At 42.8% G+C, this 144,179-nt stretch overlaps 5 protein-coding genes across 15 annotated transcripts in view; all 5 read right to left on the bottom strand.

The window, feature by feature from the left end:
* Positions 1-1,597, bottom strand: part of LOC106588739 (ankyrin repeat and IBR domain-containing protein 1) — a 27,055-nt gene extending 25,458 nt beyond the window's left edge. Inside the window, exons 1-2 of the mRNA XM_045709432.1 lie at positions 1,427-1,597; positions 83-173 (exon numbers count right to left, since the gene is read on the bottom strand). The gene's annotated coding sequence lies outside the window, so the exon portion shown is untranslated. The remainder of the gene's footprint in view (positions 1-82; positions 174-1,426) is intronic.
* A 273-nt stretch (positions 1,598-1,870) lies between these two features.
* LOC106588722 (receptor-transporting protein 3) lies at positions 1,871-3,985 on the bottom strand. The gene is made up of 3 exons (XM_014177997.2): positions 3,766-3,985; positions 3,362-3,527; positions 1,871-2,240 (listed from the first exon to the last, which is right to left on the bottom strand). Exons 1-3 carry the CDS (start codon positions 3,773-3,775, stop codon positions 1,886-1,888), a joined length of 531 nt encoding a protein of 176 aa, XP_014033472.2. The 5' UTR covers positions 3,776-3,985; the 3' UTR covers positions 1,871-1,885.
* Positions 3,986-50,437: 46,452 nt separating this feature from the next.
* Positions 50,438-89,149, bottom strand: LOC106588740 (protein FAM83H). Of its 2 annotated transcripts, none has more exons than XM_014178061.2 (13): positions 88,801-89,149; positions 68,295-68,444; positions 68,047-68,181; positions 60,923-61,120; positions 56,954-57,118; positions 56,360-56,484; positions 55,837-56,232; positions 55,313-55,450; positions 54,885-55,133; positions 54,067-54,691; positions 52,992-53,964; positions 52,306-52,814; positions 50,438-51,677 (listed from the first exon to the last, which is right to left on the bottom strand). In XM_014178061.2, the coding sequence occupies exons 2-13, from the start codon at positions 68,415-68,417 to the stop codon at positions 51,657-51,659; spliced, it is 3,657 nt and encodes a 1,218-aa protein (XP_014033536.1). In that variant the 5' UTR covers positions 68,418-68,444; positions 88,801-89,149; the 3' UTR covers positions 50,438-51,656. The 2 variants fall into 2 exon arrangements, with proteins under 2 accessions (XP_014033536.1, XP_014033535.1); XM_014178060.2 differs by having other exon boundaries at positions 88,772-89,148.
* Positions 89,150-116,092: 26,943 nt separating this feature from the next.
* On the bottom strand, positions 116,093-124,278 carry LOC106588746 (uncharacterized). 8 transcript variants are annotated; one of them, XM_045709814.1, is made up of 9 exons: positions 123,677-124,278; positions 123,064-123,176; positions 122,605-122,656; positions 122,431-122,508; positions 122,191-122,330; positions 121,730-121,855; positions 121,586-121,643; positions 121,147-121,473; positions 116,093-120,389 (listed from the first exon to the last, which is right to left on the bottom strand). In XM_045709814.1, the coding sequence occupies exons 3-9, from the start codon at positions 122,627-122,629 to the stop codon at positions 118,618-118,620; spliced, it is 2,526 nt and encodes an 841-aa protein (XP_045565770.1). In that variant the 5' UTR covers positions 122,630-122,656; positions 123,064-123,176; positions 123,677-124,278; the 3' UTR covers positions 116,093-118,617. The 8 variants fall into 8 exon arrangements, with proteins under 8 accessions (XP_045565770.1, XP_014033556.1, XP_045565768.1 ...); XM_014178081.2 differs by having other exon boundaries at positions 123,064-123,173; XM_045709812.1 differs by having other exon boundaries at positions 122,605-122,789; positions 123,677-124,277.
* Positions 124,279-133,740: 9,462 nt separating this feature from the next.
* LOC123730955 (piggyBac transposable element-derived protein 4-like) lies at positions 133,741-138,846 on the bottom strand. Of its 3 annotated transcripts, XM_045709689.1 has the most exons (3): positions 136,822-138,843; positions 136,171-136,231; positions 133,741-135,896 (listed from the first exon to the last, which is right to left on the bottom strand). In XM_045709689.1, the coding sequence occupies exon 3, from the start codon at positions 135,625-135,627 to the stop codon at positions 134,626-134,628; it is 1,002 nt and encodes a 333-aa protein (XP_045565645.1). In that variant the 5' UTR covers positions 135,628-135,896; positions 136,171-136,231; positions 136,822-138,843; the 3' UTR covers positions 133,741-134,625. The 3 variants fall into 3 exon arrangements, with proteins under 3 accessions (XP_045565645.1, XP_045565644.1, XP_045565643.1); XM_045709688.1 differs by having other exon boundaries at positions 136,171-138,846; XM_045709687.1 differs by having other exon boundaries at positions 133,741-136,231; positions 136,822-138,844.
* Positions 138,847-144,179: the final 5,333 nt, after the last annotated feature.

Genomic DNA, 144,179 nt, shown 5'->3' with positions numbered 1-144,179 from the left:
TTGTACTGTATATGTAATAATATAATACATTCATGTAATAATTCATCATTAATTTGAATCTTTGATAATGATAAACACTTACCTCTGCTATTCAGTCCTCACCTCCTCTTCCTCTCCTACTCCTCCTCTTCCTCTCCTCCACTCACAGCTCAGACATGGCCCACACCCTCACCCTGCAGAGAGAGGGGGAGCAAGAGAAAGAGAAAGAGAGGGTGTGGGGGGGTGTCAATTAATCAATCAACTAATCTATCCATCTATGAACCATCCAACATGACTAAGTTACTGATTAACTGAATAGGGCTAATATTAATTGCCATGTCTACTATATAAGCTACAGTATCTGGATCCACAGACCCCATCATTTATAAACAGTCTCTGTGTTCCACCATTTTCTGCTCCAGTAAGTCTGCTGTAGACAGTGTGTGTGTATGTGTGTGTGTAGGTGGGGGACTACTGATAGTTTATAGGTCACGCTGTCTGTTCTACTCTCAACTCCACACAGCTTCAGTTGCTTCCAGCACACTTCACCTCCCTCCCTCTCTCCCCTCACATCATTACAGCATCCTCAAACCAATAACCACCGTTTTCCATTGACAAAAAATATCAACCTTAATTAACAACCACTGGCTTTTGGTGGCATGTTGTGTTTATAACAAACAGCTTGTGTTTATAACACATAGCTTCATAATACAACATGTATCACACACAAAGTGTTTATAAGCGTATTATAATGAAGTTGGCTGTACACAATAAGTTGCCAGCCAGCTACTTACATTTTCACACCAGGGAGAAGTACCAAGAACAATACACAGTGTAAAAGTGTCAGACTCAAGACAAAGAGAAGTTAGCTGGCTAGTGCAGTCTGTCACCCTGACTTCTATAACGTACTGTAGCTAGCTATATCGTCGTCTGTCCATGCGGCCACCTGCCATGTAGCCTACGGCTATACCATTAACTTTGGCTGGTTGCTTTACTTGGTGCTGTCTGGCTCTTTCACCAGGTCAGTATGGACAGACTTGCTCACTTGTTCGCTTGCTACGACCTAGCCATTCATGACTAGCTAACAATAATAGCTAGTCATAGCTACATGGCTAGCTGCCACCGTTCTGCTAGCTAGCTACATCTGTCTGACGTGAATGTCTGTAGTGTAGTTAAACGCGATGCCAAGCTATGCTGGTTCAAGCTGATGCTAGGTCTGTGGTTTATTTTAACAGCTAGTGTCTGTCTTGGTGGGCCTCAATTCAGCCTTGTCAAATCATTATAATTCTAGCTACTTAGCTACAACTCGCTAACAGCTAGCTAGCTAATGACAGCAGTGGCAGCATCTAGCTGATAGCTAACACCCATCATTAGCTACTTAGCCATCAAGCTACTTAGAACATCGAGTCACTTGGTCATCAGTTGGACATACAAACATTCATAATACCGTTATTTCATAATTTTCCTTCTCGACTCCCCACCATCATCTCCTTCTTTCTCTCTCTCTCCAATCTCAGTTCTTCTCAGTGATGATGCGAGATGCTGCTGTTTCTGTTGTTGCTGGCAGGAAAAGGCATCATACGCATGAGCAGCACAAGCTGTCACTGGCCATTTACACCTGATTGTTCAATAAATGTCTCTGTCTCCTTGTCTCCCTTTATCAGAGATGGTTAGAAAAGTTGTTTAAAAGAATGCCTCAAACCTGTCCAAATCATTCAAATTTGCAAACTGTAGAAGTAAAAAACACTCAAAGCACATGAAAGTCTTCCGATTTTGTTTATTACACATAATACATGTTTATTACACAACTCTAAAGTCCATAGCACAACATTATAGAAAGTGCTGTTTTTAATATTTATACAACGAATTCTAGACAACATTAGGCCAAGTGCCCCCCCCCTCCCCTCTACTTTTCTTGACAGCAGATGCCCAGTCTGCAGGCTTCACATAGGGCTTTCTCATGGGGCCTCTTCCACACCTTCTCTGATCCTTCTGACCCTTCCTCCTCCTCTTCCTCCTCCTCTTCCTCCTCCTCTCCGTAGCAGTTCTTCCTAATCTTTGCAAACAGCCGGAGCAGTGCCTCTTCCACCTCATTCTTTGAAAAGCCTGGAAGTTCAAACTCTTCCCGGCAGCGTCTGCATGCCTGACCGAAAGGCCGCATCAGGACGGTCCCCCGGCCTGTCTCATCCCACAGCCGATAACGGAACACTACCACCACCCGTGCCGAAGGCCATGTCTTAGAACACTCACTACACTGGAACCTGAGGGAGAGAGTTAGAGGGGGAGAGAGAGAGAAGGGGGGAGCATTACAATGAGAGCATATCTATTGGCATGGACTTCCATCATGTCCAAGTCAACAGAAGGAGTTGAAGACAAGTGGTTTGTTTCCACATTGTGGTGCTGCAGTGCCAATCTTCTAAATCTGTGAGCTGCTGAGCTCTTTGTGGAGCCAAGTTGGGGCAAATCCATAGAGATTGATAGAGGGCTCATCTTTGTACCTGTGCTAGAGTTGTCTGATTGTCTGTTAGTCAATTCTGAACTTTTCGCTCTCAGAGCGTTCAGTGCACACACTGGACGCTCTGGACGAGGAGTAGGGTTGATCCGAGCGTTCTGACCTCACAACCACAGTCAAACCCCCAAGCTAACTAGCAAAATGTGGCTGTCTTGCTAGCTACTTCCAGACACAAATGAGAGAACACTAACACTGGCCATTTTACTCGCCCTAGCAGAGCTGGTTAAGCTTTCATGTTATCTAGAGCATTGATGACTGTAACTGTGCTGCTGGCAACAATTTAATTATGTTTTTTTGCTGATGTTTAATGACACGGTCATATTCAGCTGTTGCGCTTCCTAAATTCATTAATTATTCTGCGCTCTGGTACATACAGACCAGAGTGCTCTGAAATCAGAGTAGATAGCCAGATTGAATTTACAAACGCACCAGAGCCGCCATGAGCAGAGTGCATGCAGAGCGAGCTGCCTGCGCGGAGGGAGCGAGTGACAGACATAGAGGAGCAGCTAATGGATTTACTAATGGAGGAAGTTATCTCTGTATTTTGGGTTTCGGGCAGGGCCGGGCTTTAAATTTGGCAAAAGCAATCGGGACTGGGTAGGGCAGGGCCTGAATGTCACAGGCATGGGTAGGGATCAGGCTTAAAATTCATGCACGTGCAGGGCTCTACAACAGGGTCACCAGGAGGGATCAGCCAATGAAGTTGGAAGTCCCACCCAGTTGACTAGATTAAAATTAGGGAAGCCCTCAATGGCGCTGCCCATGCTAATAGGGTCTTTTGGCCACTAGAGGCCTCTATCATTCTCTATGGGCAAATCACAGGCCTATACTAAAAAGCATAAATATAATTATAGTAAGGGAAAAACGTACTGTCCGTAGGAACAGTGGCTGTACACTCGCCATCTTCTCCTCCTCTCCTCCTTGGTGAGTGTTTCTGTCAGGCTGTAGTTGAAGTGGAAGGCCCACTGGTCACTGCTGCCCAGCTCCTCATCCAACATCTCCTCAAAACACTCTGACCACAGGGTGGGCATCCAGTCTGCGCAACACACACAAACACACGCACACACACGCACACACACACACACACACACACACACACAGATCAGGATTGGTCAGAAAGTGCAGATGGGGCTTATTAAATAACTTTCCAGATGAATGCACATAAATATGCCTAGGCCTACTGCCATTATGTAAATAAACAATCAAAAACTATACAAAAACTATATAGGATAAAATAAACAAAATAACTTAAAAGTATTTATTGCCTACAGTACCTGTATTCATGGCCCTCAATGTTGAAGAACAAATGCTAAAGAATGTTGAAGAATAAATTAACAAAATGCTGTTGAAGAACAAATTCCTGTTGGTGTTGTTATATTGCTCGGTATGAGCTGGGAGTATTTATATGGTCCCGGGTGCTATGGCCTTGACGTTGGGATTTGGAAACTGAAATTGAACGTCTACTTTCGCTGAGGATGTGTATGCGGTCTAGGGTACTATTGCCCTGACGTTGCGATTTGGAAACCGAAACTCACCGTCTACTTTCACGTTTTGCTGGCCAAGTTCTTGGCATGCTGCCCACTGTACCATGTCTCCCATTGTCACTGAGCGCAACTGAAGACCAGCACTATTATATAGAAGTCTATTCCACAACAAGTAACTAATGCAAGCAGTAAATTTAGATTAAAAAAAACAGATAAAAAAAACCACCTTATGGAACAGCAGGGAGTGTGAAGCAACACAAACATAGGCGCAGACAAATGCATACACACACGATAACATACGCACTATACACACATTTACACATGGATTTAGTACTGTAGATATGTGGTAGTGGTGGTGTAGGGGCCTGAGGGCACACAGTGTGTTGTGAGATCTGTGAATTTATTGTAATGTTTTTAAAATGGTATAAACTGCCTTAATTTTGCTGGACCCCAGGAAGAGTAGCTGCTGCCTTTGCAGCAACTAATGGGGATCCATAATAAATACAAATACATGCAAAGGCTCTGACCCATTCTGTCATGTTCACTGACAGTTAGGCCATAAAGACAAGCATGATCCTGACCACTGCCATTTTTTATCAGTTGAACATTTGCTGGATACAGATAATTGTAGGCCCAACATAAAATGATTATAATAAAACAAGGTTCCTAGATGATAAAGTAATCTCTAAGTAGACTTAACTGTTGGTTTAGTGTGTTACTCAAATAATTTCTGGGTAAGAATAAAGTTACTATAATGTTTCAGTTACAATGGTCAAGAAACAACTATAACTTTTCTGTGAACCATGGTGTTTTTATATATACTGAACTAACAAATAAATGCAACATGCAACAATTTCGACTACTGAGTTACAGTTCATATAAGGAAATCAGCCAATTAAATTAATTATGGCCTGATCTATGGATTTCACATGACTGGGAATACAGATATGCATTTGTTGGTCATAGATACCTTAAAAAAGGGGGGGGGGGTGGATTCAGAAAACCAGTCAGTATCTGGTCTGATCACCAGACTTGGCGGGAACTGGAGCAAGCTGTTGTACACGTCGATCCAGAGCATCCCAAACATGCTCAATGGGTGACATGTCTGGTGAGTATGCAGCCCATGGAAGAACTGGGATATTTTCAGCTTCCAAGAATTGTGTACAGACCCTTGCGACATGGGGCTGTGCATTATCATGCTGAAACATAAGGTGATGGTGGCGGATAAATGGCACAACAGTGGGCCTAAGGATCTCGTCAAAGTATCTCTGTGTCACGTCCTGACCATTGTGTGCTCTTATTTTATTTTCTATGGTAGGGTAGGTCAGGGTGTGACTGGGGGGTTTATTCTAGTTTAATTTTTCTATGTTGTTTGGGTCTAGTTTCTGTTTTTCTATGTATTTTTTTTGGATGATCCCCAATTAGAGGCAGCTGGTCATCGTTGTCTCTAATTGGGGATCATATTTAAGTAGTTGTTTTTCCCACCTTTGTTTTGTGGGAGATTATTTTGAGTTAGTGCATGTAGCACCTCTTTGTCACGGTTTGTTGTTTTGTTTATGGTTTATTGTATGTCTTGCATAGTTTAACATTATAATAAAATATGTGGAACGATATTCACGCTGTGCCTTGGTCCGTTCCTACACACAAACGTGACACTCTGTGCATTCCAATTGCCATTGATAAAATACAATTGTGTTCGTTGTTTGTAGCTTATGCCTGCCCATATCATAACCCCATCGCCACCATGGGGCACTCTGTTCCCAATGTTGACATGAACAAACCGCTCACTCACACAACGCCATACATGTAGCAGTTGTGAGGCCGGTTGGACGTACTGCCAAATTCTCTAAAACGGCTTTGGAGGCGGCTTATGGTAGAGAAATTAACATGAAATTCTCTGGCAACAGCTCTGGTGGAAATTCCTGCAGTCAGCATACCAATTGCATCTGTGGTATAGTGTTGTGTGACAAAACTGCACATTTTACGGTGGCCTATTATTGTCCCCAGCACAATGTGCACCTGTGTTTAATCAGCTTCTTGATGTGCCACACCTGTTAGGTGGATGGATTATCTTGGCAATGAAGAAATGCTCAATAACAAAGATCTCAAAAATTTGTGCACCAAATTTGAGAGAAATAAGCTTTTTGTGCGTTTGGACAATTTCTGGGATCTTTTATTTCAGCTCATGAAAACACTTTACATGATGCATTAATATTTTTGTTCAGTGTAGATTGGACTACTATACAACATTGTATTTATGTTCATTTTATTTAGGAAAACAAGGACCAAAACAATAAGCAGGCAGATAGTAATAGCAGGCGCAGTGGTAGTTGCCCTTTTCTTTGATTTCTGAGGTAAGATAGGAATGACAGTTAAGATTTTGTTCTGTTATAGTGGTTCTTAACCTTTTTAATTTTTCTGTACCCCTAATAACATTTTGCTCTGCCTCATAGTATACTTCCTGAAGTACCTCCTCATGTCCAGTTTACCAGTTGGCCTATGTTCCTATGAGTCTTACCAAGTATCCCAGGTGGATAGGCCTGGGCCAAGTACCCACAGGGGAACACTGATATGGTATGTGGGAACACCAACCCCATGTTGAAAACCACTGCAGTAATAAGCAAAAGGATTCAGTGAGTCAAAATGGCATTTGTCATACATGTTTATCCATGTGGCTCAGTAGGTAGAGCACTTGCAATGGCAGGGTTGTGGGTTCAATACCCACGGGGAACCAGTATGAAAAAATACAAAAATGTATGCACTCACTACTGTAAGTTGCTCTGCACCAAAGCTGTGGAACAATAGTATGTAAAGGAGGGGAACAATTGAGGGTTCTTCTTCATAATATAAGTGTTCATTATTTATTATGGTAAGCTGAAAAACAATGAAAATGTAGTTTTTTCCTGTTTGAGGAAGGGGACGACTGGACCAGAAGTTCACCAGTTCAAATTCCCACTCGCCCACACAACGCCAGAAATACAATTTCCAAACAACCACTATAGTCTCCAAAAGTCTTAAGAACAATTTTTCACATTGGTGAATTTAAGATCACCTGAGTTTATGGAACGATTATGATAGCATAATCATAACATATGTTGTTCTAATGAGGTTGGTTTATTACTGTACTATACTCCCGTTACCTTGTTTATGCAATTACGATCTTAAATGATCAGTTAACTGTTGCAGTTTCTTGTGGACTGCATATTACCTGATATAATTATAAATACATCACATCCCACTGGGCACAGACATTAATTCAACGTCTATTCCACGTTGGTTCCAAGTCATTTTATTGAAATGACGTGGAAACAACATTGATTCAACCAGTGTGTGTCCAGTGGGACATATGACAATCAGAGCCACATATTTGAGTAATTAAAAAGTGAAGAATGATTGACCTACAATCGAAAGTCATTCAAAGAATTGGTTGAAATATAGAAATGTTTATTAATGACAAATGTGATACCACTCACACACACACACACACACACACACACACACACACACACACACACACACACACACACACACACACACACACACACACACACACACACACACACACACACACACACACACACACACACAGCCCCTAGGAACCCAAGGTAATGAGTGGGTATGGCAACTGACTGATTCTGAGTGAATAACACAACAGGATCCAAACATATGACAACATTCATGCAAACATGTTCTAGGGCTTGATTCAATCAGATTAGCGTTGGTCGACACCCGCATAGCGGTTGTTTTGGCGGTTTCGGAGGTGGAACTGCATTATAGTTGTCAAATCTACAAGCGACTCTGGTGTAACCTTAACGCCTACACTGCCATTGGATGCAACGAAACCACCTGACTTTACATCCGACAAATCCCATGCAGCCGCGTTAGAAGTTCCTACAGCCGTGTTACAAGATCAAACACATGAATGCGTGATGTTCTATTATAGGCCCAACTGATAGGCTTTAAATCCCCCCCATCCAAATTAAACAGAAAATGATCCAATAGCATACACTTTCTATCGCTGGTTGATTCAACCAGTGTGTGCGCGGTGGGAAGGGAGTGGTTTGTGACACACAAGCGCAACTGCGGGCTTATGCTCGATCTGATTTTAGAAAGAAGATATAAAAGGTCTGGAGTACAGGAGAGTCTATATGGAAACTAGTGACACGTTGCCACTTATCATACAAATCAAGTTTTATGCATGGGTGGAGTTGGCTGGCAGCTGACTGGGCTGTGGGTGAAGCAGGCCAGGTACTGGTGGCAGCAGATTTGGCACTGGAGGTGGTGGTAAAGTCATCCAGAAGACTACCAACTGTGGGGTCCATTGCATAGTGCTCAAAATCAGTCTCCTCCTAGTCTGGGTCCATTTCCTCCTGCATGGTCTTCCCAGTCGGCCTGAGCAGGTAGTCCACACACCAATCAGCTCTCCTGAAAATGAAAAACAGAACAGAATGCAAAACAAGACAAAAATAAATGAATATGATTACTCACAATATCTTAATCAAATCAAAACACTGACACAATTTTGTTTCTGCCATGTTTTAATGGATGTAATAATATTAGTTAATTAAGAAACAACAGTGTGTTATGTACTGAGGTTCCTCATAAAGGCTGTAGAAGGAGGGGAGCACTTACAGAGGCTCTAGCATAGCTAGAGCTGCCCTGAGAGACAGCAGAGGCAGTGGTGGTCTTCACAGAGGCTGTAGCAGAGCTGGCGGTGCCCTGAGAGACAGTAGAGGCAGTGGTGGTCTTCACAGAGGCTGTAGCAGAGCTGGCGGTGCCCTGAGAGACAGCAGAGGCAGTGCTGGTCTTCACAGAGGCTGTGGCAGAGCTGGCGGTGCCCTGAGAGACAGCAGAGGCAGTGCTGGTCTTCACAGAGGCTGTGGCAGAGCTGGCGGTGCCCTGAGAGACAGCAGAGGCAGTGCTGGTCTTCACAGAGGCTGTAGCATAGCTAGAGCTGCCCTGAGAGACAGTAGAGGCAGTGGTGGTCTTCACAGAGGCTGTAGCAGAGCTGGCGGTGCCCTGAGAGACAGCAGAGGCAGTGCTGGTCTTCACAGAGGCTGTAGCAGAGCTGGCGGTGCCCTGAGAGACAGTAGAGGCAGTGGTGGTCTTCACAGAGGCTGTAGCAGAGCTGGCGGTGCCCTGAGAGACAGCAGAGGCAGTGGTGGTCTTCACAGAGGCAGATCAAGAGCTGAACAGGGGCAGAGAAAAAGGGGAAATGATAGAAGATTATTATATAACCTGATATGAAAATGATTTGAGAGTAAACAGTATTAAAGATCTTGGCAGGTTACGCGAACAGGTTTCCTAGGCACATCATGCTGAAATGATAAAGGAAATAAAGAACAAAAATATATATGAATACCGACAATACAGTCATGTGATATTTAAAACATGACACACAATTGTTTTTCTCCATCATATTTTGATTGATGTAAGTTCTCTGTATTCGTTCTAAAATGACAACAGTGCATGATGTAGTAGGCCAAATGCCACTTACAGACAGAGGTGCAGGGATTGGGGCACTCACAGAAGACGGGTAGGGGCACTCACAGAAGACGGGTAGGGGCACTCACAGAGGCCAGAGGAAGGGTTGAGGCACACACAGAGGTCGGTGCAATGGTGGGGGCACTGACAGAGGCTGTAGACAACTTGGCTGGGCTAAGTAAAAAAATACATGTAGTTGCATTAACCCTTGTGTAGCCTTAACATTCTGTATACTCCCCTTGTCCTAAGGGTATAAAATGACCCACCTTCACTAATCCCCTAAAATAAAGCAGATAAATTGAATTTTAAACCCCATGAAGAAACAACCTGTCATTCATCACAAACTTTGTGAATATTTGGGTTTTCCCTCTTCACAATGCAGAAAGACTGCATTTAATCAGTGGACACCACTCGTTTTTATTACAACACACCATGTCATTACCATGTCATAATTATTTTCTTTACTAAAGTAGAGGTTTATTATTATTATTGCTAAAGGTACTGTCACGTGTGCTATCTTCGTATTCCCTGTCATAAATTAGCCAAGGCGCAGCGTGCCGGTAGTTCCACATATTTTATTTGTGAACTCGAACAAAACAAGAAAACAGGTGAAAACTGAAACAAACGTGACGTTCTGGGGCTGCTTACACATAGCTACACAAAAACAAGATTCCACGAAAACACAGGGAAAAACAGGCTGCCTAAGTATTGCTTCCAATCAGAGACAACGATAGACAGCTGCCTCTGATTGGAAACCATACCCGGCCAAAACATAGAACACAAAACATAGAATGCCCACCCACCTATCACACCCTGACCTAACTAAACAGGGAAAACACAGCTCTCCTAGGTCAGAGTGTGACAGGTACTGCATATGTGTAAAAAAAAATAGCAAGTGATAGCACTTAGAAAGTAGCAGAAATGTGCAGAAAGTAGTTTTGAATGCATTTTACTGAAGGGAAACAATAACACTCATGAACTTTTTTGGCAACATAGTGATATATTCTTATATACTGTACAATGAGGATTTCAACTACAAAATACTAGTCTTCTCCCATTTTTTTAACCATTGCCCCCACCCACAAGGTGTATAAACAACAACAATAAATAAGAATAAAATAAGATAGATACAATATAAAAACGTGAAGAACATAAATCAATGATATTACAGCAATACATAATAAAATTAACAGTGAAGGTAACTTACATTACAGATATAAAAATAAAAATTTACCTCTGAATGGAACCAGTTGCTCATCCATTGTTACTTCAGGCCCAGGGTTGTAGAGGTATGGCAGACGCTCCACCCACTTCTCCCAGACCTCTCTTATGGCCGCCAGTTTGTCTCTCACACGTCTTGACTCACGGTTATCAAATGGCATGGTGGCACGGAAAATCGTCCTTCCACTCTCTGTATCCCAGAGACTACATGTAGCCTCGCCTCAGGACCTATACACACCCGCTAAGATTAGCAGCCCTATGTAGGCACGCAGGTCAATCTCATCCATCCTTTTCCAGTTATCTCCATATTATCGGAAACCCTCCAAATATTCCATCTCCAGGATGATTTTTTCGATGGCTGGTGTTATGAACATGTAGAATGTTGAGGCGATGTCCTGGGCAGGGGCAACTGCATGTCTTGTGGACCCTGGGGTCAAACATAGTGGTGGGTCATTTTTGACCCTTAAGACAACACAAAGATTATTGAAGGTTATACTGTTATAAAAACAGATCAATACAAACCAGGCTTTTTACAGGTTAGCCTGTATTTTATTTACCTGAGCAGGCTTCCTCGCCAAGTTAAGGTTTGGTCTTGCTGCAGACACATGAGAGCACCCAAAACCTTTGCTTATTGAACTGCAAAAGAGAGAGAAAAGCCTAATAGTCACAATGAACTGAGGAGAAAATCCTTTTGACAGGTGACTTGGTTATCTGAATCAGTGTTCTATCACGGCAGCCATAGTAGTTGATGAAAAATTGTGATTTTTGTTTTTACATTTACCATTGACAAAAAGTTCAATGCAGTCCTCAATGGAGGAGTCTGAACAGCAGAAACAGACGCAGGCGGAGCTGTAGGTGCTGGCCCAGTAGGTCCACCGGTAGAGACCTGCTTAAAATATAGGGGGAAAAATACAGACACTATTTAATTTTTTATTTCACCTTTATTTAACCAGGTAGGCTAGTTGAGAACAAGTTCTCATTTACAACTGAGACCTGGCCAAGATAAAGCAAAGCAGTTCGACACATACAACAACACAGAGTTACACATGGAATAAACAACCATACAGTCAATAACTCAGTAGAAAAAAAGTCTATATACATTGTGTGCAAATGAGGTAAAATAAGGGAGGTAAGGCAATAAATAGGCCATGGTGGCAAAGTAATTACAATATAGCAATTAAACACTGGAATGGTAGGATGTGCAGAAGATGAATGTGCAAGTAGAGATACTGGGGTGCAAAGGAGCAAGATAAATAAATACAGTATGGGGATGAGGTAGTTGGATGGGCTATTTACAGATGGGCTATGTACAGGTGCAGTGATCTGTGAGCTGCTCTGACAGCTGGTGCTTAAAGTTAGAGAGGGAGATATGAGTCTCCAGCTTCAGTGATTTTTGCAATTCGTTCCAGTCATTGGCAGCAGAGAACTGGAAGGAAAGGCGGCCGAAGGAGGAATTGGCTTTGGGGGTGACCAGTGAAATATACCTGCTGGAGCGCGTGCTACGGGTGGGTGCTGCTATGGTGACCAGTGAGCTGAGATAAGGCGGGGCTTTACCTAGCAAAGACTTGTAGATGACCTGGAGCCAGTGGGTTTGGCGACGAGTATGAAGCGAGGGCCAGCCAACGAGAGCGTACAGGTCGCAGTGGTGGGTAGTATATGGGGCTTTGGTGACAAAATGGATGGCACTGTGATAGACTGCATCCAATTTATTGAGTAGGGTATTGGAGGCTATTTTGTAAATTACATCGCCGTAGTCGAGGATCGGTAGGATGGTCAGTTTTACGAGGGTATGTTTGGAAGCATGAGTGAAGGATGCTTTGTTGCAAAATAGGAAGCCGATTGTGGATTTAATTTTGGATTGGAGATGTTTACACTAGAGAATGGTATCTAATTTCAGTAAATCAGGAAAGAGAATACATGTTGTTTTAGCTTATAAGATGTACTAATGTACCTCCCACAGACCTGCATTGTTTTTTCTCTATCTGTAACAATACATAAGGAAGCCTGTGTTAGGAAGTTCCCTGCTGGTGACTTCACCATCTCACAGGCCTCTCAAGCAGCTCACCCCCCACACCCAAACCCGGGAGTCAAGAGTTGATGACCTCTCGCGCTCTCTGGAACGTTCCTTAACCTGTTGTGATTGGTTGACAAGATCAAAGGTTTGGACTTTGACACTGTGTATAGTCTCTTTGTTACAATATGCCATGACAATTTGATGGCCAAATATTATAATAAAGTTGCTGTTCATTAGTAGTAAAGGACTACATTTAATGACATGTATTTCTAAGTAATACACTATGTTTTCTAGATGACCACAGTTCAAATGTCATAGGCCTATGCATGTTTTGCCATTATCTCATCATAATACATACGTTCTGAAAAAGGTCCTACTGTACCACAGCTTGCCTGTTGCCTGTATTGGCAGGCCAAACCCCATGTGGTGGCAAATGTCCACAAGCAGGACATCCACTCCCGTATGGGCCTTATGGGTCTTTATAAACATCTGAAACAAACAAGATGGATGTTTCACACTACCACAAGAAAAATGTGCAATACATAGCAAACCTCATGTAAACCAGGCTAATATAGTCAGCCTACAAGAATACATGGTGTGATTGGAAAATGTGTCAGTATTCAAGCAAGTAAGCTAATTAAGCATTATGGCAAATTAGTCAACTTAGGCTATATCAGCTAGGCTATATAATGGACTGACTAATTTTAATTAATAAACAAATACATCGGCATATAGGTAATGTTAGCTATGGCTAGACATGTTTATAACAAAGTTTGTCCCCTGGATATCAAAGCATTATCTAACTTAGCTGGCATAATATAGCAACCATCTAAAAAGTCTAAAGAAATTCAACTGATACCAACTAATAGCTCCCCCTATTTGAAAGTGAATGCTATGCTACTGTAACGTTACCAAATGATATGCGTGACCGCACTGTAAGCTGTTTACATAGCTAGATACATTAGCAAATGTTAGCTAGATAGCTAACGAATGTAGCTAGCTGAATGGCATTTACTAAAATGTGCAATAACTTAACCTTGGTAACATAAGCAGATTGCATAATATTTTAGACCACCAATTTTGACACTTATCCTACCTATGAAAACGAATGCTAGTAGCTAGAGCTGTACAGTCGTGGCCAAAAGTTTTGACACAAATATTAATTTTCACAAAGTCTGCTGCCTCAGTTTGTATGATGGCAATTTGCATATACTCCAGAATGTTATGAAGAGTGATCAGCTGAATTGCAATTAATTGCAAAGTCCCTCTTTGCCATGCAAATTAACTGAATCCCCAAAAACATTGCCACTGCATTTCAGGCCCTGCCACAAAAGGACCAGCTGACATCATGTCAGTGATTCTCTCGTTAACACAGGTGTGAGTGTTGACGAGGACAAGGCTGGAGATCACTCTGTCATGCTGATTGAGTTTGAATAACAGACTGGAAGCTTCAAAAGGGGGGTGGTGCTTGGAATAATTGTTCTTCCTCTGTCAACCATGGTTACCTGCAAGGAAACACATGCCGTCATCATTGCTTTGCACAAAAAGGGCTTCACAGGCAAGGATATTGCTGCCAGTAAGACTGCACCTAAATCAACAATTTATCGGATCATCAAGAACTTCAAGGAGAGCGGTTCAATTGTGGTGAAGAAGGCTTCAGGGCGCCCAAGAAAGTCCAGCAAGCGCCAGGATCGTCTCCTAAAGTTGATTCAGCTGCGGGATCGGGGAACCAGCAGTACAGAGATTGCTCAGGAATGGCAGCAGGCAGGTGTGAGTGCATCTGCACGCACAGTGAGGCGAAAACTTTTGGAGGATGGCCTGGTGTCAAGAAGGGCCAAAGAAGCCACTTCTCTCCAGGAAAAACATCTGGGACAGACTGATATTCTGCAAAAGGTACAGGGATTGGACTGCTGAGGACTGGGGTAAAGTCATTGTCTATGATGAATCCCCTTTCCGATTGTTTGGGGCATCCAGAAAAAAGTTTGTCCGGAGAAGACAAAGTGAGCGCTACCATCAGTCCTGTGTCATGCCAACAGTAAAGCATCCTGAGACCATTCATGTGTGGGGTTCCTTCTCAGCCAAGGGAGTGGGCTCACTCACAATTTTGCCTAAGAACACAGCCATGAATAAAGAATGGTACCAACACATCCTCCGAGAGCAACTTCTCCCAACCATCCAGGAACAGTTTGGTGACAAACAATGCCTTTTCCACAGCGTGATGGAGCACCTTGCCATAAGGCAAAAGTGATAACTAAGTGGCTCGGGGAACAAAACATCGATATTTTGGGTCCATGGCCAGGAAACTCCCCAGACCGTAATCCCATTGAGAACTTGTGGTCAATCCTTAAGAGGAGGGAGGACAAACAAAACCCCACAAATTCTGACAAACTCCAAGCATTGATTATGCAAGAATGGGCTGCCATCAGTCAGGGTGTGGCCCATAATTTAATTTACAGCATGCCAGGGCGGATTGCAGAGGTCTTGAAAAAGAAGGTTCAACACTGCAAATATTGACTCTTTGCATCAACTTCATGTAATTGTCAATAAAAGGCTTTGACACTTATGAAATGCTTGTAATTATAATTCAGTATTCCACAGTAACATCTGACAAAAATATCTAAAGACACTGAGGCAGCAAACTTTGTGAAAATGAATATTCGTGTCATTCTCAAAACTTTTGGCTAGGTATCTACAGTTCCAAATCGTGTCTGGACTTGTTTCCCAAGTGGTTGGTTGGTCGTCGTCTGCTTCTTCTTAGATGAGGTTTAACGGCGATTGGCATCCAATAACTGTTGCATTACCGCTTGCTACTAGACTGGGGTACAACTCCCTTATACTTTTCTTCAAAAAATATACCCTACCATCTTAGACCTCCTCTGCCTCTATTTTTCCTTCCATTCCTCCTCCGTATTCTCTCTCCTGCTACTCTCTCCTCTTCCATCCTATCATCTCTTCCCTCTGCTCAATCCTTCTTCAACCAATCTCCAGATTCTGCTTCCTCAACCCTCCTCTCCTCCCTTTCTGCATCCTTTGACTCTCTATGTCCCCTATCCTCCCAGCCGGCTCGGTCCTCCCCTCCTGCTCCGTGGCTTGACGACTCATTGCGAGCTCACAGAACAGGGCTCCGGGCAGCCGAGTGGAAATGGAGGAAAACTAGCCTCCCTGCGGACCTGGCATCTTTTCACTCGCTCCTCTCTACATTTCTTCCTCTGTTTCTGCTGCTAAAGCCACTTTCTACCACTCTAAATTCCAAGCATCTGCCTCTAAGCCTAGGAAGCTCTTTGCCACCTTCTCCTCCCTCCTGAATCCTCCTCCCCCCCCTCCTCCCTCTCTGCGGATGACTTTGTCAACCATTTTGAAAAGAAGGTTGACGACATTCGATCCTCGTTTGTTAAGTCAAACAACACCGCTGGTCATGCTCACGTTGCCCTACCCGATGCTTCGACCTCTTTCTCCCCTCTCTCTCCAGATGATATCTTGCGACTTGTGACGGCCGGCCGCCCATCAACCTGCCCGCTTGACCCTATCCCCTCCTCTCTTCTTCAGACCATTTCCGGAGACCTTCTCCCCTACCTCACCTCGCTCATCAACTCATCCTTGACCGCTGGCTACGTCCCTTCCGTCTTCAAGAGAGCGAGAGTTGCACCCCTTCTCAAAAAACCTACACTCGATCCCTCTGATGTCAACAACTACAGACCAGTATCCCTTCTTTCTTTTCTCTCCAAAACTCTTGAGCGTGCCGTCCTTGGCCAGCTCTCTTGCTATCTCTCTCAGAATGACCTTCCTGATCCAAATCAGTCAGGTTTCAAGACTGGCCATTCAACTGAGACCGCTCTTCTCTGTGTCACGGAGGCTCTCCGCACTGTTAAAGCTAACTCTCTCTCCTCTACTCTCATCCTTCTAGACCTATCTGCTGCCTTTGATACTGTGAACCATCAGATCCTCCTCTCCACCCTCTCCGAGTTGGGCATCTCCGGCGCGGCTCACTCTTGGATTGCGTCCTACCTGACAGGTCGCTCCTACCAGGTGGCGTGGCGAGAATCCGTCTCCGCACCACGTGCTCTCACCACTGGTGTCCCCTAGGGCTCAGTTCTAGGCCCTCTCCTATTCTCACTATACACCAAGTCACTTGGCTCTGTCATATCCTCACATGGTCTCTCCTATCATTGCTACGCAGACGACACACAATTAATCTTCTCCTTTCCCCCTTCTGATAACCAGGTGGCGAATCGCATCTCTGCATGTCTGGCAGACATATCAGTGTGGATGACGGATCACCACCTCAAGCTGAACCTCGGCAAGACGGAGTTGCTCTTCCTCCCGGGGAAGCACTGCCCGTTCCATGATCTCGCCATCACGGTTGACAACTCCATTGTGTCCTCCTCCCAGAGTGCTAAGAGCCTTGGCGTGACCCTGGACAACACACTGTCGTTCTCAGCTAACATCAAGGCGGTGACCCGATCCTGTAGGTTCATGCTCTTCAACGTTCACAGAGTACGACCCTGCCTTACACAGGAAGCGGCGCAGGTCCTAATCCAGGCACTTGTCATCTCCCGTCTGGATTACTGCAACTCGCTGCTGGCGGGGCTCCCTGCCTGTGCCATTAAACCCTTACAACTCATCCAGAACGCCGCAGCCCGTCTGGTGTTCAACCTTCCCAAGTTCTCGCACGTCACAACGCTCCTCCGCACACTCCACTGGCTTCCAGTTGAAGCTCGCATCTGCTACAAGACCATGGTGCTTGTCTACAGAACTGTGAGGGGAACGGCACCTCCGTACCTTCAGGCTCTGATCAGTCCCTACACCCAAAGAAGGGCACTGCGTTCATCCACCTCTGACCTGCTCGCCTCCCTACCTCTGCGGAAGCACAGTTCCCGCTCAGCCCAGTCAAAACTGTTCGCTGCTCTGGCACCCCAATGGTGGAACAAGCTCCCTCACGACGCCAGGACAGCAGAGTCAATCACCACCTTCCGGAGACACCTGAAACCCCACCTCTTTAAGGAATACCTGGGATAGGATAAAGTAATCCTTCCTCCCCCCACAAAAAAAGATATAGATGTACTATTGTAAAGTGGTTGTTCCACTGGATATCATAAGGTGAATGCACCAATTTGTAAGTCGCTCTGCATAACCTCTCTAGGGTATGTGGGACGAAATCGTCCCACCTACGTAAGAGCCAGTGTAATCCCGTGGCGCGTTATTCAGAAACCTAAAAAATGCAAAAACTTCAATTTTTCAAACATATGACTATTTTACACCATTTTAAAGACAAGACTCTCGTTAATCTAACCACACTGTCCGATTTCAAAAAGGCTTTACAACGAAAGCAAAACATTAGATTATGTCAGCAGAGTACCCAGCCAGAAATAATCAGACAGTCATTTTTCAAGCTAGCATATAATGTCACATAAACCCAAACCACAGCTAAATGCAGCACTAACCTTTGATGATCTTCATCAGATGACAACCCTAGGACATTATGTTATACAATACATGCATGTTTTGTTCAATGAAGTTCATATTTATATCAAAAACCAGCTTTTTACATTAGCATGTGACTAGCATGTGACTAGCATTCCCACCGAACACTGCCGGTGAATTTACTAAATTACTCACGATAAACGTTCACAAAAAGCATAACAATTATTTTAAGAATTATAGATACAGAACTCCTCTATGCACTCGATATGTCCGATTTTAAAATAGCTTTTCGGTGAAAGCACATTTTGCAATATTCTCAGTAGATAGCCCGGCATCACAGGGCTAGCTATTTAGACACCCAGCAAGTTTAGCACTCACCAAAGTCAGATTTACTATAAGAAAAATGTTATTACCTTTGCTGTCTTCGTCAGAATGCACTCCCAGGACTTCTACTTCAATAACAAATGTTGGTTTGGTTCAAAATAATCCATAGCTATATCCAAACAGCGGCGTTTTGTTCGTGCGTTCAAGACACTATCCGAAAGGGTAAATAAGTGTGACGAGCATGGCGCAATTCGTGACAAAAAAATTCTAAATATCCCATTACCGTACTTCGAAGCATGTCATCCGCTGTTTAAAATAAATTTTTATGCCATTTTTCTCATAAAAAAGCGATAATATTCCGACCAGGAATCTGCGTTTAGGTAAGCAGACGAAAGAAAATAAAGCATGGGGTCGACTCGGGCACGCGCCTAAGCCCATAGTACTCTGATCGGCCACTTGCCAAAAGCGATAATGTGTTTCAGCCAGAGGCTGCCTCGATATCGTTCAGCTTTTTCCCGGGCTCTGAGAGCCTATGGGAGCCGTAGGAAGTGTCACGTTAGAGCAAAGATCCTCAGTCTTCAATAAAAAGAGCCAAGATGAAACACAACTTGTCAGACAGGCCACTTCCTGCATGGAATCTTCTCAGGTTTTGGCCTGCCATTTGAGTTCTGTTATACTCACAGACACCATTCAAACAGTTTTAGAAACTTTAGGGTGTTTTCTATCCAAAGCCAATAATTATATGCATATTCTAGTTACTGGGCAGGAGTAGTAACCAGATTAAATCGGGTACGTTTTTTATCCGGCCGTGTCAATACTGCCCCTCTGCATAAGAGCATCTGCTAAATGACGTAAATGTAAATGTAAATGTACTGCACTTCACCTGACATACAGTACCAGTCAAAAATGTAGACATACGTACTTATTCAAGGGTTTTTCTTTATTTTTACTATTTTCTACAATGTAGAATAATAGTGAAGACATCAAAACTATGAAATAACACATATGGAATCATGTAGTAACCAAAAAAGTGTTAAACAAATCAAAATATATTATATATTTGAGATAATTCAAAGTAGTCACCCTTTGCCTTGATGATAGCTTTGCACACTCTTGGTATTCTCTCAATCAGCTTCACCTGGAATGCTTTTCCAACAGTCTTGAAGGAGTTCCCACATATGCTGAGCACCTGTTGGCTGCACTTCGTTCCAACTCGTTCCAAACCATCTCAATTGGGTTGAGGTCAGGTGATTGTGGAGGCCAGGTCATCTGATGCAGCACTCCATCACTCTCCTTCTTGGTCAAATAGCCCTTACACAACCTGGAGGTGTGTTGGGTCATTGTCCTGTTGAAAAATAAATTATAGTCCCACTAAGCGTAAACCAGATGGTATGGTCTATCGCTGCAGAATGCTGTGGTAGCCATGCTGGTTAAGTGCGCCTTGAATTCTAAATAAATCACAGACATTGTCACCAGCAAAGCACCCCCACACCATCACACCTCCTCCTAAATAATTCACTGTGGGAACCACACATGCGGAGATCATCCGTTCACCTACTCTGCGTCTCACAAAGACACAGCGGTTGGAACCAAAAAAAATCAGATTTCACCAGTCTAATGTCCATTGCTTGTGTTTCTTGGCCCAAGCAAGTCTCTTCTTTTTATAGGTGTCCTTTAGTAATGGTTTCTTTGCAGCAATTAAATTATGGCGGCCTGATTCATACAGTCTCCTCTGAATAGTTACCTCTGTAGCAGAGGTAACTCTCGGTCCTCATGAGAGCCAGTTTCATCATAGCGCTTGATGGTTTTTGCAACTTGAAGAAGCTTTCAAAGTTCTTGACATTTTCTGATTGAGTGATCTTCATGTCTTAAAGTAATGATGGACTATTGTTTCTCTTTGCTTATTTGAGCTGTTCTTGCCATAATATGGACTTGGTATTTTACCAAATAGGGCTCTCTTCTGTATACCACGCCTACCTTGTCACAACACAACTGATTGGCTCAAATGCATTAAGAAGGAAATACATTTCACAAATGAACTTTTAACAAGGCACACCTGTTTATTGAAATGCATTCCAGGTGACTACCTCATAAAGCTGGTTGAGAGAATGCCAAGAGTGTGCAAAGCTGTCAAGGCAAAGGGTGGCTACTTTGAAGAATCTCAAATATATTTGTTTAACACTTTTGACTGGTATTGTACATCTTGTTCTCGCCTTGTCAAGAGATGCCACTTGACCGGCTGTCACAATCTCTGTACAATCAGCACGAACCCCTCGGGATGCAGTGCTCAACAGTGCATCCCACTTGTAAAGCAGCTGCTTCGTCTTCATGTTTTTCTTTATAAAAAGCTACCGCAACATTTTTCCATTTCCAACAAGCTCGCTCTTCCAACCACGCTTCACGTGCTTGATACCCTTTCACGTCCCTGTGTCTTCTTCTTCTTCTGTGGGTTTTATGGCTGACTACAACCCAAAATGGTGTATTGTCGCCACCAATTGGATGGGTTGAAACATCCCCAAAATGTTCAAAAGATATCTGTACGTAATAGGGAAACTAACTTAATCCACGGTAATAAAAATAGTACATTGCCAAAACAAACAAAACTCCCACTTCTTCCATCTTTTAATTCTCCATATCTACCTTCTCATGCTCTAGGACCTGAGAGGTTGGTACGGCTTGTCCCAATATTCCATGTAACTCCTTCGCTGAGAAATCTTTCAGCCCCAGGAACCGCTCTGCCGCATCCACTATGATTTCTATCTTCCTGGACCTTCTCTCCACCTTGGCAGTGCCATTAATTACCATAGCTATAAAGGCCAAAGTCCACCTTCTTAACCTTTAAAATGTCAGGATCCTGCTGGTGAAAGGCAACCCATGCAACCTGCAGTGTAGGCCTATACACCACCATGGACTCTTCTGGTGCACCATTCAAACCCTCAACCCTTTTCACAGCTGCTGCATATGAAAGGCTCTGTACAACCCTGACTTTGGCCACCTCATTCTCTTTCTGTAACGGCTGTCTGTAAGAGGGAACCAAGGTGCAGCTGAGGATGTGTTCATCATTAGAATTTTAATTCAAAAAAGCAAGAGAACACTACAAAATGAACAAAAACGACAGCAAACAGTCCTGTTAGGAAAATACTCATGACAGAACCACCCACCAACACAGGACCAAGCAGCGGAAGAAGGCTGGCGAGGTAAGGGAGACCGAGAGGCACCCCCAATAATTTTTTAGGGGGGGGCACAAGGGGAGTTTTGCGGGGCAAGAATGGAGCCCCAGGCCAGCTCCCCGCACTAGCATGGAGGTGTGTGTTCACAATCTAGTACGCCCAGTACCAGCACCACGCTCAAGGCTTCAAGTGCGTGAACCCAGCCTCGCCAGTCAACAGTCGCCAGAGCTGCCCGCCAGTCAACAGTCGTCAGAGCTGCCCGCCAGTCAACAGTCGTCAGAGCTGCCCGCCAGTCAACAGTCGTCAGAGCTGCCCGCCAGTCAACAGTCGCCAGAGAGGTCAGACTGCGCTGAATTGCCGGAGTGGCCAGACTGCGCTGAACTGCCGGAGTGTCCAGACTGCGCTGAACTGCCGGAGTGGCCAGACTGCGCTGAACTGCCGGAGTGGCCAGACTGCCCTGAACTGCCGGAGTGGCCAGACTGCCCTGAACTGCCGGAGTGGCCAGACTGCCTTGAGCTGCCGGAGTGGCCAGACTGCCCTGAGCTGCCGGAGTGGCCAGACTGCCTTGAGCTGCCGGACTGCCCAGACTGTCCCGAGCTGCCGGACTGCCCAGACTGTCCCGAGCTGCTGGACTGCCCAGACTGTCCCGAGCTGCCAGACTGCCCAGACTGTCCCGAGCTGCCAGACTGCCCAGACTGTCCCGAGCTGCCAGACTGCCCAGACTGTCCCGAGCTGCCAGACTGCCCAGACTGTCCCGAGCTGCCAGACTGTCCCGACTGCCCCGAGCTGCCAGAGTGGCCCGACTGCCTGGAACGGCCAGAGCCTGAGCCGCCTCCAGGATAGGTGGTTTGGGGAGGGAGGGTGTAGCACAGTGCCGTCGTTGACGGCAGCCACCCTCCCTTCCCTCCCTTATTGTTTAGGGTTACTGTTTATGGGTTTTGTTGGGGATTTTGTTTGTTGGTGGTTTTTTGTTGTTGTGGTTAGGTGCATTCCGGGGTCTGCACCTTGAGGGGGGGGTACTGTCACATCCTGACCAGCAGATGGCGCTGGTGTAGTAGTTTGGGGGTCAGGACATGGCAGTCTTGTGTGTGTCTTGTGACTCCTGATCAGGAACAGCTGGGAATCGTTGTTCCTGATTGGGAGTCATATATGTAGGAGTTGTTTGTCACTGGGGTTTGTGGGTGGTTGTTTTGCACTGCGTTTGTTAGCCTGCAAACTGTTGCTGTCGTGTTATTGTTTTCCTGTGGATGCCTTACTTGAGTCTATTAAAGTATGAGTATTCACAGTCTCGCTGCGCCTTGGTCCTCTTCTCTCCAGTACGACATTTTCAAGGATGAGTATGACTTATTCCATGACACTTTCACCCTTGTGGGGCATTCGAAAGACATGGCTTCATGGTTCCCACCGCAACTGGAACATGTCACATATTAATCACATTTATAAAACATAATATGATATTTTCCACAACTTGGACATCTCGACTTCTCCCTTCTGCAAACACTTGATGCATGACCAAAAGCTTTATAATGATCACACTGCATTGGTCTTGGGATAAATGCTCTGACTCTGTAGTTAATATACTCTAACTGCACTTGAGTAGGGAGACTACATATCAAAAAACAAAAGAACAGATAGACTCTTCACTTTTTCACCACTCACCACACGATTCAGCCGATGTGCTTCAATCACTCCAGGAATATTTTGAATCTCTTCAAAATCGACTTCCCACGAGAAGCCAGATATAACCCCCTTGACGGGTGCCCTGTTCCGAATCGACACACACAACACTTCAAACTTAGCAAATCGGTTAAGACACAACTCACGTTCCTTCTGATCCGCAGAAGCACAAAAAATCTAAACAAGCCCGCCTCTCGTCATCCTCACAGCCTTCAATTTACCCAGCTCTCTCTCCACTAAATGGTTTCTTCAAGATTGGTACTCTTCTCAGCTGCTCCTCATTAACAAACCTTACTCCTACTAGATACGAAGGGTCATTCTCATCATTGTTTACTACTTTGCTCAGTTTTCCATTCTATTGGACAATACTCAAATTCTCCTTGATTCTACAGCCATTGTATTCAGAATCCACTTCATCATCCGCTTCCTCCATCTTTCGATTCTCTACGGCGGTTGGCTGTGTCAACTGGGCTTGCAGTTGACGTACAACGCCTCCTGGCGGCCATGTTGGAAGACCACAACATGAATTCTTCCTTTCGACAACAACAGCAGAGTGGCTACCCCAAACTGCATGATAACAGTGATGACTAAAACTAGTTTATTCATCACCATGGTCATTCTCTGTGGAGTATTTGGCTGCTCTAACAAGGCATGAAAGACAACATGAAAAATACATTTTTCGAAAGGTGGAGGGGTGTGACGCTATTGGCTGTGTCCTTCTTCCAAAGAATGAGAAGCTATACATGATTGGCTTTTGAAACATGTACATGGAGATGATGACTGGACATGGTTAACACCCTAACTAACTTGAGTAAAATAGCGCCAAAGCTCAAAGAGCTTCTGCTAAATGACTAAAATGTAAATGTAAAATGTCATTCAACACTGGAACATTTAACCCACAAATTATGCAAAAACAAACATAAACCAAGCCAACTGGAAAAAGGAGAAGTAATTTATTGATAAATTAATATTATATAAAAGACAAGAAAAAAAGTATTCCTCTGGAATGTTTAAGCACAGCAGACATAACATACAGCCTATAGGGAGGAGGTCAGAGACCTGGCCATGTGGTGTGTAACATTTATTTAACTAGGCAAGTCAGTAAGAAAAAAATCTTATTTACAATAATGGCCTACACCGGCCAAACAATGACGACGCTGGGCCAATTGTGCACCGCCCTATGGGACTCCCAATCACGGCTGGTTGTGATACAGCCTGGAATTGAACCAGGGTGTCTGTAGTGACAGCTATAGCACTGAGATACAGTGCCTTAAACCAGTGCGTCACTCGGGAGCCCTGGTGCCAGGACAACAACCTCTCCTTTAACATGATCAAGACAAAGAAGATGATAGTGGTCACAAGGAAAAGAAGAACCGAGCACACCCCCATTCTCATCGACGGAGCTGTAGTGGAGCAGGTTGAGAGCTTCAAGTTCCTTGATGTCCACATCACCAACAAACTATCATGGTCCAAACACACCAAGACAGTCGTGAAGAGGGCACGACTGATAAGAGAATTATCTAATAAAGGTAAATGAATCAATAAACCATGATGAATTATTAGTCATACAGCAGGTTTAATGAATAATCAATGTAATGATCAATGTAGGGATCGATTAGTCTGATTAGTTCCGGAAAGTCCAGGAACCACTGGAGAGGGAAAGAAATGTGTGTATGCAATTAGTATAGAGAGATAGAGAAGCAGATGGTCAAGGGAGTAAAACCTCAGAGAGTTCCTAACCTTGAAGGCTGAGCCAGAAGGTGATAAACAGTGTGAGAAGTTTATGGGGGTTGCAGGTCGCCAACGGATTGTGTGTAAATGCATGTGCGTAAGTAAGCAAGAACTATATAATGACTGTTTTGTTATCCTGACACCAGAACGTTCTCATGAATAAAGCTACAGAAACCTTTTGCAGAAAGCTGAGTCCTTGCCTAATTATTTTAACCCATTGTCTTACAAACCTTGGGCATTAGTCAAGGCGAATTGATTATTGATTATTATCATCAAGATATAAAATTCTTATAACAATTGGTCCTTCGACCGGGATCTCAAACTGCCGCTGTCGTTCCAAGGAGACACTGAAACCGTGCACGGGCGGATGAAATATCCGTCAATCAAAGACCTGGCCCTTTACTGTGGGTTCTTTACAGGCCGGTGACAAACTGGTACGCGACAGAGGTGGTGACGAGATTCAACGAACATTGAAAAACTCAGCTGCAAATAACAAGGTTAGTAGACTTTATTCATTGTTTTGGGGAATAGCACCTGTATGATTACATTAAATAAGGAATGAGTGGTACACCTGTGTGTCTGCGTTGCATGATGAGTGATACACCTGTAGGTCTGCATTACATGATGAAATGAGGAATACACCGGTATGTCTGCATTGCATGATGGAATAAGGGACACAATTGGGTGTTGGCATTAAATGAGGAAACGATTGATGTGAGAGTGAAAGGCAAAAGCGATTGATGTGAGAGTGAAAGGCGGGAGCAAGTAGAGGATTTTAATGTACTCTGGGTGTTAGACGCTGGAACTATCCGGAAGGGAGTGGTGACCTGTCTTTATAAGTTTGAGTGGAGAAAAATCGGTTTTAAAGGGAACCAAGTATTCTGTGCAAATGGAAGATAGGAATCGGGTATAAGTTCAAACAGGAGGAGGAGGGGTCCGAAATGACTCCATGGTATCTGTGGCCACTACCAATATAAACTAGCTAAATGTTGAGTACCTAAAACGTAAAATTGGTGGAAAGACATTGGCCGGAAACGTAAATTGGAAGGCGAAATATAGTAATATAATTATGAGGGAGGAGGTCAGAGACATGATTACATTAATATAGGTCGCCTGTCTAAATACGTCTAGGAGGGGATGGTCAGATCTTCCGGAGGCGCAACCTAGGTCTGATTATCCATGGGAGAAGGGAAACCTAATATGGCGGAGTGAGATACAGATATTATTGTCAATTACATGAAGCAACAGATAAATAGGCTGTTAACTAGGGCTTTACGACCCCTGGAAGATAGTTTATAGTTGCATACGTATGCGACCTAATGTCCGATCAAAAGTCACCGCTATAGGTAAAGTTTCAAGAAAGAGATACACATAGATTGTATAACACATAGGGAAGTTTCCACAGGGGTAAGAGGATAATTGCGTGTGAGATGGATAATGGATCTATCAAAAGTCATGAAAGAAATTATTCTGGGACCCTAGAGGAAATTACCAATAGGACATGGTGTCACGACACCGACGGATGGTGGCGCCCCTCGGCCGGGCGGAGCTCGGCGGTCGTCGTCGCCGGCCTACTAGCTGCCATCGATCCTTTTTTGTTTCACTTTCTGTTGGTTAGGTCTAGGTAGGCACGCACCTGTTTTGGGTTAGTTATTAGTAGGGGGGGGTTATTTAGTTTAGCGTAGGATGTCTGTGTTTGTGCGTGATTTATGTTTCTTGTCCATTTTGTGTGCTTGAGGAACGTGTGCTGGTTTTCCTCTGCCTGTGGTTGGTTTCTTTGTGTTCACCATCGCAGAAGTATTTAAGGGCTGCGTCCCTATTTTTTGGCGACCATATCTATTTTCTGGAATAAAGAAGTGTGGTCAAGAATTCTCTGTCTCCTGCGCCTGACTCTACCTCTCCTGCTTTCTTGAGCCAGCCCGTGACACATGGACACAGGAAAATACAGCACACACATAGAGATTAATAGACACATAGATTGTATAACACATAGACACATTGGGAAGTTTCCACAGGGGTAAGAGGATAATTGCGTGTGAGATGGATAAGAGGGTCAAAAGCCATATACATGTGAGACCTAATGGATCTATCAAAAGTCATGAAAGAAATTATTCTGGGACCCTAGAGGAAATTACCAGTAGGACATGGACAAAGGAAAATACAGCACACACATAGAGATCAATAGCAAGTACACACAGATTGTAATTGAATCAGAGTTTTATCAATTAAAGCACATAGTTTAAGGTTCTTACGAATAATCCTTCTAAAATTCTAGATTGGGAGAAGAAGCAGAATAAATACGAGTGTACTTTAACAACATGGGTAGTAATCCCTCCAAGGAGATCCCGGTATTGACGGGAGATGAACGTTTATGCTGGGAAAAGATAAGAGGAACATTTTATTTTGGCCCGAAATGGAGGATGTATGTTTAAATTTGAATGACGGAATCAAGGAAAAGGCAGTTACTTAAATCTAATGAATTATAAGGAGCAGAAATTAATAATTGCGACAGAATTGTGGCGATAAACATGATATTTTTTTAAACCCTTGGACATTTCATAAGACTATAAACCAATACCTAGAGAGAGAGAGCCCTGTTGGGGCTACAGGTTAGCAATGAACCCCGAGTCGGGATTGCTAACAAGGCTGGAAATTCAAAACATCAAAAATCTAATAATTTCAATTTCTCAAACAATCAACTATTTTACACAATTTAAAAGATAAACATCTCCTTAATCTAACCACATTGTTCGATTTTCAAAGAGGCTTTACGGCAAAAGCATAAAGTTAGATTATGTTAGGACAGTACATAGCCACAAAAGTACAAACATCCATTTTCAATTCAAGGTCAGGCGTCACCAAAAGCAGAAACCAGCTAGAATTATGCACTAACCTTTGTCAATCTCCATCAGATGACACTCCTAGGACATTATGTTATACAATACATGCATTTTTTGTTCCATCAAGTTCATATTTATATCCAAAAACAGCATTTTACAGTAGCGTGAAATTCAGATTTTTTCTTCTCTGAAATGCTTCCGGTGAACATAACAAAATTACTATTCGAAAACATTGGTCAATTATAATATTGTCATTCAAAGAATAATATATTATCATCTCGTAATTGCTACCGAATGGCCAGATCTCAAAATAACTTTACTGGGAAATCACATTTTGCAATAAACGGGGTGCTATGCTAAGAACAACAAGCTATGCTATACAGTTAGCATCATCTAATATCGATAATAACATTGTAAATATCCCCTTACCTTTGATTATCTCCATCAGAAGGCACTGCCAGGATTTCCCAGGTCCGGAACAAATGTGGTTTCTTTTGACAAAGTTCATAATTTATGTCCAAATAACACCAAGCAGTTAGCGTTCATTATGCTCCCACAAACGTGGTGGGGGGGGGTTGTAAAATCACGCCGAAAAGCTAAAAAAACCTAGTAAATAATCTATTTACGTTCGTTCAAACATGTCAAACCTTGTTTAGCATTAATCTTTTGGTCCATTTTTAACGTTAAACATCAGTAATATTTTCACACAACCTATCCTATGTCTTGATAAACAATTAATGACAAACTCACGCTTCTCAGATTTATGCGCAGGCGCAAAAAAATGAAGTGATGACATGTCAACTTCCCTGCATTCTAATTTGCTCTCTGTTTATCATAGACGCTTCAAACAACTTTATAAAGATCGTTGACATCTAGTGGAAGCCGTAGGTGTTGCGAAATGAATCCTTTCTCACTATGGTATCTATAAAACAATGACACTAAATAGTACAGTCACAAAATTCACATTTTTTTGTATCTATTTTTCACAGGTTTTTGCCTGCAATATGAGTTTTGTTATACTTACAGACACCATTCAAACTGTTTTAGAAAATTCAGAGTGTTTTCTATCCGAATGTGTTAATAATATGCATATCCTAGCTTCTGAGTTGGTGTAGGAGGCAGTTAAAAATGGGCACATATTTTTTTCAAAATTTCTCAATACTGCCCCCGAGCCCCAACAGGTTTTAAAGGACGTGTCCAACGCTAATAGTGGGTTAATAGAACCCCCGGTAGTGAATGGATTTGATGCCCCGTATTATCAGCAATTGAAAATTGCTTTCCTCAGTGGAATACACCCCGAGATAAGTCATGCCATCAATCAGAACCTTGTGGGGGGGGGAGAATCTGAGGGAAGTAAGAGATGCCAGAGAGGGGGTGAGAGAGAGAGAGAGAGAGAGAGAGAGAGAGAGAGAGAGAGAGAGAGAGAGAGAGAGAGAGAGAGAGAGAGAGAGAGAGAATGAACACAAAGATTGATCAGAGTGAGAATGAGCTCAGAGTGATAATGAGCTAGTGAGAGATTGCAACTGACTGGGGTTTTAAACCAAGGGAAAGGGACTGTGATTGGGTGAGGGAAGAGGAGCAGGTGACTTCTGTTTGGGGACTGATTGATGACTGATTGGGGAGTGATGATTGTCACCTGTGAGGAGGAGAAGGAGAGAAAAGAAACACACATACAGGATACACACTTGTATCCGTAACAGTAGTAAGAAACACGGTTCTGAAAGGGTGGTATGACTTTTGACCCATCTGGTGACTTTTCCTGTGTGGTCTGATCAGCCACATTGAAAAGCCATTTGGATGGTGAATTTAAGGTCATTGGTGATATTGATTTTAAGGGAATTTGTAGAACTGATAATTATGAAGGAGTTAAAGTTCTTAGACACAATTGATAATTAGAACCAATGAGAAGACTAAAAGGGCAAAGCCTTAGACTAAGGGTAGGCTTCTTCAAGTCTATTTTCCTAGAACAATAAGGGTAAAATAATTTTTCTTGGTGGAGTAAATCAGATTAGTCATTTAGATCTGATTATGTGATTTGAGAATATTTTGACCAGTAGCAGGGGTATTTTTTACATGATCTAGATAAGTTTATTTTCCCTTAGGAAGTCAGCTGTTGTTGAAAGCAGTGTAAGAGATTTAACACAACAAGGCTGTGGAATGGATATAATATTACTATATTTTGTTGTGAATAAGTTTAATAATGATAGATTTATGTCAACAGGACAGGGATATATGACATCTGTAGGTGATCCAGGATCATTGAGGGTATCGAGATACATTTAAGTAGATATGCAATATCTAGACAGGTTGATTTTTCTAAAACTCAGGAGTGCAACCAAGGAGACAATGAGACGTTTAGTCAATATTTGGAAACAACCATGTTATCACAAAAAGCTGGAGACAGATAGAAGGGCAGACAGAGAGATCCTCCCCTGCACTGCTGAAACCTTGAGGGTTGGGGAGTAGCAGGAAGAAAGAAGGGGGGCCAGCAGGAGTAGATAGGAAGAGAATTTGGTTCACTTAGCTTTAGGATATTAATTCATGGAGAGACTATCGGCTCCATAGGTATATATTTTAGTTTTGATTTTAAGTTTATGTTTGGTAAATTCGCTAGGAGGAGATATGATCATTTTGTTCAAAGTAATTGTTACCCTAACTAAAAGGGCAATGAAAGCTTAGTTGGTTTCAGGTGTTAGACACTGAACCATTGCCCAGACACTATTCTGCACAGTAGGCCGAAATAGTAGCATTGACTAGAACCGGTGAAATAAGAAAGGAGAGAAAAGTTACTATCTACACAGACAAGCACATAGACATTTAAAACCATACAAAACAGCACAGATAAATCTTAAAGAAGATAAAACACTTGACAGAGAATTGTTACAGAATAGCCGAGGATGAAGGCCCCAGGGAGAATTGGACATGTGGAAAATGAAAGGGGGCATCCTACAAGAGAAGGTCTGACATAAGGATAATTTACTTATCCTACCAAAGACATTGTATGGATACGCAGCAATATTGATACATAGGCTAAGCAATGTATCAAGGGGAGGGAAGTATAGTAGAGTAGTTAGGAAAGAGTGATGGCCTAGAGGATAATTACTTAAACACATTTTTTTGTAAGATATCCATTCCAACAGTTGGAAATTGACCTTATTGAGATATTCCGAAATGAGGGGAAGAAGGGGTGTTTAACAAGAATAGATAAGTATAGCAAATGGGTAGAAGCGTTCCCAACTTACTTGGTGGACATGATTATGGTAGCTAAAATATTAAGTCAAGATATTATCCCTGGAGTTGGTTTACTAGGAGCCATCTCTTTAAATGATGGATGACATTTTAGCTAATCAAGTAGAGCCTATAGAATACCAGAGTTAGAGATACCAGAACAGGTAGACATAGAAGTTGAAGAAATACTAACAGAGCACATGAGAAGACTGTTTGTTAACCAACCCCGTATGTCCAAGATTTTGTGTCCAACAGGTGAATTACAGGAGAAGGTGATTCACTCAATCCAACCAGGAGACTGGGTGTGGATCCAGTCCCTGAGGAGGAAAGACTGGAAGCAGCCCCATTGGGAAGGCCCATACCAGGTTCTGTTAAACCACTGCCTTTGCCATTAGAAAAGCTGAGAGAGTCACTTGGGTCCACGTTATCCACTGCAAGAAGGTATGTACACATATGAGCACTGCTGATCACACACAGAGTTAGGAGAAGAACCGATACCAACAGGGTCCGGGGGTTACCTCCTTAACGAAGATTTCCTATCCCGACCGTTCATCACTGTGTGTGCTCCTAGAGGTGTGAGTATGGGGTGGTACCTAGCAGAGAGACTAAGGGCAGGAGAGGGTTGGCGGTTTTTGGGAAGAGTAGAGACTCTGAGCTGCATCATAGTTTTGGTAACCTTTCTGATACATTCAGTGTGTGTATGCAATTAGTATAGAGAGATAGAGAAGCAGATGGTGAAGGGAGTAAAACCTCAGAGAGTTCCTAACCTTGAAGGCTGAGCCAGAAGGTGATAAACAGTGTGAGAATTTTATGGGGGTTGCAGGTCACCAACGGATTGTGTGTAAATGCATGTGCGTAAGTAAGCAAGAACTATATAATGACTGTTTTGTTATCCTGACACCAGAACGTTCTCATGAATAAAGCTACAGAAACCTTTTGCAGAAAGCTGAGTCCTTGCCTAATTATTTTAACCCATTGTCTTACAAACCTTGGGCATTAGTCAAGGCGAATTGATTATTGATTATTATCATCAAGATATAAAATTCTTATAACAACGACAAAACCTATTCCCCCTCAGGAGACTGAAAGATTTGGCATGGGTCCTCAGATCCTCAAAAAGTTATACAGCTGCACCATCGGGAGCATCCTAACTGATTGCATCACTGCCTGGTATGGCAACTGCTCGGCCTCCAACCGCAAGGCACTACAGAGTGTCGTGCGTACGGCCCAGTACATCACTGGGGCCAAGCTTCCTGCCATCCAGGACCTCTATACCAGGCGGTGTCAGAGGAAGGCCCTAAAATTGTCAAAGACAGTCATAGACTGTTCTCTCTTGTTATTTTACTGCTGCTCTTTAATTATTTGTTACTTTTATTTCTTATTTTTTACTTATCGATTTTTTTCTCAACACTTATTTTTCTTAAAACTGCATTGTTGGTTAAGGGCTTGTAAGCAAGCACTTCACTGTAAGGCCTACACCTGTTGTACTCGGTGCATGTGACAAATACAATTTGATTTGATTAGACCATTCTTTCATGGCTGCAGCAGAGTGACCAATAGCAGGGCTCCGCCTCCCATCAAAAGACCTGTGAGTCAAAGGAGAAACAGAGTGATAAATACACTGAACAAAAATATAAACGCAATGCAACATGCAAAGTGTGTTTCATCAGCTGAAATTAAACAATCCATAAATGTTTCATACAAGCTTATTTCTCTCAAATTTTGTGCACAAATTTATTTTAATCCCTGTTAGTGAGCACTTCTCCTTTGCCAAGATAATCCATCCACCTGACAGGTGTGGCATATCAAGAAGCTGATTAAACATCATGATCATTACACAGGTGCACCTTGTGCTGGGGACAATAAAAGGCCACTCTAAAATCTGCAGTTTTGTCACACAGCACAATGCCACAGATGTCTCAAGTTGAGGGAGCGTGCAATTGGCATGCTGACTGCAGGAATGTCCACCAGAGCTGTTGCCAGAGAATTTAATGTTAATTTCTCTACCATAAGCGGCCTCCAACATCGTTTTAGATCATTTGGCAGTATGTCCAACAGCCTCACAGACCACATGTAACCACGCCAGCCCAGGTGACAGCATGCTCCAGTTCCTGCCAGTATCCAGCAACTTCACACAGCCATTGAAGAGGAGTGGGACAACATTCCACAGGCCACAACCAACAGCCTGATTAACTCTATGCAAAGGAGATGTGTCGCGCTGCATGAGGCAAATGGTGGTCTCATGCATATACTGACTGGTTTTCTGATCCACGTCCCTACTTTTTTAAGGTATCTGTGACAAACAGATGCATATCTGTATTCCCAGTCATGTGAAATCCATAGATTAGGGACTAATTAATTAATTTAAATTGACTGACTTCCTTATATGAATTGTAACTCAGTCAAATATTTGAAATTGTTGCATGTTGCAGTTATATTTTTGTTCATTTTCCAATTATTTTGTTTTAGCTACAGTACCAATCAAAAGTTTGGACACACCTACTCATTCAAGGGTTTTTCTTTATTTGTACTATTTTTTACATTGGAAAATAATAGTGAATTATGTAGTAACCAAAAAAGTGTTAAAGAAAACAAAATATATTTTCGATTTTCGATTCTTCAAAGTAGCGACCCTTTGCCTTGATGATAGCGTTGCACAAGCTTGGCATTATCTCATCGCATTCTTTCAGCTTCACCTGTCTTGAAGGAGTTCCCACATATGCTGAGCTGCTTTTCCTTCACTTTGCAGTCCAACTCATCCCAAACCATCTCAATAGGGTTGAGGTCAGGTGATTGTGGAGGCCAGGTCATCTGATGCAGCACTCCATCACTCTCCTTCTTGGTCAAATAGCCCTTACACAACCTGGAGGTGTGTTGGGTCATTGTCCTGTTGAAAAATAAATTATAGTCCCACTAAGCACAAACCAAATGGGATGGCGTATCGCTGCAGAATGCTGTGGTAGCCATACTGGTTAAGTGTGCTTTGAATTCTAAATAAATCACAGACAGTGTCAACAGCAAAGCACCCCCTCACAATCACACCTCCTCCTCCATGCTTCACGGTGGAACCACACATGCAGAGATCACAAAGACACGGCGGTTGGAACAAAAAATCTAAAATTTGGACTCATCAGACCAAAGGACAAATTTACACCGGTCTATTGTCCATTGCTTGTGTTTCTTGGCCTAAGTAAGTCTCTTCTTATTATTAGTGTCCTTTAGTAGTTTTTTTTTGCAGTAATTTGACAATGAAGACTTGATTCATGCCGTCTCCTTTTGATGCTGAGATGTGTCTGTTACTTGAACTCTGTGAAGCATTTATTTGGGCTGCAATTTCTGAGGCAGTTAACTCTAATGAACTTATCCTCTGCAGCAGAGTTTGGGTCTTCTCCTCCTGTGGCGGTCCTCATGAGAACCAGTTTCTTCATAGCTCTTGATGGTTTTGCGACTGAACTTGATGAAACTTTCAAAGTTCCTGAAATTTTCCGAAATTAACTAATCTTCACGTCTTAAAGTAATTATGGACTATCGTTTCTCTTTGCTTATTTGAGCTGTTCTTGCTATAATATGGACTTGGTCTTTTACCAAATAGAGCTATTTTCTGTATACCACTCCTACCTTGTCACAACGCAACTGATTGGCTCAAACGCATTAAGAAGGAAAGAAATTCCACAAATGAACTTTTAACAAGGCACACCTGTTAATTGAAATGTATTCCAGGTGACTACCTCATTAAGCTGGTTGAGAGAATGCCAAGAGCGTGCAAAGCTGTCATTTTTAATTTTTTTTATTTAACTAGGCAAGTCAGTTAAGAACAAATTCGTATTTACAATGACGGCCTACCCCGGACAAACCCTAACACAGACAGCACTGGGCCAATTGCGCGCCGCTCTATGGGACTCCCAATCACAGCAGGTTGTGATAAAGCCTGGAATCGAACCACGGTCTGTAATGATGCCTCTAGAACTGAGATGCAGTGCCTTAGACCGCTCGGGAGCCCAAGGCAAAAGGTCCCTACTTTGAAGAATCTCAAAAATAAAATATATTTAGATTTGTTTAACATTTTTTTTGGTTGCTACATGATTCCATATGTGTTATTTCATAGTTTTGATGTCTTCACTATTATTCTACAATGTAGAAAATTGTAAAAAATATAGTACTGCATATATTATCATAATCTTTAGAATATAGTTTTCTGTGGGATCATCTCGCAACCTACAGTATATGTAGTTTAGCTGTATATAAACAACATAATCTGAGTCATAATAATAATACAAGAGAAAGATAATAGAGAGTGATTCTTACCAGTGAAGAGAGAACCATGAACTGTGCTGCCTGAGTCAGGTAGTCGTGCATCTAAAACAAAAATGATTGGAAATATCTAAAACATGTGTATAACATTAAAATCAGTATGGCATTAGAAATATGTAATTCTAAGATCATGTCAATTCAATTATACTACAAAACATTAAGAACACCTGCTCTTTCCATGACATAGACTGACAAGGTGAAAGCTATGCTCCCTTATTGTATGTAATTTGTTAAATCGGTGTAGATGAAGGGGAGGAGCCAGGTTAAAGAAGGATTTTTAACCCATGAGACAATTGACATAGATTGTGTATGTGTGCAATTCAGAGGGTGAATGGGCTAGACAAAATATTTAATTGCCTTTGATCGAGGTTTAGAAGTAGGTGTCAGGCGCACCGGTTTGTGTCAAGAACTGCAATACTGCTGGGTATTTCACACGCAACAATTTCCTGTGTGTATCAAGAATGGTCCACCACCCAAAGGACATCCAGACAACTTGACACAACTGTGGGAAGTATTGGAATCAACAAGAGCCAGCATCCCTATGGAACGCTTTCGAAACCTTGTAGAATCCATGCCCAACGAATTGAGGCTGTTCTGAGGGCAAAAGGGTAGAAAGGTGTTCTTAATGTTTTGTACACTCAGTGTAGTTAGGTAATGACTTACCAGTAGTTAATATAACATCTTATTTCAGTGTACCAATTTTTGTAATCTACCAGATTATTTAATTAGCTAAATCTTTGATAATTCTCAAAAATTTTCCCAGACTGCACTTGGACATTCCTCCCAATGAATTACAAAAAGTCCTTTCTTTTTAGAGACAGATTGCAATATACTGGGGGAGGGGTGGTCCAAAATAGGGGAGGGTTGTCAAACGTATGTTTTTGCTTTGGGGTGGGTTGTGTTGTAGTCTACCAGTCTAATGGTCTATCCTGCCCTCTATCCACCATTCACAGTGACAGTTGGCCGGCCAAGTGCAGGCTCCTGTGCAACTTCCTATTCAGGTAGGATGCAATTTTGAAACTTAAATGTATTTATAATAATTTGTTTTATCATTATTGTATATAATTGTCATTATTGTAAGCTTATTTCTGAATTGAAACCAGTTCTTTAAATATGCAACACCTATTTTGTTTAATTCTGTCGAGACATGGCTAAATTAAATCAGATCTGACTTTTTAATTGTGTGCTCCATATTTAGTTTAAGATAAGTAGGTCTGTTGTAAAATAAATACATTTTTTATGTTATTTGTTGGGTATGGTAGGCCCTCTCCTTTGTTGGTAATTGCTGTTGTAGCCTGTTCAAAGTTTTTGTGAAGGTTTAAACCAGTTCGCATGTGTTTTGTTTCATTCTGTTTCTGCAATGCTGTGTTTGCCGGAATATAATAGCCTGCTCATCATTTTCCTATAAGTAATGGCTTGACTTACTTTTGGTATTACCCTAATAAAGTTTTGAAACTTTTGTGAAGGTTTGGTGTAGCTGTTATTAAGCTTTAGCTACTGCAAGCCTATGATATGAAGGCAGTGCGCACCGGCGCTCCAACTGACTCAGACAGTTGAACTTGAGGTGAGGAATGTTTCAGGCCTACCAGAGGTACTCCTATAATCTAACAATTTAATGCTTATCTTTATAACAAATATGATCATCGAAAATGTACGAATTAGCCTCCTTCTGTAAGTCTATATCTGTATAGCATACACAGTAGCCATCTGACATAAAGAAATGCATGTAGGTATCATAGCATTCCGCCAGCATATCTTCATCTCTCTTTATCTCTCTGGGGCTAGGTCTAAGCTTCTCTTCTTTTATATAGACCATATACACTGCTCAAAAAAATAAAGGGAACACTTAAACAACACAATGTAACTCCAAGTCAATCACACTTCTGTGAAATCAAACTGTCCACTTAGGAAGCAACACTGATTGACAATAAATTTCACATTCTGTTGTGCAAATGGAATAGACAACAGGTGGAAATTATAGGCAATTAGCAAGACACCCCCAATAAAGGAGTGGTTCTGCAGGTGGGGACCACAGACCACTTCTCAGTTCCTATGCTTCCTGGCTGATGTTTTGGTCACTTTTGAATGCTGGCGGTGCTTTCACTCTAGTGGTAGCATGAGACGGAGTCTACAACCCACACAAGTGGCTAAGGTAGTGCAGCTCATCCAGGATGGCACAACAATGCGAGCTGTGGCAAGAAGGTTTGCTGTGTCTGTCAGCGTAGTGTCCAGAGCATGGAGGCGCTACCAGGAGACAGGCCAGTACATCAGGAGATGTGGAGGAGGCCGTAGGAGGGCAACAACCCAGCAGCAGGACCGCTACCTCCGCCTTTGTGCAAGGAGGAGCAGGAGAAGCACTGCCAGAGCCCTGCAAAATGACCTCCAGCAGGCCACAAATGTGCATGTGTCTGCTCAAACGGACTCCATGAGGGTGGTATGAGGGCCTGACGTCCACAGGTGGGGGTTGTGCTTACAGCCCAACACCGTGCAGGACGTTTGGCATTTGCCAGAGAACACCAAGATTGGCAAATTCGCCATCTGGCCCTGTGCTCTTCACAGATAAAAGCAGGTTCACACTGAGCACGTGACAGATGTGACAGAGTCTGGAGACGCCGTGGAGAACGTTCTGCTGCCTGCAACATCCTCCAGCATGACCGGTTTGGTGGTGGGTCAGTCATGGTGTGGGGTGGCATTTCTTTGGGGGGGCGCACAGCCCTCCATGTGCTCGCCAGAGGTAGCCTGACTGCCATCTGGGACATCATGTCTCGCTCCATCCACCAATGCCACGTTGCACCACAGACTGTCCAGGAGTTGGCGGATGCTTTAGTCCAGGTCTGGGAGGAGATCCCTCAGGAGACCATCCGCCACCTCATCAGGAGCATGCCCAGGCGTTGTAGGGAGGTCATACAGGCACGTGGAGGCCACACACACTACTGAGCCTCATTTTGACTTGTTTTAAGGACATTACATCAAAGTTGGATCAGCCTGTAGTGTGGTTTTCCACTTTAATTTTGAGTGTGACTCCAAATCCAGACCTCCATGGGTTGATAAATTGGATTTCCATTGATTATTTTTGTGTGATTTTGTTGTCAGCACATTCAACTATGTAAAGAAGAAAGTATTTAATAAGATTATTTATTTCATTCAGATCTAGGATGTGATGTTTAAGTGTTCCCTTTATTTTTTTTAGCAGTATATATATATATATATATATATATATATATAAATATATATATATATATATATTTTTTTTTTAATTTAAATTAAAAAAAATATATATTATTATCATACAGTGGACACCTAAGCCTATAGGCCTATGCATGCAATGCCCTGATGCATTTAGTGCTCAAATCTACGACAGTTGAACCATGAGGTGGACAATTATTGTTTTAGGAAAGTAGCCTAAAAACCAATAAAAAGATAGGCTATAAAGTGTTTGCATATGCTACACATCGAAACACAAAGAATAGCGTTTTGTAATTTGTTAAACTAGTTTTAAGGACAAGTAAATGTGGCTCATTTTGTCAATATCCCTCGTTTATTGATGGCGCTGGCTGAGGCCGGGTCGGATCTGAATACACATAACGGTTCACCAGCCAAAAATCTAAAGAATAAGCTACAGACTACAGTTGAATATTTTCCTTGTATTTTACAAATGTTCCATCTCGAGAATAATCACTGGTATTTCCCGCAAAACCGGAAGTGTCATTCTAAAGTATATAAAGAATAAAAATGTCTGGATTTGATTAGAGCCTTGACCAGCATAAAAATTCAAGCCCCAAAAAGACCAAATGATTGTGCCCTTATCCAATACATAGCAGTCTATGATATAGGCTACCGCACATTACGTACGAAAGAAAAACATAAAACCCATAGATGTAGCTATGCTCTCTTGTGTAAGTAAATGAAACAAACTCCAATAAGCTAATCTTTTTGCGTGTGGTATTACTGTATTTTATTAAACTGTATTATATGGACTGGAATTACGCACCTCTTTCAGACCATGCATGAATCTGGGAGAGAACATGTGATGCTGGTGCAGGCGGCCCACAACGTTACAATTATAGGCTAACAAATTTCATTTAAAATGTTGAAATATAATAAAACGTATAATTAGTAGTCTGAGGCATGCATACCTTTCATATTTCCCCCTAACATTGTTACGATGTGCGTACTAGCCAGCCTCCTCTTTCTCTATTGTTTCTTCATTCCTTACTCGCTTTCAACAGTTACATGGAATACGTTTTGTTTTCCTTATCTTCAACATTGTAATGACATACTTGAATAAAAAGGACTAGAATAAGATGCAAACGGAAATATTTTCTCTTTACTAAGATTGAATGATTACAGGTCTGAACAAATAATTGCTACAGCCTACCGCCATCCCACGTTCTCTCTTCTTTCAAACTCCCCGGCCCGTGGCTGTGAGTTCTATTGGCTTCTTTATTTAACATTCAGCAAACAAGAGTTAGCATCCCTCTTCCAATAGTCAATTAGTATAAGAAATGCAAAAACATTTTTTCCAGCAAGCTATTCTAGTCTAGTTTTTTCTGAGACAGCTAAGGAGCGTTTTTTAAGCAAAGTCAGCACAATAACTGTTTGTCGGGAGCTTCATGAAATGGGTTTCCATCGGCTGGAGTGGTGTAAAGCTCGCCAACCATTGGACTCTGGAGCAGTGGAAACGCGTTCTCTGGAGTGATGAATCACACTTCACCATCTGGCAGTCTGACAGACCAATCTGGGTTTGGCGGATGCCAGGAGAATTCTACCTGTCCCAATGCATATTGCCAACTATAAAGTTTGGTGGAGGAGGAATAATGGTCCGGGACTGTTTTTCATGGTTCGTGCTAGGCCACTTAGTTCCAGTGAAGGAAAATCTTAATGCTACAGCATACAATGACATTCTAGATAATTCTGTGCTTCCAACTTTGTGGTAACCATTTGGGGAAGGCCCTTTCTGCTTTAGCATGACAATTACCCCGTGCACAAAGCGAGGTCCATACAGAAATGGTTTGGAAGAACTTGACTGGCCTGCACAGAGCCCTGACCTCAACCCCATCGAACACCTTTGGGATGAATTGGAATACCGACTGCGACCCAGGCCTGATCGCTCAACATCAGTGCCTGGCCTCACTAATGCTCTTGTGGCTGAATGGAAGCAAGTCCCCGCAGCAATGTTCCAACATCTAGTGGAAAGCCTTCCCAGAAGAGTGGAGGCTGTTATAGCAGCAAAGGGGGGACCAACTCCATATGAATCACCCATTATTTTGGAATGAGATGTTCGACAAGCAGTTGTCCACAAACTTTTGGTCTTGTGTAAACTTTTGGTAGTGTAAATATAAGGCTAATAACTGCATTGAATTTATTCCTGGAATTATTACATGAAAGAGGTAGGCTAGTACATATATACAGTTGAAGTCGGAAGATTACATACACTTAGGTCTGAGTCATTAAAACACATTTTTCAACCACTCCACACATTTCTTGTTAACAAACTCTATTTTTGGCAAGTCAGTTAAGACATCTACTGTGTACATGACACAAGTAATTTTTTCAACAATTGTTTACAGACAGATTATTTATCTTATAACTCACTGTATCACAATTCCAGTGGGTCAGAAGTTTACATACACTAAGTTGACTGTGCCTTTAAACAGCTTGGACAATTCCAGAAAATGATGTCATGGCTTTAGAAGCTTCTGATAGGCTAATTGACATCATTTGAGTCAATTGGAGGTGTACCTGTGGATGTATTTCAAGGCCTACCTTCAAACTCAGTTCATTTTTGCTTGACATCATGGGGGAAAAAATTAAAAATCAGCCAAGACCTCAGAAAAAAATTGTAGACCTCCACAAGTCTGGTTCATCCTTGGGAGCAATTTCCAAACGCCTGAAGGTACCACATTCATCTGTACAAACAATAGTATGCAAGTATAAGCACCATGGGACCACGCAGCCATCATACCACTCAGGAAGGAGACGCGTTCTGTCTCCTAGAGATGAACGTACTTTGGTGCGAAAAGTGCAAATCAATCCCAGAACAAGAGCAAAGGACCTTGTGAAGATGCTGGAGGAAACAGGTACAAAAGTATCTATATCCACAGTAAAACGAGTCCTATATCGACATAACCTGAAAGGCCGCTCAGCAAGGAAGAAGCCACTACTCCAAAACCGCCATTAAAAAAGACAGATTACGGTTTGCAACTACACATGGGGACAAAGATCTTACTTTTTGGAGAAATGTCCTCTGGTCTGATAAAACAAAAATAGAACTGTTTGGCCATAATGACTATTGTTATGTTTGGAGGAAAAAGTGGGAGGCTTGCAAGCTGAAGAACACCATCCCAACCGTGAAGCACGGGGGTGGCAGCATCATGTTGTGGGGGTGCTTTGCTGCAGGAGGGGCTGGTGCACTTCACAAAATAGATGGCATCATGAGGAAAGAAAATTATGTGGATATATTGAAGCAACATCTCAAGACATCTATCAGGAAGTTAAAGCTTGGTCGCAAATGAGTCTTCCAAATGGACAATAACCCCAAGCATTCTTCCAAAGTTGTGGCAAAATCGCTTAAGGACAACAAAGTCAACGTATTGGAGTGGCCATCACAAAGCCCTGACCTCAATCCTATAGAAAATTTGTGGGCAGAACTGAAAAAGCGTGTGCGAGCAAGGAGGCCTACAAACCTGACTCAGTTACACCAGCTCTGTCAGGAGGAATGGGACAAAATTCACCCAACTTATTGTGGGAAGCTTGTGGAAGGCTACCCAAAAACATTTGACTCAAGTTAAACAATTTAAAGGCAATGCTACCAAATACTAATTGAGTGTATGTAAACTTCTGACCGACTGGGAATGTGATGAAAGAAATAAAAGCTGAAATAAATCATTCTCTCTAGCATTATTCTGACATTTCACATTCGTAAAATAAAGTGGTGATCCTAACTGACCTAAGACAGGGAATTTTACTAGGATTAAATGTCAGGAATTGTGAAAAACTGAGTTTAAATGTATTTGGCTAAGGTGTATGTAAACTTCCGACTTCAACTGTACCTCTGCAACAGGATCCTGGACTTCCTGACGGGCCGCCCCCAGGTGGTAAGGGTAGGGAACAACACATCTGCCACGCTGAACCTCAACACGCGGGCCCCTCATGGGTGCCTGCTTAGTCCCCTCGTGTACTCCCTGTTCACCCATGACTGCGTGGCCAAACACGACTCCAACACCATCATTAAGTTTGCTGACGACACAACAGTGGTAGGCCTGATCACCGAGAACGATGAGACAGCCTATAGGAAGGAGGTCAGAGAACTGGCAGTGTGGTGCCAAGACCACAACCTCTCCCTCAATGTGAGCCAGTCAAAGGAGCTGATCGTGGACTACAGGAAAAGGCGGGCCGAACAGGCCCCCATTAACATCGACAGGGCTGTAGTGGAGCAGGTCGAGAGTTTCAAGTTCCTTGGTGTCCACATCACCAATAAACTATCATGGTCCAAACACACCAAGACAGTCGTGAAGAGAACACAACAAAACTTTTTCCCCCTCAGGAGACTGAAAAGATTTGGCATGCATCCCAGATCTTCAAAAAGTTCTACAACTGTTCCATCGAGAGCATCCTGACCGGTTACATCACCGCCTGTTATGGCATGTGACCGTAAGGCGCTACAGAGGGTAATGCGTACGGCCCAGTACATCACTGGGGCCAAGCTTCCTGCAATCCAGGACCTATATAATAGGCAGTGTCAGAGGAAAGCCCATAAAACTGTCAAAGACTCCAGTCACCCAAGTCATAGACTGTTTTCTCTGCTACCACACGGCGAACGGTATCAGAGCGCCAAGTCTCAGACCAAAAGGCTCCTTAACAGTTTCTACCCCCAAGCCATAAGACTGCTGAACAGTTAATCAAATGGCCACCGGATTATTTACATTGACATCCCCCTCCATTTGTTTTTTTACACTGCTGCTACTCACTGTTTATTACCTATGCATAGTCACTTCATCCCTACCTGCATTTACAAATTACCTCGACTAACCTGTATCCCCACACACTGACTCGGTACCGGAACCCCTGTATATAACCTCGTTATAGTTATTTTATTGTGTTACTTTTTATTATTTTTTACTTTAGTTTATTTGGTAAATATTTTCTTAAGTCTTTCTTGAACTGCACTGTTGGTTAAGGGCTTGTAAGTAAGCATTTCACGGTAAGGTCTACACTTGTTGTATTCGGCTCATGTGACAAATAAAGTTTGATTTGATTTGTTCTCCAAGTTCATAATGTTAAGAAAATACATTATTAACTATAAATATAAAATATTTCTTATGCAATATACTAATTCAAATGAACTAAAATAATAGTAACCAGAGAGTGGATACAACAGCTACCCCAGTACAGGGTAGAGCTACAATAATTTCGCAACATCATTTCGGGTGAGCCTAGCTATGACCACAGGGCTGGAGCAGGAAAGATATCATGTTTAAACCTAGGCTTATTTATGCGAAACATGCACGAATGGCCGTCGTTTGGTAAGCCAAGCTGACAACACACAGTGGCAGCTAAATTGAGTTGATAAACTAGCTAGCTAGCTAGTGTAGTATGCTAGTGATACCAGGGGAGATGAATGCCTAGGGGAGGCAATCCGAATCTCACGTTTTACAGCTGGTTAGGCTAACAACCTTCCTAGATGTGTTTATCTAGGGAAGAGACCCGTTTAAGTTTTAAATAGTTGAAGAACAAGTAGTGCCCGGTGGCCTTGATAACCACAGCAGGGATATAGTGACAAGGTTAACATCGGAATACGGTGGCCAACACACACACTAGCTGGTGGGCTAAATGAGTACAAGACAAGGAAGGGATAGGTAGGGGAGAGCTGTCACACAGCCTTGGGGGGCGAATTTCGCCCTCTGACCCACAGGTCACAGGCTGTTGGTGACAGACTGACAGTACACACAACTCACACAGTTTAGCTTACGGGAGCAGCGCAGCAGTCAACATGCGCGACACAGCTAAACTAACTCTGCGAGAAGAATATTAGAGACCGTGCGTGGTCTGACGTGGGGGCACGTCCTACGCTGTCACGTCACCTGCGTGATTTAGTTATTATTACTTAACCTGCGTGGAGTGCGAGGGATATAATCCATACTTTCAACTGTACTGCCAGTCTGAAAGGTATGAAGTATTAACACACTACTACCAGTAGATGGCAGTATTCTTCATATTTAATGCTAGCTGGATGTTGCTCTGAATTGTTTTGTGTGTATACAGTATCATTGTTTGACTTTGTTGAGTTTGTTAGCCTTTATTCTCTGGGGCCCAGGACAGCTTGGCTGCTGTGGCTGGTGTGTTTTACACCCTAATACACTATACCATACCATACCATTCAGTCAGTCAGTGAATCTAAGTCAGCTCTCCCAAAGACACACACGTGTGTGCACGCTCACACAGACACACACACTAGTCAGTGTCAGCTTTAGTCACATTAAGACTTTATTACAATATGTTATTTTGTTAAACATGACATCATAAAATACAATACAGTTGTAAAAGAAAACGTTATTTCCCTACTGTGCAAAATCCCTTTAATTCTGATAGTCTTACTACAGCTATTAATCATGTTAATATAAAATGACACAAGTTATTTAAAAGCCTGGTGATACACTATCATTTGTCACTTGTTACAGTATCAACAACAAACCCTTTTTATCTATACCAATATTTACACTAATATATCCCTTATCGGTGTTGTAGTACTCTAGACCATCTCGCAGTGTCTGCTTTCCACCAGACACTGCGAGATTAATTCACCTTTCAGCAGGACAATAACCTAAAACTGAAGGTCAAATCTACACTGGAGTTGCTTACCAAGAAGACAGTGAATGTTCCTTGAGTCCATTCTCGAGACCACATATTGAGTGTCTCAGTCTTGTCTTGTACTCAGTCTTGACTCGGTCTCAGACAGTGCGGTATCAAAATGTCTTCCCAAGACCAGCAGAGTAAAAAAATTAATAATTATCAGCTTCCACTCAGTCAGGGCATAAAACCATTTAGCCAGGTCAAATATATACATACTGTATTAATGTTTCAAGAAAGGAGTGTATCTTAACAGCCTTTAGATCTATTATAGACATGTTGCGCAGTGGCAAACCTATAGGCCTTCAGTATGTGACAGGTTAGTACAGTGGTGAACCTATAGGCCTTCAGTGTGTGACAGGTTAGTACAGTGGTGAACCTATAGGTCTTCAGTGTGTGACAGGTTAGTACAGTGGTGAACCTATAGGTCTTCAGTGTGTGACAGGTTAGTACAGTGGTGAACCTATAGGTCTTCAGTATGTGACAGGTTAGTACAGTGGTGAACCTATAGGCCTTCAGTGTGTGACAGGTTAGTACAGTGGTGAACCTATAGGCCTTCAGTGTGTGACAGGTTAGTACAGTGGTGAACCTATAGGTCTTCAGTGTGTGACAGGTTAGTACAGTGGTGAACCTATAGGTCTTCAGTGTGTGACAGGTTAGTACAGTGGTGAACCTATAGGCCTTCAGTGTGTGACAGGTTAGTACAGTGGTGAACCTATAGGTCTTCAGTGTGTGACAGTTTTGTGATTCTGAAAGGACCGTAATACCAGCGCACTTATGTAGGAGAGTGCAGTTTTTGTAAAACACAAAGAGCCAGTGCTCTAGTGGAGGGTATACGCAGGTATAAGCCGTATACCCACTTTTGTTTCAGTGGGCATTGCTTATACTTAAGCAATAAGGCACGAGGGGATGTGGTATATGGCCAATATACCACGGCTAAGGGCTGTTCTTATGCACGACGCAATGCAGAGTGCCTGGATACAACCCTAAGCCATGTTATATTGGCCATATACCACAAACCCCTGAGATGACTTATTGCTATTATAAACTGGTTACCAACGTAATTAGAGCAGTAAAAATGAATGTTTTGTCATACCTGTGGTATATGGTCTGATATACCACGGCTGTCAGCCAATCAACTTTCAGGGCTCGAACCACCCAGTTTATACTTCTTAATCCCTACTGATGCATATCAAAGTAGTTTAGTGGAGGTATACAACTTATCAATTATGTAGCACAATAGAGAAATCATGCACAATGTAGCCTACACAATCGCAACGCACGTGAAATACAGTCACATGCGCTCCACACACATAGCCTAGTTTCAGCGGAATATCATCTGCAGGCAGCAAGAGCGTGCAGCTCTCAACTGGTTTTGACATCCGTAGCCGGCAGGGTAGGAGGCGTTTTAACTTATGATATCTAGCAGTAAATGATAACTAAGGCAACAATTGGTATGCAAACCAGTTATTGAAAAAGTTAAGTCCTTAGTGTTGGTTAGAAGGCTATTTGTCATCATGTGCTGTTTGCATCCGGAGCGTAGACATGGATGGGCCTGGGTGGACAGGAGGCCCACCCACTGTGGAGCCAGGCCCTGACTGGCCCACCCAACCAGATTGATGTGGTTTAAGCATTGTTGTGGCCTTAGACCGTCACATTTTTGTCTTTTTTCTATTAAAAAAGGTGTGATTTTGAGAGTGAACATCTGAAAAATGTATAGGAAAATATAGTACTTTCACACAGGGTGCCTTTCCTTTGCTGGGTGGGCCGTTTGGGAACTTTTGGGCAAAATTAGAGTATACCCACTTCTCCAGGCACCACTGCATGGAAAGACAGCAGTCGCTCCGATGGAAAGACAGCAGTCACACACAGCATGATGTTCAAGGATAAGCAGTCCATAAACTCAGACATAATAAGCCAGTAGGTCCCAATCATAAGAACACAAAAACACAACCATTAAGCATTTCCCAATCGAAATGTACAACTATTACTTCCCATTGCAAAAAACATTTCACGTTTAGCACTCAACGTAACCGGTGACCTAAAGTTTAAAGTGAAAATGACAGCGTTTTAACTAGGGATGCACGATATATCGGTGAACATATCGGAATCGAACGATATTAGAAAATAATGCCAACATCGGTATTGCCCAATGTCTAGTTTAATGGTGACGTTAAAAACCGGTGTCAAAGCTACCGTGCAGTGCATACGTATATAACGTAGGTACATGACGTAATGACGCTACGTAAAATTTTGCGCTACATGTGCAACACTGCATTCCTAACCTAGCCCACAATGTCTGCTGTGTGAATCGAGCAGTGAACATGCCGAGCAGTCATTTGAAAGAGTAAGAACATTTCAGCGAGATAACTCAAAGGTGAAATCCATTAAAGCCAAGTTAATGGAATTCATCGCCCTTGACAATTTGCCGACTGGTCGAGCACCTGTACACACTACCAAGTGCGCTATTTTTCCGATGTTGCCCTACCGGAGTTACACAGTAATAGCGTCACTGCTATTAGCTTCACGACCTACATACTATGGAACACCGTTTGGGTCTTTGCATGTCAAAAAAGATACAGTAGCACTGTCAAAGCTGTACAAAAAAGTACACCGGCCATGAACGATGTGTTTACAATATCGCGTTGGTAATAAAGCATAACGTTAATTTGTTCGACCTTCTGGGGTAGCTAGCTTTAGCTATAAGAACTGTCTTATAAATTAGGGTTATTTTAGATGATGACACCTAGCTATATAGTTAGCTAGCTAATTATAGCTACTGAAATAGATTGTCGTTTTGCTATGTTTTTGGGGAAGAACATTGTTTGCATCCATGAGCTAGCTAGATTTTTTTATGACCAGCACTGTTGGTGCGCGAGACGACTTTACCAGCATCATAGCATACGTATCGATTAATCTTTGTGACATATGAAATACGAGTGATAGTGTAATCAATGTGTAATAACTACCTAAGAACATTATGAACGCGTTAAATTATTATGTGACGTGCAGTCACATTCAGGTCCTGATTGGTCAACAAGCTTATTTGACACGTCAAATGTTTATCTTTTTTGACACGCAAAGACCCAACCGGCGTTCCATCGAAATCCTGGTTGAGAATGAAATGACTGAACAAATGAACAACGAAACAGCACAGCAAGTAAGTGAAAGAAATAGTTTTTGATTATGTTTTACTGGTAATGGGGACATACGTAAATGGCAACAAAATAACTTTTTGGTCAGTGTGGTGTGTGTGCGTCTGTAACCTTTATTTAACTAGGGCAGTCAGTTAAGAACAAATCATTTTTTACAATGACGGCCCGGACAACGCTGGGCCAATTGTGCGCCGCCCTATGGGACTCACAATCACGGCCGGATGTGATACAGCCTGGAATCAAACCAAGGAGTGTAGTGAGATGCAGTGCCTTAGACCGCTGCGTCCGTGTGTGTGTGTGTTAACTATTTAACTGTACTAGAATGTTTAAAAGGCGGCTAAAATGTTAAATATCAGTCATCGGTATCAGATTCTTTGGCAAGAAAAATATCGGGTATTGGCCAAAAAATGTCATACCGGTGCATCACTAGTTTTAACTACAGGCAATCATAATATCATTAAAAAATAAATATAAAATTCAAACTTGATGCTACAAAACCAACTTTAAAAGAGGTTTTTAAATTAGGTTCAATTTGACTCAACGTTCCATGACGTACACTAAGGCATTGTTGGCAGAATAGATGGATGCAGTTCAATGCATGATTAATGTAATTCACCAATACATTTCTTGGACTAAAACGGACAAATGTAACCAAGACTGAGAATGTCAATAGAATCTAACTAGTCAGTCATAACGTGGCTATAGGCTAGCGTTTCTATTTATGTAGCAAGCTAAAAATACGGAGCCTAACGTTAGCTAGCTTCTAGGAGGATGTCATGGAGTGGGTGAGTGACAGACTTTTTCCCCTCATATTGTTTTTTCTGTGACTATACACAGCTAGAGATGATTTGACAAAATTACAATCATGGTCTTGACTTGGTCTCGGAACCTCTTGTCTCCCTCCTGGTCTCGGTCTTGGCTCCGAGTGGCGCAGCGGTCTAAGGCACTGCATCTCAGTGCAAGAGGTGTGACAACAGTTCCTGGTATGAATCCAGGCTGTATTACATCCGGCCGTGATTGGGAGTCCCATAGTGTGGTGCACAATTGGCCCAGCCTCATCCGGGTTTGGTCGGGGTAGGCCGTCATTGTAAATATGAATTTTTTCTTAACTGACTTGCCTGGTTAAATAAACGTCTCGGTCTTGAGATGGACTCGATTTGCTACGGTCTTAATCTTGAATCGGTCACGCTTTAGGTGGTCTCGAACACAACACTGGCATTAATTAATTATTCATAACTCTATTGCCTCACTAAGTATTTTTACAGAGTGTGTTCATGTACTTGGAAATGTTCTTTCCACTTCTGGTGTAGGGGCAGAGACAAACTGACAGATTCAAGGCGTGGAAGTTTTTATGCTCTTGTATAAGAAATGCATCCTTCCTTCCTTCTTCCCTACGTTTCTTCATCAAAGATGTCTGACCTGACTTGACTGGATAGGTGCAGGTTTTGTGGTGGAAATATCACTCAGACCCTATCCAACTCACTACGTTTTCAAGGTACCTGCATCCACACAGGGCTGCAACAAAGCAGTCTCAATCTCAACTTGTCTTCTAAGGTACTGGTGATTTAATTAATAAATACAAAATTGTAAAAACCTGCAAGCCATATGCACAGTATCTAATTCTCTTACCCTGTTGGTCCATCTCTTTCCATCTCCTTTCCCAGCTAGCACATAACATTCTGAGAACAATATGTTTCTTAGAGCTTGGTGAGAGTGTGGTTGTCCTATGGTTATTTTGCATTCAACCTTCAAACAAAGTTCTGGGAATGGTGCAGGATACCTAGCTAGCACATAAGGTTCTGAGAACAATACGTTTCTTAGGTGGAATTTCAGTGCTTAAGCGTAACGTTTTCTGCAGGTTTCCTCATAGTTCTATTTAAAGTAATGTTTTCAGAACGTTCAGAGAAACGTTAATCTTCTGTGGGAATTTCAGTACCTCAGCATAAAGTTTTCTGCAGGTTTCCTCATTGTTATATTTAAAGTCATGTTCTAAGAACATTAAGAAAACTTTCCATAAAAACCACAAGAAAACATTAATAGCTTTCAAAGATCATTCCAAGAATGTTATTTAAAAACGTATACATTCAGCATCAACAAAAGTATTTTAATCCTCATGGCTACAGAACATAAGATCATAGGTTTGAATCTCATTGACGCCATACCACAATAAAAAATACATGTGCTTGCATGATTGAAACATGTTCTCAGAACGTTATTTAATTACCTTCAAATAATTCATAATTTCCGTTCTCAGAACATTAATAAAACCTCCCAAGAAAACCTTCAGGGAACCACAGTAAAACGTTCTCAGAACCTCCCTGCAACTTAAAAACCTTCAAGGAACCACAGTAAAACGTTCTCAGAACCTCCCTGCAACTTAAAAATGTTCTCAGAACAGGCAAAATGTTCACTTTCGTTCTCAGAATGTTTAGAAGACGTTCAGTTTTACCAGTCAGGAAACGTATGGCTTTGTTCCGAGAACCAATGGAAAACAAAAAACGGACATTCCCACAACTTCCAAGGAACCAAATGTGCTAGCTGGGTTAATCTGTATTTTTTCTCTCTCCCTCTATCATTTTCTCTCTCTTCCCATCTCTCTCCCTCTCTGCTGTCTTTAGTTTGGAGACTGGTTAATAATAGTTCTCTGGGTTTGACGAGACGTGGCGCTCCGTTGGCACAGTGTAAACCCAGACATACTTTCAGCATTACCAGTTTCCACACAAACACACCCAGACACACACACATACATACACACGACTGGCACTGGGAGTGTGCTGTTCTGTACAGGCATGTTTGATGGCTGGGCATGTGTACAGTTGCTTTCTTGCAGTAAAACATGCACACACAACACACACTTTCTCTCACACATACACGCTCTCTCACTCTAGGCGTGGATGAAGGGTTGTGGTGAATCGGTGAAAAGTTGTCCCATGAAGTCCATATAAGGCAAAAACCAACCAGACAACGCTTGCCTTATATGGGTACAGTTTCATCTCACGTTTCATAGTCAGTCTTTTAAAGGTTTAGTACAGTATTGTCTGATTATCCACGAAGACTGCAGTCTGAAGTCACAGGAGGTATCTGCTGTCCTTGTGTTCAGTGTGTTCTCCCTCTCTCTCTGGTCTTCTGATGATGTGTTTGGCACATATGTTGCTGAATGTGAACCATGTGTGTGTGCATGTTGGTGTGTGTTTGCACGTCCTCCACACACACATACACTCAGCTTCCAGTCAATAGGTTCCTCAGCCATCTTTAGTTATCCCAGGTTATTCCCCATCTGTTAACAGAACATCAGGAATGACAGTGAGTGGAATACGATCTGATTCTCTCTCGTACATCCCTTTCCCTCCCTCATGCTCCCCTCTCCTTCATCCTCCCTTCTCTCCTGTCATCCCTACCTCTCCACTCATCACCCCCTCCTCCCCCTTGGTATCAGCTTTCAGTGTGGAAGATCTCTTTAGGTACTAACGTGCTTCATTGTTCACATGGTTTTAATGGTAACTTCATATCCACAAAATTAAAACTCACTGAGTCAGTGCACTATGTAAAAATATCCTAAACATGTTTTGTTGCAAATCCTTATCAAAGTATCGGGAAACAAAATAAATAAAATGTTGTGTCACATCTTTAAATAGCAGCATCAAATATATATTTCACATTAAGGGCTATAATTCATCAAATGTAAATGTCTCTTCTATTTAGTCAAGGGTCTGCTAAATTTCATATATTATTATTGTTAATATATTATTTTATCTCCTGGACATAACCAGCAAAGGTGTGTATTTACTACTCTCTACACTCCCCCTATCCTCCTCCTCTCTCTCTCTCTCTAACTCCTCCTCTCTTTCCCCTCTCCTGTAGCCCTCCTCCTCCCTGCAGACCTCCTGTCTGCTACGGTAGAGTACCTCAAAGCGGCTGTAGACCTTCTTGTCCTTCCTCATGCTCTCGATCCTCTTCAGGAGGCTATCTCTCTCCTGAGGGTTGACCTGGGGCCTCTGGAAGCGGTTCTTTATGAGTGTCGGCTCCCTCTCCAGCCCTCCTTTCTCCCCCGCTACGTCTACGCCCTTCTCCCCTCCGACCTCCTCTCCTCCTCCTCGCTCCAGACGGTTCTTCTGGCTGTTGGCAGAGATCTGTTCCAGGATGACCTTGGTGTCGTCTCTCAGGTTGCTACTGAACAAAACTGAGCCACTGGAGCTCTGGTACCGAGACAGACCTGTCGTTTTGGACGCAGCTTTGTGATTGGCTGAGGAGGTGGCATAGTCTGTGGCTTTGGCGTCAGCGGTGGAGCTCAGGTGTTTAGCGGCGATCACAGGCTCCTCTGAGCTTTCCGGCACAGTTCTCATGGTCTTTTCGTCTCCGTTGGATGCCGATGTCGCACCACCAGAGCTCTTCTTGTCCTTGGGTCCCAGGAAACCTTTGAATGAATGAATGATTTAATGAATAATTGAACGAATTAATAAATTAAAACCTTTATTGCTCCGAAGGGAATTTGCTGTATACATCATGAGTACAGCAATTACATTTCTAAAATTAAAACCCAGTAAGCATGGATTTAACAATCTGTGACAGACACACAGACAGTACAATATACCTTTGAGTCTTTGGGTCTGCTTCTTGAGGAAGTCTAGGGGCTTGGTGTCGGCCTTTCCCTCCCCTCCCAGGGTGTTGAGGGAGGTGTTGGAGCCCAGGTACTTGTGGATCCCCTCCTTAGACTCGGTCTGTGACATACTGGACGAGCTTTTGGAGCGAGACTTCTTCAGCTCGCTTTTCTCCGCGTCTGTTGCGTCCGTTGTTAGCATTTCCTCATCGCAGGAGACGTGGCGTGGGTTGGAGCTCTTGAACGGCTTCAGAGTGTCCCTCTTGAAGATCTTCGGAGAAGGGAATGGCTTTAGAATCTTACCGGGCTCTTTCTCTTTCTTCTGTGACTCCGAGCTGCTGTCTTTTCTCTGGGCTGTGGTAGTAGAAGCGGCAGGCTCTGAGATTTTGAAACTTGAGGTGATGGACAGTTTACCTTTTAGCTCTGGTGTGGCTGCGACTTGTGGTTTCTTTGGGGCAGGCTCTGGAGCAGTCACGAAAAATGAGGGGACTTTGGGGACCGAGGTGGTGGTGGTCGTGCTGGAAGAAGGAGTGTCTGGAAGGTCTGGTTTCTTCTGAGGAGGTTCTTTTATCACAGCCTCTTTAGATGCGTTCCTCTTAGCAGCCAGCTCCATGAAGTACTGCAGTCTATTGGAAGGGTTGTTCATGTTCAATGCCTGGGGTTTGGGGGGATCTGCAGATGCTGGGGCGACTTTTGTGGTCTCCACCTCGGCCAGGGGGTTCTTAGGCACCTCTCTGCTGGCTAGGGTTACTTTGGGGGGCTCTTTCTTTGGCTCAGCCTCCTCTTTCAACCAAGCCTCTTTCTTTTCTTTCTCCTTCTCTTCTTTCTCCTTCTCTCTCTCGTTCTCCTCTGCCTTCTTCCTCCACTCAAAGGGTTCCCGGTTCAAGGAGCGTCTCTTCTCCAGGATCTGTTGGACGATGGAGGTGGTGCGGAGCGAGTCGGAATTCTCGTCCTCCTCGTTGGCCACCTGCATCAAATCAAATTAAACTTTATTCGTATGGCACATTTCAAAGCAAGGTTGCAATACAATGTAAAAACAATCTGAGATGATATGAAAGGTAATAAAGACCTTCATGCCCAGGCCTCCCATGTGGGTCTCCGTCTTGGAGGAGGAGAAGATGAGGGAGGAGCGCAGCCGGGAACTCCTCTGGAGCATCGGGTTGACCCGCATCCGGACCGTCTCGTGTTTGGAGATTGAGACCTCCCCCGGAGCCTCCCTCGACGACGGCATCTCCACGTCTGCCCCCACCTCCCTCCCCCCCACCACCCGCTCTTTCTCTCTCTCTCTCTCCCACTCTGTGGTCCATCGGTCAGCCCTGTCCTTCCCCATGCTCTCAGGCATGAAGGGCTTGCTGTAGTGCAGCGGCCGGATATCCGGTCTAGGCTTGGAGGGGACATTTGGAGGCTCTCTCGCCTCATGGGCGTACGATTTCCCATCAGACTCAGGGTCTTGGAAAGCATCAGGGCCCAGAGGTTGGGGCAGCCCCTCCTCTCCTGTGTCCCCATAGGCACTGAGGTAGGAGTTGATCCTCCAGCTGCGGAGGCCCTGTCTGACGTTGGGGTCCTGGTCGTGGTCTGCCTCCGCAGGGACGGGGAACACCTGCTTCTCTGGGGGGTGCGGATGGGTGGGGGACGACAGGCAGGCGTAGGGCTGGCCCACCGTCGGCCTCTTGTGGCCACTGCCACCTCCGTACCTAGACAAAGGAGAAGGTGTTACATTAGTATAGACACATTTTGAGTGTCGTGGTTGATACTTACACATTGTTTTACTGAAACATTGTGTGCGTATCACTAAAAGTTTAATTTAAGAACTCTAGTGGGAGCAGTCAACACTGAACAGACATTACTGAATATTCTCCAGTCCAGTGGACTCTCCATACCACGTACCTTCCCCCTGCTGGTGGTTGTCCCGGGTCATGTTTCAGGTCCTCAGAGGAGAAGTAGTCTCTGCCGTAGCCCTCTGGACCAGGAGGTTCCTCATGGGGGTAGCCTGAGTCAGAGTACTGGTCCAGTGCTGGTCTGTTCCTCAGCCTGTCGTAGTGTCCATGGCCTGAGCCAGGTTCTTCTAGCCCTGACCCCAGCCCTAACCCAGATCCCTCACCACCCTGGTAGTAGTGGCTGGACTGGCTCTGCTCCCTGGAATACAAACATGTTCATAAATTATCATCCTCATCAACATCATCAGAATAATGATCATAAAAACTAAAGATTATAACTAGGGCCAAGAGTTTTGCCTGACCTGATCACAATATTAAGTCGAGCTGACAAAGACAACATAAACTAACTAACTAACAAATGAACTAACTAACTAGTACCTGTGGTAGTGCTGCTCTGTCTCATCCAGGTTGTTCATGACTCTGTGCTTCATGTACTGTCTGGAAGAGGAGTAGCTCTCCTGGGTTCCCTCTGCGTAGCTGTGCCTCTTATAGTCAGTGGCGCTTATCTCCATCTGCCTGGGAACACAGGAAACAAAACCCTTTAATATGGTAACAGAGGACACATCAAAAATGTAATACACTAAGTTAACTGTTTATGGGTAAAGTTCCCCAAAAATCAGTTGAATACTCATGATTGACTTTGGTATTCTATTCCAAGTATACACTCTTAGGGAAAAAAAGGGTTCTTCGGCTGTCCCCATAGGAGAACCCTTTGAATAACCCCTTTGGGTTCCATGGAGAACCCTTTCCACAGTGATTGCTACATGGAACCAAAAAAGGTTCTACCTGGAACCAAAAAAGGGTTATCCTATGGGAACAGCCAAAGAACCCCTTTGGAACCCTTTTTTCTAAGAGTGTAGTGAATTATAGGGTTCTACATAAATATCCGTGCACCATCCCACCTGGAGACCATGGAGCGGCCCTGCTGCATCCTGAACTGCTGTGACACTGCAAACTTCCCAAGATTCAGTCCTCCTGGTTCCATGGTGTGTCGGAACATTTCATCTCTTCGGAACGCAGAGCGCTCGGAATCTCCTCCGAAAGGGTAGGCCGGAAGTTCGGGGGTGTGTCGTTGGAAACCCAGAGGGTTTCGCAGGGACTGGGTCCGCTTCAAGCCAAACTGGTTACCATAGTAACTGCTGCTGCTGTCAAAGGAGAAAGGCACTAGGGCGTGGTCAACAGTGAGGGGCTGTGATTGAGCAAACAGGATGCGGAACTCCTCGTCAAAGGTGGTGACCAGTTCTCCCAGGAAGAGGTGCGCGATGCAGCGATGCAGCTTCTCATAGGACCACATGAAACTACAGGAAACAGGATATGACACGTTAACTTCTGCGACTAAAGAAGTATCTGATATCTGTTATATCTGCTGTGTTTCTATGCTCAACTATAGTTGAGTGTTGAAATCTGTTATATTTCTATGTTCACCTGTAGTTTCCGCTGAGCACAGCCCTGCAGTCAGCCAATAGAAAGCGGTTTTTCACCTGTCCTTTAAATGACTTCCCTGTCCGACAGAAATAGGTCACTCCCGCCACCGTCCGCACACGCATCATCTGCAACACACACGCACACACAAAATAGTTATTCAGAGTCACAAGGGGTTAATAAATGATGTTATTCTTTAGTGAGTTCTAAGGGTAAATCAAACCAGTTTGTCCGCTCTGTTGAGATTTATGTAACCAAGCTCAGGTCTAGTCAGTTAGACATCATGTAATAGTACAGTATGTAAATAAATGACCTTACTGCTCTGAGACAGTGGCCTCCTGCCAGTCAACACAGAAACACTGGAATACTATCTGCAAGACTGTCGGCTCAAACCATGTGTTTTTCAAACTATTAATAACTACTGTTATTTCTTAGCCCTGTGCTGTTTGTGCTAGTGCTGGGATGGATCAAACGCCTGCACACCCAGTAGGTTTTCAGGAACAGGATTAACCTGAGTTATGGGGAAAACTGAGTTAAGGTGTGGAGAGTCACCCTGCCTAAAATAGTTCAATCTAGGCCAAAAACATAGAGACTCACGTGGACAAGGTCCAAGTTGACCTTACAGTTGATCACCATGGAGACGAAGTGATGGGCATTCTGTTCGTCCAATAGAATGTAGACGGGGACTTGACGCGCTGCAGCATCCAGCAAGTCAGAAAACAGATCCACGTCTGTAAACATGTCCATCACCACAGCGATGACCTAGCAACACCCAATGAGAGACGGGGAAATATCACATTAGCCAATTAGAAACTAGAAAATATTACTTCAGGTTTAGGATTATTTCGTTTAGTTGGACAAACACACACAGAATGAGAGGGAGGACAGTAACAGAGACATGGCCAGTCAGATTAACAGGTTTGTCAACCCTGTTGACATTTAGACACACACACACACACACACACACACACACACACACACACACACACACACACACACACACACACACACACACACACACACACACACACACACACACACACACACACACACACACACACACACACACACACAGAGAGAAAAGTAATTGTATTCATTAGGATGTTGAGCTGAGTGCAAGTCATTCATCTTCAGAGACAGGGTGTGGTGGATAAGCAGGGCAGAGCAGAGCGGGGGCAGACTGACTGGCAGAGTTTAAGACAACAGCATCCATAACTGACAAATAATCATTAACATGACTCTATCTGCAACACTGGATCCCTGTCTGAGGGATAGTGACTGAGTAAAAAAGATCATAATAGATATTCAACAGGATGGGAATGCTATCGCGTTATTGGTGTGTTGTTGGGTGGACTGGGGTGAGAAGGCCTGGGTCTGGGAATCTGTAACTGTCAGTTGAACTCCACTCCTCCCCTCACTGCTGGAACATACACTAACGGTCAAAAGTTTTAGAACACCTATTCATTCAAGGGTTTTTCTTTATTTTTACTATTTTCTACATTGTAGAATAGTGAAGACATAACACATATGAATCATGTAGTAAACAAAAAAGTGTTAAACAAATCAAAATATAATTGATATTTGATATTCTTCAATTAGCCACCCTTTGCCTTGATGACAGCTTTGCACACTCATGGCATTCTCTCAACCAGCTTCATGAGGTAGCCACCTGGAATGCATTTCAATTAACAGGTATAACTTCTTAAAAGTTGATTTGTGGAATTTCTTTACTTCTTATTGCGTTTGAGCCAATCAGTTGTGTTGTGACAAGATAGGGGGGTATACAGAAGATCGCCCTATTTGGTAAAAAAACAAGTCCATATTATGGCAAGAACAGCTCACATAAGCAAAGAGAAACGACAGTCCATCATTACCTTAAGACATGAAGGTCAGTCAATACGGAACATTTCAAGAACTTTGAAAGTTTCTTCAAGTGCAGTCGCAAAAACCATCAAGCGCTATGATGAAACTGGCTCTCATGAGGAATGGAAGACCCAGAGTTACCTCTGCTGCAGAGGATAAGTTCATTAGAGTTACCAGCCTCAGAAATTGCAGCCCAAATAAATGCTTCAGAGTTCAGACACAAGTAACAGACATCTCAACATCAACTGTTCAGAGGAGACTGTGTGAATCAGGCCTTCATGGTCAAATTGCTGCAAAGAAACCACTACTAAAGGACACCAATAATAAGAAGAGACTTGCTTGGGCCAAGAAACACAAGCAATGGACATTAGACTGGTAAAAATGTGTCCTTTGGTCTGGAGTCCAAATTTGAGATTTTTCGTTCCGACCGCCGTGTCTTTGTGAGACGCGGTGTGGGTAAACTCCACGTGTGGTTCCCACCGTTAAAGCATGGAGGAGGAGGTGTTATGGTGTGGAAGTGCTTTGCTGGTGACACGGTCTATGATTTATTTAGAATTCAAGGCATTCTTAACCAGCATGGCTACCACAGCATTCTGCAGCGATACGCTATCCCATCTGGTTGGAGCTTAATGGGACTATCATTTGTTTTTCAACAGGACAATGACCCAACACACCTCCAGGTTGTGTAAGTACTATTTTACCAAGAAGGAGATTGATGGAGTGCTGCATCAGATGACCTGGCCTCCACAATCCCCTGACCTCAACCAAATTGAGATGGTTTGGGATGAGTCGTACCGCAGAGTGAAGGAAAAGCAGCCAACAAGTGCTCAGCATGTGGGAACTCCTTCAAGACTGTTGGAAAAGCATTCCAGGTGAAGCTGGTTGAGAAAATGCCAAGAGTGTGCAAAGCTGTCATAAAGGGTGGCTATTTGTTTAACATTTTTTTGGTTACTTCATGATTCCTTATGTGTTATTTCATAGTTATGATGTCTTCACTATTATTCTACAATGTAGAAAATATTAAAAAATAAAGAAAAACCCTTTAATGAGTAGGTGTGTCCAAACCTTTGACTGGTACTGTATGTAAAATGTGTGTAAAATGTTTATGTAACAAAAAACCTTTGTCCTCCAAAGAAGATGCGAGTGGGTGGGTGTAAGTCGCTCTGGATAAGAGCGTCTACTAAAATGTGGGTATGCATCCAGGTGGGTGGGTGAGTGGATGGGTTGTTTTGTAGCCTATAGTGTGGTGATTGGCTGTCTGATGAGTGTGCATGTGTTTTGTAAACTTCCACACACACCTAGAGCTATAGGTAACCATAGTAACCAGTTACATTATAGCCCTGCCCACTGGATCAAAGGTTGGCTGTAGTTTACTCAGCAGCAGCACTGTGACTCACCTGCAGCCTGCTAGTCAAGACTGCTAGCCTATGGCTAATGAGTAGGTGTTCTAAAACTTTGGACCGGTAGTGTATATGGGCAAGACAAAAGGAGCTTATCATGGACTAAAAGAAACAGAGGGCCGAGCACGCCCACATTAACATCGACGGGGCTGAAGTGGAGCGAGTCGAGAGCTTTAAGTTCCTCGGTGTCGACATCACTAAGGACCTATCATCATGGTCCAAACACCCCAACACAGTCGTGAAGAGGGCACGACAACGCCTCTTCCCCTCAGGAGGCTGAAAAGATTTGGCATGGGCCCTCAAATCCTCATTGAGAGCAGCCTGACGAGCTACATCACCACTTGGTATGGCAACTGCTTGGCATCCGACAGAGGGGAGTGTGTACTGCCCAGTATATCACCGTGGCCAAACTCCCTGCCATCCAGGACCTCTATACCAGACTCCAGCAACCCAAGTCATAGACTCTTCTCTCTGCTACCAGAGCGCCAAATCTGGGACCAAAAGGCCCCTGAACAGCTTCTACCCCCAAGCCATAAGACTGATGAACAGTTCATCAAAATGGCTACGCAGACTATTTATATTGACCCCCTTTATTATTTATTTGTCTTATCTGAATTGTTTTGCACTTACTCTCTTGCACACACACACTACACTGACACTCTCATGCTCACACATATTGACGGCACACACTCCCACAGACACATTTTCACACTCTTCACATATGCTCCTGCTAATCTGTTAATTATCAATCCTGATAGTCACTTGTACCCACATGTACATAATGTATAACCTCAACTACCTCGTACCCCTGCACATTGACTTGGTACTCTTTTTTTTTTTTTTTTTCTTAACTAAAAAAAATGTAACCTTTATTTCACTAGGCAAGTCAGTTAAGAACAAATTCTTATTTACAATGGCCTAGGAACAGTGGGTTAACTGCCTTGTTCAGGGGCAGAGCGACAGATTTGTACCTTGTCAGCTCAGGGATTCAATCTAGCAACTGGCTCTAACCACTACGCTACGCACCTTGTATATAGCATCGTTATTGTTTTTATTGTGTTACTATTTCTTTTTTGATTCAGCAAATATTTTTCGTACTTTTTAACTCTGAATTGTTTGGAATAGGCTCGCCTTTCACAGCAATGTCTACACCTGTTGTATTTGGCGCATGTGACCAATACAATGTGATTTGACATACGGTACACCTCCCCTTTACACCACTTAGACCTGAACAGGTGTGTGTATGTGCCTCTGTAAGTGCTGTGTGTGAATGTACATCCCTTCTCCCCGCCCCTCCACTTACGTGCTGTGCGTTCTTGATGAGTCGTCTGGCTTGCTCCTTGATGCTTGGCATGTCGGGCTCGCTGGGGTTGACCAGGGTCGTGACCTCGGTGGGGCCGATAAAGCTGTGCGCCTGGAGGGGCCAGCCCAGGTCCAACCCCGGGGCCGCTGTGTCAGAGTGCATCGGCCAGTAGGTGTCAGACGAGCCATCGGCGTCTGCCTGGGGGAAACCGAGCAGGCTGTTAGTTAACTATATTTACACTATGACAACAGGAAAATATGAATATACACTACCGGTCAAAAGTTTTAGAATACCTACTCATCCAAGGGTTTTTCTTTATTTTTACTATTTTCTACATTGTAGAATAGTGAAGACATCAAAACTATGAAATAACACATACGGAACTCTGCAATTTCTGAGGCTGGTAACTAATGAACTTATCCTCTGCAGTAGAGGCACCTCTGGGTCTTCCATTCCTGTGGCGGTCCTCATGAGAACCAGTTTCATCATAACGCTTGATGGTGTTTACGACTGCACTTGAAGAAACTTTCAAACCTCTTGAAATGTTCCGTATTGACTGACCTTCATGTCTTAATGTAATGATGGACTGTCATTTTCTCTTTGCTTATTTGAGGTGTTCTTGACATAATATGGACTTGGTCTTTTACCAAATAGGGCTGTCTTCTGTATACCCCCCTACCTTGTCACAACACAACTGATTGGCTCAAACGCATTAAGAAGGAAATAAATTCCACAAATTAACTTTAAAGAAAGCACACCTGTTTATTTTTTTTATTTTTAACCTTTATTTAACTAGGCAAAGTCAGTTAAGATCAAATTCTTATTTACAATGACGGCCTAGCCCGGCCAAACCCTCCCCTAACCTGTGCGTCAACTTATTTTTAACCTATTTTGTGCATAATGTTGCTGCTACTGTCTCTTATGACCGAAAGTAACTTCTGGACATCAGAACTGGGATTACTCACCACGAACTGGAAGAAGCTTTTTCTTTAACGAGTCTGACGAGAAAGAGAGACTGCTCTCCCGGGAACAGGCCCAAATCCCCGTCATTTGCGTGAAGAAAAGACAGAGGAAAAGAGGATGCAGATCAGGCTGCCTTTTGAGAATCAGTAGCCAAGGGAGTAAACTCCCATTGCCATCAATTCTACTTGCTAACATGCAACATTGGAAATAAAATGGATGGCCTACGATTACGATTACCCTACCAATGGGACATTAAGAACTGTAATATCATATGTTCACCGAGTCGTGGCTGAACGACGACACGGATAATATAGAGCTGGAGGGATTTTCAATGCACCGGCAGAACAGAGAAGCTACGTCTGGTAAGATGAGTGGTGGGGATGTGTGTATTTTTGTCAATAACAGCTGGTGCGCAATGTATAATATTAAAGAAGTCTCAAGGTATTGCTTGCCTGAGGTAGAGTACCTTATGATAAGCTGTAGCCCACACTATCTACCAAGAGTTCTCATCTATATTATTCGTAGCTGTCTATTTACCACCACAGACCAATGCTGGCACTAAGAGCGCACTCAACCAACTCTATAAGGCCAAAAGAAAACATAAAAATTCTCACCCAGAAGCTCCTAGTGGCCGGGGACTATAATGCAGACAAACTTATATCAGTTTTACCACATTTTTACCAGTATGTCACATGTGCAAACAAAGGGAAGAAAAAAAACTCTAGACCACCTTTACTCCACAGACAGAGATGCATACAAAGCTCTCCCCCGCCCTCCATTTGGCAAATCCGACCCATAATTCTATCATCCGGATTCCTGCTTACAAGCAAAAACTAAAGCAGGAAGTACCAGTGACTCGCTCAATAGGGAAGTGGTCAGATGGTGCGGATGCTACACTACAGGACTGTTTTGCTAGCACAGACTGGAATATCTTCCAGGATTCATCCAATGGCATTGAGGAGTATACCACCTCAGTCATCGGCTTCATCAATGAGTGCATCGACGACATCGTCCCCACAGTGACCGTACGTACATATCAAATCAAAGTTTTTGTCACGTGCTCCGAATACAACAGGTGTAGACCTTACAGTGAAATGCCTTATGGCTTGGGGATAAAAGCTGTTGAGAAGCCTTTTCGTCCTAGACTTGGCGCTCCGGTACCGCTTGCCATGTGGTAGCTGAGAGAACAGTCTATGACTGGGGTGGCTGGGGTCTTTGACAATTTTTAGGGCCTTCCTCTGCTCTCGATGTTGCAGCTGTAGAACTTTTTGAGGATCTGAGGATCCATGCCAAATCTTTTCAGTCTCCTGAGGGGGAATAGGTTTTGTCGTGCCCTCTTCATGACTGTCTTGGTGTTTTTGGACTGTTCTAGTTTGTTGGTGATGTGGAAACCAAGGAATTTGAAGCTCTGAACCTGTTCCACAACAGCCCTGTCGATGAGAATGGGGGCGTGCTCGGTCCTCCTTTTCATGTAGTCCACAATCATCTCCTTTGTCTTGATTACGTTAAGGGATAGGTTGTTATTCTGGCACCACCCGGCCAGGTCTCTGACCTCCTCCCTATAGGCTGTCTCGTCATTGTGTCGTCAGCAAACTTAATGATGGTGTTGGAGTCGTGCCTGGCCATGCAGTCGTGGGTGAACATGGAGTACAGGAGGGGACTGAGCACGCACCCCTGAGGGGCTCCAGTGTTGAGGATCAGCGTAGCAGATGTGTTGCTACTTACCCTCACCACCTAGGGGCGGCCCGTCAGGAAATCCAGGATCCAGTTGCAGAGGGATGTCTTTAGTCCCAGGATCCTTAGCTTAGTGATGAGCTTTGAGGTCACTGTGGTGTTGAACGCTGAGCTCTAGTCAATGAATAGCATTCTCACATAGGTGTTCCTTTTGTCCAGGTGGGAAAGGGCAGTGTGGAGTGCAATAGAGATTGCATCATCTGTACATCTGTTTGAGCGGTATGCAAATTGGAGTGGGTCTAGGGTTTCTGGGATAATGGTGATAATGTGAGCCATTACCAGCCTTTCAAAGCACTTCATGGCTACGGACGACAATGGTGAGACAGCCTATAGGGAGGAGGTCAGAGAACTGGCAGTGTGGTGCCAGGACAACAACCTCTCCCTCAATGTAAGCAAGACAAAGGAGCTTATCGTGGTCTACAGGAAAAGGCGGGCCGAACAGGCCCCCATTAACATCAATGGGGCTGTAGTGGAGTGGGTCGAGAATTTCAAGTTCCTTGGTGTCCGCATCACCAACGATTTATCATGGTCCAAACACACCAAGACAGTCGTGAAGAAGGCACGACAAAACCTTTCCCCCTCAGGAGACTGAAAATATTTGGCACGGGTCCTCAGATCCTCAAAAAGTTATACAGCTGCACCATCGAGAGCATCCTGACCAGTTGCATCACCGCCTGGTATGGCAACTGCTCAGCATCTGACCGTAAGGCGCTACAGAGGGTAGTGCGTACGGCCCAGTACATCACTGGGGCCAAGCTTCCTGCAATCCAGGACCTATATAATATGCGGTGTCAGAGGAAAGCCCATAAAACTGTCAAAGACTCGAGTCACCCAAGTCATAGACTGTTTTCTCTGCTACCGCACGGCAAGCAGTACCAGAGCGCCAAGTCTAGGACCAAAAGGCTCCTTACCAGCTTCTACCCCCAAGCCATAAGACATGCTAAACAATTAATCGAACGGCCACCGGACTATTACATTGACCCCCCATTTGTTTTGTACACTGCTGCTACTTGCTGTTTATTATCTATGCATAGTCACATCACCCCTACCAACATGTACAAATTACCTCTAACCTGTACCCCCTCACACTGACTCGTTACCGGTACACCCTGTATATAGCCTCGTTATTGTTATGTTATTGTGTTACTTTTTATATTTTTTACTTTAGTTTATTTGGTAAATATTTTCTTAAATCTTCTTGAACGGCACTGTTGGTTAAGGGCTTGTAGGTAAGCATTTCACGGTAAGGTCTACACTTACTGTATTCGGCGCACGTGACAAATAACGTTTGATTTGATTTTATGTTTTTTGAATTGGATATATTTACCATATCATATGGAGACAGAAACATAAACCTTTTACCTTAACATAAGTAGACATAATTGCAAATTATTAAATCCTCCCAATAGAAAAAAAACAAAACAATTTAGTTTAATTAAATGGGTTGATTCTTCACATGGGATGATTTCACTGAACAATAAAAGAAAGGGAATATTGAATGATCCCCAATGATCCATCGCATCTCCCAAAAACATTTTCAACTATCATCTGTAAAATGATAGTCTAGAAACTAAAGCTTTGGTTGTCTTCTTCTCAGGTTTCCATGTCTTCTCCCTGGACCTCCTCAATGTCCACCTCTTGAACATCAGACTCTGAGGCCTCATCTTCACTGTCACTTTCCAACCTTGTTGAGGATGGCTCATTGTCAGGCTCAAAAAGCCTAAAATTTGCCTGGATGGCCACCCATTTTTCAACCCTTGTATTGGTCAGCCTGTTGCGTGCTTTGGTGTGTGTGTTCCCAAACAAGGTCCAGTTGCGCTCTGAGGCGGCTGATGTTGTTGGGATTTGGAGGATGATGGAGGTAACAGTGGAAAGAGACTCCGATTCACAAAGTCCCTTCCCCCAGGTGGCTCCATCCCAAAGCCCTTTGCTTGGAAGTGCACTTCGCCAGACTGCCAAGAACCTTGCCCTCACCCAGGCCAAAGTGGCGAGACACAGTAGTGATGACACCATAGGCCTTGTTGATTTCTGCACCAGACAGGATGCTCTTGCCAGCATACTTGGGATCCAACAGGTACGCTGCGGCATGTATGGGCTTCAGGCAGAAGTCTTCACACTTTTTGATGTATTTCAGAACTGCAGTTTGCTCTGATTGGAGCAACAGTGAAGTGGGCAGGGCAGTACGGATTTCTTCTCTTACATCTGCAAGCAGAGTCTGAACATCAGACAGGATGGCATTGTCTCCCTCAATCCGTGCAATAGCTACTGCTATAGGTTTCAGGAGTTTCAGGCTGCTTACCACTCTCTCCCAAAATACATAATCCAGGAGGATCCTCTTGATGGGGCTGTCCATATCGGCAGACTGTGATATGGTCATTTCTTGGAGAGACTCCTTCCCCTCCAGGAGACTGTCAAACATGATGACAACACCACCCCAACAGGTGTTGCTGGGCAGCTTCAATGTGGTGCTCTTAGGTAGATTGCTGCTATAACTTGATGACCCTTCACATACCTAACCATTTCCTTGGCTCTCTTGTGGAGTGTATCCATTGTTTTCAGTGCCTTTATTGTCCTTGAGGAGCAAATTCAATGCATGAGCAGCACAGCCAATGGGTGTGATGTGAGGGTAGGGCTCCTCCACTTTAGACCAAGCAGCCTTCATGTTCGCAGCATTGTCTGTCACCAGTGCAAATACCTTCTGTGGTCCAAGGTCATTGATGACTGCCTTCAGCTCATCTGCAATGTAGAGACCGGCGTGTCTGTTGTCCCTTGTGTCTGTGCTCTTGTAGAATACTTATTGAGGAGTAGAGATGATATAGTTAATTATTCCTTGCCCACAAACATTCGACCCCCCATCAGAGATGATTGCAATACAGTCTGCTTTCTCTATGATTTGCTTGACCTTCACTTGAACTCTGTTGAACTCTGCATCCAGCAAATGAGTAGATAAGGCATGTCTGGTTGGAGGGGTGTATGCTGGGCGAAGAACATTCAGAAATCTCTTCTAATACTCATTGCCTTTGAGCATCAGAGGTGAACCAGTTGCATACACAGCTCGAGCAAGACATTCATCAGCATTTCTCTGACTATGTTCCTCCATTGAGTCAAATCACCTCGAATAGAAGTAGAGGGACTTTTGCCAGAGGTTGCTTGTTGTGAGCGCTGTGGGAACTTTATGCACTTGGCCAGATGATTCTGCATCTTCGTTGCATTCTTCACATATGATTTGGCACAGTATTTGCAAATGTACACAGCTTTTCCTTCAACATTAGCTGCAGTGAAATGTCTCCACACATCAGATAGTGCCCATGGCATTTTCCTGTAAAGATTAGAAAAAAATGAGTAAAAAAACAACAAATACAATTCCATGTACAGATAAATAGTTAAGCAGTTAGATTAAACAACTCCTTTATAAGATAAATGTTTTAAAATGAAACATGTATGGAAACAGGTGAACTAACACTCCTCAGTTAGCAGGCTCAAGCAAGCTAAAACCCACATGGTAGCAAAAACTAACTAGCAGAAATTGTTAACAAGTTAGAAATTATTTAAACACACTTTGCTGTAGGCTACTATTTACTAGTTAACAAAAAATCATGTATGTCATATAAAATATATTCACCCTAACCAGTATTGTAATCAAAACTTACCAGAACTCATGTAGTCCTTGGCTCAGACAGTGTAGTAGTGTGGGCTCAATAGCATCTCATTAGTGTGCAAGATCTTGAGAATCAGCTGCACATGTAATGGAAGAATGCACTGTGCATGCAGAGGGTTGAAATTCCATTGAATTAGGGATAGTTTAACCAAAATATGCCACAAGACCTAGAATTGCCTTATGTGTATCCCACAAAAAAAGGTTCACTCTTATAAGCTAACTTTGACGAATTTAAGCAAAATTCCCCAAATTCCAGGGCTTAACTTCCAATGGAAAATTTCCGTAATAATTCTGGAAATTTACCTGAAAGTTTCCGACCCTTTGCAACCCTACTACCTTATGAAGCTGGTTGAGAGAATGCCAAGAGTGTGCAAAGCTGTCACCTAGGCAAACAGTGGCTATTTGAAGAATCTCAAATATAACATTTATTTTGATTTGTTTAACACGTTTTTGGTTACTAGATGATTCCATATGTGTTATTTCATAGTTTTGATGTCTTCACTATTATGTAGAAAATAGTAAAAATAAAGAAAAACCCTTGGATGAGTAAGTGTTCTAAAACTTTTGACTGGTAGTGTATATATACAATAGTATACAATGTCTCCACCTCTATTTTAGTGGCATCAATTAATGAATTAATCAATCAATCATTTGCAGACTCCTGTCACCTGAAAACACACATTTTTACTATGATGCCTTCATGTAGCTCAGACTGTCATAAATACTTATCTTCTCACTTCAGTAATATCATTATCATTATTAACGCTACCTCATGATAGGGCAGCTCCGGGACGTTGGAGGTCGGGGCCTGGTTGGGTGTCTGGATCGTGGTCTTGATGTGTTTGATTTCCGGTTGACAGAGAAAGTCGACCACATCTGCTGTCTGAAGAAATTCATAGTAGCCCTGGAGAGAGAGTACACACACTGAGTTATCACACACACACACACACACACACACACACACACACACACACACACACACACACACACACACACACACACACATTCCTTCTGTACCTGTAGGTCTGTCTCCACCAGAGCATCAATGGCGAGACGGTATTCTTCTCTGTAGTGGGGGGGCAGGAAGTTAGGGTCCAGGGGGTTGTCCCCGATGTCCGAACTCTGGGACCGGTGGGCCATGATGGGGTCGGGGTTAGGGACTCAAACCTTTAGGAGAAAAATGTATACGTTATTTATTTATTTATTTATATTGTAGATAAGATTGTAGCTTCCATAATTTTTTACTTGATTTAGTAAGGTTCCTCTTATAGTGATAGAGTACCCTAAACAAAGATGTTGTGTATTCATGTGACAGAGCAAACACCCTTACTAAAACAATATGTTACCTAGTGTATACCAACATAACACCAAAGATAGTACAGTATGAAGATATGCAAAAACTGCTTCTCCAATAGAAATCCCTGATCACACTTGTAGGCGATGTCATGGTGACATTGGCTAGCATGTGCAGGAACACATCATTAGGTCTAATGGTCATGTTGCGCTGAACTGCGCATGTGCAGACTGTCAAATGAAAGGCACTCTGTTGTTTTGGAGAAAGAAAATGTACATGCCAGTTTGTCACTTTCACGATGTTGTAGTAATGACTGGTTCAGCTACTTAAGACATTGGCTCCAATATACTTCCATTAGAATTCGACAAAATTAACAACTACGGACACATTTTTCACTTCTCCCATTGACCTGCCAAACTCCGGTCTGATCTGTCGAGTCTGCTTCGCGACGAGTTCCTGGAAGTGTCAATGGTTGCGCCTCTGGGAAAAACTCTGTGATAACACTCTCTGTCAAAAAGCAGCACACAAAACCCATGCTGTACCCAGAGAGGGGCAGTTAGAGAGACATAGATTATAAAGAGAGCAATGGGTCGTAGGATAGAGATAGGGCGAGAGAGACACAGGGCGAGATAGAGAGAGAGGGCGAGAGCATTCCCTCCCCCATATGCCCCCCTAGGCACAACTACAACAACATAACCAACAAAAACGTGTCTCAACTCCTGCAGCTCTGTCGCACACTGGGTATGTACATAGTCATTGGTAGGCTTCGAGGGGACTCCTATGGTAGGTACACCTATAGCTCATATTTTGGCAGGAGTACTGTAGACTACTTTATCACTGACCTCAACCCAGAGTCTCTCAGAGCGTTCACAGTCAACCCACTGACACCTCTATCAGATCACAGCAAAATCACAGTCTACTTGAACAGAGCAATACTCAATCATGAGGCATCAAAGCCAAAGGAACTGAGTAATATTAAAAAATGCTATAGATGGAAGGAATGTAGTGTGGAAACCTACCAAAAAACTGAGGAAACAACAAATTAAATCCCTTTTAGACAACTTCCTGGATAAAATGTGGCAGTAGAAAACCTAAACACTATATTTGACCTCTCAGCTTCCCTATCAAATCTAAACATTTCAAACAGAACAAAGAAGAAAATTAACAACAATGACAAATGGTTTGATGAAGAATGCAAAAACCTAAGAAACAATTTGAGAAACCTATCCAACCAAAAACATAGAGACCCAGAAAACCTGAGTCTACGCTTTCACTATGGTGAATCACTAAAACAATGCAGAAATACACTACGGAAAAAGAAGGAACAGCACGTCAGAAATCAGCTCAATGTAAATGAAGAATCCATAGACTATAACCACTTCTGGGAAAATTGGAAAACACTAAACAAAAAACAACACGAAGAGTTATCTATCCAAAATGGAGATGTATGAGTAAACCATTTCTCCAATCGTTTTGGTCCTATAACAAAGAACAAACAGTAAAAACATATACATGATCAAATACAAATCTTAGAATCAACTATTAAAGACTACCAGAACCCACTGGATTCTCCAATTACATTGAATGAACTACAGGACAAAATACAAACCCTCCAACCCAAAAAGGCCTGTGGTGTTGATGGTATCCTCAATGAAATGATAAAATATACAGACATCAAATTCCAATTGGCTATACTTAAACTCTTTAACATCATCCTTAGCTCTGGCATCTAACCCCAATATTTGGAACCAAGAACGGAGACAAATTTGACCCCAATAACTATGCGTCAACAGCAACATTGGGGAAATCCTCTGCATTATCATTAACAGCAGACTCGTACATTTCCTCAGTGAAAACAATGTACTGAGCAAATGTTAAATTGGCTTTTTACCAAATTACCGTACGACAGACCAAGTATTCACCCTGCACACCCTAATTGACAAACAAACAAACCAAAACAAAGGCAAAGTCTTCTCATGCTTTGTTGATTTCAAAATAGCCTTTGACTCAATTTGGCATGAGGGTTTGCTATACAAATTGATGGAAAGTGGTGTTGGGGAAAAAACATACAACATTATAAAATCCATGTACACAAACAACAAGTGTGTGGTTCAAATTGGCAAAAAACACACATTTCTTTCCAAAGGGCCGTGGGGTGAGACAGGGATGCAGATTTAGCCCCCACCCTTTTCAACATACAGTTGAATTCGGAGATTTACATACACTTAGGTTGGAGTCATTAAAACTAGTTTCTCAACCACTCCACAAAATTCTTGTTAACAAACAGTACAAAAAAATGCATGAAATGAAATTAAATGTATGAAATGAATGCATTCACTACTGTAAGTCGCTCTGGATAAGAGCGTCTGCTAAATGACTAAAATGTAAATGTAAAATGCAAACTATAGTTTTGGCAAGTTGGTTAGGACATCTACTTTGTGCATGAGTAATTTTTCCAACAATTGTTGACAGACAGATTATTTCACATATAATTCAGTGTATCACAATTCCAGTGGGTCAAAAGTTTACATACGCTAAGTTAACTGTGCCTTTAAACAGCATTAAAATTAAAATTCCAGAAAATGATGTCATGGCTTTAGAAGCTTCTGATAGGCTAATTGACATCATATGAGTCAGAGGTGTACCTGTGGATGTATTTCAAGGCCTACCTTCAAAATCTGTGCCTGTTTGCTTGACATCATGGGAAAATCAACAACTAAAATAAATCAGCCAAGAGCCCAGGAAATGCTTTGTAGACCCCCACATGTCTGGATCATCCTTGGGAGCAATTTCCAAATGCCTGAAGGTACCACGTTCATCTGTACAAACAATAGTATGCAAGTAAAAACACCATGGGACCACGCAGCCGTCATATCACTCAGGAAGGAGACGCGTTCTGTCTCCTAGACATGAATGTACTTTGTGCGAAAAGTGCAAATCAATCCCAGAACAACAGCAAAGGACCTTGTGAAGATGCTGGAGGAAACGGGTACAAAAGTATCTATAGCCACAGTAAAATTTGTCCTATATGAACATAACCTGAAAGGCCTCTCAGCAAGGAAGAAGCCACTGCTCCAAAACCGCCATTAAAAAGACAGACTACGGTTTGCCACGGCACATGGGGACAAAGATCTTACTTTTTGGATAAATGTCCTCTGGTCTGATGAAAAACAAATAGAACTGTTTGGCCATAATGACCATCGTTAGGTTTGAAGGAAAAAGGGGGAGGCTTGCAAGCCAAAGAACACCATCCCGACTGTGAAGCACAGGGGTGGCAGCATCATGTTGTGGGGTTACTTTGCTGCAGGAGGGACTGGTGCACTTCACAAAATAGATGGCATCATGAGGAAAGAAAATGATGTGGATATATTGAAGCAACATCTCAAGACATCAGTCAGGAAGTTAAAGCTTGGTTGCAAATGGGTCTTCCAAATGGACAATGACCCCAAGCATACTTCCAAAGTTGTGGCAAAATGGCTTAAGGACAACAAAGTCAAGGTATTGGAGTGGCCATCACAAAGCTCTGACCTCAATCCTATAGAAAATTTGTGGGCAGAACTGAAAAAGCATGTGTGAGCAAGGAGGCCTACAAACCTGACTAAGTTACATCAGCTCTGTCAGGAGGAATGGGCCAAAATTCACCAACTTATTGTGGGACGCTTGTGGAAGGCTACCCAAAACGTTTGACCCAAGTTAAACAATTTAAAGGCAATGCTACCAAATACTAATTGAGTGTATGTAAACTTCTGACCCACTGGGAATGTGATGAAAGAAATAAAAGCTGAAATAAATCATTCTCTCCACTATTATTCTGACATTTCACATTCTTATAAGTGGTGATCCGAACTGACCTAAAACAGGGAATTTTTACTAGGATTAAATGTCAGGAATTGTGAAAAACTGAGTTTAAATGTATTTGGCTAAGGTGTATGTAAACTTCCGACTTCAACTGTATATATCAATGAATTTGCGAGGGCACTAGAACAATCTGCAGCACCCGGCCACATCCTACTAGAATCTGAAGTTAAATGTCTACTGTTGACTGATGATCTGGTGCTTCTGTCACCAACCAAGGAGGGCCTACAGCAGCACTTAGATCTTCTGTGCAGATTCTGTCAGACCTGGGCCCTGACAGTAAATCTCAGTAAGACAAAAATAATGGTGTTCCAAAAAAAGTCCAGTCGCCAGGACCACAAATACAAATTCCATCTAGATATCGTTGCCTTAGAGCACACAAAAAACTATACATAGCTCGGCCTAAACATCAGTGCCACAGGTAACTTCCACAAAGCTGTGAACGAGCTGAGAGACAAGGCAAGAAGGGCCTTCTATGCCATCAAAAGGAACATCAAATTTGACATACCAATTAGGATCTGGCTAAAAATACTTGAATCAGTTATAGACCCCGTTGCCCTTGATGGTTGTGAGGTCTGGGGTCCACTCACCAACCAAGAATTCACAAAATTGGACAAACATCAAATTGAGACTCTGCATGCAGATTTCTGCAAAAATATCCTCTGGGTACAACGTAAAACACCAAATACTGCATGCAGAGCAGAATTAGGCCGATACGAAATACGAAAGAGGGCGAGAGAGAGAGAGCGAGCGAGAGCAAGAGACAGAGAGGGCGAGAGAAAAAGAGAGAGGGCGAGAGAGAAATTATAAAGAAAGAAATGCGTCATAGGATAGAGTGAGGGTAAGAGAGAAGGTGAGAGAGAGAGAGAGAACTCTTAGTGACAGTGCACTCAGGTAGACATGCTGACTAGATCAAGATGATCTACATAATTAAGGTATTGCTGTTGAGTCATTGACAACTGGTGTAACGAGTACATACTTTACATCAACAAACACACACCTGTTTACTGTAACACATCTGCACAAGATTGAACAGAAATTACAGACAACAACAGTATTTAGTTATTATTATGACCGTAAACACTCATATTTAGCATGGCAATGCCAATGCCATTATGATACAGATGATTAATCGAATATTAAATCAGGTCGGGATTAAAAAAGAGAGACAGACAGAAAGAGATACAGAGAGAGAGATTGAGAAAGAAGGAAAGAGAGATAGAGATCTGTGTAGACAGGTTCATCCATAGTTGTGTTGAGTAAACATGTTTTATAGGTGTGTCAGGCTGTAGGTACAGATGTAGGATCTTAATTTGAGCTCGTTTTCATAATGGCAGAAAACATTGTATGTTCAAAGCGCTACTTGAATTTGTGGGTATCCATGACCTAAGTTCTCTCAAGTTTGGGCCAACTAGAAAGTTCAAGTAACACTTGACCGAAAAGTTAACTAAAAAAGGCTGTGGAACCAGTTACTAAATAATAATTTGTTGAATCAACTAGATGTTTTTTTTACAGTGCCTGTCTGGGGTAAATACATGTGCTGTTACATATTACAATGCAATTGCATGTCAGAACGAGTTTCTTTGTTCACATCAACCAACTGAAAACACTGCTAAGAGTGTTCCACATGCTGGCACAGTACATGGTATATGGAGACTGGGCATATCTGAACTTACACCATATTCCTTATACTGCACACTATATAGGGCGGCATTTACTGGGCATGCTCTGAACATGAGTCTGAACATGTCAACTAGACGGGAAGTGTTTTTACCTGTTTGCTCACATCACCATGAAAACCTGCAGCCTGTGACTGACTTAGCCTGCAGGCTTCATAATAACATATGTAGTTGAGGTGATTAATTTAATCAAGTTAAGACACCAACTTATTACATCTTTTTTTTTTTTAAAGCAAGGTTTAAGAAGCTGAATTTCTAGAACAGTTTCAAACTTCATACAACATAGGTTCCTCTGGTAAGTAGCTGTAGGGTATTATCATGGTCAGTCTCTGAGATACATCCAGTCCAGTCCAGTCAGAAAAGCTCTTTCCTCCAACAGACTGTTGCTCAGTTGGTAGAACATGGCACTTGCAACGCCAGGGTTGTGGGTTCGATTCCCACAGGGAACCAATACAGTAGTGAGTTCACACATTTTTTGTAAGTTGCTCTGGATAAGAGTGTAAAATATGTGGGTGTGAATGTGTGTTAACCCTACAAATAGCAGTGTTGGGTGATTTGGAAAGCAATAGTCAATCAATCAACATTATAATAATACTCTTAGGAAAAATATTTATCTTTAACATACAATCTGTGGATACTATGCAATTAGAGAAGTTCAAAGTTCATGTGAGACAGCACAGTTGAAAAATATATGGTGCGTGGAAATCAAAAGGGGTGGTCTACAGAGATAGGTGAGATGGCCTGAGGGAAGCAGAGGGCTGGGTTTAAAATGCTTATTATCGGTAATAGTTATTACTGAAAACACTATATAGATGTCCAAGTACTAACTATCCAAAAGGTTGTGTGTGTATATATTGTATATACACTACATGACCAAAAGTATGTGGACACCTGCTTGTCGTACATATTCCAAAATCAAGGGCATTAATATGAAGTTGGTCCTACCTTTGTTGCTGTAACAACTCCACACTTCTGGGAAGGCTTTCCACTAGATGTTGGAACATTCCTGTAGGGACTTGCTTCCATTCAGCCACAAGACCATTAGTGAGGTCAGGCACTGATGTTGGGCGATTAGGCCTGGCTCGCAGTCGATATTCAAATACATCCCAAAAGGGATTGATGGGATTGAGGTCAGGGCTGTGTGCAGGCCAGTCAAGTTCTTCAAAAACCATTTCTGTATGGACCTCGCTTTGTGCACAAGAGCATTGTCATGTTGAAATATGAAAGGGCCTTACCCAAACTGTTGCCACAAAGTTGGAAGCACAGAATCATCTAGAATGGCATTGTATGCTGTAGTGTTAAGATTCCCCTTCACTAGAACTAAGGGGCCAAGCCCAAACCATGAAAAACAGCCCCAGACCATTATTCCCCCTCCACAAAACTTTACAGTTGGCAGGTAGCGTTCTCCTGGCATCCGCCAAACCCAGATTCGTCCTTCGGACTGCCAGATGGTGAAACGTGATTCATCACTCCACATAATGCCTTTCCACTGCTCCAGAGTCCAATGGTGGCAAGCTTTACACCACTTCAACCGACACTTGGCATTGCGCATGGTGATCTTAGGCTTGTGTGCGGCTGCTTGGCCATGGAAACCCATTTCATGACGCTCCCGACGAACAGTTCTTGTGCTGACATTCCTTCCAGAGGCAGTTTGGAACTAGGTAGTGAGTGTTACAACCCAGGACAGGCGATTTTTACACGCTACGTTCTTCAGCACTCGCCGGTCCGGTTCTAAAAGCTTTTGCGGCCTACCACTTTGTGGCTGAGCCGTTGTTGCTCCTAGACGTTTCCACTTCACAATAACATCACTTACATTTGACCGGGGCAGCTCAAGCTAGGCAGAACTGACTTGTTGGAAAGGTGGCATCCTAAGATGGTGTCACGTTGACGTCACTGAGCACTTCAGTAAGGCCACTCTACTGCCAAATGTTTGTCTATGGAGATTGCATGGCTGTTTGATCGATTATATACACCTGTCAGCAACGGGTGTGGCTGAAATAGCCGAATCCACACATTTAAAAGGGTCCACATACTTTTGTATATATAGCGTATGTATATTAAATATATACATACAGTTGAAGTCAGAAGTTTACATACACTTAGGTTGGAGTCATTAAAACTAATTTTTCAACCACTCCACAAATTTCTTGTTAAAAAACTATTGTTTTGGCAAGTAGGTTAGGACATCTGTCTTTGTGCATGACACAAGTAATTTGTCCAACAATTGTTTACAGACAGATTATTTCACTTATAACTCACTGTATCACAATTCCAGTGGGTCAGAAGTTTACATACATTAAGTTGACTGTGCCTTTAAAGAGCATGGAAAATTCCAGAAAATTATGTCAGGCTTTAGAAGCTTCTGATAGGCTAATTGACATCATTTGAGTCAATTGGAGGTGTACCTGTGGATGTATTTCAAGGCCTACCTTCAAACTCAGTGCCTTGTTGCTTGACATCATGGAAAAATCAAAAGAAATCAGCCAAGACCTCAACAACAAAAAATTGTAGACCTCCACAAGTCTGGTTCATCCTTGGGATCAATTTCCAAACGCCTGAAGGTACCATGTTCATCTGTACAAACAATAGTAGCAAGTATAAACACCATGGGACCACGCAGCTGTCATACCGCTCAGGAAGGAGACGCGTTCTGTCTCCTATAGATGAATGTACTTTGGTGCGAAAAGTGCAAATCAATCCCAGAACAACAGCAAAGGACCTTGTGAAGATGCTGGAGGAAACAGGTACAAAAGTATCTATATCCACAGTAAAACGAGTCCTATATCGACATAACCTGAAAGGCCTCTCAGCAAGGAAGCAGCCACTGCTCCAAAACCGCCATTAAAAAGACAGACTATGGTTTGCAACTGCACATGGGGACAAAGATCGTACTTTTTGGAGAAATGTCCTCTGGTCTGATGAAAAAAGAAATAGAACTGTTTGGCCATAATGACCATCGTTATGTTTGAAGGAAAAAGGGGGAAGCTTGCAAGCAGAAGAACACCATCCCGACCGTGAAGCACGGGGTGGCAGCATCATGTTGTGGGGTACTTTGCTGCAGGAGGGACTGGTGCACTTCACAAAATAGATAGCATCATGAGGGAAGAAAATGATGTGGATATATTGAAGCAACATCTCAAGATATCAGTCAGGAAGTTAAAGCTTGGTCGCAAATGGGTCTTCCAAATGGACAATGACCCCAAGCATTCTTCCAAAGTTGTGGCAAAATGGCTTGATGACAACAAAGTCAAGGTATTGGAGTGGCCATCACAAAGCCCTGACCTCAATCCTATAGAAAATTTGTGGGCAGAACTGAAAAAGCGTGTGCGAGCAAGGAGGCCTACAAACCTGACTCAGTTACATCAGCTCTGTCAGGAGGAATGGGCCAAAATTCACCCAACTTATTCTGGGGAGCTTGTGGAAGGTTACCCAAAACTTTTGACCCAAGTTAAACAATTTAAAGGCAATGCTACCAAACACTAATTGAGTGTATGTAAACTTCTGACCAACTGGGAATGTGATGAAAGGAATAAAAGCTGAAATAAATAATTCTCTCTACTATTATTCTGACATTTCACATTCTTAACTGACCTAAAACAGGGAATTTTTACTAGGATTAAATGTCAGGAATTGTGAAAAACTGAGTTTAAATGTATTTGGCTAAGGTGTATGTAACTTCCGACTTCAAACTGTATATATCAATGAATTTGTGAGGGCACTAGAACAATCTGCAGCACCCAGCCACACCCTACTAGAATCTGAAGTCAAATGTCTACTGTTGACTGATGATCTGGTGCTTCTGTCACCAACCAAGGAGGGCCTACAGCAGCACTTAGATCTTCTGTGCAGATTCTGTCAGACCTGGGCCCTGACAGTAAATCTCAGTAAGACAAAAATAATGGTGTTCCAAAAAAAGTCCAGTCGCCAGGACCACAAATACAAATTCCATCTAGATATCGTTGCCTTAGAGCACACAAAAACTATACATAGCTCGGCCTAAACATCAGTGCCACAAAGCTGTGAACGAGCTGAGAGACAAGGCAAGAAGGGCCTTCTATGCCATTAAAAGGAACATAAAATTTGACATACCAATTAGGATCTGGCTAAAAATACTTGAATCAGTTATAGACCCTGTTGCCTTTTATGGTTGTGAGGTCTGGGGTCCACTCACCAACCAAGAATTCACAAAATTGGACAAACACCAAATTGAGACTCTGCATGCAGATTTCTGCTAAAATATCCTCTGTTTATAACGTAAAACACCAAATACTGCATGCAGAGCAGAATTAGGCCGATACGAAATACGAAAGAGGGCGAGAGAGAGAGAGGGCGAGAGAGAGAGAGGGCGAGAGAGAGAGGGCGAGAGAGAGAGGGCGAGCGAGAGAGCGCAAGAGAGAGAGCGAGGGCGAGAGAGAGAGAGGGCGAGAGAGAGAGAGGGCGAGAGAGAGAGAGGGCGAGAGAGAGAGGGAGGAGAGAGAGGGCGAGAGAGAGAGGGCGAGAGAGAGAGGGCGAGAGAGAGAGGGCGAGAGAGAGAGGGCAAGAGAGAGAGCGCAAGAGAGAGAGCGAGGGCGAGAGAGAGAGAGGGCGAGAGAGAGAGAGGGCGAGAGAGAGAGAGGGCGAGAGAGAGAGGGCGAGAGAGAGAGAGGGCGAGAGAGAGGGCGAGAGAGAGAGGGCAAGAGAGAGAGCGCAAGAGAGAGCGCAAGAGAGAGCGCAAGAGAAAAAGAGAGGGCGAAAGAGAGAGAGGGCGAGAGAGAGATTATAAAAAGAGCAATGTGTCATAGGATGGAGTGAGGGCGAGAGAGTGAGGGCAAGAGAGTGAGGGCAAGAAAGAGAGAGAGAGAGAGAGAGAGAGAGAACTCTTAGTGACAGTGCACTCAGATAGACACGCTGACTAGATCAAGATGATCTACATAATTAAGGTATTGTTGTTGAGTCATTGACAACTGGTGTAACGAGTACATACTTTACATCAACAAACACACACCTGTTTACTGTAACACATCTGCACAAGATTGAACAGAAATTACAGACAACAGGACTTAGTTATTAATATGACAGTAACTACTCATATTTAGCATGGCAATGCCAATGCCATTATGATACAGATGATTCATCGAATATTAAATCAGGTCGGGATTAAAAAAGACAGACAGAAAGAGATACAGAGAGAGAGATTAAGAGAGAAAGAAGGAAAGAGAGAGAGAGAGAGAGAGAGAGAGAGAGAGAGAGAGATCTGTGTAGACAGGTTCATCCATAGTTGTGTTGAGTAAACATGTTTTATAGGTGTGTCAGGCTGTAGGTACAGATGTAGGATCTTAATTTGAGCTCGTATTCATAATGGCAGAAAACATTGTATGTTCAAAGCGCTACTTGAATTTGTGGGTATCCATGACCTAAGTTCTCTCAAGTTTGGGCCAACTAGAAAGTTCAAGTAACACTTGACCGAAAAGTTAACTAAAAAAGGCTGTGGAACCAGTTACTAAATAATAATTTGTTGAATCAACTAGATGTTTTTTTTACAGTGCCTGTCTGGGGTAAATACATGTGCTGTTACATATTACAATGCAATTGCATGTCAGAACGAGTTTCTTTGTTCACATCAACCAACTGAAAACACTGCTAAGAGTGTTCCACATGCTGGCACAGTACATGGTATATGGAGACTGGGCATATCTGAACTTACACCATATTCCTTATACTGCACACTATATAGGGCGGCATTTACTGGGCATGCTCTGAACATGAGTCTGAACATGTCAACTAGACGGGAAGTGTTTTTACCTGTTTGCTCACATCACCATGAAAACCTGCAGCCTGTGACTGACTTAGCCTGCAGGCTCCACAGACTGACTGTGTTGCTCAGTTGGTAGAACATGGCACTTGCAATGCCAGGGTTGTGGGTTCGATTCCCATGGGGAACCAATACAAAAAAAATGATGCACTCACTACTTTAAGTTGCTCTGGATAAGAGTGTAAAATATGTGGGTGTGAATGTGTGTTAACCCTACAAATAGCAGTGTTGGGTGATCTGCTACAAGACCATGGTGCTTGCCTACGGAGCTGTGAGGGGAACGGCACCTCCGTACCTTCAGGCTCTGATCAGTCCCTACACCCAAAGAAGGACACTGCGTTCATCCACCTCTGGCCTGCTCGCTTCCCTACCTCTGCGGAAGCACAGTTCCCGCTCAGCCCAGTCAAAACTGTTCGCTGCTCTGGCACCCCAATGGTGGAACAAGCTCCCTCACGACGCCAGGACAGCAGAGTCAATCACCACCTTCCGGAGACACCTGAAACCCCACCTCTTTAAGGAATACCTAGGATAGGATAAGGTAATCCTTCTAACCCCCCCCCCCCCCAAAAAAAAAGATATACTATTGTAAAGTGGTTGTTCCACTGGATATCATAAGGTGAATGCACCAATTTGTAAGTCGCTCTGGATGAGAGCGTCTGCTAAATGACGTAAATGTAAATTTGGAAAGCAATACTCAATCAATCAACAATATAATAATACTCTTAGGAAAAATATTTTATCTTTAACGTACAATCGGTGGATACTATGCAATTAAAGAAGTTCAAAGTTCATGTGAGACAGCACAGTTGAAAAATATATGGTGCGTGGAAATCAAAAGGGGTGGTCTACAGAGATAGGTGAGATGGCCTGAGGGAAGCAGAGAGCTGGGTTTAAAATGCTTATTATCGGTAATAGTTATTACTGAAAACACTATATAGATGTCCAAGTACTAACTATCCAAAAGGTTGTGTGTGTATATACACTACATGACCAAAAGTATATGGACACCGCCTCATCGCATATCTCATTCCAAAATCAAGGGCATTAATATGAAGTTGGTCCTACCTTTGATCGTATAACTGCCTCCACACTTCTGGGAAGGCTTTCCACTAGATGTTGGAACATTCCTGTAGGGACTTGCTTCCATTCAGCCACAAGACCATAAGTGAGGTCAGGCACTGATGTTGTGCGATTAGGCCTGGCTCGCAGTCGATGTTCAAATTCATCCCAAAAGTGTTTGATGGGGTTGAGGTCAGGGCTGTGTGCAGGCCAGTCAAGTTCTTCAAAAAACATTTCTGTATGGACCTCGCTTTGTGCACGAGGGCACTGTCATGTTGAAATAGTAAAGGGCCTTACCCAAACTGTTGCCACAAAGTTGGAAGCACAGAATCATCTAGAATGGCATTGTATGCTGTAGTGTTAAGATTCCCCTTCACTAGAACTAAGGGGCCAAGCCCAAACCATGAAAAACAGCCTCAGACCATTATTCCCCCTCCACAAAACTTTACAGTTGGCAGGTAGCGTTCTCCTGGCATCCGCCAAACCCAGATTCGTCCTTCGGACTGCCAGATGGTGAAACGTGATTCATCACTCCACAAAATGCCTTTTCACTGCTCTAGAGTCCAATGGTGGCAAGCTTTACACCACTTCAGCCGACACTTGGCATTGCGCATGGTGATCTTAGGCTTGTGTGCGGCTGCTTGGCCATGGAAACCCATTTCATGACGCTCCCGACGAACAGTTCTTGTGCTGACATTCCTTCCAGAGGCAGTTTGGAACTAGGTAGTGAGTGTTACAACTCAGGACAGGCGATTTTTACACGCTACATTCTTCAGCACTCGCCGGTCCTGTTCTAAAAGCTTGTGCGGCCTACCACTTTGTGGCTGAGCCGTTGTTGCTCCTAGACGTTTCCACTTCACAATAACATCAATTACATTTGATCGGGGCAGCTCAAGCTAGGCAGAACTGACTTGTTGGAAAGGTGGCATCCTATGACGGTGTCACGTTGACGTCACTGAGCACTTCAGTAAGGCCACTCTACTGCCAATGTTTGTCTATGGAGATTGCATGGCTGTTTGATCGATTATATACACCTGTCAGCAACGGGTGTGGCTGAAATAGCCGAATCCACCAATTTAAAAGGGTCCACATACTTTTGTATATATAGCGTATGTATATTAAATATATAAATACAGTTGAAGTCGGAAGTTTACATTCACTTAGGTTGGAGTCATTAAAACTAATTTTTCAACCACTCCACAAATTTCTTGTTAAAAAACTATAGTTTTGGCAAGTCGGTTAGGACATTAATTTGTGGATGACACAAGTAATTTTTCCAACAATTGTTTACAGACAGATTATTTCACTTATAACTCACTGTATCACAATTCCATTGGGTCAGAAGTTTACATACACTAAGTTGACTGTGCCTTTAAACAGCTTGGAAAATTCCAGAAAATGATGTCATGGCTTTAGAAGCTTCTGATAGGCTAATTGACATCATTTGAGTCAATTGGAGGTGTACCTGTGGATGCATTTCAAGGCCTACCTTCAATCTCGGTGCCTCTATGCTTGACATCATGGAAAAATCAAAAGAAATCAGCCAAGACCTCAACAACAAATTGTAGACCTCCACAAGTCTGGTTCATCCTTGGAAGCAATTTCAAAACACCTGAAGATACCACATTCATCTGTACAAACAGTAGTATGCAAGTATAAACACCATGGGACCACGCAGCTGTCATACTGCTCAGGAAGGAGACACGTTCTGTCTCCTAGAGATGAACGTACTTTGGTGTGAAAAGTGCAAATCAATCCCTGAACAACAGTAAAGGACCTTGTGAAGATGCTGGAGGAAACAGGTACAAAAGTATCTATATCCACAGTAAAACGAGTCCTATATCGACATAACCTGAAAGGCCTCTCAGCAAGGAAGAAGCCACTGCTCTAAAACCGCCATTAAAAAGACAGACTACGGTTTGCAACTGCACATGGGGACAAAAATCGTACTTTTTGGAGAAATGTCCTCTGGTCTGATGAAAAAAGAAATAGAACTGTTTGGCCATAATGACCATCGTTATGTTTGAAGGAAAAAGGGGGAAGCTTGCAAGCCGAAGAACACCATCCCAACCTTGAAGCACGGGGGTGGCAGCATCATGTTGTGGGGGTGCTTTGCTACAGGAGGGACTGGTGCACTTCACAAAATAGATGGCATCATGAGGAGGAAATATTATGTGGATATATTGAGGCAACATCTCAAGACATCAGTCAGGAAGTTAAAGCTTGGTCACAAATGGGTCTTCCAAATGGACAATGACCCCAAGCATACTTCCAAAGTTGTGGCAAAATGGCTTAAGGACAACAAAGTCAAGGTATTGGAGTGGCCATCACAACGCCCTGACCTGCAAAGAAACCACTACTAATGGACACCAATAATAAGAAGAGACTTGCTTGGGCCAAGAAACACGAGCAATGGACATTAGACCGGTGGAAATATGTCCTTTTGTCTGATGAGTCCAAATCTGGTGAAACTGTCTGTGACTTATTTAGAATTGAAGGCACACTTAACCAGCATCGCTACCACAGCATTCTGCAGCGATACACCATCCCATCTGGTTTCACGCTTAGTGGGACTATAATTTGTTTTTCACCAGGACAATGACCCAACACACCTCCAGGCTGTGTAAGGGCTATTTGACCAAGAAGGAGAGTGATGGAGTGCTGCATCAGATGACCTGGCTTCCACAATCACCCGTCCTCAACCCAATTGAGATGTTTTGAGATGAGTCGGATCGCAGAGTGAAGGAAAAGCAGCCAACAAGTGCTCAGCATATGTGGGAACTCCTTCAAGCCTATTGGAAAAGCATTCCTCATGAAGCTGGTTGAAAGAATGCCAAGAGTGTGCAAAGCTGTCATCAAGGCAAAGGGTGGCTATTTCAATAATCTAACATCTAAAATATATTTGGATTTGTTGAACACTTTTTGGTTACTACATGATTCCATATCTGTTATTTCATGGTTTCTACAATGTAGAAAATAGTAAAAATAGAGAAAAACCCTTGAATGAGTAGGTGTGTCCAAACTTTTGACTGGTACTGTATGTAAAATGTTTATGTAACAAAAAACCTTTGTCCTCCAAAGAAGATGCGAGTGGGTGGGTGTAAGTCGCTCTGGATAAGAGCGTCTACTAAAATGTGGGTGTGCATCCAGGTGGGTGAGTGGATGGGTTGTTTTGTAGCCTATAGTGTGGTGATTGGCTGTCTGATGAGTGTGCATGTGTTTTGTAAACTTCCACACACACCTAGAGCTATAGGTAACCATAGTAACCAGTTACATTATAGCCCTGCCCACTGGATCAAAGGTTGGCTGTAGTTTACTCAGCAGCAGCACTGTGACTCACCTGCAGCCTGCTAGTCAATACTGCTAGCCTACGGCTAACATGCTACATCCTGCACAGTGACTGTCTGTTGGCTAACGGTACCCACAGGCCTAGCCTGCATGAGTCTGTGCTCCAAGGATAACATTACCTCAAGGCATTACACAGTCCTACTCTCAAATCACAGGATGTCTTTGTTATATTTGATTCAGACCTGCACTAACCTATCCTCTGAGGTAAGTTGGTAGGTCGGAGTGAGAGCGTAACTGTACAGGTGGGGTTACTCACCCTGACCTGATGGCAGGTAGAAATTACACAACAAACACTGTACACCTGAGATATCTTCCACAAGCTGTGCGTGTGTGTGTGTTTGTGCGTACGTGTGTGCTCATTGGGTTGAGATTGGGTTAAGCCAATCACACGCTGTTTTACTGGCTGTAAGAGAACAAGGGGCACACTGATTGGTTTACAGACAGATGAATGACAACATCCAGTGCTGACAGTGTCTGATGTACCTGTCTAACAAGACACATTCACACACGGGACATCTATTTGTTTGGTTTGTTGTGGCAACAACAACTTTTTACCTCAAGTGGTGACACAGGAATAATGACAGGAAGTGTTTGTGATTGTGTGTGTATGTGTCTGCGTGTGCATGCGCGTGTGTGTTTGTTATGCGTTTCTCAGAAAAGGGCAGGACTGTTTTAAAGGCAGCAAACAGAATGGGTTTGAAGCCGTACACCACTTCAGGAGGATTTAAGAACCAAACCTCCACTCCAGGCTATATAGTTATATCTATCATCACTGTCTGACTCAGAGTTGCCGAACCCATGCTTGTTCATTCAACGTTCTGACCAGTCATTCTCTGCATTCCTGTGTGAACGTCGGGAAAGAGGGGGACAGAGGAAAATAGAGAGAGCAAGAGGGGGAGGGAGAGGGAATGATAGAGGGGGCAAGGGAGAAAAGAAAAAGAGAAAGGAGGATTGATGGAGATAGAGGGAGAGAGCATGATAGGGAGCGAGGGATAGAGAGGGAATTAAAGAGTGGCAGAGGGAACATTTGTCTCTGTCTCAACACGTGAACAAGTATCTGAGGCTGTGTTTACACAGGCAGCCCAATTCTGATATTTTCTGCACTAATTGTTCTTTTGACGAATCAGATCACCTCTGCAAAAGATCTGACGTGAAAATGTCTGATGTGATCGGTTAAAAGACCAATTGGTACAGAAAATATATGAATTGGGCTGCCTGTGCAAACAGAGGTAGACCAATCAGATACGCTATGAAAAATATCTGATGTGATTGTTCAAAAGACAATTTAGTAGAAAAAAATATTTGCATTGGGTGAACACAGCGTGAGGAGGCAGAACCTGTACAACTACACACACACACACACACACACACACACACACACACACACACCTGAACACGCCTCACTAAACAAACACACAGATTGATCCTGCATACCGATTCAGGTAGATTCTACAGTTAGTCGTTTAAATAGGTCAGTGAGAATAGTACAGGGCGAGACAGAGAGAGAGAGAAGGGGGTACCTGTCCTTCTCTATATCATCACTGGCACTCACACGGGCAGATCTGAAATGACACCCTATTCCCATCGTAATTCACATAGGGCTCTGTCCAAAAGTAGTGCACTTCATAGGGAATTAGAGTGTAATTTGAGGCGCAGACACAGACAGAAGTACATCTACCTGTCCTGTATCATCAGGATATCATCACTGTCTGACTGAAAAGACAACAGCACCACATACAGTACAATGACTCAAGGTCAGATACTACAAGTACACAAAGGGATAGAATGAATTCTCGTAAGCACGAGAACACACACGGATAGACATTGACCCTTAAGACAATGCAAACAAAGGGTGCAGCCTTGACAGCATAATGGTCTAACAGGAGGAACATGAACACACACATGCACAAAACAAATGTGCTATTCTAATCTGCAAATCCACTATTTTGTAATATAAAGACTGAAAACTTAGTTGTGAAGGTTGGTCATTAAGTTTACAAGTGTGTAGGTTGTACATATTCTAGAGTTAATGTTGTAGGGTATAGACGTTATGATTCAGAGGCCAAAGCAGACTACATAAGTTACAGATACATATATTGTAGCGACTGAGGGGGAGCAGTCTGCTGAAGCGAGGTTTGAACCAGCTATGCTTGTGGGGCAAGTTTTTCTATAGTTTTTTTATTTCACAATGTTTTAATCAGGTAGGCTAGTTGAGAACAAGTTCTCATTTACAACTGCGACCTGGCCAAGATAAAGCAAAGCAGTGCGACACAAACAACAACACAGAGTTACACATGGAATAAATAAACATACAGTCAATAATACAATAGAAAAAGTCTATATACAGTGTGTGCAAATGTAGTAGGATAAGGGAGGTAAGACAATAAATAGTCCATAGTGGCAAAATAATTACAATATAGGAATTAAACACTAGAGTGATGTGCAGAAGATGAGTGTGCATGTAGAGGTAGTTGGATTGGCTATTTACAGATGGGCTATGTACAGGTGGTGATCTGTGAGCTGCTCTGACAGCTGGTGCTTAAAGTTAGTGAGGGAGATATGAGTCTCCAGCTTCAGTGATTTTTGCAGTTCGTTCCAGTCATTGGCAGCAGAGAACTGAAAGGAAAGGCGGCCGAAGGAGGAATTGGCTTTGGGGGTGACCAGTAAAATATACCTGCTGGAGCGCGTGCTACTGGTGGGTGCTGCTATGGTGACCAGTGAGCTGAGATAAGGCGGGGCTTTACCTAGCAAAGACTTATAGATGACCTGGAGCCAGTGGGTTTGGCGACGAATATGTAGCAAGGGCCAGCCAACGAGAGCATACAGGTAGCAGTGGTGGGTAGTATATGGGGCTTTGGTGACAAAGCTGATGGCACTGTGATAGACTGCATCCAATTTGCTGAGTAGTGTTGGAGGCTATTTTGTAAATGACATCGCCAAATTCAAGGATCGGTAGGATAGTCAGTTTTATGAGGGTGTTTGGCAGCATGATTGAAGGATGCTTTGTTGCGAAATATGAAGCCGATTCTAGATGTAATTTTGGATTGGAGATGCTTAATGTGAGTCTGGAAGGAGAGTTTACAGTCTAATCAGACACCTAGATATTTGTAGTTGTCCACATATTCTAAGTCAGAACCGTCCAGAGTAGTTATGCCAGGCGGGCAGGCAGGTGTGGGCAGCGACCGGTTGAAGAGCATGCATTTAGTTTTACTTGCATTTAAGAGCAGTTGGAGGCCACGGAAGGAGAGTTGTATGGCATTGAAGCTCGTCTGGAGGTTGGTTAACACAGTGTCCAAAGAAGGGCCAGAAGTATACAGAATGGTGTCGTCTGCGTAGAGGTGGATCAGAGAATCACCAGCAGCAAGAGCGACATCATTGATGTATACAGAGAAAAGAGTGGGCCCGAGGATTGAACCCTGTGGCACCCCCATAGAGACTGCCAGAGGTCCGGACAACAGGCCCTCTGATTTGACACACTGAACTCTGTCTGAGAAGTAGTTGGTGAACCAGGCGAGGCAGTCATTTGAGAAACCAAGGCTGTTGAGTCTGCCGATAAGAATGTGGTGATTGACAGAGTCGAAAGCCTTGGCCATGTCGATGAATACAGCTGCACAGTATTGTCGATGGCGGTTATGATATCGTTTAGGACCTTGAGCATGGCTGAGGTGCACCCATGGCCAGCTCGGTACCCAGATTGCATAGCGGAGAAGGTACAGTGGGATTCGAAATGGTCGGTGATCTGTTTGTTAATTTGTACATTAGCACCTGCGCCCTTAAAGGTCGGCCCCCTGGGCAAAAGCCGAGGCAGTAGTAAACATGCACACAAACACACAGAGAAAGTAGTAGGCTGACATACAGGAAGGCTAAAGTAGGCCTATTATCTGACATGGACCAAAGTCTCAGTCAGATACAAAGCAGAACATCTGTACTCAGCACACACACACACACACACACAACTTCTGTATGGTAATTTACAAGACGTAGGACTGTGATTATCAATCGACTTTAGTCCAACTATGTAGTCTACATTATTAGATAACATGACATACAATATATTGTCTTGTTTATGCATGACAATATATAGGCTATAATAGAGGGCTACTGTAATACATAAGTTTCTTTGTGTGTATGTGAATTTATATAAGTCTTGCAGAGTTTCTATTGGTTGGCAGCTTTCAATGAAACCAGACGTTATTGCAGAGTTATTACTAGAGTTGCCTAATCCAACAGTGATCGTAATAGATACTGTCGGCTACAGAACTACTGGTAACATTTGACTGCTTCAAGTTTCAAAGTGCTATTTCATTCTCTTGTTATAGTATAGGCTACATACACTGAGTTACATAGAGATTATTGCAATATGCTAATTTATAGAAGGCACGGAGAGATCACCTGGATAGATTATTACTTGGATAGATGTACCTGTTTCAGAGAGAGTTGTTATGGACATAATGATTCAGTATCTTACCCTCAAGTGGGCAACAACCTGTAGACTACCTTGTCTTTTTTGCTTGAACCGCTGTGTATGGCCGTATATCCCTTCCGCGGTACTTCCACTTGTGTTCCTCGGCTCGTCTGTGTATTACATTCCTTTCTCCCGTTGGGACTCCACCCTATTCGATCAAACGCCCAGGAGCTCCACACTACTCAGGCCCGACCTGTCTGCCTCTGCGTCTGCTAAACCTACGTCTTTGCCCGCGCTCTTCCACACCGCGGGGAGATAAAACAGGGAAGAAGTTGAGTAACTCACTCCCTTTCCTCCCTCCTAACTCCTCCTATTCGCACTGTTGTTAAAGCTGACAGTTGAAAACTATTGGAAGTTGACTAGTGGCATATTTCAAAAACTGTTACCACAGAGTTTCTAAATCCAGAGCCACAACATCGCGAGACTTCCGGGAACGCGTGCTAAACAGACCAAGCAGACCAGGCACGGGTTTGGGTTTTTAGAAGTCAATGAGAGAAGTGAAAATGTCTTCCTGAGTTCTTAATTTTCTCGAAATCTAAAGGCACAACCTATATTCGAGACAATGTCTTAAGTCGTTGAACATGTTCTTTAAGTGACACTGACACGTTTTCATTTTAGTGAAAACAACTTTATATTGATTTGACGGCCTGCGCAGGGGTGAGGCGACACACGATGACGCATTTCTGCGCATGAGCATAGCTAGCCAGCGTCGCCATGACATCGCCTACAAGCGTTTTTGAGAATTTCCATTGGAGAAGCAGTTTCTGCCCATCTTAATACTGTACTGTCTTTGCTATTACCGCCTCCCCTCTCGCTCCCTCTTGTTCTGTCTATCTCTCCATTCACCAGTGAGCTGTAGCATGGTTTGTGCTTCAGACAGTTGAGTGTGCTACTACCCAGTGTGCACCCCTCTCTCTTCTCTTTCTCCCCTTGTTTTTCCTCTCTCCCACATTCTCTCCCTTTCTTTATGTCCCACTCCTCTCCCTCTCTTTTTAACTGCGGACAGGGAAGTCTGAGAGATAGAGCTCTTGTTTATCATGACTTTACCACCCTTCATGCTGATTCAGCTTCATAGTGTTAACATAGCATTTTACATTTTAGTCATTTAGCAGATGCTCTTATCCAGAGCAACGAATGCATACATTTCATGCATTTTTTTTGTACTGGCCCCCCGTGGGAATGGAACCCACAACCCTGGCGTTGCACACACCATGCTCTACCAACTGAGCCACAAAGTTGTCCATGTCTACCAGTAGTTCACTCTAATCCATCAAACATTTTGGAGTTGCACTTGTTCTGTTTGTCCTGCCCAGTACAATCCCACTGGGCAAAACTGGTTGAGTCAACGTTGTTTCCACGTCATTTCAACAAAGAAAAGCAACCTGATGATGTTGAATCAAAGTGGAAAACTGATTGGATTTTTAAAAACGTCATCAACATAAGGGAACTTCGTATTTTTTTTCATCCAACTTTTTACCTAAATCCAATGACATGGTGATATTTTTTGTTGATTTCAGGTTTAATTCAGGTTAGTTGACAACTCAACTAAATGTTAATTCGTTTCCCATATCTACACTAAGGGGCACGGAGTTTTCTTTGTGTCTCTGAGTGTGTGTGTGCTTGACGTGGGCTGTCTTTTGTTCTGTCAGATCAGCTCCACCCTGCTCCCCTGATATCCTGCAGCACACACACACACACACACACACACACACACACACACAGACGTGCTTGGTCAGCGCAGGGTGTGTCTCACGGTTGTGGATCTCAGCCCACATACCTTGGTGCACCCTGCCCTGTGTTACACGATCTAGACCGAGATAAGCAAATCTACTTCTCCCTGGTGTGTATGATAACACAACTAGTCTCACGTTCGTCTATGTTTCTGAAACGTCAAATTTCTAAGTTGTTCCAAGCATCAAATTCTGACGTGTTTAAGGTTAAGTTTAGGCATTAACTCAGCATTTTTAAGGTTAGGGTTAAGTTTAGGCATGAACTCCGAAATCTTATGGTTAGGCATTAACTCCTATTGGTTAAGGTAAGTGTTAAGGTTTGGGATAGGCTTAAAACAAAAATCTCAAAAACAACTTTCTATCGCTGGATTCAAACTGGCAAACTTTGGAATCAGAGGCAGATGCCCTCCGCCATCCACAATGCCAAAACCTTCTTGAAGGTAACAGCGCTCACTGTTGCCCCTAGTGGCCGGTTTCCACGTATTCTCCCAACATCCACAGACATGGATGGACGTCAAATACTGACTTGTATCACAGGTGACCTGGCTGTGATAACAACACTCCATGAAAGTTAATTTGCATACAGTGTATAACCATACGTGTGTATGAGTGAGAATGTCTTAGACTTAGTGTGTGTATGCTGCTCACCTGAGTATTTTTTTAGCTAAGTTAGCAGCTGGAAATGTGAGCATGTGTGTGAGGTGCGATTGAAGGTGTGGTCTCTTCTAGGAATGTGCCACGGGCTTCAGGACCGCACCCAGCTCCTCTCTCCCTCCCCCATCTTCACCCCTCTCTCTGACTCACCTCCTAGCCATAGAGCAGAACCACAGGTCTGGGCCTGACTCTGGACAGCAGATAAAACCTGGCATGGACCAAGACACTTGGAACTGGACAGTAAGCTGGGACTCAGAGAGAATGGATCAGGAGTCTGAGAGAAATCCTGTCGGCAGCTGCATTAGCCTATTGCTTTCTCTCTCAACCTCAAGTCTCAACTCTAGAGACACTGGGGTTTGGAAGGGGAGGTTAGGTGTTGGTTTAGATCCTCCTCCAATGAACACAGACACAGAGTACACTCACATCCACCTACACACACTGAGAAAATGACACACATGAAAATGTCTAGTAAGCTTTCCCAGAATGCTTTTTCCATGCTGTAAATCAAATCAAAGTTTGTCACGTGCGCCGAATACAACAGGTGTAGACCTTACAGTGAAATGCTTACTTACAGGCTCTAACCAATAGTGCAAAAAAGATATTAGGTGAACAATAGGTAGGTAAAGAAATAAAACAACAGTAAAAAGACTGAAAAACAGTAGCGAGGCTATATACAGTAGCGAGGCTACATACAGACACCGGTTAGTCAGGCTGATTGAGGTAGTATGTACATATGGTTAAAGTGACTTTGCATATATGATGAACAGAGAGTAGCAGTAGCGTAAAGAGGTGTTGGTGGGTGGCGGGACACAATGCAGATAGCCCGGTTAGCCAATGTGCGGGAGCACTGGTTGGTCGGGCCTATTGAGGTAGTATGTACATATGTACATGAATGTATAGTTAAAGTGACTGTGCATATATGATAAACAGAGAGTAGCAGCAGTGTAAAAGAGGGGTTGGGGGTGGCACACAATGCAAATAGTCTGGGTAGCCATTTGATTACCTGTTCAGGAGTCTTATGGCTTGGGGGTGAAAACTGGTGAGAAGCCTTTTTGTCCTAGACTTGGCACTCCGGTACCGCTTGCCTTGTGGTAGTAGAGAGAACAGTCTATGACTGGGGTGGCTGGGGTCTTTGACAATTTTTTGGGCCTTCCTCTGACACCGCCTGGTATAGAGGTCCTGGATGGCTGGCAGTTTAGCCCCAGTGATGTACTGGGCCGTATGCACTACCCTCTGTAATGCCTTGCGGTCAGAGGCCGAGCAATTGCCGTACCAGGCAGTGATGCAACCAGTCAGGATGCTCTCGATGTTGCAGCTGTAGAACCTTTTGAGGATCTTAGGACCCATGCCAAATCCTTTTAGTTTCCTGAGGGGGAATAGGCTTTGTCGTGCCCTCTTCATGACTGTCTTGGTGTGTTTGGACCATTCTAGTTTGTTGGTGATGTGGACACCAAGGAACTTGAAGCTCTCAACCTGCTCCACTACAGCCCCGTCGATGAGAATGGGGGTGTGCTCGGTCCTCCTTTTCCTGTAGTCCACAATCATCTCCTTAGTCTTGGTTACATTGAGGGATAGGTTGTTATTCTGGCACCACCCGGCCATGTCTCTGACCTCCTCCCTATAGGCTGTCTCATCGTTGTCGGTGATCAGGCCTACCACTGTTGTGTCATCTGCAAACTTAATGATGGTGTTGGAGTCGTGCCTGGCCATGCAGTCGTGGGTGAACAGGGAGTACAGGAGGGGACTGAGCACGCACCCCTGGGGGGCTCCAGTGTTGAGGATCAGTGTGGCAGATGTGTTGCTACCTACCCTCAAATAATGTCACACCTGCGTTTCAGGTGACTCACTGCAGCCAAAACGCACTGAGGTCACACAAACACACACACAAACTGGAGCTGAAATGCTGGAAGGTCATCCCTCTGTGGTGAGTAAAGGTACGCAGTAACATGTCATGTCAGCAGTGTGTGTGTGGTTTTCTGTGTGTGTCTGTGGTTGTTTGAGTACCTGTAATCATAAATGACATACGCACCCCACTAACACATGACATACTGAGTTAAGTACCTCTGTGTTGGCCTTAGATTACCGTCCCTGTAGAGTTGTGGTGCGTACCTTCATGATAATATATTATGTGACACACACACCAGAATGAAGGAACCAGAAAAATCAGTTACTGTAGGTATGACTCCACCAATATGTGACAGAATACTAGAGGGATGAAAACTGAACCTTGAGAAAGAGACTGTCAACAAGTTCTCAGGTTCAGCAGACCTCAGAGAGGAGCATGCAGCCATGGCCTCAGCTTTGTGTGTGTCTCTCAGCTCCCTCCCACCCATCAACAGGTTCTACAGCATTAGTACATACAACTTGTCAGGTAGAATGGTGCTGATGCTATAATTAACATAATTACAGATTGTTACAGTATAATGCTTGTAAAGGTTGCTCACAAGCCAGAGGACACCCACACACAGTGGTATTTATTTAACCTTTTAACCAGGAAAGATCCTTGAGCTCTTTATGAGGGACGTAGTTGTTCTCATCCCAGCCATTGGCAGTGTATATACAGTATACTGTATATTTGACCGGTAGAAGCCTGTGGTAACTCCATTTTAACGGCTTTTATGCCTTTCCCTAACCCTAACCTCACTAAAACTACACCCTAACCTCACTAAAACTACAACTAACCTCACTGAAACTACAACTAACCTCACTGAAACTACAACTAACCTCACTGAAACTACAACTAACCTCACTGAAACTACAACTAACCTCACTGAAACTACAACTAACCTCACTGAAACTACAACTAACCTCACTGAAACTACAACTAACCTCACTGAAACTACACCTAGCCTCACTGAAACTACACCTAGCCTTCCTTCATTTTGACCCCTATGCCTAATCTTGCATTTTTCTTCTGCCAGTCGAATATCCGCTTCCTTTAAATAAAGCCTGAATAAAAAAAAAATCTAATAATATGTACAAACCATCCAGAACCACAATTCCAAACAAAGGAATACAATACACAATATCAAGGGCAGAAGAACAATTGCCTAGTTAAATCATTTAATTTAAATAAATAAGAACAATCCCAAAACGTTCACCAGTTTGCTGAGCATGGGACTATCTGTAACTTTGATATACACAGTGGCCACTATTATAGTGTGTAGTTCCATGGTTTAGTCTGTGTGTGTGTCTGTTGTCTCTGTCTGAGTCTGTCTCTTGGCCTCATCCAGCATCTCCTCTAGATAGCAGAGCTGAGACAACTTCAGCTGTTCTATAAAATCACACGCATGCACACACTCATAACAAGCACATATACATCACAGTTGCACACCTGATGGTGCACTAGCCCCATGTAAAGTCTACAGTACACTACAGTCATCATGTGTAGAGGTTCAAACCAGCCTTCAACAGCTGAGACTTGGTGTTTTCTATCCTCTATATTTCAGCAGACAGTCTGTCTGGGCTCTGGAGCGAAGAGACATAACATTTAGTATTCACAGATCTGGAAAGACTGGATAGATAAAAGCAATATGGTGGATGCTCTCTAAGGCTATTGGCAGGATAGGTAGAGTCATTGCCATTTACTTTAACAGCTATTCAGTTCTATTGGATTTATAGATTTCAAACAGGTATAAGCAAACAAACTCACTCACAAATGTGCTTATGCGCTTCTATCTGCTGCTGGAGCTGGTTTTCAAACTTTATCCTGTCAGAAATAATACAGGATAGGTGGCGATTTTAGCATGTAAATCTTGGTGTGGCAATTTGTTTTTATACATTTCATGCATGCCAGTAAAGCCACTACACAACACAACACATTAATTGCACAATAACAGTGACAAACAGTGCCCACAAACTGTTAGGGCCTACATAAAACTGTCCCAACAGCAGTCCCAACACCTTACCACTGCTACACCTGGCTATCAGCGGAGCCTCGTCTGGCAGCAAAATAGTTCATTCAGTCTCATTTACTGCCTTTTAAAAAAACATAGCAAATATGGCTGACTTAGTTAAACAAATGTGGTTTCTACTGACAATTGAGATGTACAAACTATGGCATAAGGGGAACGACAAGTGGATAAGAGACAATCCGTAATTCGATTAAGACAATGAGCGAGCTAGGACGGACGTAGTCAATATAACTATTTGTTCAGCACTTTTGAAATGTACAGTGACAGAATTCAGAACATGGGCCATTCTTACAGTATTCTCCCTGTAATACCAAGTCAGAACCGTAGGATAAATCAAGGGGGCATATAAGCAGACAATGAAAGCTCTTACAGTTTTCAATGATTACATTTCTCAAAAACAGGTTATAGGCTACATGTGCACCACCAAGTCAGAACAGTAGGCAAAATTGCAAGGGGAAAAGGGACCAAATTATTAGGGTGAGGCACATGCTAACAGCTTACTACACAACATACACTTAGTATTACTTTCTTAGCTACAGTATACATCTCCCTGCATATTACATAATTTATGCAGCAGCATACAATACATTTTTGGACTCACCTTGTTGTGCTCACTTGAACAAGAAGGTGGTGCTGTGGTCTTTTGTGGGCAAATTTTGTCATCAAACTTTTATCAGTCTGGCATTCTCTGGATTTATGGTGTCTTCAAGTCAACTGGGAACTCTGAAAAAAACAAGGTCGAATCATAATGACGTCAGGGATCTTCAGGTAGAAGCTCTAGAAAGAGGCCTGAGCTCCCGACTTGGATGACTGTTCAAAACGTATTTCCTAGTCAGAGCTCTTTTTTTTTACCAGAATAACTAAACTCAGCAAAAAAACAAACGTCCCTTTCAGGACCCTGTCTTTCAAAGATAATTTGTAAAAGTCCAAATAACTACACAGATCTTCATTGTAAAGGGTTTAAACACTGTTTCCCATGCTTGTTCAATGAACCTATAAGGGCACAAGGCGAGTCCCAGATGCAGACACGGGAGGCAGATGGTTTGAGTCTTGATATTTATTAAACAATCCAAAAGGGGAAGGCAAGAGACTGGTCGTGGACAGGCAAAAGGTCAAAACCAGTTCAGAGTCCAGGAGGTACAGAGTGGCAGGCAGGCTCGAGGTCATGGCAGGCAGAATGGTCAGGCAGGCGGGCACAGAGTCCAGAAAACAGGCAAGGGTCAAAAACCAGGAGGACTAGCGAAAGAGAATAGAAGCAGGAGTACGGGAAAACCGCTGGTTGACTTGAAAACCATACAACACAAACTGGCACAGAGAGACAGGAAACACAGGGATAAATACACCAGGGAAAATAAGCAACACCTGGAGGGGATGGAAACAATCACAAGACAGGTGAAACAGATCAGGGTGTGACGGAACCATAAACAATTAATGAACATGCACCTGTTGGGGGTTACCCTGGGGGTCAGGTGGGGGGGCTACACCAATGCCATGATTACTGTATATATATGATAACCTTTGTATGCTTGCAATGCGCAATTGAAGGAAAAGTACCGGGTAAATGGAGATGTACTGCTTTAGTTCTCAGGCTGAGAATTGCCTGCACCTGCTGATAGTCACGCAGCCTCAAGGCCGAGATAGTAGAGTAGGAAACCACAGTCTAGACATGTTTTTCTCATTTTAGATACTTTGTATATAATCAAATGCAACAATATTAAGATATGATTGACGGTAGGTTGTCCACACCAACTAAGTATAAAGAGCGTTGTCTCTTGCTTTGCCACACAGATCTTTACTATAGACTACTGAGGTATTCTGTATGTGAATCTCTGTCTGCAATTGCATTTTATTACTAAAGAGTTTTATACCAAGGATCCTGTGTCTGTGTCATCTATCTGGAAGACTGATTGTTGAAGGAAACTTACATCACCACATGCAAAGGACCACCCAACACACCTGTGGAACGGTCGTTAAGACACTAACAGCTTACAGAAGGTAGGCAATTAAGGTCACAGTTACGAGAACTTAGGACACTAAAGAGGCCTTTCTACTGACTCTGAAAAACACCAAAAGAAAGATGCCCAGTGTCCCTGCTCATCTGCGTGATCATGCCTTAGGCATGCTGCAAGGAGGCATGAGGACTGCAGATGTGGCAAGGGCAATAAATTGCAATGTCCATACTGTGAGACGCCTAAGACAGCGCTACAGGGAGACAGGACGGACAGCTGATCGTCCTCGAAGTGGCAGACCACGTGTAACAACACCTGCACAGGATCAGTACATCCTAACATCACACCTGCTGGACAGGTACAGGATGACAACAACAACTGCCCGAGTTACACCAGGAACGCACAATCCCTCCATCAGTGCTCAGACTGTCCACAATAGGCTGAGAGAGGCTGGACTGAGGGCTTGTAGGCCTGCTGTAAGCCAGGTCCTCACCAGACATCACCGGCAACAACGTCACCTATGGGCACAAACCCACCGTCGCTGGACCAGACAGGACTGGCAAAAAGTGCTCTTCACTGACGAGGCGCAGGTTTGTCTCACCAGGAGTGATGGTTGGATTCGCGTTTATCGTTGAAGGAATGAGCGTTATACCGAGGCCTGTACTCTGGAGCGGGATCGATTTGGAGGTGGAGGGCCCGTCATGGTTTGGGGCGGTGTGTCACAGCATCATCGGACTGTGCTTGTTGTCATTGCAGGCAATCTCAACGCTGTGCGTTACAGGGAAGACATCCTCCTCCCTCATGTGGTACCCTTCCTGCAAGCTCATCCTGACATGATCTTCCAGCATGACAATGCCACCAGCCATACTGCTCGTTCTGTGCATGATTTCCTGCAAGACAGGAATGTCAGTGTTCTGCCATGGCCAGCGAAGAGCCCGGATCTCAATCCCATTGAGCACATCTGGGACCTGTTGGATCAGAGGGTGAGGGCTAGAGCCATTCCCCCCAGAAATGTCCGGGAACTTGCAGGTGCCTTGGTGGAAGAGTGGGGTAACATCTCACAGCAAGAACTGGCACATCTGGTGCAGTCAATGAGGAGGAGATGCACTGCTGTACATAATGTAGCTGGTGGACACACCAGATACTGACTGTTACCTTTGATTTTGACCCCCACCCCTACTTTTGTTCAGGGACACATTATTCCATTTCTGTTAGTCACATGTCTGTGGAACTTGTTCAGTTTATGTCTCAGTTGTTGAATCTTATGTTCATACAAATATGTACACATGTTAAGTTTGCTGAAAATAAACGCAGTTGACAGTGAGAGGACGGTTCTTTTTTTGCTGAGTTTAGTTGTCTTGAACTCACAGAAGTCTGAGATTTCCCAGTTCTGAGTTTCCAGTTGTTTTGAATGCGGCAGAAGTCGTGCTGGATTGACAGCATGGCCAGTGTTGAATGTTTATCCTTTTAAGCTTGGAAAATAGACCCTTAAACCCAGACTTAGCACCACACACCTACTCCACTCAATAGCAAGCTAGTGATTGCTTTGCAATGCCTGCAGTTAGCCACTGATTCCTTCCAAACCACTCATTGTTGAATTTGCGATTTCCAACTTGTTGTGTAATGTTTATGTCCAATGGCCGATGAGCACTGATACGTTTGATCTATAATTTCTCTTCATTATTTATCTTCATATGACAAGTACAGTTGAAGTCGGAAGTTTACATACACCTTAGCCAAATACATTTAAACTTTTAAACATTTAAAGTTTTTCGCAATTCCTAACATTTAATCCAAGTAAAAATTCCCTGTCTTAGGTTAGTTAGGATCACCACTTTATTTTATGAATGTGAAATGTCAGAATAATAGTAGAGAGATTGATTTATTTCAGATTTTATTTCTTTCACCACATTCCTAGTCGGTCAGAAGTTTACATACACTCAATTAGTATTTGGTAGCATTGCCTTTAAATTGTTTAACATGGGTCAAACATTTTGGGTAGCCTTCCACAAGCTTCCCACAATAAGTTGGGTGAATTTTGGCCCATTTCTCCTGACAGAGCTGGTGTAACTGAGTCAGGTTTGTAGGCCTCCTTGCTCGCACACGATTTTTCTGTTTTGCCCACAAATTTTCTATGGGATTGAGGTCAGGGCTTTGTGATGGCCACTCCAATACATTGACTTTGTTGTCCTCAAGCCATTTTGCAACACCTTTGGAAGTATGCCTGGGGTCATTGTTTATTTGGAAGACCCATTTGCGACCAAGCTTTAACTTCCTGACTGATGTCTTGAGATGTTGCTTCAATATATCCACATCATTTTTCTTCCCTCATGATGCCATCTGTTTTGTGAAGTGCACCAGTCCCTCCTGCAGCGGCTTCATTAACTCAATTTATATATTTTTTACATTGTTTGCAAACTGATATGTGAAACTAATTAATGCCAAAATAACATTCAAAATAGGCACAAAAAATGTAAATAAAAAAAAATATATATCTTTTTTTTTTAGATTAATAGGTGGAGCTCAAAACAGGTCGCCACTGCACCGGATATATACACTCACCTGACAGTTTATTAGGTACCCCTTTCACGAAAATGGATCACTCCTACAGACAGTGAGTCACTTGGCCGTGACTTGCTATATAAAGCAGGCATCAAGGCATTCAGTTGCTGTTCGATTAAACGTTAGAATTGGCAAAATGAGTGACCTAAACGACTTTGAGTGGGGTATGATCGTCGGTGCTAGGCGTGCCGGATCCAGTATCTTAGAAACGGTCGCCATCCTGGGATTTTCACGCACGACAGTGGGTTTACCGAGAATGGAGCGACAAACAAAAAACATCCAGTCAACGGTAGTCCTGTGGGTGAAAACAGCTTGTTGATGAGAGAGGTTGAAGGATAATCTTAGGACTCATGCAAGTGAACAGGCGGGCCACATACAGGCACAGTACAACAGTGGTGTGCATAACGACATCTCGGAACGCACAACTCGTCGATTCTTGTCACGGATGGGCTATTGCAGCAGACGACCACACCTTGTTCCACTCCTATCAGCTAAAATCAAGAAGAAGCACTCCAGTAGGCATGCGATCCCCTGGACAATTGAGGAGTGGAAAGACATTGCCTGGAACCTGACAGTGTATTCAGTTTAATTGAGTGGCCTGCGCAGTCCCAAGACCAGGTTGTGTACTGCCATCCAGTCTACAGCAACTGTGTGATGCCATTGCGTCAGCATGGACCAACATATCTACGGAATGCTTCTCACACCTTGTAGAGTGTCCAGATGAATTCAAGCTGTTCTGGAGGAAAAAAATCGGGTCCAACCCAGTACTAAATGTACCTAATAAACTGGCCTGTGAGTGTAGTCTGATCTCTCTGATGGTTATTGGTTCAAGCCTCCATTCTGACTGTTCCCCCTAATTCACTACATAGTTACTTTACTGTTTTTTCCTGTGTTTGAGCTTGGTCTTCTGGATCTGAGATCTGTACTGTTCTATCAGGTCCACTTTCTTCCTATTCAGCTGCTGCTGCCTGTGAACAAGGACACATGTGCACATCCATGGGTCGTTACAGGAAAATAATCCCTTTTGAAATTTTAAGTAGAAATTGTGCACCTATATAGAATTTTAAAAGCCCATTCTATTAAATTAAGTGCCCTTTAATATAGACCACAATAAATCTGATTTTGAATATGAATAAAGACTTGCTAAAGCATCAAATTCTGCATTTTCGATGACTTCTATAACAATTTTAACCAACTTAACCCCAACATTTCTCCAAGTTTTTACTATCTATGATGGAGTGAGAGGGTGGGTGTGTGTGTGATGGCCGGTATATTCCTGCTCGTTGGCTACATCTGCTGGCCAGGAGAGAGGGTGGTCCGGAAGGGTAAGAAGCTAATTACACACACCTGAATGTAATTGGCTTAGAAGTTGGATGGTGGCTGTTTAACCTGGCTCTGGCCAGGTCTGTTTTTGTCTCTGGACCAGCAAGAGCTGACATGCAGAGCCCTCCAATGCTGAAAGGGATATTGAACCCAACGGGACAAGAACATACCGTACGTTACGTTACCTGGCTGTAGACCTGACTCCAGTAAGGGCAAGCCTGTGGATTTCTGTTGTTTGATACGCCGGTGAACAGCTTAGCTGTTAGCCGAGAGGGTCTGGAGGAACTGTGTAGAAAGGCTGTGGAGCTAGGTTTTCGGTTTGGTTTTGTTACCCAGTGCTGTGCCGCATTTTGTTTATTTTCCTGAATAAAGGTCCTGTGTCGTTTCCCTGGAGAAAGGTGCATTATGATCTAAGCTTGTGTTACTTAACACTTTTGTCATTTGTGGGCCAGCCCGGCCCCCTGACCTCTACACTGGTGGAGATTGCGGACCTTATATCTCCGGGCTTGGAGGGCTAAGTGACAAGACTGTGAAGCAATACTAGATCATGGAGAAGCTCATCAAGCAGCTGGCTCATGACAGCAAGGCCCAGCATGACATGCACAGGGAGTTCATTACAGAGCAAAGGAATCAAAATGTTAAGTTGCTGGCCCACCTACAGAACCTCCACGCTGGTACTCCACAGGTGACCCCAGCCAGTGGACCCAGCCCGGGCAGGTTCCTGCTGAAAATGACAGAGTTCCATGAATTTACCTTTGTTCCTCTCCAGTCATTTAGGGCCCAAATCAAATGTTCAAATCAAATTGAATTTGTCACATGCGCCGAATACAACAGTGAAATGCTTACTTACAAGCCCTTAAAAAGCTAACTATACCATAGTGTTACCTATGGGTATCTGTCTGTTAATCAGATGTTTATTATGTTTGTATGGTGATACAGCCCAAGCTGTCCAATGGAATGCCACAGTTGGTCTGGAGTCCAGGCTGAGATGTGACCACGGTCTTCAGAACGCTGACATAATTAGATGGAGATGGTGGGATACTCAGATTGCCTACTGGAACAAGAGTCCATCCAAGGTAGAACCACGTTACAATTTAACAGACAGCGGGGGTCACCCTGATCATCAACCACTTCACCAAGGAGGATGCTGGGAATTATACGTGTGTAGCATATGACACTCGCCTGGAGAAACATCAGAAGGGAGAACAGAAGATGCAAGATGAGGCTCGTCACCTAGGAAGCAATATGGAGAAGTTGGTCTAAGTGGATGGTGAGTGTGTGTGATATGTGATGTTGTGTCTTGATGTCATGGAGCTCCAGTGATGGAGGTTCTTGTCTTTCCATGGATACCTACTCTTATGGCCTTGTTTAAATACGCATAACTTCCTCCATTGAAGTAATCATAATTGACTTGATGACAGACTGCATTGATGACTGCATGGATCAGCGTTTTCCAACTCCGGTCCTGTTGAGCTATTGGGTGTGTGCAGGTACTTATTCCAGTCCAGCAAAAACACACTACAAACAAATTGTAATCAAGGTTTTAACTCTGGACCATGATTAGCTGAATCAGATGTGTTAGTGCAGGGTTGGATCGAAAGTCTACGAACCATAGCTCACCAGGACTAAGGTGGATACGCTTTGGAACTGGAGAACGTTAAAGGGGCAGGGAGAATTGAGAGATGTTCTCCTAAAGATTTTTATTTTACCTTTATTTAACAAGGTAGGCCAGTTGAGAACAAGTTCTCATTTACAACTGAGTCCTGGCCAAGATAAAGCAAAGCAGTGCGACACAAACAACAACACAGAGTTACACATGGGATAAACAAACGTACAGTCAATAACACAATAGAAAAATCTATATACAGTGTGTGCAAATGTAGTAAGATTAGGGAGGTAAGGCAATAAATAGGCCATGGTGGCGAAATAATTACAATTTAGCAATTAAACACTGGAGTGATAGATGTGCAGAAGATGAATGTGCAAGTAGAGATACTGGGGTGCAAAGGAGCAAAAAAACAAATATGGGATGAGGTAGGTAGTTGGTTGGATGGGCTATTTACAGATGGGCTGTGTACAGGTGCAATGATCTGTAAGCTGCTCGGACAGCTGATGCTTAAAGTTAGTGAGACTCCAGCTTCAGTGGTTTTTGCAATTCGTTCCTTGTTATTGGCAACAGAGAACTGGAAGGAAAGGCGGCCAAAGGAGGAGTTGGCTTTGGGGATGACCAGTGAAATATACCTGCTGGACGCGTGCTACAGTTGGGTGCTGCTATGGTGACCAGTTTGCTGAGATAAGGCGGGGTTTTACCTAGCAAAGACTTATAGATGACCTGGAGCCAGTGGGTTTGGCGACGAATATGAAGCGAGGGCCAGCCAACGAGAGCCAGCCAACGAGAGCAGGTCGCAGTGGTGGGTAGTGTATGGGGCTTTGGTGACAAAACTGATGGAACTGTGATAGACTACATCCAATTTGCTGAGTAGTGTTGGAGGCTATTTTGTAAATGACATTGCCTAAGTCAAGGATCGGTAGGATAGTCAGTTTTACGAGGGTATGTTTTCCAGCATGAGTGGATGCTTTGTTGCGAAATAGGAAGAAGTGGAAGTGTCGTTCTGTGGAAGTGTGGTCCAGTGTGGCTCAGTTGGTAAAGCATGGTGTTTGCAACGCCAGGGTTGTGGGTTCGTTTCCCACGGGGGACCAGTACGGATTTTTTTTAAATGAAATGTATGCATTCACTACTGTAAGTCGCTCTGGATAAGAGCGTCTGCTAAATGACTAAAATGTAAAAAATGTACTTTAACATTTTTGACAGTTTTTATTGTAATAAGGGTGTTATGTGGTATTTTCACATCTGCTAAATGACTATCATCTAAAATGCAAATGTCAGGTTAGGGAAGGTTTTGCTATACTTTCCATCTGTCAGGGATCTCCCGGAATCATGGCTAACAGAGCTTAAATTAGTTAATTCAATAGGTGCACATATTCTGCTAATTCTAATTGTAAAAGTCCTTTCCTTCACGACCACAGATGTCAGATTTTGATAACTACCTAGTTCACAGGAGGATGGTGGCACCTTCATTGGGAAGAACGGGCTCGTGGTAATGGCTGGAGCGGAATTGGTGGAATGGTATCAAATGTGTTTGATGCCATTCCATTTGCTCCGGCCATTATTATGAGTCGTCCTCCCCTCAGCAGCCTCCTGTGACCTAGTCTATGTTTACTTACACTGGTCTAGGTGTATTATACCTCCTCCATCATACTCAAAAAGCACAACAGCAAAAATTCCATGACATAATTGGTACTGGTAATTTGTCAATTTTGTGTGATTTTGAATTTGGTTCCATACTGTTAGATTTCAGAGAATTCCACTGTTTTTCTAGACGATGGAGCAGTGACAGAATGGAGTGACCCTAATGGCTCAGGTATCGCTGGTCCTCTTCCTCTCTCAGGTAAGACTTTGTCTTATGTCACTCTAAACTTACCTGTTTCAAAATGATTCAAACTGTGTTTTAATATCAACTCTATTTGGGATGGTGCTGTGGGTGAGTCTTTACTGGACACCATTTACTACTTCTCTCTTAATTGTATTATAAGAAAACAGGATGGGAGGAACGTGATTACATTTAATATTTTCTGAACCTGTTTCCTTTTTGATGCCCCAGCTCTTCTAATGGGAGCCCTGTTATTGGTGATTCTGCTGCAGCTCTGAGAAAACCGACTATCACACTGGATTCTGAGTCTGCGTGTGAGCTCTCGATAAAGGGTTTTTACTTTATATTATTTCCTAAATAAATCAATGGGAATCAAAATGCATAGGAACAAAGAAAATGTTGACTTAAAGTTTTGTTCGCTTGGTGTATTGTAGTGAATGGAAATGCAATATAATTTAAACATTGTCACCAAGTGTGTGTATGACATTTTGAATAGGGCGACAACTTATTAGGCAGCAATCATATTCTTCATAGGAATTACACTGACTATTTATTTGACAGAGTTGTGTTAATATATTAGTATATATAGTATTAACAATGTGATAACCCCTTAACAGTCCTAGCTAAGAGCTGAAAGTGAAAATGTTACCAATAGAAGAGACAGATGATATGATTGTATTTACAGTGCATTCGAAAAGTATTCAGACCTCTTCATTTTTTCCACATCAATCTACACACAAAACCCCCATAATGACAAAGCAAAAAGAGGTTTAGACATTTTTACAAATGTATTCAAAATAAAAAAATCGAATATAACATTTACATAAGTATTCAGACCCTTTACTCAGTATTTTGTTGAAGCACCTTTGGCAGCGATTACACCCTCGAGTTTTCTCAGGGATTATGCTACAAGCTTGGCACACCTGTATTTGGGGAGTTTCTCCCATTCTTCTCTGCAGATTCTGTCAAGCTATGTCAGGTTGGACGGGGAGTGCCACTACACAGCTATTTTCAGGTCTCCTGCATTGCCATAGCTGTGTCCTTAAGGTCATTGTCCTGTTGGAAGGTGAATCTTCATCCGTCTGAAGTCCTGAGCGCTCTGGAGCAAGTTTTCATCAAGGATATCTCTGTACTTTGCTCCGTTAATTTTTCCCTCGATCCTGACTAGTCTCCCAGTCGCTGAAAAACATCCCCACAGCATGAAGCTGCCACCACCAGGCTTCACCGTGGGAATGGTATTGGAAAGGTGCTGAGCTGTGCCTGGTTCCGTCCAGATGTGATGCTTGGGCATTCAGGCCATAGAGTGGTTTTCAGACCAGAGAATCTTGTTTCTCATGGTCTGATAGTCCTTTAGGTGCCTTTTGACAAACTCCAAGCAGGCTGTAATGACCCTTTTACTGAGGAGTGTCTTCCGTCTGGCCACTCTACCATAAAAGCCTGATTGGTGGAGTGCTGCAGAGACGGTTGTCCTTCTGGAAGGTTCTCCAATCTCCACAGAACTCTGGTGCTCTATCAGAGTGACCATCGGGTTATTGGTCACCTCCCAGACCAAGGCCCTTCTGCCACGATTGCTCAGTTTGGCCAGGCAGCCAGCTCTAGGAAGAGTCTTGATTGTTCCAAACTTCTTCCATTTAAGAATGACGGAGGCTACTGTGTTCTTGGGGACCTTCAATGCTGCAGACATTTTTTGGTACCCTTCCCCAGATCTGTGTCTCGACACAATCCTGTCTCGTAGCTCTATGGACAATTCCTTCGACCTCATGGCTTGGTTTTTGCTCTGACATGCACTGTCAACTGTGGGACGTTATATAGACATGTGTGTGCCTTTCCAAATCATGTCCAATCAATTGAATTTACCACAGGTGGACTCCAATCAAGTTGTTGTAACACCTCAAAGATGATCAATGGAAACAGGATGCAGTTGAGCTCAATTTCAAGTCTCATAGCAAAGAGTCCGAATATTTATGTAAATTTACATTTACGTCATTTAGCAGACGCTCTTATCCAGAGCGACTAATAAGGTATTTCAGTTTTTATTATTAATACATTTGCAAAAATGTCACTGTCATTATGGGGTATTGTAGATTGAGGAAAAATATTTAATCAATTTCAGAATAAGGCTGTAACATAAAAATGTGAAAGGGTCTGAATACTTTAGAATGCACTATGTTCAGGGGTTTTCTGTACTGCTTTCAAGAGGGGACTACAGAGCATTCAAACAGAAATATATTATGTACACTGAACAAAAATATAAACTTAACATGCAAGAATTCCAAAGATTTTACTGAGTTAAGAGTTCATAGAAGGAAATCAGTCAATTGAAATCAATTCATTAAGCCCTAATCTATTGATTTCACATGACTGGGCAGGGGTGCAGCCATGGATGGCCCTGGGGTGGCATAGGCCCACCACTTGGGAGCTAGGCCCAGCCAATCAGAATGAGTTATCCCCCACTAAAGGGCTTTATTACAGACAGAAATACTCCTCAGCACCCAGTTGTGATGGGAGTGCAATTCCTTCCCAAGTACTCACATGAAACCTGGTATGGAACATGCAGCTGGTTTTCTCCAGTACCAAATCAGCAGTAAAAGTGCCTGACTCTCAGTGGAAAACATTTCAAATAAAAACCTCAAAACACAATTTACTACATGAAGTGCAGTCTTTCTTTGGACCCGCTCCAAAGGTGATGCCACAAGTTTTATCCTGCCCACAAATTGATATCGGGAAGTAGGACACTATGATACACAACTTACCGAGTAATGAGTAGTTTTGAGTGCTGCACATGAAAATGACACTATTTAAAAAGTTATCAAGCGAGTTGATATGGTTCCTTTAATTATAATTATTTATAGTATACAACTTTTGGTGCCGTCTAGAACGAGTCACAGAGGAGCATACAAACGGTCAGTTTCTGCTGTAAAGGACTGACTGTCAGTTGATCCTTCTTCCTTATTGGTTAGAATTTCCACGACACCTGCTTCAGTTATCGTCTCTCCAGTGGAGTAGAGACGGTCAATTGGCCTGTCATCCTCTGCAAGTCTCTGTCCCCCAGAACAACACTCATTTCCCCCTCTCCTCTTCCTGTTTTGTCCATTGGAGAAAGGTAGTCTTTGTTTTCTGATCTCTGAATTCTCTTTTTAAAGCCAGTTTAAGGTTCTTCCGCAGTCTTTAAACACATGTCATTCAATATAAGTGATGTCACAAAAATATGAATATGAGAAATGTTAAATACTGATAAATGAAGATCTCACCTGAAGTTGTAGTTGTGGCCAAAAGTTGAGAATGACACAAATATTCATTTCCACTAAGTTTGCTGCCTCAGTGTCTTTAGATATTTTTGCCAGATGTTACTATGGAATACTGAAGTATAATTACAAGCATTTCATAAGTGTCAAAGGCATTTATTGACAATTACATGAAGTTGATGCAAAGAGTAAATATTTGCAGTGTTGACCCTTCTTTTCCAAGACCTCTGCAATCCGCCCTGGCATGCTGTCAATTAAATTTTGGGCCACATCCTGACTGATGGCAGCCCATTCTTGCATAATCAATGCTTGGAGTTTGTCAGAATTTGTGGGGTTTTGTTTGTCTCCCCGCCTCTTGAGGATTGACCACAAGTTCTCAATGGGATTAAGGTCTGGGGAGTTTCCTGGCCATGGACCCAAAATATTGATGTTTTGTTCCCCAAGCCACTTAGTTATCACTTTTGCCTTATGGCAAGGTGCTCCATCATGCTGGAAAAGTCATTGTTCGTCACCAAACTGTTCCTGGATGGTTGGGAGAAGTTGCTCTCGAAGGATGTGTTGGTACCATTCTTTATTCATGGCTGTGTTCTTAGGCAAAATTGTGAGTGAGCCCACTCCCTTGGCTGAGAAGCAACCCCACACATGAATGGTCTCAGGATGCTTTACTGTTGGCATGACACAGGACTGATGGTAGCGCTCACCTTGTCTTCTCCGGACAAGCTTTTTTCTGGATGCCCCAAACAATTGGAAATGGGATTCATCAGAGAAAATTACTTTACCCCAGTCCTCAGCAGTCCAATCCCTGTACCTTTTGCCAAATATCAGTCTGTCCCTGATGTTTTTCCTGGAAAGAAGTGGCTTCTTTGCTGCCCTTCTTGACATAGGCCATCCTCAAAGTCTTCGCCTCACTGTGCGTGCAGATGCACTCACACCTGCCTGCTGCAATTCCTGAGAAAGTTCTATACTGCTGGTGCCCCGATCCCGCAGCTGAATCAACTTTAGGAGATGGTCCTGGCGCTTACTGGACTTTCTTGGGCGCCCTGAAGCCTTCTTCACAATTCAACCGCTCTCCTTGAAGATCCGATAAATGGTTGATTTAGGTGCAATCTTACTAGCAGCAATATCCTTGCCTGTAAAGCCCTTTTTGTGTAAAGCAATGATGATGGCGTGTGTTTCCTTGCAGGTAACCATGGTTGACAGAGGAAGAACAATGATTCCAAGCACCACCCTCCTTTTGAAGCTTCCAGTCTGTTATTCGAACTCAATCAGCATGACTGAGTGATCTCCAGCCTTGTCCTCATCAACACTCACACCTGTGTTAACGAGATAATCGCTGACATGATCCTTTTGTGGCAGGGCTGAAATGCAGTGGAAATGTTATTTTAGGATTCAGTTCATTTGCATGGCAAAGAGGGACTGCAATTCATCTGATCACTCTTCCTAACAATCTGGAGTATATGCAAAAGGCCATCATACAAACTGAGGCAGCGGACTTTGAAAATTTAATATTTGTCATTCTCAAAACTTTTGGCCATGACTGTACTCTTCTTGTGGTTACATTTTCATTTGCATTGAATTCACTGCAAATTGCAGCCCAACCACGCTTTTTCTTTTGCTCAGTAGCAGTAGTGTGGTTTTTACTTTCAATAACTGGTTGGTTTGACAATGTGTTTGATTAGTGTTTTTTTCCATACTCAAAGTTTGAACAAATAATTTTTGCCTCTGCCATTTTTATTTTTTTATTATGCACACAAATACAAAAAAACTGAAATATACAAACAAAAGTACATAAACCTAACAGACAGAGGTATTACATATTTATGGTGCGTATTGCTTTTACATGTACTGATCATTCCAAAATAGAATTTAAATAATGTGAAGAGGGGTTTGTTCTCTGCCCACTTCATTTTATGGACAAAGAATCTTCCATGAAAGATAAACAAATGAACAATGAAAGTTAAATCAGGGTCCATATCATTTGGATTAAAATAAAGCATAATATCAGAGTCTTTCAAATTAACATTAATAGTAGTTTCTTTTAAAATAGAATCTTCTAACTCACTCAAATCTTCTGACATAAGAACAGTCCCAAAATAAATGGTCACAACCACAAAATACACATTTGTTATTAAGCCATTTTAAATCTGTGTATAATAAGTCTTTACAGGGTAGATTCTATGAATGAGTTTGTATGATACTACTTTCACTTTATTAGATATACAATATTTACCAGACAACAACGAAACTTTGTTCCAGTTCACTTGTTCTAGGGCTGCATTCCAGTACATTCTAGCAGAGGGAATAGTAACATATTGACAGTTTCCTTAAAGATGTTATTACATTTATAGTTTAAAATGTCAATTCCTTCTAATTGTATTGAGGCTACAACATCCTCAACAGTTGCACTTGGAGTATTGTTATATTCTCCTAAAAGAAGAATAGCACCTTTAGGGATAGCTCTAACAATTTGATACTCCTCAGGAGTGAATGTAACATTGCGTGTTCTAATAAATTCTGGATAATCATAATTGTCTATCATTGTTCAATAATTGTTTAACCCAAATAATGTTGTCAAACCAATTCTGGAAAAAAACGTTTTTGTATGTCTTTATTATTCCAGATTGGAAACCTATGTGGGGAGAAATTGTGTTTGTACATGAGGTTCCAAGTTAGAAGTACTTGTTTATGAAAGTTTGCAAGCTTAACAGGGATTTTACCCATATCAAAGTTGCATTTGAGTAAGAATTCTAGACCACCAATCTGTTGGAATATTAATTTAGGGATGATATTGCAAATGCAATCCTCATTTCTTAAATAGTTTTGTATCCATTTAATCTTAAATATTATATTAGAGGTTTTAAAATCCAGCGCATTCAACCCTCCCTCACTTTGGGTGCTACATATTACCGCTTTTCTTAAATAATTAGGTTTATTCCTCCATGTGAAGTTAAATAATTTAGTATCAACCATTTTAGTTACTGACAGAGGAACATCCAAGGCAAGGGAGGTATAAACTAATCTGGACAGACCTTCAGATTCTGATAAAAGTACACGTCCAGATAAAGAACGATCTCTTAATAACCAGGAGTTAAATCTCTTTCTAATTTTCTCTACAATAGGAGAGAAATGTAAAAGTTGTCCCTTTCTTTCTGATCTTTGCTAACTTTAATACCAAGATATGTGATCACATCTTTTACAGGGATATTACATACAGAGTTTAAGTCGCATCTTTTCAACGCAAATAATTCACATTTCCTAATATTCAGAGATAAACCTGATACATGTGAGAAGGCATTAACACTCAATAGCTTTCCTGACTTCATTATGATCTTTCAAAAAAATGGTGTCGTCAGCCAATTGTGAACATTTTCTCTCTGTCTTGTATCTGAATACCCCTAAAACTACCCTTATTTATATTAACTGCCATAACCTGTGTGACTAATAAAAATAAGAAAGGAGAAATTGGGCATCCTTGTTTAATTCCACGTCTAATGTCGAATCTTTGAAGTTCCATGGGATAATTTAACAGAGCTGTTACTATTATTGTAAAGTGTCTTAATTACACTTTGAAAATATTGACAAAAAAAATAAAAAATTGAAGACAAAATGTTCAACTGTATCAAATGCCTTGTAAGTCTACAAATAAAATAAAGCTATCTTCCATAATGTGCTCATTGTAGTCTATCAAGTCCAATACTAGTGGAATATTATTACATATGTCTGCCCTTCATAAAACCAGACTGGGTGTCATCAATGATTTGGTCAAGACCTTTTTTTAAGTCTTTCTGCAAAGATGGATGCAAGTAGCTTTCCATCATTGTTCATTAATGTGATTGGTCTCATAGAATCTTTGGTTATTACAGAAATTAGGCCCTGTGTCACAGAAACAGGCAGGACCCCTAAATCAATTGCCTCCTTAAAAACATTAAATATAAATTCAGTAATATCCTCCTGAAAACAAGAATTCACTGATAATGCCATCATTCCCTGGAGATTTTTTCCCTTTTAACTTGCAGATACATATTTTTATTTAATTGACAGAAACAATTTCATCACAAGACATTTGGAAGTCTTCATCTATGAATTTTGCATAGTCTTTGACAGAGTCTAGAAAGGCAGATACGTCACTAGTAGGACAGGCATTACTGGTATAAAGGTTACCATAGAATTCTGAAACATATTTTGAAATATCTTTGGGGTTTTAATTTTTCTGTGCCATCTATATTAAGCTTAGGAAAACAGAAGCCACGTGTGTGTGCGCAGAATGTGGGTTATCTTTCGCTCAAAGAAAGTGCCTGACTGAACACCAATGCACTCACTCGTTGAATTAAAGTGTAAATTCAGAATTTCTTCTTCCTAAATTATAAAAGTATTTTGTATTTTTTTTCCACCTTCCTCCAACCATCTCCTTCTTGATCTTACAAATGCCCCTTTTGCTCTCTCTTCATACATTCGGTCCATTTCTAGTTGTAAAGAGAATAACTGACCCTTTCCTTCTTCATCAAGGTCCTCCATAGAGATTAGAGAAAGTATTTCCTTAACAAGTTTATCTTCCCTCAATCTTTTAAGTTCAGCAATTTCTTTACCTCTCTTCATGGCCGTTTGTCTTATTTCATACTTCATTAATTCCCAATATTTCCCATAAGACTTAAATAGTTGGGCTTTCCTCCAATTGTCTTGTATAATATCTTTGGCATCCATCTTGAAATTATCATCTTCCAACAGTCTACTATTGCATTTCCAATAACTCTGATTCAGTTTAACTTCAGATCCATTAAGATTTAAAGATAAGAATATAACTTAATGATCAGTAAGAATTGATGGTCCAATTGATACTTGACTACAGAATTATCTAATGGATTAGAAATCAACCAGAAGTCAATTCTGGACATGTCCTTGTTACTCCAAGTGAATTCCTTTTTAGCAGGATATTTAGATCTCCAAATATCGACTAATCCAAGACATTGATTATTAAACTCAGGACTAACAATGCTGGATCTGTTAGGAGGGGGATATCTGTCAGTCATCACATTAGAACCAGAATTAAAATCACCACCTGAGATAATTTTGATATCCTGAAATACACCTATAACTCTATTAATCTCTTCATCAAATTCTTGAAATAATATCCTGTTGTTTTGTTTGTTGTTGGATGCATAAATATTCCCTAATGAAAACATTTCACTGTTTAATTCACTGTTAAAATTAACCAATGTCCAGAGTGGTGAGTCTTACTGCTGATGACCTTCCCTTTAAATGCACCTCTTAAAACTGCTACACCTGCAGAGTGGTTGTTGCCATATGATAACCAGATATCGTTACCCCATTGATTTTTCCAAAAAGATAGATCGGGAGAACAAGCATGAGTCTCTTGTAAAAAGTAAAAGTCTGCATTAAACCATTTGCAATACAGGACAATAGCCTTACGCTTGAGTGAATTACAAATACCTCTGACATTAATTGAACAAAGAGATGGACAAAATTCAACCAACAACCTTGTTATGCTAATATAAGCTTTTCCTAAGGATATGTAACTCAAAAGGATTTCCATCCCATTATTAACCTCTCCAACAAAAAACAAATATTGGTCATAAAGTTACCAAAGCATTCTTACTCCCACAAGGGGGAGACATTGTGTAGACTTTACAATAAGCAGTTATTCACCTATAGTTAATGTTTAGTTTACCAGTTCTCAGGTCAGCCTTTTCTCATTCAAATGTGTGTGTACATTTTTTATAATAAAAGGCTGCTTTTCACCTGGTAATCAGTTTTTTGGCCTGACAGTTCTGTCCGAGTTAGACTCTGGCTCTCACTCAAATGTTCTGATTTGGCCGCATTTCTTTCCCCATCGATGATCACTCTTGCACCGTTAAAAAAAAATCAGTTTTCCCTGCCTTTCGAGCTGCAGCCACCATCGGCCAGTTTCTCTCGTCACTTTGCCTGCTGAGGTCAGATCCTCCGTGAACCTCAATTTGCGCTTGATGAGGAATTCACAATTCTTCGCTCGCCTCCTGAGAAGATCCCGTGTAGATCTGTTGGTGAACCGGATGATTGTTGTCCTCGGTCTCTTGTCTTGATCCTTGAGTCTTCCCAAACGATGGACGATGTCTACATTTTCCTGAAGTTTGGCTTTGATTCGGGAATGACAGCTCCACAGATGTCAACAACTCTGCATTTGATGTCCTCACCCGCCTGCTCTGGAATTCCATGGAGCCTCAGGTTCCACCTGTGCTCGTATCTCTCCGCCTCATTCACCTTTTGCTCGAGTTCAGCCACCTTCTTTTCGTTTTCCTGGCAGATAACTTCCACTTTCTTCATGTCACTTTTGAGGGTTGTCACTTCAAAGATAAAGTCCGAATTTTTAATGGCCTCAATTTATCGTATTCTCCCTAACCATGACCTCCAAGCCATTTGCCCTTTCATCCATCTTTGCTGTCAAAAGCATAACAATATTGTTTTGCATCTCAAGAAGTGACATACCCTCTTGGCCTCATCTTTTTCCCCTGGGGCTTGACTGGGGTGCCAGGGTCGTAAGCTGAGGACTGGAGGGGCGCAAGTTGTGAGCATTGTTGTCCGTGCTCACCACATTTTCATCACCCATTGTAGTATTTCCCCCCAGTTACATTCCGAAGAGAAGAACCCAAAATCATACTCTTTTGTGGTTAATTGTCCATCTGACGATCTCTCCATTTCTTTGCTTTTGGTTCTGGTCGTGGAAGTTTCCATGTACGTTCGACAAGCTAGTTTTTGAGCTAGCTAGCTTATCTGGCCATCTAGTGTTGTCGCATACTTAGTTTTAGAGGTGAATAACTTGCAGAATGTAATCAATTACTTTGGTAAATAAACTAAACCATATTCATACGGGGGTTTATGACCGTAGAAATTATCCAATGGTCATAATTGGGTATGGAAATCCAATAATTCCTTCATTTACCAAAACAAATGATCTACACCTCCCTCTGCCATTGTTTTGTCTCAAGATTCACACCATTAATGGTGTTTTCTATTCCCTTCCAGGTTTTTATGAGGACCATTAGACCAACAGCATGTGCTCATACTTCACCTGGGTTAAGCCTGTTTAGGTTCTCATTTAGGCTTACTTACCTTACTCCATAGTCTCTCCGACTAACTAAGCCAAATTTATGCCACGTTCATGAAAGCTACTTAAAATGTCCTAGTTTAACTAGTACACATTAAGGCCTACTCCTGGCTTAATCTAAGCCCTGTCTGCTCAAAATTTGAGAAATAACTTTCTCTCCTCCAACTATTCCCACACAATGTGATCCTATACAAATGTCCGCAAGGTTTACATTGTTTTAGTCAAACATTTTGTTTGGGCTTCAAGGTCAATTTGTATTCTACAAATGAATGTAATTATGTTCCGGCCCTTGACCATCCGCTCAAGAAAACAATTGGCCCACGGCTGAATCTAGTTGATTATCCCTGGCCTACACGATGAGATTATTATGGACAAAAGAGCAAAACAATTTGTATTTGTCAATGGGCAGCCAAGCATTGATGATCATGTCACCAGAATAACACCCTCAACAGCACAGAAAAAAATGTATGAAATGTATGCATTCACTACTGTAAGTCGCTCTGGATAAGAGCGTCTGCTAACTGACTAAAATGTAAATGTAAATATTTATTGGAAAGGAGCATCAAGCTCATTACCTTGAATTTTCACCACCCTGTGAAGTTCATAACTTATTTCATCTGTAGCCTAATAAACTGCATGCTTACCTGACAAATCATAGCGGCACGACTACACGTCATCGCTTGACTCTAAAAGTACTTCGATATGGTTACTATATCAATATTTGGTAATAAAAGCATCTGACATTTATTGCATAATACATTTTACCGACATAAAAAGACCCCACCTGGTCAATTTCGGTTTCTATCAGGCCTGTCATGACATTTATCTGATGTACTTTACGCACATAAAAAGTTGGGATGGAAACCTGGTTAATGATATAAAAATCTTTCATAGATGAATAGTGTAAACATTTAATTATATTTGCCAACACGGTCAAATTTTGGCACCAGTAGAGTAGCTATCAAGCTATATAAACCACGACCCCTCTGCAAACACTCCAATGTTGGTTACAAGGTGGTACTTATTTAAATTAAGCGAATATCATGCTACCATTGGTGCATTAAAATAAGCGTTAGGGTGATGTCATCCTATCCCCTTAATACACTATTTCAATATGTAAATAATATTACTGAGAACAACCAGATTCAATAAAGTAGATTATGTTGCAACATTGAAGTGTGTACAGTACTTCCTTCTCAAGCCTTCACATGACAGCTGGATAATGTTATGGAAGATATTAGTAGATCAGTGTTTTGTTTCCCCAACCCTCTAAGGGTTTTCCAAGGTCAGAAATTCATAAGATCAAAAAACAGGCATTACTACAGAATGACAATGACTTGATGTAAGATTTGGTTTGTCTTTGGTAAAAAATAATAATAAGTTGGGAGCCACTGCATTAGATGACTGGAGCAGGAGATCAATGGATACTGTGACTTTATTAGCCTGAAGGCCATAATGTACTCAAATACAGCAGCAACACAAAACATTAACTACAGTATGAGATGCTTAAATACAGCATTAACAGTGACTGACTCAATGAAAAACAAGTCAAATAAAAAAAAAATACTCGACTCCAGCTGTGCTACATTAACCATATTATATAAGCTAAAGACCTGCTTGAAAAGTCTTATCATGCCCACAAATTGACATTAGGCAGTGGGGGAGACACAACTGACCAAAAAAATAAAGTTCAATGCCACTTGCTGAGTAGCCTGTCCAGTGCTGCCTCTAGCCTTTTAGAACCCCCCCATAGAGAACATCTTGCCGTTTCAAAGGTAATATCCTGGAATTCTACACAGTTCACCATGAGGTCGAGAGGACATGTTTCAGTTACACATTTTGCCATGTTCATATGACACACTATATGACCAAAAGTATGTGGACACCTGCTCATCAAACATCTCATTCCAAAATCAGGGGTATTAATATGGAGTTGGTCCCCACTTTGCTGCTATAACAGCCTCCACTCTTCTGGGAAGGCTTTCCACTAGATGTTGGAACATTTCTGCGGAGACTTGCTACCAGTCAGCCACGAGAGCATTAGTGAGGTCAGGCACTGACGTTGGGTGATTAGGCCTGGCGTACCAATTCATTCCGAAGGTGTTCGATGGGGTTGAGGTCAGGGCTCTGGGCAGGCCAACCAAGTTCTTCCATACCATTTCTGTATGGACCTTGCTTTGTGCACAGGGACATTGTCATGTTCAAACAGGAAAGGACCTTCCCCAAACTGTTGCCACGAAGTTGGAAGCACAGAATCATCTAGAATGTCATTGTATGCTGTAGTGTTAAGATTTCACTGGAACTAAGGGGCCTAGTCCAAACCATGTAAAAAACAGCCCCAGACCATTATTCCCCCACCACCAAACTTGACACTAAGCATTGGGGCAGGTATCGTTCTCCTGGCATCCGCCAAACCCAGATTCTTCTGTCGGACTGCCTGATGGTGAAGCGTGATTCAGTACTCCAGAAAAACACCTTTTCAATGCTCCAGAGTCCAATTGTGGCGAGCTTTACACGGGTGTGGCTGAAATAGCCAAATCCACTATATATACACACACACACACACACACAAAAGTATTTGTAAGAGAGTGACAAAATTACAAAAATCAATGGAGGCCCCCCTGGAGGTCAGGGCCCCTGGCTCAACTACCTTACCTAGCAATCTTAAATGTTTTGCTGACATGGGCTCATTGAGCGACTGTCATAAGTGGGAAACTGCTGATACACAACAAAATGTCAATTTCACCTGGTGTATTCTACTTTTCAAAAGTGAGTTGAGACCTGACAGTTACTTAAAAAAAAAATATATATATATATATATTAAAAAATATTGAAAAGTGCAGCGCGTAGTCTGCCTATAGGAAGAGGCGGCTCTGAGTCTGTCGTACCTACTGTACATAAACATTGTTAGGGAAAAATCTTCAAATTAACACTAATAATTAAACAAATGGAATCAAATCTACTCAGTTAAGCCAATGTAAAGGTGTGTGAACCAAAGTCAAAATATAACACTGGCCAAAGCTGTTGTCACACTGAAATAAGCTTCCTGGAGGGAAGCACACATCGCAAGTGTGAAAAATATTTGAAAATAAAACTGTTAACAAGTGCTGTGTTTCTGAACATCATTTTAAACAACTTATTCAGCTCTGCTTCCCTCAGCTGGTCGAACTGAAAACTAACACAGCGACTCCTTCTGGACAGTTCTGGAAAGGTCCATGTTGAACCCCTAATTGATCCCCCTTAACGGTGTAAAATAAACCTTAGGTTATATTTACATTTAGATTTTTTTTTTGCATTAACCAAAATATTTGTTGTTGAAAAATAGATTATTTTCCTTCTTCATAATGTCTCAGTAGTTGGTCGCTGAAGCGGCGTTTCACAAACTGAGTTCATAATATTATCAAATTTAACCAGTATTCAACGTCTATTTATCCATCTCAGCGCCATCTTGACTCGACGGCAGCAGACAAACAACTTAAAACAAACAAGTCTTGTATAAATCTGAATCGGTAACAGAATTGAACCGGTGAGTTGAATCGTTGACAGTTGTATGATGTCACGAAATCACATTGACAGGGGAAGTACCTACATTTTACAACAACCCAAAATCAGCACTTATACAATGGATGGGATTCTGTTGGTTTAAGACAGCTATAAAAACAATAGAACCCAGAGTGTATAAAACAAATGCACAAAACACCTGTCCATTTAAAACAACAAAGTGTCTAAAGTGCCACAAATAACTATCCTGGTGGATTTATGTATGGTGTGTGGTAGTTAGACCCAGGGAGGTCCTGGTCCTGGAGCTGCCCAGGGACTCCGGGGAGGGCTGTGGCCCAAGTAGGCTCCTCTGTAGTGGGGAGGGCTGGGGGGAATGCTGGGCCGTGCCGGGGAGACAGAAACCCTCCATGTCCTGGAAAGAAGGGTTGAGGGTGGCAGGGTCTAGACACCATAACTAAATGGGGGGCTGGGGAGCCTTCTGTACTCCTGTGGCTGCACGCCCCCCATCTTCATGGGGAAGGGACCAGAGTGGGGATGGGGTCCAATCCCCTGGGGCTGTGTATTGTGGGGGTACGGGAGGACCTGGGGTGTAAACTCGTCAGGGTTAGAGTGAACGAAGTGCGGGCCAGGGGTGGTTCTAAACCAATCAGAAACCACTTGATAGGGGTCACAGTTCATTCTGTGGCCCTCTGGGAATGGCAGGTAGGGGCCAGGGTCAGTCTCGTACCCCTGCGGACTTGATCTATAGGTGTCAGGGGTCAGCTGTGTGCCTCCGTAGGCCCATGCTTCTCTGTCCTCAGCCTCACATAACTGCACCTGCTGCATGGCTGCCATGTCACCCATACGACTGCTCATCTCTTCTCGGTGAAGGGCTGGCCCTGCCTGATCTCTATGAAGGGCTATGTCATGTCGGAGATCTGCTGTGTCAACCATATGAAGCCCTACGGCGCCCCTATGAGTTCCTGTGAACCCCTGCGCCTGGTGCCGTTGTGGGGGCTGGCCTTGCAAATACTGTTGGCAGTAAAAGTCTGAGTTCTCCTCCCTCTCTCCATCCTTTCCTCCCCATCTCTCCCCCTCCTCCACCATGACCTCCACGATGAGCCCAACTCCATTCTGAATTTCAGCTCTACATTGCTCCTCTTCCTCCATCAACTGACGGTCAGTTAGCTCCTCTCCTGTAGCATACCAACGGTCAGTTGTCACTTCTGTTGTAAAAGACTGATTGTCAGTTGATCGTTCCCCTGTTTGGAACATTTTGTCAGTTGACCTGCTTCCTGTGGAAAACCCACTGTCAGTTATCCTCTCTCCAGTAGAGTACAGACTGTCAGTTGTCCTGTCATGCTCTGCAAGCCTCTGTGCCCCAGAATGACACTCCTTCTCCCTCTCCTCCTCCTGTTCTTCTTCCATTAGAGGAGTGTCTGTCAAGCTCTCCTTCGAGAGATGGCCAGTAGTGAAGAGAATCGGCCCGGCAACAGACGCTGTCCCAGTGATGTCTCTGGCACAGGCTAGACCGGGGTAAATACTGCCTTCTCGGTTGTTCTGCCCCACTCGGACATGGAACTTTGTGTCAGTGAGTCGGTTATTTTCTGAATACAGATGGTCAGTTCGGTTCTGCTCTCTCCTGAGGTAAACCATGGCAGTACTGTTTTGCTCTTTGACTGAGTAGTGACCGTCAGTTGTGTTTTTCTCTCCATAGTACAAAGCATAGTCAGTGAACCTCTGTTCCCCTCCGAGATACCGACGGTCTGTGTCCTCATCTCCCATAGTCAGCTGCTGATCAGGTATGGCTGGGCCCAGTCTCATAGTCGAAGTGTGTGCATGTCCCGGAGTGTGTGTATTTTCATGTGCGTTTCCCGGCTGGCCAAGCAAATGTGAGGGAGCGGGAGAGGGTTGGGGTGAGGCATCTACAGTGGGGGAGTGAAGGGGTGAGGCATCTACAGTGGGGGAGTGAAGGGGTGAGGCGTGTCTGAGGGAGGAGGGGGAGGTTTCCAGGCTGAAGGAGTTCCTCTCCAACAGCCAGGGGCCGTCCGTCATAGACAGACTGACCTTGAACACCGGCTCACAGCGAATCAGCTTTGCAGGAACCCCCCGTAGTCCCGCCCCCTTCCCCTCAGGCCCGCCCAGAGACGCCTGACTTCCAGCTGTGACATTTGGGGTCGGGGAAAGAGAGGGGTCATGCTGCCATGATGAGGCAGGACGCTTCAGTGAAGCACCTTAAGTGAGAGACAAAAGGAGACGAAGAGAGCAAGGGAGAGAGAAAGAGGCGACGAGAGAGAGAAAGACACTCACAAAGAAGAGTGATAAATGTCAGTAAAAAGAGAGATTCATTTTTCTATGGGCAAAATAATGAAACAAAACACACCACAACGTGTGTAGCAGGGAATGATTCAGAGGATGTAAATAATAAAAAATGAATTAAAAGGCCAGTGCTGTCAAAACTGTGACTTTCCTGTATTTTATGTACATTTCCACACTAGGAGTTAGAATACTACTGTGAAAGTTATGATAATGCCCTTTTAGTGCAAGAGCTGTTTGAAAAGACCGCCTTACATTTCAGCCTGTTTTGGTGGAATGAAGTTTTGGCCTGCCTGGTGACATCACCATCCGGTAAATTAGTTAATAGACCAATAAGAAAGAGTTCCAAACCTGTCTGCCAATAACAGCTAGTTTTCGTTTTTCCCCTCCCCCACTTAGACCACTCCCAGATAGTCCTAGAAAAATGACTGCTCTTGCTTGAGAAATTGCTCTTGCTAAGAAGCTATTTTTGTATATTTTTTCAATTTTGATTGAAAACAAATCACAGTAAGGTACTCAATTGTTATCCAGAAATGATTTGACATGGGGATGAAAACAGCTGCATTGGTGCTTTAAACTAACTGTCAAAAGTGTATTTCCAACACAGTGGTACCCAATGTCTTTAACCACCCATTAACAAAGTTGGCGCATCATCCCATGAGGTCATACACTCACCAATCAGTGGCTTGCTTCCATGGAGATACCCCTCCTCCTCCCACGAACTAAGCCGTGATTGGATAGAGACACTCTGCTGCAACACAGGGGACTTCTCAGATTGGCTAGATGAGTTCCGACTCTGGGTGGTCGGACTCTTCCATAGGACGGTTCGATTGTCAAGCTGGACAACAGGCTTCTCTGGTTGGACGGACAGCCTCCGAGGTGATATCACGGTTCTCTGTGACTCGATGGTAAGATACTCCGACTGGACTGATTGCTTCACTGATTGGCTCTGAAGATCTCTTTGCTCCCTCCCAGTCCTGATGGCATGCAAGAGGATGAGAGCTGGAGGAGAGAGAGAGAGAACGATAGATCGGGGGGCGGACAGCATGAGTGACGCCGACTGGTACAAAATCAAAATAAAATGGATGAAGGAGAAGAGAGAATATGGACTAACCATCACTCTCGCTGTGTGTTGTCATATCGTCATACATGGCAGCATCCAACTTCAGCACCTAACAGAAAGACAGGACAGAGGAGATTTGCACACACACACACACACACACACACATCACCCCAGCATGCACAGACACACACATACCTGTACGTCCCCGGTTCCTTCTCTCTTCTCTAGTATTTGAGCCATCTCCATAAGAGGCCGGGCCAGCTTGGACAGGTCAGGAGGACTCTGCTTCCACTCTGACACAAAGTGAGGGTGATGGAATTTCTATACAACGACAGCCACAGGAGAGAGGAAACACACAAGTGGTATACATGCAGCTGTATTAGGCTAGTTGTAGGTCAGTGAATGTGTAAAGCAGTGTTTCGCAATCCTGGTGCTAAGGCCCCAACGGGGTGCGCATTTTTGTTTTTGTCCTAGCACTAACACCAGATAAAAAAATTAAAAAATTGGCGCCCCTTTGGGTCCCTGGGACCAGGATTGAGAAACCCTGGTGTAAAGAGGTGTGGTTTAACTGTACAGGTATTACAATAACACATCAGAATCATTAAGTAGCTTGTGAGTAAAAAGCACAGATCCAGAAACGCACGTCCCACACTCACAATGTAGTTGTATCTGTGGAGACTCCCCATGATGTGGCTCCTGACATCAGCCTTACTGAGACGACACACACACACCTCACACAGGTACACCGCCTCAGAGTCCCTGCCGAGTGTCACACACTCTGTCACACAGCCCAGACCTAAAAAACACACAAACGTGAAGTACACACAGGTCTAAAGTACACACATTGGTCAAAAACACAGACGTATCATTTACAAAAACACAGAATTGTTCCTGACCGATGATGGGCTGCAGTCTGGTCTTGTTGTTCAGATACACCCTAAGGGAGTTGGACAGCAGGCTCTGGCCACACACAGCTACATGAGGATGAGAGAATGAATGAATGACAATGAAAGGAAGAAAGAGAGGATGATGAATGAGGATGAATAAAGAGCTGATAACCCATTGCCTACCATTATGTGCTCCTCCAGGCTGCATAGTGGCAGACCTCAGGAGTCAGACACCCTAACAACCAAGAAAGAGTGAGAAAAAAAAGAGCGACAGAGAGTAGATGGAGAAACAGAGAAGGGAGGCAGGGGGACACTGTGTGCAAACACCACAGGGTGGCACAACAACACCAGTCACTGCAAATATGGGGCTGCAAGAGACAGAAGCAGATATGTTGTTTTATAATATCGAGATAATGCATTAGTTAACTGCTATACCACACTCTACATCTGTCAGTTTGACTTTACAGCACCCATTTGAGTCAAGACTCAAGCTCATCTTGCCATGCTCGATTGACAATTGGCATTGATCCCAATCAATTCCATAAACTAGACTCCTGCTCACGTTTAACGGTGCAAAGTTTCACAATATCATATTTCACATACAGTTTGACGATACAAATATATTGCCAAATCCATTCTTACCAACACAACACTAGAAAAGGAAGCCGACTATCAGTCACACCATTCGTCTTTGTTGATGATGCACGAGCATGTGAAAGGCGATGTAGCTGATTGACTGGCGTCACTCAGGTCTGCTGATAAAAAGTCAAATATAACTCAACTACAGGACTCGATCTATATTTGCTAGATAGAAGAGCATACAATTCCTTAATGTAGATATACTAATTAATCTCGGCAGGAACAGAACGCAATGTACTAAAATTTAAGAATAGATCAGTAACAACTTCAATGTGGTCACTGGCCTCTCTGGCTAACGCGTCTGCAATATTTTCTTCCAAATGGTTTAGCAAAACGAAAGTGGCTACCTAATAGCCAAGAAACGAAACTAAAATGTCAGGATAAAAACATTCGACAAGTTACCAAGTCAAGGCTCGTATGAAAACTGAAGGATGAATGTCACTCTCGCCAAGCTATCGTTAACAATCAAATGTGTGCTAATGAAACTCCGACAGAACGTTTGAGTTGCTGTGGCGATAGCCAAGTTACATTAATGCTAGCTAGCCAGGAAGCAACTACCTAGTAAAAAAAAAGTTATCCATATGGCTAATTAACATATAACAATAGAATGACCTACCGGTCTGTACTCCACGTCGGGGGAAATGGTGTGTTTGATCTGTCTGTCTGAAATAAATTGTTAAAAGAGATTACTGACACGGAGTATCACCTCGACGACCACACTGCGTCAAGCACGAGGTCAGATACAGCGGGGGAAACTCAAGAGAGGAATTTATTACAGCCTGTGAATCACACGTCTTCCTTCCCTAAATCAGAGTTTGTGCGGTGATAAGATGATTATAATTGAATGGGTCAAACTGATCCACAATAAAATAGATTCTCTAGTTTACTTTCATCTCCACAGGAAATCTTTGAAGAACAATGTGAGAGCTCAAAAAAGTGTACATTATATTGTTGTGCATGACATGAAATTGGCTATGAAACACTAAAGAACAAAACAGCCATAAAGATAGTGTCGCTGTATGAAGAGTTCCCGGTCTGTGTCATGTCACCATCAACTGAACATACAAAACCCTCTGCCAGGCAAACGTGGACTGCCATGCGAAAAGATGCCTTCCATGTTACCATCCTCAGTGAGCTGTCTTCCATTCTCTGTCTCCTGCAGTGATAGCAGACATGCTCTCTCTGGCTTTACTCAGGAGCTAATGAATCTTGAACAGCTTCCTTTTCTCACCTCCACAGTCTTAATCTTTTATCGTGTTCAAGAGTTATACATTTGTCTATTGACATAGTGTTTTAATTGTATTTAATGTATGGTAATTGATTGTATTCATCATACTAAATCTATTAGAATGAGGGTGTGTATTCTTAGTGTCCTATTAGAGTCTGAGAATTTGATTTAAATATGTTGATGTGATTTTGAAGGTGTGGGGGTAAAGAGGAGTTATGGGTTGTAGAAATGCACATAAGAGATGGGAACAAAGAGGGTGTACAGAAGGATGTGATGTGGAGAGATCCCCTAAGGGTGTATAGATACATATGTTGCTTGAAATGTAGTTGTAGTCTTGTCTCTGCTTATGAGAAGAGAAACAAAATAAAACTTTAGGACTGGTAGACTTGTGCCAGCAGTATTATGAGAATAGGCTACTATCAGTATCATGTGTGAAGGTTGTTGGGAAATGTTGATAGGAATTATAATTTGATTTAAAATTGGAGATATTAAATACACCTTGTGTTAAGGGAAATATGAATACTGACAATACAAGGGACCTTTTGGTAAAGGGTCTGTTGTTGCAACAGGAAATCACACTTAGATACCGACATCCTGTGTATCTGCATTTTGGGGCATACTTAGAAAAACAGTATTATGCTTCATACTTAGGAAAGCAGAGTATGTTAAAGGAACAGTGTTCTCTACCGAGAGAGAAAGCATGTGCATCCTTAGAAACACATTATACAAGTACACCCGTAAAACATTGGGCCACCTAGAGCTCTGTAGTGTTAGGGACTTTCCAAGAATGGGCCTTTCCTTGTGATAAGACATGGTTTGCTGACAGGTCCCTCTAGTGTGATTGAATGTGCATTCACCACAGCACTTCGACACAAGTAGAAAGATGAGTAAACAAAGTCAAGAGAGATGGATAAATCAAATCTAATTTTATTTGTCACATGCTTCGTAAACAGGTGTGGACTAACATTAAAATGCTTACTTTACTAGCCCTTCCCAACAATGCAGAGAGAAAGAAAATAGATAACTTAAAAGTAAAACACATAAGAGAAACACAATGAGTAATGACAACTTGGGGAGTTAAGATTAATGTTATTGTTTTCCCTAACAACAGTGGTGAAACTAACCAATACACATTTTAGTGCTGTTTTATTTCTTCATTCTGTGCTGCGACTCTTGCTGTATTTATTATTTTTTAAATGTCTACCTGATACAAGGGGTATCAGGTAGATATGTACAGTGCCTTCAGAAAGTATTCACACCCCTTTACTTTTTCCACTTTGTGTTAGACTGAATTTAAAATGTATTGAATGTAGTTTTTTTTTTGCCACTGGCGTTTACACAATACCACATAATGTCAAGGTGGAATTGTGTTTTTTGACATTTTTACTAATTCAAAATGAAAAGGTGAAACGTCTTGAGTCAATAACTATTCAACCTCTGTCATGCCAAGCCTAAATATGATAGGAGTTGCTTAACAAGTGACATACGTTGCATGGATTCCCTCTTTGTGCAATAAGTGTTTAACATGATTTTTATATGACTACTGTCGTGGAAATATTCATCCAATAATATTTCTCAGATACCGGAACTTGTGAATTCAAATAGACTTTATGTAACGGGGTGCGTACTGGCGGCAGAGAAGTCAGGCGCAGGAGAGCGAAAACTGATTTACAACGGTGTTGTTTAATAAACATAAAAACCACCGTAAACAGAACAATCAATGAATGGGTCAAACTAAACCCGGTATTGTCGTGGAATATTGCCTCAAAAATATAACACTCTTACAAGAACTTGTGAATTCAATATAGGCTTTAATACAAAGTAGCAAAGCCGAGCTGGTCCGTGAAACAACTGACACCATTATCTGTTAGTCCGAGTTCTTTGCTTGTTTACGCCTAGTAACGCCCATCTCTGCTTCTGGTTAGATTATAATGGTGGCAGGACCCATTATGTCATACAAAAAAAGAATACATTTATTGTATACTTATATTTCACCTGTTGGTCATTTTACCACCATCCTCCTTCCTGTGTCCTTCTGACATTAGTATGTCTGACTGTCATAAATGTACTTATGGCCTGACTTAATGCATCCATTAGTTATGTCCAGCTGCCATAAATGTACTTATAGCCTCAGCTAATGTATGTCCAGATGCAACCAATGTAACCATTGTTCTTGTGTTTCCTTAACATAGCAGTTGTACCTAGTTACATTACATTAACACAGCAGTTGTACCTAGCTACATTACATTAACTCCCACATAAATCCCTCCTCTGGGACTAATTAGTCCCACAAACCACCATCTAAGTGACACCAAGAGGATGGAGGGAAAAAAAGACATCAACTTCATACATACAATGAACTTGAATAAGGCACACAAACCGACTAGACCAAACATCTCCAATCTGTAACATGGATAGGAGTAAAAGATCTAGTCAAAAACCAAGAATAAAACACTATTAATCAACCAATATACTATTAAGAAGCAATGAGCATGTAGTACATAGCCTTGCCTGAGGTTCTCAGTTATGTAGAATATAGAGAGAATAAAACAATGAATATGATACTGGTAAAAGTAAATTAATAAAATATATTCAGTTGCAAAAATAAAAGTAATAAGACATTCTAAAATAAAACACTTTAACACGATCCTTCCTCGCAGACACTGTCACAGTCATCGTGTGTATCGTTCCACATCTTTATTTAACTGTGAAACTATGCAAGACATACAATAAACGAATAAACTAAAATAAACCGTGACGAAGAGGTGCAACATACACTAACTCAAAATAATCTCCCACGAACACTAGTGGGAAAAACAACAACTTAAATATGATCCCCAATTAGAGACAACGATGACCCGCTGCCTCTAATTGGGAATCATACGCAAACCCCAACCTAGAAAAAAAGAACCTAGAACACAACATAGAAAATTTAAACTAGACAAAAACACCAACATAGAAAAAAGAAACTACAACCAACATAGAAATAAATAAACTAGACCATACCCCCTCAATCACGCCCTGACCTACTCTACCATAGAAAATACAAGCTCTCTATGGTCAGGACGTGATAGACACCTCTCTAACAAAATATTTATCATTGATAACAAAACCTGATAGAAGATTAAGGACATGGTCCGTAGACACTTGTAACCGGAATACCCTCTGTTACCTAACATATTAAAAGTGATCCTTATTTTAGAAGGCAAAACTAGCTTGAATTGAAATAAAATATATATATATATATATATATATATATATATATATATATATATATATATATATATATATATATATATACTGCTCAAAAAATAAAGGGAACACTTAAACAACACATCCTAGATCTGAATGAAATAAATAATCTTATTAAATACTTTCTTCTTTACATAGTTGAATGTGCTGACAACAAAATCACACAAAAATAATCAATGGAAATCCAATTTATCAACCCATGGAGGTCTGGATTTGGAGTCACACTCAAAATTAAAGTGGAAAACCACACTACAGGCTGATCCAACTTTGATGTAATGTCCTTAAAACAAGTCAAAATGAGGCTCAGTAGTGTGTGTGGTCTCCACGTGCCTGTATGACCTACCTACAACACCTGGGCATGCTCCTGATGAGGTGGCGGATGGTCTCCTGAGGGATCTCCTCCCAGACCTGGACTAAAGCATCCGCCAACTCCTGGACAGTCTGTGGTGCAACGTGGCGTTGCTGGATGGAGCGAGCCATGATGTCCCAGATGTGCTCAATTGGATTCAGGTCTGGGGAACGGGCGGGCCAGTCCATAGCATCAATGCCTTCCTCTTGCAGGAACTGCTGACACACTCCAGCCACATGAGGTCTAGCATTGTCTTGCATTAGGAGGAATCTAGGGCCAACCGCACCAGCATATGGTCTCACAAGGGGTCTGAGGATCTCATCTCGGTACCTAATGGCAGTCAGGCTACCTCTGGCGAGCACATGGAGGGCTGTGCGGCCCCCCAAAGAAATGCCACCCCACACCATGACTGACCCACCGCCAAACCGGTCATGCTGGAGGATGTTGCAGGCAGCAGAACATTCTCCACGGCGTCTCCAGACTCTGTCACGTCTGTCACGTGCTCAGTGTGAACCTGCTTTCATCTGTGAAGAGCACAGGGCGCCAGTGGCAAATTTGCCAATCTTGGTGTTCTCTGGCAAATGCCAAACGTCCTGCACGGTGTTGGGCTGTAAGCACAACCCCCACCTGTGGACGTCGGGCCCTCATTCCACCCTCATGGAGTCTGTTTCTGACCGTTTGAGCAGACACATGCACATTTGTGTCCTGCTGGAGGTCATTTTGCAGGGCTCTGGCAGTGCTCCTCCTGCTCCTCCTTGCACAAAGGCGGAGGTAGCGGTCCTGCTGCTGGGTTGTTGCCCTCCTACGACCTCCTCCACGTCTCCTGATGTACTGGCCTGTCTCCTGGTAGCGCCTCCATGCTCTGGACACTACGCTGACAGACACAGCAAACCTTCTTGCCACAGCTCGCATTGATGTGCCATCCTGGATGAGCTGCACTACCTGAGCCACTTGTGTGGGTTGTAAACTCCGTCTCATGCTACCACTAGAGTGGAAGCACCGCCAGCATTCAAAAGTGACCAAAACATCAGCCAGGAAGCATAGGAACTGAGAAGCGGTCTGTGCGCCCCACCTGCAGAACCACTCCTTTATTGGGGGTGTCTTGCTAATTGCCTATAATTTCCACCTGTTGTCTGTTCGATTTGCACAACAGCATGTGAAATTTATTGTCAATCAGTGTTACTTCCTAAGGGGACAGTTTGATTTCACAGAAGTGTGATTGACTTTGAGTTACATTGTGTTGTTTAAGTGTTCCCTTTATTTTTTTGAGCAGTGTATATATATATATATAAGAACCCAAACAAACACAAGACAACACAAAACAATACAGGACATTAGGCTAAACAAAGATATACTAGAAATCATACCAGTGGAGCATATTCCTCATCCTGACAGATAAGACAATCCCCTCGTTGACACATAGCATGGAACAAAGGATCAACATGATGGATATGTCCTCCTTCACCATTATTTTTGGAGCACCACTTGCAACGACCATGCAAATTACATTTTTTGTGGACATGCACAAGTACTCATTCATCCGAATTTGGTACTTTAGCATAAACAGGAAGACCATCTTTACGAAAGTCATGGCAAGCATAACCACCTCCCGGAGTCACCCCGTAGAGACAATTAGGATTACCAAAAGGACAATCGAGGGGTCCTCCAACAGCATTGCAAGACTTTCCATACCCATTAGTATAATGACCAGAGTTTCCAGGCACAGGGTTAATTACAACCGGCGGATGCATTATGCCATACTTATCAAACCAGCTATCAGGCACATAACCTCTCAAACCACTCCCATCCCTTGGATTAGCTCTATGCATTGACATCTGCTTAACTGTTGTCTGAAACACAAGATATTTAACCAAGGGCAAAACACAACAAAATTCAACACCTAGTGCCACTAAACCTCCGCCCAGCATGATAGCCATTCTAGCAAACATAGCACCCCACATTCCCATAGCCAGGTCCAACCAATCCCAAACGTGAGTATCAAACCCAGCATTAGCCTTTACTTCTGCTCTTAATCCTTTAAGTTTGGCCATAGCAATAGAGAAAGATCCATTAGGTGCAGTGTTATTGGGAATGAAAGTGCAACATTCGTCTCCAAACATTACACAAACACCCCCCTTTTCTGCTAAGAGCCAGTTGAGAGCTTGTCTATTCTGCCATGTCATCTTACTGGTAGCCTGTACCTGTTCCCCTAGTGCAGTTAAAGCAGAGTCAGTATAGTTAATGAATCTCTGTTGATTATAGTAGATATAATTAATCCACTCTAAGATTTTGTTAGGTGTTATCCACAAAAATATAGATTCAAATCCTGATTTAATCTCATCTCTGGCCTTAAACTCATTAGGGATTCCTCTAGGTTGTCCTATTGCATCCTAATAGACCTTGGGGTCAGACTTATAGTCTCTCCTTACTCTATTTCTTGTAGTTTATTGCTTAGCATCACTAGGATCCCATTCAGTGGCAGTTATCTGTTGAATCAACCTAACCCTTGCACAAAGGCCATCCTGTCCATCCTTTTGGTAGTGTTGCCCTTAGTCTTTTCCCTCCACACATCCAGAAGAAATCTGCTACTACCACAGTCTGTTCTTCATATGGTGCAATTAATGGCAGTGCTAAAGTTTGATTTTGACAATTATCATGAATAATTATTTTTCCCATCCAACTTCCGGCTGCTTGATAAGTAGCCCTTTCTGGAGTGTCTGCATTCCACTTGGTGTCCCTATTTAAGTGCCATGTGATCTCACATTTGCCTTTGAACTTCCCCATCTCATTCTGTCCTTCTGTGCTGTTAAAACATTCATATGGTTGTTGATAATCTATTTGATATCTATATGGGGCCTCTAGTTTTTGTGCTTCCACCCGTATATCCAATTCTTGATACCATTTTCCCCAGCCTGTCACGACCTGACCATTGTAAGAGGTCATTTGCCATAGTGGAGTGGTCAGGGTGTGACAGGTGGTTATTTTGGGTGGTTTTGGGGTTTTCTGTTTCTAGGTGGGATCGTGCTAGAATTGTATTTCTATGTTTTGTTTTCCATGTTTTGGCCGGGTATGGTTTCCAATCAGAGGCAGGTGTCTTTCGTTGTCTCTGATTTAAAGCCATACTTAGGCAGCCTGTTTTCCTTTGGGGTTTGTGGGTAGTTGTTTCCGTTTAGTCTAGTGTACCAGACGGGACTGTTGTTGGTCGTTTGTTGTTAAAGTGTATTCATTAAAGACTAAGAATGAGCACTATACATGCTGCGCCTTGGTCTCCATTCAACGACCCTTATGACACAGCCGTTTTGGTTGTAATATCTTTGATAATATGAATTACCCAAATATGACAAACATTCGGCTGGACAATGTTTCTGATCTACTCAAATGACAAAAGTTTTTATTAAAGTTAGCACAGTCCCTATAATCATAAGGATTAGGTACCACCACTAATTCTGTCAGCGGAGAGGGTGCGCATAATAAGCAATTTGTCAGTTTTAATTTTAATGCTGTATATTGAGCCCATTCATACCATTCATTTCTCACTAATTTCTCCACTGATTTATCCTTGTGCAGTTCTGGGGTTAAAGTATCAGTTGGAGTCACAATGTCCTTTTCTCGAGGTAGATTGTTAGAGTTTGTCAGAAAGTTCCAAATATCAGTAAAGAACCCACCTGACTCTGATATTTCAGGTTTCTTTGTACTTGTAGTGGACTGCTTGGTAAGGGCAGTAGATGGCAATCTAGTGGTAACAGCTGTGGTGTTCAAAGCAGCTGTTACTGTTGTCTTTTCTGTTGTCACAGTCCTTTCCTGGTCTGGTACCAGCGTGGGGCCAATTCGGATGATAGTTACACTATTCCCTTCAGTCCATTTAGTACTCACTATTTCTACTATATATATTCTCCGCCGTCGGCGTCGCGTTGGCCACCTCGTAGGGTCCTTCTCTCCTCGGCTGATTCCACTTCCTCCGGAACACCCGAATGTAGACCAGATCCCCTGGTATCACCGGGCAAGGTCCCTCAGGTCCTGGCTCAGGCACCTTCTTTTTCTCCTGTGAATATATACCTTCATGTATCTCAGTTAGATGCTGTACATATGCTTTTAATTCCTTTTGCAATATATCTAAGGAGGGACCTTTGTATAGTCCTCCTAACGTTGGTACAGGCATGGGTCGATCCGTAAGCATTTCATGCGGTGATAGATGCGTACTTCTGTTAGTTTCCATGCGACAACTCATTAGAGCAAGCGGCAAAGCATCCACCCAATTAAGCCCCGTAGACTCACAGATCTTTATTATTTTGTTTTTCAGCGATCCGTTAGCTCTCTCAACTAAACCTTGTGATTGCGAATGATAAACACATCCCTACCTTTGTTTCATTCTTAATTGCTGTATTATTGTTTTTACAACTTTTTGTGTAAACGCTGAACCATTGTCTGAACTGATTTCGGACAGAATACCAAACCTGGGTATTACTTCTTTTGATAGGAATTTTATCACTGTGCTCGATCCCTGATCAGCCGACGGTATTGCTTCTATCCATCTGCTAAACCTGTCTATGATGACTAACATGTACCTTTTACCTCATATAGGTTTTATCATGTCTACGTAGTCCATCACAATGTGTCGGAATGGACCTTCTGGAACCGGTATGTGACCTATGGGCGTAGTTATACCTTTACGTATGTTATTTCTCGCACATATTTCACATTTTGACAAAATCTCATCTACTGTTGCCTGTAGATAAGGTGACCAAAATCCTTGTTTTTTGATTTTTCTTATCGCCTCCCCCCTTGCACAATGATCTAGATCATGTGCATCATTAATCAGCAACGTCAATAAGGCAGTGGTGGCAAGTATGGCACCGTCATGTGTTCTCCATACTCCATGTCTGTCAACAGTGGCTCCCCTCTGTAGCCAGGTATTTTGCTCAGTAATTCCAGCACGAGACTGAATTTGAACTAACTCAGCCGGAGTTGTAATTGGCACGATGCCAACCATATCCAAAGGTGCAGTTAAAATAGGGACAATACATCTAGACACCTTGGCAGCTTCATCAGCTGCATTATTACCCCTAATAACAAAGTCATTACCTTTTTTGTGTGCTTGACATTTGATTATTGCTAGTTTCCAAGGGTATATTAGAGCTGTCATTAGTTTAACAATTTGCGTGTGATGCTGGATGGGAGTACCATCACTCTTTTTAAATCCTCTGTTTCCAGACTGCCCCCAAACAAATGGCATACACCATGTGCGTAAGCTGAATCAGTATAGATATTAACTGTCTTTCCCTTACCTAGCACACATGCTGCAGTCAGTGCCTGTAGTTCAGCCAACTGGGCTGAGGACAATATTATAATATTTCCTCAGTGAAAGCCTTCCCCTGTTTAACTACTGCAAACCCTGCATGATTACCTGAGTAGTCCTTGAAACAAGAACCATCTACAAAGTAGTTCTCCATGTTACATCCCACTGTCTATTAATGGAATGGATTCCAGGTCTGGATGCAGTTTGGTAAATGTTAAGGCTTCTGCAACACAATCATGTGCCTTCCCTTCAAAATCAAATGGAATTCTCTCGGGTGGATTGACAGTGTTACATCTTTTAATGGAGACGTCAGGATAAGTGAGTAGAGTCATGTAGTCTAAAGTCCTGGCATTAGTTAAAACCTGTTAGGGCTACCCCCCCACTTCTCTTAATTTCCACCTGAAGACATACCCAAATCTAACTGTCTGTAGCAAGGATATGCATTTTCTTGGTTTCATTTGAAAGGAAACACTCTGAAGTTTGTGGAAATGTGAATTGAATGTAGGAGAATATAACACAATAGATCTGGTAGAAGAAAATACAAGGAAACAAACATACGTTTTCTGGTTTTTATTGTTGTTGCACCAACTTTCAACTGAACAGGAACAGCCAAACATTCAGATAGGATGCTGGGGATAATTTCTCTGCAGAATGTAAGAGGGCAACGGTATCTGAGAAAAGTTTCAGACACATATCTTCAGGAATGAGCGAGCTACAATGACATTGAGCATGAAGTCACCCAGGTGTCCCACACAAATGTACCCAAGTGGCCAAATTGATACATTTTGATGTAAAAAACTATATACAAAAATTATATTCTAACACTCCTCAAAAAAAGTAAAAAAAAAAAAAAAAAAAATCACATTTTGAAAAATTGTAATAACAAGGGTAACTATTTACAGACATTCAATGTACAATATTGTGAGGACCCTCAGTCCTCTACACAAAATTGTGCTGCTTGTGCCATGGCCCATAGCAGTCTCTTTCTGCTGTAAAGCATAGTTACTGAGCAGGTGGTACATGTGATGGGGCATTTCCTGTGACAAAGGGCACAGCGTCACCTCCCCACTGTGCCCTTTTTGCCCTGAGGCACATTCATGCCTGCAGAGATGAATTTGGGCAGGTGAACACCACTGGTTGAAGGAGCAGAAGAGGTAGAGGGGACAGAGGTAGAGGGGACAGAGGTAGAGGGGACAGAAGGTGCTGCAGTGGACTTGCTGTAGCCAGCAAGCTCCTGGATGAGCAGCTCTCGGAAGGCTAGCTGTGAGATGGGGAGCTTTCCACAGCTCTTGGCCATTTCCTTCTGTATGATGAAGGAATTCACAACAGCAATGTCAATGAAATGATAAAAAAAAGTATTGTACCATTTCGTGGTCTTGTGGAGCACATTATAGTAGCCTATCAGCGCATCTGACAGGTCTACACCCCCCCATGCTCTTGTTATAGTCCTTGATAGCTGCAGGAATGGGGACATTTTTGGCTGTCCATGCCCCAGTAGCGCCCTTCACACGCCTGATGACGTGATCTCCACTGAAGGACTTGTGGATACTGGCGCACATGGCCACCTCTCTGGTATCCATCCACTTCAAAGAGCAGGCCATCTTGGCGAATCCATCGGATGGTACCCCGCTCAGCCCGCTTAGGCATGTCGTTCTCCTTGGTTTTTGGAAAGCCCACTCTGTTGGGCCGAATGGTGCCACAAGCCCACATATCCAGCTTCCTCAGGTCTGTGAACAGGGTAGGGCTTGTGTAGAAATTGTCCACAAAAAGTTTGTAGCCCTTCCCCAGCAGTTGAAAATCTAATAACGCCATGACAGAATCATAGCTGAGTCCCTTACCGGTCGCAAAACTGCTCTTCCCCTCATAAACAAAAAAATTGCACCTGTATGCACACGCAGAATCAGCCAAAACAAACAGTTTGTAACCCCATTTAGTTGGTTTGTTACGCATGTATTGTTTTAGGCTGATTCTGGCCTTTGAGGCCACCATCCTCTCATCGATGGAAAGGTTCTGGGCGGGCTGAAAATAGGTCTTGCAGGCCTCAACTATACTGTGGTAGAGAGGTTTAATTTTGCAGAGCCTATCATACCCTGCTGTGCCTCGCTTCTTGTCGTTGTCCCCGTCAACTTCTGGGTCACTGATATGAAGCGCCCGTGAGATTGTCAGAAACCTTTTGCACGACATGACAGTGCAGGGGAAAGGCAGTTGATAGAGGTGTGCAGTTTTCCAATACTGTTTCCGGGTTTTCAGCTTCACTAGACCCATGTATATGACCATTGATAAATAACAAAAAATATCTGACATGGAAATAGGCTTCCATGCCTCTTTTTTGCCTGCCTGCTTCTTAGCACCATATTTATTAGTGTTGAAGACAAGGGAATCAATAACTGAAGATGTAAAAAACAGTTGAAAAAGTTGCATGGGGCTGTAGTTGGAGGTCATGTCCAGCTGAGGTCCTGGTGGCCTTTTCGGTCTGAATATTGGAGGTGGTGGGCCCACATCCTCCACCAGCACAGAGTGCCAACGACCCTCCTCCTCTCTGATTGCTGGTTTAGCTTTGCCCCACCTCCGCTTCTTTGTCACAGACTTCACACCTGGCCGGGTGGGGGTAGGTGTGGAGCCGGAGACAGCAGGGGTCCGGCTAGATGAATCAGCTCCTGTGGGGGGATGGGCACCTTGGCAGTGGGGGCTCCCAGTCAGAATCAGAAGGACTGTGAAGACACAGACATACATATACACGTATATATATATACATAGAGTTGTGAACCCCATGTCTAGATAAAATACATGGAAAACATATAGATATTTTTTTTTACATGTATCTAATATATACAGACACAGACTCATGTTTAGCCATGTGTACTTCACACATTTCATTACTGATATATATATGTCAAATAAAAAAAAAATATATAATCTCCAAACAACTCAAATGAATAATATTTGATATTATTCATTTCAAACAACGGCATGAGAGGTACTCACCCTGTCATAAATTGTGCCGTGTTGAATTGACCAAAATGCAGCGGGTATGTGGATACTCCTTCTTTTAATGGAAAAACGAAAGCATCCACAGGAAAAACAAAACAATAAACAGTACTCACGACTAGACAGTGTAGCAGGCTCAATAAACACAGTGCTCACAAACAATTACCCACAAACACACCCTACTAATATAGGACTCCCAATCAAAGGCAACTCAACACACCTGCCTTCAATTGGGAGTCCAATCCCAATTAACTCTACATAGAAAACACACCTAGAACCTATACCCACAACTAACTAACTAAACCTAGAAATACATAAACACAGAGCAGTGACCAAAACCCCTGGAATACATAAATAAAACAACCTACTACCTACACCACCACCCCGAACCATATAAAACAAATACCCTCTGCCACATCCTGACCAAACTACAACAACACATAACCCTTAACTGGTCAGGACGTGACACACCCGTCCAAAATCGCGTCCTTTCCATGCAAAAACATTTCCTCAAACTCAGAGTCCAAACTTGACTCACAATCCGACTCCTCTTCAAGTAATTCGGTGTCACTATCTCTATCTATTTAATCAATTATGTCATGTACATCTGTATACCTGGACAGCCTTTGATTTTCCAGATTTACTCACCATAATTTTAATCGATGAAATAGCTGAAAATTATCTCGACTCAAAACTGCTACGCGCAAACAAATGTGGCTCCTGCAGGTAGAAGTTTCAATGGCGAATGGCTGTGTTACGCTCGACTTTCGTTCAAGAGCTGGTCATCCCGGATATAACCATTACATATTGCCGTTTACTTTAGCTCATTGGCTATCTACCAAGCTAGATTTCAAGACGATCAGTGGTCATTGGTCCGAAATACAGTCAATCAACGAAGCACTGGTCATATCATTGGCGCGCAATGAGGTCATTGTTAGGTGTGTTCAAATCAGGTCTTTTCGGTCAATACATCCCGCAAAAAGAACAATCAAGTATGGCTGTGTTACTAACAAAACAGAGGATTGCAATGAAGCCAACCATGACTGGATAAACGTGTGTTTAGCGGGAGTAATTACATTGAATGCTTCGTCGAAAGTTGAAGGAGTCGGAATTCATGACACTAGCCGGTTAGGAAATGTTTCGTGTTATGCTATAAAAAATGGATTTTATAGAACAAACTACCATTTATTGTGAAGATTGGGCCTTTTGTATCACCAAAAGAAGAAGATCTTCAAAGGCAATTGATTATTTTATTGCTATTTCTGACTTTAGTGACGCTAATGCTTGGTTGGAAAATGCTAGTAATGCTTGTGTTTGCGGGACGTTGTCCTCAGATTATTATAATGTATGTTTTCACCGCAAAGCCTTTTTGAAATCGGACACTGTGGCTGGATTAACAAGATGTTAATCTTTTGAATTATGTAAGATACATGTATTTACAAGAATGTTTAATATTACGAATTGTGTATTTAGAATTTTTTCTCTCTGATATTTCACCGGATGTTAGGCAGGTGGGACGCTTGCGTCCCACCTAGCCCGTAGAAGTTAATACAAATTTATCCTGTTCTATCAGCTCCACTATTTTATGATGAGTGCTTATAATCACGGGATATCCCATGGTGATAGTTGACGCCTTGTCATAAGCATAATGCAATGCTGCCAACCCTTGATAACACGGTGCGTAACCCTGAGCTACCGGATCCAGTTTAGAACTGTAATAAGCGATAGGCTGTTTCTTCCTACCACTACATGTTTCCTGTATAAGAACAGCTGCTGCATAATTATCACACCTATTTGCTACGTATAACAAAAATGGTTTGGGTAATCTGGGGCTGCTAGAGCTGGTGCTGTTTGAATCTACTTTTTAAGTGTTTCAAATGCAACCAGAGCATCAGTGTTCCATTCTAGTTGTTAGGAGAATTATGCTCTCAATGTTCTTAAACTGAACTTCAATTAAAATACTCAGTCTGCAACCCGGATTTGTAAGATTCTGGTTGAATGAAACAGACAGTCCCAGCTTACAATAGTCAAAAATGTTTATTCACGAGGGTGCTCTGAAGTCCATTGTACAAAGACATCTATTATATACCAGGCTCCTTATTTATGCACACACATACACACAAACATTAAGGAGAGTTAGTTATCTTCTTCCCCAGAACTCTCAACACTGTAGATCATTACCCAGCCGACAGTTTCATTCCTCCGAGATTAGGGAAACCTTGATGGGTACTCCCTCTCATATCTTAAACCCTCAGAGTTCAAGCTGTCAGGTCAACCACAGTTTAACGGTTCTTGGTGTTTACTTAAAACACACACACACACACACACCTCTTTCCCAGTCCAACCTCGTTAGATTTATGCTTAACATTTTAGTTACTCATTATACAGGCTACATAAACCATATCACTAATAGTTAGGTTTCAGGGTAGAATTATTTAATCATTATCTTTAACCTGTTAGGGCTAGGGGGCAGTATTGACACGGCTGGATAAAAAACATACCCGATTTAATCTGGTTACTACTCCTGCCCAGTAACTAGAATATGCATATAATTATTGGCTTTGGATAGAAAACACCCTAAAGTTTCTAAAACTGTTTGAATGGTGTCTGTGAGTATAACAGAACTCATATGGCAGGCAAAAACATGAGAAGATTCCAAACAGGAAGCGCCCTCTCTGACCGTTTCTTGGCCTTCTTTGTCATCTCTATCCAAAACAAAGGATCTCTGCTGTTACGTGACACTTCCTACGGCTCCCATGGGCTCTCAGAAGGCGGCAAAAAGCTGAATCGTGGCTTTGCAGGCTCTGGCTGAAAAAAAGTAGCGCGTTTGGGTAGTGGCTGGTTACAGTACTGTGAGACTCAGGCGCGTGCCCGCGTTGACCGAATGTTTTGTTTTCTTTCCTCTGTTTACCTAAACGCAGATTCCCGGTCGGAATATTATCGTTTTTTTACGAGAAAAATCGCATAAAAAGGGATTTTAAACAGCGGTTGACATGCTTCGAAGTACGGTAATGGAATATTTAGAATTTTTTTGTCACGAATTGCGCCATGCTCGTGACCCTTATTTACACTTCGGATAGTGTCTTGAACGCACGAACAAAACGCCGCTATTTGGATATAACGATGGATTATTTTGGACCAAACCAACATTTGTTATTGAAGTAGCAGTCCTGGGAGTGCATTCTGACGAAGAACATCAAAGGTAATCAAACTTTTGTAATAGTAAATCGGAGTTTGGTCAGGGCTAAACTTGGTGGGTGTCTAAATAGCTAGCCGTGATGGCTGGGCTATGTACTCAGAATATTGCAAAATGTGCTTTCACCGAAAAGCTATTTTAAAATCGGACACCTCGATTGCACAAAGGAGTTCGAGTATCGAGTGCATAGAGGAGTTCTGTATCTATAATTCTTAAAATAATAAAATAATTGTTATGTTTTTTTTTAACGTTTATCGTGAGTAATTTAGTAAATTCACCGGAGGTTTGCGGGGGGTATGCTAGTTCTGAACGTCACATGCTAACGTAAAAAGCTGGTTTTTGATATAAATATGAACTTGATTGAACAAAACATGCATGTATTGTATAACATAATGTCCTAGGTGTGTCATCTGATGAAGATCAAAGGTTAGTGCTGCATTTAGCTGTCTTCTGGGTTTTTGTGACATTATATGCTAGCTTGAAAAATGGGTGTCTGAAAATTTCTGGCTGGGTACTCTGCTGACATAATCTAATGTTTTGCTTTCGTTGTAAAGCCTTTTTGAAATCGGACAGTGTGGTTAGATTAACGAGAGTCAAATCAAATTTATTTTTATATAGCCCTTCGTACATCAGCTGATATCTCAAAGTGCTGTACAGAAACCCAGCCTAAAACCCCAAACAGCAAGCAAAGCATGTGAAAGAAGCACGGTGGCTAGGAAAAACTCCCTAGGAAAAACTCCCTAGAAAGGCCAAAAACCTAGGAAGAAACCTAGAGAGGAACCAGGCTATGAGGGGTGGCCAGTCCTCTTCTGGCTGTGCAGGGTGGATATTATAACAGAACATGGTCAAGATGTTAAAATGTTAAAATGTTCATAAATGACCAGCATGGTCAAATAATAATAATCATAGTAGTTGTCGAGGGTGCAACAAGCACGTCCGGTGAACAGGTCAGGGTTCCATAGCCGCAGGCAGAACAGTTGAAACTGGAGCAGCAGCACGGCCAGGTGGACTGGGGACAGCAAGGAGTCATCATACCAGGTAGTCCTGAGGCATGGTCCTAGGGCTCAGGTCCTCCGAGAGAAAGACAGAAAGAGAGAATTAGAGAGAGCATATTTAAATTCACACAGGACACCGGATAAGACAAGAGAAATACTCCAGATGTAACAGACTGACCCTAGCCCCCCGACACATAAACTACTGCAGCATAAATACTGGAGGCTGAGACAGGAGGGATCAGAAGACACTGTGGCCCCATCCGATGATACCCCCGGACAGGGCCAAACAGGCAGGATATATAACCCCACCCACTTTGCCAAAGCACAGCCCCCACACCACTAGAGGGATGTCTCCAACCACCAACTTACCATCTTAAGACAAGGCCGAGTATAGCCCACAACGATCTCCGCCATGGCACAACCCAAGGGGGGGCGCCAACCCAGACAGGAAGACCACGTCAGTGACTCAACCCACTCAAGTGACGCACCCCTCCCATGGACGGCATGGAAGAACACAGGTAAGCCAGTGACTCAGCCCCTGTAAAAGGGTTAGAGGCAGAGAATCCCAGTGGAAAGAGGGGAACCGGCAAGGCAGAGACAGCAAGGGCGGTTCGTTGCTCCAGCCTTTCCGTTCACCTTCACACTCCTGGGCCAGACTATACTTAATCATAGGACCTACTGAAGAGATAAGTCTTCAGTAAAGACTTAAAGGTTGAGACTGAGTCTGCGTCTCTCACATTGGTAGGCAGACCATTCCATAAAAATGGAGCTCTATAGGAGAAAGCCCTACCTCCAGCCGTTTGCTTAAAAATTCTAGGGACAATTAGGAGGCCTGTGTCTTGTGACCGTAGCGTACGTGTAGGTATGTACGGCAGGACCAAATCGGAAAGATAGGTAGGAGCAAGCCCATGTAATGCTTTGTAGGTTAGCAGTAAAACCTTGAAATCAGCCCTTGCCTTAACAGGAAGCCAGTGTAGGGAGGCTAGCACTGGAGTAATATGTCTTTAAAATGGTGTAAAATAGTCATATGTTTGAGAAATTGAAGTAATAGCATTTCTAAGGTATTTGAAAATCGCGCCACGGGATTACACTGGCTGTTGCGTAGGTGGGACGATTTCGTCCCGCCTAGCCCAGAGAGGTTAACCTCTATGGGCTAGGTGGGACGCTTGCGTCCCACCTACTCAACAGCCAGTTGAATCCTGTGGCGCGTTATTCAAATACCTTAGAAATGCTATTACGATTTCGTCCCACATACCCGAGAGAGGTTAAGTCATGAACCAGTCTCCATTTTTTTACCATCGGCTTTAAGAACAGGCAGCAAATGTGTATTGCAAAGGCTTGGCATCTCTATCAATACACCTGCCCTGAGCAATCCTTCAATTGTTGAACTTATTCCTTCTTCAGCTTCAGGTTTCATAGGATATTGGGCTTTCCACGAAGGTTTAGCACCAGGTTTTACTTTGATATTAACAGGACTTGCTGATTTTACCAATCCAACATCTGTATCATGTTGTGATGTGACCATACCTCTGACGGTATGATTTTCTCCATTTCTTCTCTAAGTTCACTAATCAGTCCTATTCCCTCCCCTAATAATGCCTGTTGGCCTGCACTGACATCTATTTCCCTAGGATCCCCAATCATCAATGTAGTGGTTATTATTTTGATGAATGCCTTATCTTTTGAATGGAAAATTAATGGATTCTCTGTTCTATCCCATCTCTTCCTTCTAGCTTTCGTCATCATAGGTCCTAGATCCTTTGATGTAAATCCCTGATTAACCAGCAATGTAATGTGAGGGACAGCGTCAGAGACATTGAACCACTTTTGTACAAATTCAGATCCGTCTCCGTCCATCACATCCATTGCAGCTCCCTGCTTTCCAATGATTACATACTGAGACATTATTGGTGCTTTCCTTCCATTTGCCCCCCCAGAGTTGTTCTAACAAAGGGTCCTGGTGAGGGTCAAATTGCATTGTGCAGTGAAATTCAGATTTTGCTCTAACTGCTTTAGGTATTTGGGCCTGAATAAATTTACCCCATCTCCTTACAGTTCTGTCTACGTCTGCCTCAATGCCTCCTAACCAATATACATTAGCTGTCTCTCCGGCAGTTACCACAGGTAATTGTAGTCCTGTTTTTTCTATTATCACCCCCTCAGGAGAACATTTAATTTGTATCCCCATTTTGCATAGAGCATCCCTTCCCAATAGATTAACTGGTGTTTGATCTGATACTAATATTGGAATTATGGCTGATTTACCATCAGCAGTCAGACGAACTGGAGCAGTCATTGGAATTAGCTGCGTGTTTCCCGAGAATCCTATTGTTTTAGCATATTTACCAGACATGGGGAGATGAGAGGCATAATTTGAACTCACACATGTGTAAGTGGCTCCAGTATCTATCATCATGGGTGTGCCTCTATTCTCTATTTGAACCTGCAGTATAGGTTCTTGGTCAGATCTTGTGGTTATCACTGGGAACTGACCCTCCCCCGTAGGATTCTCTGGGCATCCCTAGTATATTTGATTAGGCCCTGATCATGGGTTCACAGGGCCCGAAGTTTGGTTTTGGTTGCCCTGCCATCCACCATTTGGATTCCAATTACTCTGGCTTCCATTACCAGGTGGGTGCCAGTCACCTGGATTGTTGTTTGTTGGTGGTCGCCTGTTATTTGTGTTTCCTGCAGTCAGATCCTGCCAAGGGTTTGTAGGGCATTCTCGGCTGGAGTGTCCCGATTGGTGGCAACCCCAACAAACACCAGGTGGCCCTCGAGGGTTCCTGGGTCCTTTCCTCTGATCCGCTTGTATATTTTTCTGTTGTTTATTCCCACTATTCCAATTCTGGGGGTGTGTGTACACATTTACTACAGGCAGTGAGGTAGGCATTTGGGCCCGCCCGGGGGTTAACGGTTGCGGCCCTCCTGGGGAGACAGCAGCCATTGTTCCTATCTCGGGCACAGGAGTAGTTACTGGGGCCTGGACTTTCTTCTTTCCTTTGTTAGTTAATTCATCCAACTGTAACTGGGTCAGTCTTCTCTGAATGTCTTTTCCCTGTTCAATCTGTCTCTGTTCATCCTTCCTGTGTTTTTCCACAGCATGAATCACATAGTCACAGACCTCCTTGTAAGGTTTTGAAGTAAGTCCCACCACATCCTCCAGCCGGCTCCTTACTGTCTGGGGCATAGCTTCCACCACTGAAGTCCGGAACATAGTTGTCATTAGTTCTTTCCCCTCTGGATCTTGTTCTGTCTCCATCCTCCATATTTTCAGTTGTCCATGTAGGTATGTAGCCGGGTTTTCTGTAGCTCCAATGGCTTCACCTCTCAGAGCTTTGGGGTCAACTTTCGTTGGGTACACTGTCCTTAATGCACGCCAGATTGCAGGTCTATATCTGTTGAACATCAGTCCATCCATCAGCACTTCCTCTTCTGTGCCGTTGATGCCACCGTTCTGCATAATCTCTACCATTCTCTGCACGTTCGTTACCCTTGCTAACAATGCCTTTATGTCACCCACCGCCAGCAATTTCCCCATTGTGTGTTCTTCAAAGGTTCTGATCCACTTCCCTGCTCCCTCATGGAGGTCTGGCAAGCGGGCAACCAATCCTTCCAGGTCCTGCGCAGCCCATGGTATATAGTGTCCTTCATGTCCTTTTATCAGGATTGGTCACTGTTTTCCATAAAAGCCAGATTCTTTCCTTGACCCTTCTCTATGGGCCCTGGGGTAGTTTTCTGCAGGCTCATCCCTCATATCCTCATGCATACTGCGGGCCACACCCTCGTCTTATCTTTCTTGTCTTCCCTTGCTT

This window comes from Salmo salar, chromosome ssa27, assembly GCF_905237065.1.
Source record: "Salmo salar chromosome ssa27, Ssal_v3.1, whole genome shotgun sequence".
NCBI classification, from domain to species: Eukaryota; Metazoa; Chordata; class Actinopteri; order Salmoniformes; family Salmonidae; genus Salmo; species Salmo salar.
Note: the sequence above shows the minus strand (reverse complement) of the source record. Positions and strands in the feature narration are given on the sequence as shown.

Excerpts from the sequence above, each read along its gene's own strand:
- LOC123730955 (XM_045709687.1), bottom strand. The coding sequence starts at position 136,062 with ATGAAATGTGTGAAGTACACATGGCTAAACATGAGTCTGTGTCTGTAT.
- LOC106588740 (XM_014178061.2), bottom strand. The coding sequence starts at position 68,417 with ATGGCCCACCGGTCCCAGAGTTCGGACATCGGGGACAACCCCCTGGAC. Across the intron at positions 68,182-68,294 it reads TGGTGGAGACAGACCTACAG|GGCTACTATGAATTTCTTCA; the intron begins GTACAGAAGGAA and ends CTCTCTCTCCAG. Across the intron at positions 54,692-54,884 it reads CAACCACCAGCAGGGGGAAG|GTACGGAGGTGGCAGTGGCC; the intron begins GTACGTGGTATG and ends TCCTTTGTCTAG.
- LOC106588722 (XM_014177997.2), bottom strand. Across the intron at positions 2,241-3,361 it reads AGCCACTGTTCCTACGGACA|GTTCCAGTGTAGTGAGTGTT; the intron begins GTACGTTTTTCC and ends TCTCTCCCTCAG.
- LOC106588746 (XM_045709814.1), bottom strand. The coding sequence starts at position 122,629 with ATGCAGCCTGGAGGAGCACATAATG. Across the intron at positions 122,509-122,604 it reads GCCTGGAGGAGCACATAATG|CTGTGTGTGGCCAGAGCCTG; the intron begins GTAGGCAATGGG and ends ATCCTCATGTAG. Across the intron at positions 121,644-121,729 it reads AAGGAACCGGGGACGTACAG|GTGCTGAAGTTGGATGCTGC; the intron begins GTATGTGTGTGT and ends TCTTTCTGTTAG.